This window comes from Motacilla alba, chromosome 23 (assembly GCF_015832195.1).
Source record: "Motacilla alba alba isolate MOTALB_02 chromosome 23, Motacilla_alba_V1.0_pri, whole genome shotgun sequence".
In the NCBI taxonomy this organism is placed as follows: Eukaryota; Metazoa; Chordata; class Aves; order Passeriformes; family Motacillidae; genus Motacilla; species Motacilla alba.
Genome location: NC_052038.1, coordinates 2,614,025 through 2,755,988, shown reverse-complemented (window position 1 = coordinate 2,755,988; position 141,964 = coordinate 2,614,025). Strand labels below are relative to the sequence as shown.

Below are 141,964 nucleotides of genomic sequence, written 5' to 3'. Positions count from 1 at the left end.
ATAAGAAAATTCTTTGAGAAAAGTGATGAATTATTGGAAAAAATAGCCAAGAGAACTGACCCTCAGAGCTGCTTTTAAAAATGCATTTCTCAGGGATAGTTTAAGGCAAAATTGACCTACTGGGGGTGGGGGAATGGGTCAGATGGCCTCTGGCAATCCTTTCAGTTTTCCACTGTATGGTTGGAATGTTTATTTTTATTGAACAGTGATGCTCACAAAAAGCAGGGAGCAGCTCTCCAACAGTCCCAAAAATGAAAAAAACCAAACAAACAAACAAAAAAACAACAACAAAAAACAAAAACAAAATCAAAAAACCAAACAAACCCAAAAAAAACAAACAGAGGGAGCCACTCAGAGCTGAAATATGGGCACATAGAAAATACCAAGGAGCTGATAAACATGGTAAGCAAATTCCCTTGTGGTGTATTTTTATATAGAAGTGGTTCCACCTTCATTGCCATGCTCTGTGCCTCTGCCACTTGTACTTAAGGTCTTCAAGACCTTCCGAGGCCGGAGAAAGCCACTTTCACCCGGGTTGCTGTGGTGTAACAGTGACACCCAGTGACAAGTTCCCACTGCAACTTCCTGGGAGCATCCAGAAAGCACCACCACTCTTCTGTTTAAAGGGGAGAGGCAAAATGAGTTTGTCTATGAGTCACAAATGGCCTTTGTGTGTTCCTGGGGAAGGGGCTCAGCCTGGCAGGAAAATGCTCTGCCTGCTGATGCTTCATTCAAAGGCTGAAGCAGGAAGGACATTTCTGTTTGGGTGCTCGGATGATTTTCCTGGCCTTCTCAAGCACAAGGATTTCACAATTACCTGGCCCACACAAGCCAAGAATGTGCATCGAGTTTAATCATGGCTGCATTTGAGATTCTGAGATGAAAGTAAAATGAAGGAGCAGACCGTTCTTTTGCCTGGACTACAAGGATTTCTAATCTGTAAGAAGCCCATTATGAATTCTCCCTCCCTCTTTTCTCTTTGAGGATTAAATAAAATCATAAATCCCTACAGACATATGCACTGCATTTGCAGTAAAGTTCCCTTCCACAAGATCAAGAATTCTAATAAAAGACATAAATTCTTCTTCAACCTTGAATCACAGTGACAGCTTTTCAGTGCCCAGATTGCTGCATGGTTAAAACAGAAAATATTCCACTGAAAACCTGTCTAGACCCCACAATATATATCAGGCTGTTGCTTTATTTTCAAGGTAGGTTTATTTTCTTCTTCAATAATTTTTAGCAACTTAAAAGGCCTGCTAAAGTAAAATGCATAGCACTTTTGGAATGGAGGGAAGCTGTAGTTTTTAAAATCATAAGCATCATGCCATAGGTGCACTCAGGTAAGAGCCTACCTCAGGCCAAACTGCAGGAGTTTACATTACATCTTGAGAACAGTAATTCAGGAGCTGTTCACCTGCAATTAATTTTTTTCCAAAATACATTTTTATGCACCTGCTTCCCCCTGCCATCAATATTACAAGATAAACTACCAATCTGTACTTTCAAAATAGTATTTTTGCAGAGTTTCATCACCTTATGAACAAAGACAGTTCAGATGTGAACAATAATATAATCAGCTCTTGGTGCAATTCTCCAGCACCAGATGTTACTGACCAAAAGAAATGGAATTATGGGACAGGTGTACCACTCCCTGTTGTAATTTCAAACTTCGTAAGAAATGGAAGATGGAAAAGGCTGCACTCATTTTTTTGTGTCATCACTGTGACCACTTAGGATCACATTAAGGAAAGTAGGAATGTGAATGGACTCAGGGATATTATTCATGAAAGCACAATTTATTATGAGTTACTAAAGATGACATTTCTGTTTCAGAAAGTCTCCTGTTCTGGAATCTGGAAATATCAGGAAAATATCATGGTGCACTTGCTCTACTTCCAAACTCTTTCTTTGACATCAGAGGCAGGATACTAAGCTTGGGAACCCTTTGGTCTATCCAGGTGTTTAATGACAGCTGTAAAAATAAAAACACATAAAACTAAAATCTAACCAAAGAATTGCAGGATAAATGAGTGATAAAAAGGCTAACAGTATTCAGTGAAAAGTGTAGCATAATACAAAAATGTACTCATTTAAGTTTACATATGCTTTATAGATATTGACAAGGCCCAAAGTGCTTATTATTATTCAAGAAAAAAATCTGGGAGTTAACTGCAGGTGGCTTTATGACAAAAAGCTTGCTTAACACCAATCTACAAGGCAAGTAGAAAGTTAGGAATTGTTTTGAAAAATATCAAGAACAAAAAGAAAAATGTCTCTGACACTTTTTCACAGTTCTTACCAGTGTATCAGAAAATGGACTTAGAATTGGGAAAGAAAAAAATGGCTAATGGAAAATCAGAAAGAAATAAATGAATGGTTTCTAAAATTGTCTGTAAAGCTGTAGATGATGGCCAGAGAACAACCACTCACTGAGCTTTCTAACACAAAAGCCAGTGAGCAGGGAATATTTGAACAGCAGGAAGCAAATTTGGTAAAAGCATTGCACCTCCTCAGGATGAAGCAGAGCTGCAGCGTGGGGCTCACTAGCAGGAGATTCTACCCTGTGGGTTTTACACAGGCGCAAAGCACCTGGACAAACTCATGCCAAAAAATTTCCTTTTATCTGTCCTCATACTTTTCCCAAGGCTTCCAGGAGTGGCCGCTGCTGGAGCCAGGACGTGGAACTAAATGGAGCAATAGACTACAGCCAGGTATGGAGATTCCTGCCACTAGCAAGAATTACAACCATGTTTTCTTCTCCTGTGATCACTGGCTGCATATTTATGATCTCTCCCACAAAGACCAGCAAGCACCTGCATATACAACAGTTGTAGGGAGATGTGATGAATGAGTCTTGACAGCAACAAATCAGTCTCATGGAACCACCTGTGCCTCCTAATATGTGTTTTCATGGCATACACAGAGTACCAACAACTGCCACGTGCCACCACCCTCTCTGCACTAACACTCCCCACGGATGAGAGTGCTGTGAAATGTCTCCACTGCATCAGCTTTTGTACGTCATTTTTGTATTTTTATTTTTGCATTTTTGTATTTTGGTTTTTGGGTTTTTTCAAAATTATATTTATTGAAGGCCTTCAGGTACATTTAGGGCAGGTGGAGCCCCCAAGGGCTACACCCAAAATGGACAATGGGTCACAGGTTTTCACACTTTTATAAGTTTGGGCCATTTGCATATTGGGGGTTCATCTTCCCATTACAGCTCCAGCTAATGAAGTCATTGACCCCAAGTTTGCTGCCCCCAACTCCCTTTTGTTTCCATCTCTCAGGCCTGAGGCAGTGAGGTGTCCTTGATTGCCAGGCCTGGAGAGGAATTGTTGTGTCTGCCCAAAATGTGGAGACATTAGCTAGAGCTGTAAATGGAGTTTGGAGTTCTACACTAAAGAGCTGCAGGATTACAAATACATGAGAAATCCAAAAGCTAAAATCCAAAAGCATCAGTGCTAGGCAGCATTCCAGCAGGAGCACTTGCAGCCAATGTATTAAGTTCTGATTCACGTTCCAAGTGTCTAACACTTAGATATCTCCAGCTTCAAGAAATTCAGCTGTGACAGTTCAGAAAAATTCAGATGTCTGTGAAAAGTCAATGGCTGTCAGGAATGAGGAACTCAAGACAGTGGTGCTTCGTTTCAAGCCTTGTTTTGAAATACAAATTTTGAGGATGGTTTAGCAGGGAAATCAGGTGACATCTGGGATGGAGTTCAGCGTTCACGTGTATTACCACATCCTATGTTCACACCTGCACTGATTTATTCTGTGTCTGAGTAAGCTAACATTCCTTGGGAGACAATGAGACAGCAACATAGAAAGAGTGGAGTATGGCAGCAAATAACTTTTAGACATCTTGCCAAACAGTGAAATCCAGAGCACTGTTGAATTTTGCAAGCAAGCAAAGTAGGGATTACTTATCTGTTACTTAAACAGTTTCCTCAAAAGGAGTAAAACCTCCTAAAACCTTTCTGTTTCAAGTTCTTATTAGTAAAGAGGTAACAGTGAGGCAGATCCTAAACCTAAAACACCTCTGATGGATTTGGAAAAAAACCTGAAATTAGCTGATTCCACATACTTAGCCTCTTTCCTCTCTACTGTACATAACGAGCCTGCTGCCAGTTGCCATTCTAACAAACGAAAGTTTCTCTAAAGAAGAGTAAAAATAATAAAGCCTGGAGTTCAGGCAACTGCCTTGGTGCAGGCATAAGCAAATTAAACTATCCCAACATGACAGGCCTTATGTCAGCCTTGGCCTACATTCCACAGTTCCCCTGCTGAGACCGTGTGGCTGTCAAGTGCTCCTGCTCATGCCCCAGTGATCCCAAAACTCTTCAGCTCAGTGGGTGAAACATCCAAATCACAGTCAGCAGATGTCTAGCACACAGTCAGCACAACGAGACAGCACCACATTGTTAGCAACAACAACAGAACAATGGCAGCACAGAAGGCAGTAAGCACAATTGTGGCTAGCACAACATTTTGTTCACAAAAAAAAACCCCAGCAGGATCCTATGAAGATGTTTGACATTTTTACTATAGGCAGGAATGCTCAAGTTCTCATAACTAAGGAGCATTCCTAACACAGGAACCCAAAATACTTGTGTTCTTCTGGAAAATAAATAAATAAATAAATAAAACAAAAACCCAAGGTTTATCCCCAGTTGCATTATCAAGAAGATTAGTGTAGAGTTCTTGAGCTCACAGAACAGGAGACATTTTGGGGATTCAGAAATATGACTCCATTTCCAAGAAGAAAGCAAACAAGATCTTACAATCTACAGAATTTTCAGAGCAAATAAATAGTCCATCAGACAAAGCTAATTAACATCACTACCTTCAGCCTCCATTAAATGTTCCCACTTTTTCCAGTCTCTTTCCTGCTCTACTTCTAGCCTGGTCTGTCAGCAAATTTAAGAAAGGGAAAATACTTATATGGTGACAAAAGGGAAGATTTGGATGGTCCAGATCACATCCTTTACAAATCACTTTGCTGATCCATGGGGCTCTTGTATTTGGGGAATGCCCTGATGAAGGCAGGAATGATGCATCTGACTCCATGCTCTCAGAAGGCTCATTTATTACTTTACAAAACTATAATAAAGAATGCTAAACTAAACTACACTAAAGAATACAGAAGGGATACTTACTGAATGCTAAAAAGCTAATAATGAAAACTCGTGACTCTCTCCAGAGTCTGACACAGCCTGGCCCTGATTGGCCAAAGAGTGAAAACAACTCCCAGCAGATCCAATGGAACAATCACCTGTGGGTGAACAATCTCCAAACACATTGCACATGAGCACAACACAGGAGAAGCAAATGAGATAAGAATTGTTTTCCTTTTCTCTGAGGCTTCTCAGCTTCCCAGGAGGAAAATCCTGGGGGAAGGGATTTTTTTCTGAGAATGTGAATGCCACATAGGGCCACACAGTAAGAAACAAGCACATGCTTCTGTAGCTCACCTGGGATACTCTGATGCTTTGAGTTCTGTTCTGCAACCCAAAACCTCCCTTCAGAAAGTCCTTTTTTACTTTGGATTCATGGGGTGGATGATTTCTTTTAAAGTTTGCTCAATACATGCACCACATCCCCACATTCAGGTCACCTTCAACAAGGGGAAAGTTCTTTACAGACTCAGCACTGAAAATCACAAAGATCACAAGCTGTAAGGCAGTTCCAGACCACACTCCGTTTGCTAGGTCTGTGGAACATTCTAAAATCTTCACACATCACAACACTTAGCAGGGTCCACTTTTTGGAACTTATCCCATCCTCTGCCTCAATCCTCCCATTTTCTAAATGAACAGCTTCACACACAGCCACTATATTCTCTCTGATGTCCCTGTGGTTTTCTTCTTGCTACTCTCCCCTAGAACTGGAATTTCCTCTTTCATCTCTATGCTCTAAATTTCTCTGGCCTTCTCCCAGGGCAAATGCAGAAAAAAAACCCTGTTGGAACTGGAGTTCTACCAGATCTAAATTCATTGACACTTAAAGGAATTCCAACTAACCTCAAATCACACTGGAAAGAATCTCTAATAATGTCTTATTTTTCATTCTTTTTAAGTAAATGGATTTTTCTGGTTTATTGGGGGGAATAAGGCAGATCTAGGTTTTTACAGATTGCTTCATGAATATTTCTTACTACGTGCTCCATGTCATTATTCTCCTGAGAATCAATTAGCCCAAATGTTGTTATGACAGTTAAAGAAAAAATTGCAATTTTAACTACAATTGATGGAGTTTTGTCTTTTCCCAAGCAAACCTCACAGAAATGCTGAACACTTCAAACCTAATCAGGCAGTGAAAGAAAATCTCTTTTTATGAGAAAGAAATCTATGTGATGGGGAGAGTTTTCTAGAAGAAAACATAAGCCTTTTGCTTCTAGATGTACCCTGGTATTTTAAAGGAGTCCAATTTAATGTATAAGCAAATAAAAGAAGCAGAAAAAGAAGATGCTGAGCAATCACTTTCCATGGAAATCATCAAACAGATTTGTTGAAAAACAATTCAAGTTGTTCTCTAGAAGAACTGCAAAACCAAAAATCCAGTTTAATTTCAAGCCTAGTGTTTTAACAAATAGCATTTCTCAAAAGTCCTATTTTTAGATGAAATAGTAAGAATATTTACCCAGATATTAAGAAAATCTGAGAAATATATCCCCAAGCACTTCAGGATTCTGATGCCTAGTTTTCCTTAAAACAGTATTACCCATGTCAGGCAGTACAATCCCACTCACCAGAAAAATTTACAGGATGATAGATGATCTGGAAAATGGAAACTAAGTATGAGGTCTCTCTACAAGTGGCAAAATACAGAAGCAAATTGTCACATTGTTCATTAGGCACCTTCAGTGAGCTGAAATTCCTTGGAAAAAGGAATGGCAACTGTGTGGAAATGACAAAGTCACTGTGTCTTGTTGAATTAATCATTGAAGGACTAATTGAACTCATCAGTGAAGAAAGGAAATTCATGTAAGAATGAAAAATACAGAAGGAAGTAAAACACCCACTACTACCAGACGATCTACAAACCTAAATTCCAGAATAAGTCAATATTCTGAAAAAAACCTTCAAACTATTTAATAAAATGTGATTTTTTAAAAAAATGAAAAAGGGACCAACCTATATGTGACCAGTGACTAGAAAAGAGCATGAAGGTGATTTAGGAGAAGTTTAGGCTGGATATCAGGAGATTTCCACCCAAAAGGTGTTTGGGCACTGGAACAGGTTTCCCAGGGAAGTGGTCCCATCAGCAGGCACATGATGTGATATTTGGGGTGTTCAGTGAAGGGCCAGGAGCTGAACTTGATGATCCTGACAGGTCTCTTCCTATTCAGCATATTCTGTTCTATATGCCAAATCATCAAACACCAGAGGAATACCAACATCTGTGTAATATTTATAAAATGGTGAAGAGAAATACAATGAACACCTGAAGGAAAGAAACAAGCTGAGTCAGAGAATTGAGCAAAAACTCCTGAAATTACCTCTAATCTGGAAAAATTCCAGCATAAAATCAGTCTGAAGATGGCAACTAAGAAAATACAAAATGTACTCACAGCTCATCTAACCTGCCCAGTGAACATGGTGTAATTTTTAAAAACTTTCTTTCCCCTGTTAAGTATGCCAAACATAGCTCATGTGACAGTAGCCCACATTTGAACTGATTAATTAAAAGGAGAGTGTAATGATCCAATCTTAGCACTGGCACCAAAAGTATCCTACCCAGACATGAGAGAAGAAATGCATGAGGCTCTCTGCAGTGGTGATGGTCACTGGATCCCCGAGTGTGAACAGCCCCTGCCAGACTTCAGGAAGTGTCTGTCACAACTCATCTATTTTGATGTCCATTATGAAACCCTCCTGGGGTTAAATCATGCACAGATACAAGACAGTTTCACCTCCACTGGAAGGGTTTTAAAAATGAAATTAGACATGTTTTTGAGGCAAAATATTTTGCAGTTAACTCCCCAGGTCTGCACATATTCCTACAGAATCTGTGGCCAAAGGAACCTCCTCTAAACCATTTCCCATCACCTCCTCTGAGCTGTCAGCTTCAATTGGGCTTTTCTTGCAGCACTACTTGTCCTGTACTGAGAGGATAACAAACAAACAACTTAACTCATCCTTCTGTGTTTATAACTGCAATCTAAAAACCTGTATGGAGGATTTAATCTACTTGCTTAAAAATCAGAACTGTTTCAACAGACATTATTCACTGCTGCACATTTCAGACTGCTGTACCTTACCTAATTCCAGCATTTGTTTAATACACAAAATTATTTGGGCTATAATTTGTTTTTAAGCATTTATTTTATTTTTAAATAACCTTGCAGCTGGCATTGAAACAAACTGAATTCTTCTGAATGGAATTATCCAACAACCTCTGAGACTATTTTAAGGAAGAAAACTGTATTCCAAATCAAATTAACGAAAAACCTGGAAAAGCACCTTGATAGTTTGACATAAAAAGCAGAAAAGAAGCAAAATTCCATTAGACCACACAACCACTTTGCAAAAGTCTCGTTTAAAAAATATTTTTAAAACTTTTTTTTTTTGAAAAGCCAAATGCAGATACAGTAAAGTTCAAAAAGCAATTGAACTCTCAGGACAAATTGTCCACAAATACTGGTGCAGGAAATGGAAGAAGTTTTGAGGATTTCCATCATAATGGTCACTACTGTGGCTGCTTCTTTCAGAAACTTTCTCTCCTATGGAATGCCAGTAAATTAGTAGACAGACAATGACATAAGCATGGATAAAAGATTGGACATGTTTCAGAAAAGCAAAGCCATTAGCCTTTCACCCTAGCACTCATAAAGACCTTTAATATGAGGTGGATTTTTGAGTGGTCTCAATTGCTTAAGTCAGGACTGGAAAATGCTTTGGTAAAGCCTTTTTTACTACCCTTTTTGATAGAACACAAATATATGGTTTCAACATTTTCCTTTCTATGCTGCCTCATGTTTCTCCTCTACTGAAAATTCTTGGACACTGAGTTGGGGTTTACCTGAGATCAGCTCTGTTAACATGCTGCCAAAACCAGCTCAGCACTATAAACTTCTGCAGCACTAAATGATGTTTTCACACTGATAACAGAGTTACTTATTTAAAAAACCAAACAAGCAGCAGTTCCAAGAATCTACATATTCATTTTGACAGTTGTTACTGTTCCTAACACTTCTCTAGCTCAACGTGTTTCAGTTGGATCTGTAATCACTTTAAAATGCTTTTAACATGGTGCTGGTTAGGATGAATGAAAGAAAAGTATCTGATGTTTCAGTGCAGTGTGGGATAATCTGATTAAAAAACCCCTCATCTCTCTGGGTATAAAGAGGTAACACAGCTAAAACTACTACAGTTTTACTCAGTTATGGTATTATGCTCTGCTATCACAAGTACCTGTGCCAATGTATTTTGGGAGCATCATTAATGCCAAGCTTTACCTATAAAGATGGGCAGCACTGCAACCTCACAGCTCTGAGGACCAGCTCACAGGAGAAAAGGAGCTGGTTCTTTACACTGATGGATGCTCGCAGGCACAGTGGGACTCAAGCTGCTGTCAGGGCACTCTGAGCTGCTCAAACAGCTGTTTGCCTGCCTGGCCTAACAGGAAAGCTGTGAACCAGAACAAAACGTGCACCTGAATGTTTCCATTCCTGCAGCTATGCACATATATGTTTCAGTTTCCACTCCACTGCACCCAACTGGGAACTGTATTTGATTAAAACCTGTCCTAAAGACTGGCTCCCTCTAGTGCAAATTGCCAGGAATCTGATTCTGTAGCATAAAGGCTTCAATCAGTTCTCTTAAATTGCACATTCTCAGATTCCAGAGCTCTTGTTTGATATTTCAGTCGTTAACAAATCTTGCACTGAATAAAACACGTGTGGTCAGCTTTGGTGTTTAATGCAATAAATACAGATTTTGTTCAATTTCACCATTTCTAATTCTCAGCGGGGATTTGACATCTAGAGTTCACTTCCAGCTAGAAAGCACGTGCTATTTTAATAGCAATATACATACACAAAACTGCAGCAGCTAATGACTGTTAACAGGTCACAGATATGGTGCTTTTGGTGCTCCTGCAATGACAGAATCTGTTCTGCCAGGGGGTTTTTGATCCTGCTCCAGCACCGGTAGCTCAGCATATTGGAGAACCTGTGCCAGTACAGCTGCCAAGAGCTAAAGTCTGAGTACTCTGGAAGAGATTTGAGCATAGCAACTGGATTTTACATGCAACAAACTTCAACAGGAACCATTTCTGTCCTTGTGGAGAGGAGGAGCTCCTGCTGAGCTCAATTCAGACAGCTGTTCTGGACCACTACAGCAAGGATGAACAGAAAACTCCTTTTCTCGAGCCATTGCCAAGGTCAAACACCTATCTCTTCCCCTCTCTTACCCTATATTCCCTTCTCCTACTTACATTAGCAGCTAATTTTTGTTTTGCATGCTTTCCCTCCACATTACCTGTATCCCCCAAGACAAAAGCTTCAAGAATGGGAGTTTCTAGTCAGTCTGTGCTTTTTGCTCTGCCTCTACAGAAATTATACCCTGTAACACATAATAAAGTGAAATATTTCTTTTCTCAGAAGAAGTTTAATGTCATTAACACAAATTCTTCACAGAATAACAAGGAATAACAAAGGAAATCTTATTTGTAATAAAATAAAAGTGTAATTTAGGGGAAAAAAATGCTCAGAAGTAATCCCAGCTGGGGAACTACAATACACCATCCCCCAAGTTCTTTACAGTAGGGGTGATGTTTGAAACATCCATCTCTAAGTAGTCCTGTTAGACACAGGGCATTTATTGTAGATTTCCAGGAACAGTTCTGTCAGACTCTGCAAGATCTCCCTCTCCAGATTATCTTCAAACATATCTGAGTGAAAGGGCAAACAGAAATTTGAAAGTGATGATTGATTCCTTTGTGGGGGATAGAGTTACCCACTGAGACAGGAACATACATGAATTCTGATTTGCAATCATTTCCACTATTTATGAGGTCACAGGACATGCTCCTGCTGAGCTCAATTTAGCAAGAGCTTTAGCAAGATCAATGCAGAGAGTATTACAATCACATTGACTTGGTGATGTCCAAACTACCACAAATTCATAACTCAAAACTATAAATAGACTGAAAGCTAAAAATATTTCAGTACACAGACAGATTAAAAAGCTAAGATGCAAATAGAAATTAAATAACAGCCTTAAAGGCATCATTAGTTATGAGTTTTAAAAGAAGGGATGCAGTTCCTGCACTTAGGCAGGCATGCTGAAGAACTTCAGGTGGTCATGAAATGCCTCACTTTAAAACAAACAAAAATTCCACCAAACTGGAAAAAAAAAAAAAAAACCCCACCTCTACTTTCTGTCACAGAAAGAGACATTTCAGCCATAACCACCCATTGCACTGAGGACTATCCCACTAATGACTTGCAGGGGATTTGAATCTGAGTCTCCCTTGATCCTGCAAGGGCTGTCCTGATGATCACTGCCATCAGAGGAAAGGTGATGGCTATAAATACAGAATGTTCTGTAAGATTGTTTCTCTTTAGATTATGCATATCTAAACAAGCTGAAGTAAATGTACACAAACATTTCATCCCCTCCCTTTTAATTAATTTCTTTTTATTGTCCTTGAACTGATGTTTTATGTAAATTAATAAGTTATATGTTCTTTCACCTTAACAGGGATTTAAAAATTGCTGTTTCCTAATATTAACAATATAGTATTTGGATTGAAAGATCTTTAATACGTTGTATATTCTCCTATTTTCCAGTCTGGGGAGCTTCCTTAGCTCTTCATATCCCAGGCTTTGGCAGGAACCTGTCCATAGAAACAGCAACAGCAGTGGAAATGGAATCAAAATACTTCACCTAGTTATGTTGGGTTATTCTTTCCTTAAGTGTAGTCTTTGTTTTCACTACACTTAAGTATATTTTATTGGTGTTTGCAATGTGCACTTTAACAGAACTGTGAAGGGTGCTGCAGACCAAGTTGAGAACAATGTGCTTTTTCTTCCTGGAAAGCCAGCCTATAGGAAAAAACCCGTTCCAGTAACTTAGTTTAGCCCTATGTATAAAATAACACAAGTCAAGGTGCCTCTGCTGTTATTATTTTTTTCCTGATGTTTTTGACACCAACGTGGTGAGCTTTAAGGCATCCACCACTTCAGCAGTGGCGAGTTCCCACTAGGTAGAGTCACAATACTCCTTAACATTTTCATTTTGATGTAATTTGCGGCCCCGGCTTTTTAAATATCCGCTCTGTAATAATGTTTAATTTCAGGGGTCACTCCGCCAAGGAGTATATTAAAGCCCATAAAACTCATTTCCAAAGCTCAAATATCAAACTGTGATCAGGTTAGGAGGGCAGCATCTGTGAATATTTCATCTTTTATCATGCTGATAATAAGGAGATGACAGAGGCACATTATTACAATGAGAGAATTGCTCATTTCAGCCCTGGCTGCTGGAAGATGGGGTCTGCAGTGTGCATTACTCAATAAAATCAATTCTTATATGAAAAGCAAGTTTACTGAGCCACCACTGTGTCTTATTTGATTGTAATGAATAATATATGGACCCAAGAGCTTGCTCATCTGGTAGGGAGAGGGAAAGGAAAAGGCTTGAGTTTGAAGGGGCATTTCAGTGTAGACAATAATTTATCAAAATTGTATTTTATTGTTCAGAAGCAATGTTATGGGACTGAAGTCTGTTAGACTTATAATTCTGAAAATAAATCTTAAAGTTCCACAAACACTAAGGAAGGTATTAGCCAACATTGAACAGTGTAAAACAATTTCCATCCTGCATTTGGTTATTTATGTTCAGCAGATAATGACCAACTAGCATGCCTGTTGAAGGTTTACACAATTTCTGCTGCAATTCCTTGTAATTTCACTTTTTTGGGCCACATTTCACACTACTCTCTACCTAAGAAGAAAAATTTGAAAAAAAATAATTCTGTCTTATCATTAGTAAGATGGTAAACACACCTCTATGAAAAAGTAGCATCATACCTATTTTGAGAGGGACATAGGAAAAAAGGCTGACATTTACTTACCTCTTGGATCAAATTCTATTACTATTTTTCCTTAAACTTATTTACACCATTTGAAAACAGCTTACTAAGAGCAGAAATATGGATAATTTCACAGGCCAACACATATGTTTTGTCCAAATTTTGAACTGCAGCTTTAAATCAATGCCTTGTAGGAAAATGAGTCTCACTATAACCACTTATTTATTATTAGCAACAGTATTTAACAGGGCCATTTCTTTTCAGGATTCTGAGAACAAATGGCCATCATTACAAAAATATGACTTTAAATTGTCATTATCACCATGCTGTGATAATGACCTATCATTTTGGCACTTGTAATCCAAGTTGTGCTTCCTCCAATCCCTTGCTGTAAAACATATTTAACTCATTTACATATAAATATTTATTCTGCCTGCCTTCATTTCATTCCCTTTTGCTTACACACTACCAAGTTCAGTAGAGTTTAATGGGGGAGGTTGATTCAATTTTTTAATTTTTTTTTTATTATTATTCTAAACTTTTAAAACTCTCTCCCACTATTTTGTTTCAGGGGTGCAGTTGAGGCAAACTGAAACAACATTCCCAAGTTCTCAGAAGGAGAATTAAGAAAATGATTGAATATGAGCATCAGGAAAATCAGGAGGATTACCAAAGTTTACACATAGACACTCCAATTCAATAAATGCCCACTAATGCTTGTAGAAACACAAAAACACAAAAGAAACCCACTTAGTTTGCAAGGAGCTCCAGGAGATTATCTACTCACAACTTCTGCTTCGTGCAGAGTTAACTTTAATCACACTGATCAAGCATTTTCCAGGACGATTTTGACATGTCACAGGTTCTCTGGGCAATCTGAGTGCTTGTCACTACCTCTGCTAAAATATCCTCCTTAGGTAAAATCTGTTTTTCCTTGTTGCAACTTCTGACCCTTGAACTTTTCCTATGGAGGATTCTCTGAGAAGAGCTGGGCTGAGATGTTTTAAATTCTGCCTGCAGACTCTCCTCCTGTGTCATTTCATTTCAAAGCAGAATGAACCAAACTCTGTAGCACCTATTATCATCTCCCTATTAAAAAGCAGCTCCAACATAGACAATTTCTACCAAGGTTTCTGCAAGTTTGCTTTAATAAGATTTGCTCATTAAACTGACATTTTGTGCAGTTGGTTCGGCTGCAATGGAACCTCATCAAATCCACTCTGCATTACTGTGGTTGAGCCATGTCTGTGCCCTGCCAATAAATCTCATTATTTTGCTCTCTTAGTTGTCAAGGACTTCTAAAACTCCCACACAGTGGTAAATTTTTCCTAACAGATGATGTTGAGGTAAACAGGAAAAAAAACCCTACACAACAATTCTTGTGGTTTACCTGAAAACGTGTTTGGTATCCCACATTTAAAACACAGATCCAAACATACAATAAAAATATACAGATTTCACTGAAAACTGTCAGCAGAAATATAAGAAGAAGTATTTCCCTATGGGGAAAAAAGTGATTAAAAAAATCACAAAACTTCATTCATACAGAATGAAGAAAAAAAAAATTTTTAAAGACTACCTTGATTTCTGTACTATAAAATCAAACTATTTTAATAACTACCAGCTGCTTAGAGGATGCCCCAGATAAAATAAAATTATTAGAAGGAATTGGAAAACACTATTTCTTATAAGTGAGAAATCCATGCTTGGATGCTAATTTTTTTAACAGAAATTATAGAGAGAACTGCATGTCAAATGTACCAGAAGGGGTTAAAAGGAGCCTGTCACACCTTCACATAAAACAACAACCACTAACCTGAACTTCTGTGACATCCTTTGCCTGTTGACAGCACTAACATATGAAGATGAAAGAATAAAACTTGTCCATGACATACAACCAGGGGAGCACAACATCTTTTTCTGAGTTAAACCAACAGAGAGAAGGATCAAAACCTGAGGTCCCCAGGGTGACAAGGCTTTTTAATTTCAATATTGAAACCAACATTGTTCAGAGAGATCTGTGTGTGAAGTAATTGTCTTGAAAATAAACACCAAGGTACAACTTTAAAAAGAAATAAATTAATTAACAAACCACAAACATCCAGCACCAGCCCCTAACAAGCAGGTTTAAGAGTTGATAGTCTGGGATTTGTTGTGCGTTGTAAAGGATCACAATATCTTAGAGGATCTCTCCCTCTACCTTAAAACTCTTTAAAAATACAGCATTTGACGTTAGAATTTTGCATACATAACCTTAATTGATTTATTGAGAAGGTCATTTCAGAGCAATTCAATCTCAACAATAAAGAGCTCTCCCTACAGCAGTCATTTTTATCCAAACAGATGTTGCAACAGCAATGTTTTCTCCCTATCCTCAAAACTCCCTTCAAAGCACAGGTCCTCTCAGCAAGGCATGAAAGCAATTCACAGAATCAGTCAGGTTGGAAGGGACCCCAGAGGGTCCATCTGGTCCAACCTCCCTGTTCAAGCAGGCTCAGCCAAGAGAACAATGCCTAAACCTTGAGGGAGGAGCATCCTGTCAGCCAAGGTGTGCCAATGCCACTCACCTAGTTATTATTCCATTAGTAACACCATTACAACCACTGAATGGCAGAAATTTACTCTGAAAAGCAAATATCACTTGCAAGTGGGCTGTTACAGCTGAATAAGTGCATTCCTTCACTTAAATTAATAAAGCACATCTTCGAGAATTACTTTATTTTGATGATGAATGAAAAGAGTGAACCATTAACAAGCCCTTTAAAAGTTACTGACTACACTAATATCTTCTGTAAATGGAAATGGAACTTTTAAATTAAGTATTTAAGGTTATATACTCTCTAGTAAGTGCTGCTTTGAGCATTATAGTGACTATTTCTGTGCTGTAATAAAAGGTAAAAATAAGAATATAATTCCAAATGGCTAATTATGCTATTTTGTAGGTCAAGTTTTTGAAATGGAATCAATGTGAAACTACCTTTTTATTATTTTTTATATTTTTTCATTTTGATCAGAAATGGGGGTCACTATTTTAGTGGGGGTTACTCTGTTTTAGGGAGAATTCAAAGAACAGGAGCAAAAGTATAAGAAATTTGCTCTAGGACGAGCCTGCTTGAACAGGGAGGATTAATTACCACCTATACAGGCATTAGATAGTACAGTGCAGAGAAAAGAGACAGAGATCAGAGTTAGAGAGAGAGAGTTTTTACCTCTGAAACAAAAATCTTCTAGGCAAGAAGAATTCATTCTGCACACAGGAGTGACAGGTTGTTTTTGAAAGGGTGGGGAGAGGTAAAGGATGACAAAAGAAACCCCAACCCAAGCAAACCAAAGAAAAAACCCAAACAAAACCCAGAACACCACAACGCTCATCTTGGATGCATTATTTGCATTTTCCCTCATACATGCAAGCTGCTGTAGAATAGCCAGGTGTTATTATTCGTTACAGTTTTCTACTGCACTGTGATAAATGGCACCCCCAGAGCTGCTCAGAGGATGCTTGTTACAGTCATTTAAGTAAGAGGTGATTTCCCTTAAGTAGGGTGTTCCATAGAGCTGAACTCCAGGCCTGTCACTACGACTCTAGTTGGTGCTGCAATAACTAAATTTAAGAATTATGACTGTTCCATGCATGGATCACACTGCATCCTATTTATTTTATCTTGCTAAATAACACTGTACTAATTCTACATGCTGGACAGCCAGAATCTTTTTATTCTTCATTCTGTTTAGAGATTTGACCCTTTTTTTTTAGTGTCAAGTTTAACAAAGGTTCTTGTTTAAAAGGCAACCATCACTCTCTAGTGACAATATTAGAGAAGACAACCTGCAGGCTGTACCAGCCACTTTCCCAGGCAGCAAAAAAAGGCTTCTTCCACCTGCATATTCCATAATTTGCTACCTTATTTATGCACAAATGCACAATACTGTCCAGAGAGCACAAGGGTTTGGGCAAAACCCTGACAGGAGCAGGCTTAACTCCTCTTTGGGACTTTGGCCTTCTCTTCCCTGCTGACACAGAATTAAAGATATTAAAGCAGGTATGAGGACATTCTGCACAGTTCATATCAATATGACAGATATTTCAGCCTATAAATAATCTGGATACAATCAATGTAGGTTTTAAAGCTCAAGTTTAAATTGAAGATACTCTGTTGAGCAAGTGAAAGCATGACTTCATATTTTCAGTGAAAAATGAATGGAAGGTAAGAATGAAAAAAAGTAGAAAAAAAAATTAATTCTCCTTTTAAACAAAGAAAGTGCTGCATAACTTTCTTCAACCTATTCCTAAAATTATTTTTTAAAAACTTGAAGCAGAAGCATTTCATCAATGGTCACAGATTTAAATTCTCAAAGCTGCTTTTCCACCCCAGGTAGCAGAACTTTTCTCAATTTCAAGAATTTCTCATTGTTGTTCCTTTCTGAGTATCAGAACCATTGTTTTGCAAATATCCAGAAGCATTTGCACTATACATGACCTACATAGTTTTGAAGTTCATTTGTGCACTTCTCACACTATTGAGAGCAAATCTCAAACAGCTGAATTTTGCTTGATTGTACAACCACAAGAACACATTTTCAGGAGGGTTACAATTTCATTATGCATTGCTAGCAACCCAACAATATTTCCCAGTTTGTTTTGTTTAAAAGTGAAAAGCAGAAAAGTGAAAACCCAGGGAAAATTAGATGTTCAATTTAAAATTCAGTGCTAAAGCAGCACAGACTACCTGAAATTAAAGATCTTACTCCAAGATAAAGCTCAGACAAGAAAAACAGATTGGGAAATAGCAGGGTGTATTGTTTTTTCTGATGTGAGAGAAAGCTATATTTTTTCAGATTTTGGAATTCAAATGCAGGTGCCAATGAGGTTCAGCTCCAGGGCTACTGAAGCTGTTTCATAGTACCAGAAGTCCCTGTGCCACAGAATGATGGATAAAACCAGCTCTTATAATCACACTATCATCAAATGAAGCCAGCACACAAAAGATTTTCATCTGCTCCTGTAGAACAAAAATTCTAGATCTAAGCAAGAGTAGCAAGCAATGGAGAAGGTGAAGCAAAGCTCAACATTTTAAGAGAAATCCAAGGTACCTGTGGGCAAAATAGCTTTGTATAAACCACCTGCTCTCATGACAATACAAAATCATCAACATAAATGGGAATGCTAAAATTGTACTGGTCACGTATGTGAGCTGTTACAATGGAAGTGGTGATAAGTAAGCAATTTTAAATAGAAAAGTAAATTTACTTGTTGATAACAGAAAACAGCGACCCTTGCATCCACCTGCCTTTGACATAGTCCTTTAAATTACTGTCAGAATCAAATCACAGCCCCAGTCACAGAAGGATTTCACACCAACTTTGTCCAGCATTTAAAATAAATATATTTAATGGAGAACAGTAGTGAATTAAACTCTAGCTTTCTAACATAAATGGGAAATCCAACAGCCAAAACACACTCTGATGAGAATACATCAGAATTAAACTTCAACTACTTTTTACAACAAAGTCTTTTAGATGCTAATGGCCATTGTTTTCTCAATTAGTAAGCAAAAATTCGCGCCACAAAAGGTTAGATGATTGCAAAGATTTAATTGAATGTCTAAAAGAAAGGAAAATGTCTTGAAGAAGCTGAGATGGACCTCTAACACCATTCCTACAGTAAAACACCCTGTAACAATAGAGATGTGATTTGCTGAAATTAAAATGCTATTATGGTGGAATTAGGGCTTCAATATTTTTAGCAGCTTAAATATGCCTTCCATTTTTAAAGGACATCTGATAACAGATAATTACATTTCATCTCATAGAAACTGAGTTGTTTTCTTAAGGAAAAATACTTTTCTTTTTTCCCATGAAGGTTAAAACATAGCCATCATTAGTAGCAGCAGTAGGATTTAGGTGCCTACTTCAGCTTAGAGGATTTGTATTAGCATATAAATAGTCATGGGTGGCTGCTCGATTCTACCTATTTTATGTTTCAATGTGGCATCAGAATGCACTTAGCAAGAAACACAGAGGGCAGTGAGATATGTCCTCTGAGGAGGAATTCTGTTCTGTGGTGGTTCCATAGAAGGGGCATCTTGTTATTAAAAAAAATATCACCGGTTGTTATGTTACTGAGTTTTATGTTTACTTTATCATTTAAATACTCTAATTAATGAGTTCTTCAGAGCAATATGACACTGTCAGAAGAAGGTGCATTGGTTTTTGCAGCACTTCTTTCCTGAGAATATGAGAATATGTCAAGGTAGTGCATTTTCTATATGATAAATACAATTGTTTATTTATTTTATATTTCCCTGAAATGCGTCCAAACTTATTTCTGCCTTTTTATTGATGGGAAAAAAATGGAAAAGCAAGGTGTGGTTATTACCCTGCCAACAGCACTTTCATGCAATACATTTCCTCGTGGGAGGCAGGCAGGGAAGGAAAGCCACGAGCATTCCCTGTCCTCTGTTTCAGACTGACCTTCAAGACTTACCACTTTAAAATGTTAATCATCATGAGTGACATTTCTTGTGTCACTGAGCGGATTGCAGCAGCAGAGGGAGAAACGTTCTTTCTAACAACTTTCCTCCTAGCCTGGGAGGGGTGACTGAAGGCAGAGCAGAGGTGAGCAGATGGCAAACACCCTTGATGCATTCTTATGAGGGAGGTGAGGAGGGCCCGCAGCAAAACAAACCTGCCTTGATGCATGATGGCGATTGATAAAGGGACGTGGACACCATGGTTCCACAGAATTCCCAGAATCACTGGGTTGGAAGAGACCTTAAAGCTCATCGAGTCCAACCCAGCCCCAACACCTCAACTCAACCCTGGCACCCAGTGCCACATCCAGGCTTTGTTAAACACACCCAGGGATGGTGACTCTGCCACCACCCTGGGCAGAACATTCCAGAACTTTATCACTCTTTCCATGAAAAACTTTTTCCTAATATTAATCTTGTATTTCCCTTGGGGTAGCTTAAGACTGTGTCCTCTCATTCTCTCAGTTGCTGCCTGGAGAGAGCCCAGCCCCAGCTGAGCACAGGCACCTTTCAGGAGCTGTGAGAGTGATGAGGGCAGCCCTGAGTCTCCTTCTCTCCAGGCTGAGCACCCCCAGCTCCCTCAGTGGTTCCTCACAGGGTTTGTGTTCCCAGCCCCTCTGCAGCCTCATTGTCCTTCTCTGGACAACATCCTTCCCCTCTCGCATACCTGGTCGTGTTCCAAGTTCACATTTGTGATGGGACCCCTCCCTCAGCATACCCCTATAAACGTTACATTCACATCCCCCATCTTTGGATCTTGCCCCTCAGCTGATGCAGTTTCTGTGCTTGTTACTTTGCTATTTCAGTTCTTTATTTTTGTGGGGAAGTCCATCGTTCCCTGACGCATCAGAGCATTGCTGGCTCTAAGCCAGCTCCAAGAGTGGGTCACACCCCAGGAGCAGGACAACCCGAGGGGCAGCTACAGCAATTACTCTGTGGCCTTTCTGGCTGTCAGTCTGTGCTCTCAGGAGGCAAGGATGAGGGGGAGGCCTCTTGCATAGGATAAAAGAGGATTTGATACTCTGGGGAATCTGGCAGCAAAAGACAAGAAGGCAAGAGAACAGCAGCTGGAACATCGAGGGAGGTTCAAAGGGAGGGTACAAACCACCAGCTAATTGGAGATATCCTGGGGAGGAGAAAAAGGCAGGGCTCACAAAAGCATCGTCCAGTGAGGGAAGTAGGGGAGGATTGGGTCACATGGACTAATGGAACCTCAAACTTTAGGGGATTTCTAAGGGACAGTTCCAAGCAGGGGGTTGGTACAAAGTAGGATTGACAGGGAACTCAGGAGAGCAAGGGGCAGGTATCAGGAAAGATTGACAATGGAGTGCAAGGGTATAACTTGGACCAAACCATTACCTTGAGCACTAACAGGACAGACCATTAACAAAAACCACACTGCAACAATTCCCATCTGTTGCCATCTTATCGTAAAAGTTCCATACTGTTGTCTCCTTACCACAAAAGTTTTTTATCTTCTCAGTGTTTTCTCACTGGCCACTCCTCAGAGCAGTGACTCTTTGCTCCTCACACAGCAACCAACTGACCCAGTCCCCTCCTCACCCAGCCAACCCACTGTTTTTTTGGGTTTTTTTCCATAGTACTCTTCTTCTCATTGGTCCCAGCTGTGGCCTGTTAAAGTCAGGCCTGTTCCTAATCTTTAGTAATTGGCCCAGCTGCAACTCCTTAGGGGTAAGATTACTTTCTACACTATCTTTATTTTCTTATATTCTATCCCCCCACACACCCATCCCTCTATTTTTGCCACATTCCTCCCAGCTGGACCAGACTCAGGGTTGCAGCAAACCAGACTGTGACACAACACCACCTTTCAACCTCTGCTGGTTCAGGCTCTGAACCCGCAGCAGCCCCAGGCAAGATGATGTGAGCACTCTGGAGGCACCCAGCTCACACCTGGCACACTGCTCCTTCACAATCTCCCCAGGCAGGTAGGAGGAAAGTGTTACCTGTCTGTGGAGCTGCCACAGGCAATTGTATCCAGACAGTTTCAGAGGAATTAAAGCATTACCCAGCAAACATCATTGAAGTGCACCAGCTTTAGCAGATAACAGCATAAAAATAAGATAGTCAGCATGAAAAAGTAACTAACTTCTGATACGAAATGGTCTAAGCCCTGAACTTTTTAGAGTCCCTCTGTAATCACATGTAATACAGGATGGAGGAAAGCCATTCCATGATTCTGTGTTCTAAACCTCAGGGGAGGTTTATGTTGGACCTCAGGTAGAAGTTCTTCACAGAAAGGGTGATTGGGCATTGGAACAGGGTGCCCAGGGAGGTGGTGGAGTCACTGTCCCTGGAGGTGTCTAAACCCAGGCTGGATGGGGTGCCCAGTGCTATGGTTTTATTGTAGAGGTAGTGTTAGGTCACAGATTGGACTCAGTGATCTCAAAGGTCTTTTCCAACCCAGTTGATTCTGTAATTCTGTGATTCATACTCTTCTGGAGAAGCTACTAGAGCACCTAAAACTCTGTTAGGGTCTGGCACTCAAGTAACTGAACCCAACCATTCATGTCTATATGTTTTGTTTTGAAAAAAGGAACTGCACAAACACATCCTGCATGCTGTTGATGCATCCTGGCATCTAACAAATCAATCTCCCATGCTCCAAAAGGTTTTTTTAAGTTAGAAAGCATCCACTACTGCGAACACTGCGTTCATGGATGCCACTTCTGAATATTCTGCCTGCCAATACTAAGGCCTTTTAATCAAAAATTAGAATCTTCGTTGCTCACTTACATTCCTTTTTCATTTTGGCCTTCATTCATTCAACAACAAAACAATTCGGTCCACAAGGGGCAAAGTAAAACATAATTTCTGGCACCACAATACCAATATTTGAAATGCTTGTTGAAGAAGTACAATAAGAGATTTTTTTTTAATTGGGCTGATTAAAATAGTTATTAAAATTGTTAATGTTTAATTATAAACAAAACATTGGAAGAAATTAGATACCAGTCCCATCATTTTTGAAATTACCATCTCACTCTCAGTTAATCAAGTCAAAGAAAGGTCAAAGACCTCTATCTTCTAACAAACACAATTCTTGATTCATTACATTAGTTAAAAATTTTAGATTGCAAAAATCTGACGTAGTCCTACTATCCTATCTGCATCATTATAATTTTAAAATATGTTATTTCCATGCCCTTTGCATTATAGTTTATACTGAATGAAGCAGGGCCAACACCTTGCAAATGAAATGGGAACCCCAACCAGGCACTTTCCTCTTGATTAAAAGAGCTGCTGAAAAGAATTGTTTTTCAAATTAGTTAAGTCAACTTCTATGGCTTTTAAGTCACTAAACCAGAAAAAAAATATTTTTACAGCAAGGGGAGAAAGATGGAAGGACCCTACAATAGATTACTTCTTAAAAGAGCAGCTTAACAGCCTAGTGTTACAGGGCTTTAACAAACATACCAGAAATCTCATCTGCTAAACAACACAAGGCTTGTCTATTATAAATACCAAAATGGTGATGTATTTTTCTTCAAGAAGCTTTGTGAGCTCATTTACAACTGATAAGTTTCCATGACATTGAAGACACCACTGTTTTTTCTCTACCTTCAAATTTTGAGCCTGCATTGACATAACAATGAAGATCATTAGATCTGTGCACATCCCTTTAACAGCTGTACCCAAGAGACTTTAAGGGACCAAACTAACCAACCAACCAGAGAAAACCAACATCAGATGCCATTTGGATTTCTGTTTCCCAGACAAGGAATACTTCTCATGTATAAATATTTTGCCCTTTCTGAAACTCTGTAATAATTAATAGCATAATTCAATTAATACCATAATTCCTGTCATGCAATTTGTTTAAAAGTGTGCCTGGCAGTTAGGCAAACATTTGCTCAGTGATCAGAAGTGTGGAAGTCCCACAAGAACAAGGATTGAATGAAGGTATGTATTGTCTGACAATGCTTCTAAATGTTTCCAATGCACAGCTTAACCTAACCACAAAGCTAATTTTGCAGCCAGAATTGTTGGTTCATGATCTGTCTATAGCCACATAATTAGAGAAGGAAACTGAACAATAATTCTTTAGCAAGGAACACACCTTGAGAGGTGTGCCCATGATAGCTGAATGTTTTTCTGCGGCAGAAGAACTCAAGGAGGTATAAACATGGCAGCCCTTGTAAGCCAGGAATCACACTCCTCACAGGCAAACTCTGGTTTTAATGAGACAATCTCCTTTGTGTGAGAAGCTAACAACAGGAGAAGTGTCTTTGATGGGATTCGTATGCATCTTTATTTTCAATTGGAGCAGCTTTGTTGCAGACCCTCTCTCTTTAATCTCACAGAAAAATCTTACATGTCTGACCTGAAAAAGTAGGGGATTTTAATAGGCATTCCCTGTTCATCTGACTAGGTAAATAAATGGTTTTTCTTTTACTCTCATGCTGATCACGAAAAAAAACCTTAGTCTGAAAGAGAGCTTTGTTCATTTCCCTTCCTGAAACAGCTGAGAAACTGCAGCCTTCACACCTGATTCTGTTATGCAGCCATGTACTCTCTGCAAACATAAGCATTTGAAGAAAATATCCCTCAGATCAGAAAAATTTGTATTGTAATGTGAAGAGTTACCATGGAATCCTCTCAAAACATTTTTTAAAAGATCAGACTATTTGTGGGCTGCAGCCTCTGTCTGTAAAACCCTTTGATCCATTCTCCAGCAATAAGCAAAAGCACTTAGTGCTAGAATACTTCTGAATTCCTCAATTACCTTAAGCAAAACTTAATGACACTCTCTGAACTGTCTGCTTTGTTTGCAAATATACTACTTGAAATTGAACCAAACTTGAACCAAAATGGAAAACCCTTTTCTTCAATGAAGATATAACATAGTGCCTGTAAAAATTAAAGATTTTGTAAAAGCAGTGTGCCAGTAAGTTGTCTTTAGAAACTGCAAGCATTTTCATAAAAAGTTAAACATATGTAAGCAAAAGCAATAAACTAGTAAATATTTGCACTAATGCATTTAAGAACTTGCTTGCGTTCTTGTTGGACTATGTAGTGTTGATGTAATCATTTTTATTCTCTTTAATTCATCCTCGTTGGTGAAACAGCGCAGTGTGAACATTGCCATTTGATCACACTCTGTGGAAGTTGAGGGGAAAACGGGAGCTGGTTTCTGCCAGGGCAAGGTCTGGCTGCAGAGCTGTAACCTCCCCAGCAGAGCTCTCATCTCCTCAAACCCCACCTTGCCCACTCAAGCAGAAATACAATATTGTTTGGTACCTCAAGGCAGCAAGGAATGAAATTCCTCTTAAATGCCTTAATGGTTTTCAAATTGATACTTAGCTTCTTGAAGAAATAAGGTTACAAACACCTTAATCACATACATGTTTTAGAAGGGCAAGCTATGGTGAAATTTGCCCACTTGTTGAGCTGCCTCTCAGTTCAAACTGACATTTCATTTGTTCACTATTCCTGTGATTTTCCTTACCACAGGCTCATTTCCACTCTCCACATGAAATAACTCAACTTAATTTGAGAAAACAGACCAAAGGCATAGACCAATATAAAGAATAACATTAAAATGTGCTTTAAAGGGACAAAATCAGAGGAAAAAAAAGCCTTGCAAGGAAAGAACCAAACTGTTGCTCAGCACATCCCATGGTGCCCAAAACATATAAATGCTACAGCTATATTTCTGTATAGTCATCCACATGTAACTTGAGACTTTAAAAAATAATAATAATAATAATAATAATAATAATAATAATAATAATAATAATAATAATAATAATAATAAATTTGGGCTTGAAATCAAGTCTACACAGTGTTAGGTAATTTAACACTACTCTGTGGAAAAAAATACCTGATCTTCTTCTTCTTCTTCCTATTGGGAGGTAATTCAATATTGTATTGCAAAAACAACCCAGAAACCTATTTCACATTCCGTTGACTGACTGGATGGGAAATGTACTGCCAAGACAGAAAAGCCTCCTGAGTGCAAAAACATCTGTAATCATAATTAAACAATAAAGTGCTGGCAGCATCTGTTTCCTCATATCCCTGCAGGGCTTATGTGTAGCATTTGAGGTGATCTCACCATGCTGGCCAAAAGGGTTAATTACTGTACATTGGGAAGGAGAAAAAGGAACACTCTGAGGGGAAAGTATCACTGAGGAAATGTGCATTACTGGATCAATGGCCATTAACTGGAGAACAGATTCACAGCAGGCTGTTAATGATCAGACAAAGATTACAGTTAGATGTATCTTTCTGGTAAGGTCATCTGCTCCCAAGTAATAATCATGATGAGGCAGCACACACTGGAATGGATGTGTAAACAAAACACAAAGAGAAGGAAAGAAAATTATGAGGATGGGGAAAAAATGGTCTCAGCTGATACTTACTCATTCCACTAAGTATTTTAAGTACTGTGAGTCAAGGATAGCAGTGGGGGGAGCTTCTTTCTAACCACACTTCAAGCAGATGAAGGATTTCCCTCCCCCTTCTCTTTAAAAACTGTCTCTCTAGAGGTCTGTGTTGCAAAGCAGCCCATAAAACTTCAGGGGTTTTCAAGGGTTCACGGGGCCAGACACATGTACTCCATTATAACTGTTGAACTTATAAAAACGTGTCATTTTGAATTGTGAAGATGAAGTATAACACAGGGAGATATGTTTAGTTTCCTGATGCCTTAAGAATATTTTGTTCACTGTATAGTTATCACACGCTCATTTCTGCAAGGCATGCTGCCTCTTGTACATGTCAGCTGAAACGACAGCAGCCCTGCTCCAAGACAGCTGATGAACCTCCTGCTGTGCTGGCAAACAGACACTCGACAAGACCTGGCTTTCACTGCTAACAGGCATGGACAGTGAACTTTGCAAATGAAGCCTCAGACTGAGAGAATGTGTCCAAAAAGCCCAAAGCTTCAGGCTCCGAGCTGTAGTCTCTGTCCCCTCTGCTTGGTCAAAGCAGCTCTCTCAGCTGGCCTTGCTCTTTCCAGGTCTTTTAATCAAACTGTGAGTCAAGGAAAGGTTGGAAATGGGAAAAGGGGCACAACTGGACTATTGACATTCCAAAATAAAGCATTCTGGAAATGGGAAAAGGGCACAACTATTGACATTCCAAAATAAAGCGTTCTGGAAATGGGAAAAGGGCACAACTGGACTATTGACATTCCAAAATAAAGCGTTCTGGAAAATCAACATAGTGTAATAGAAGCATAATCTGATTTTCCCCTTAAAATAAACCAAACTTGCTTTAGTTTTGAAATATTTTACCATCATTTTGCAGAAGAGCTTTTTTTCTGATAGACTCTGCAGTAACTGAAATAACTTTGTATGCTGAACTTCATTTCACTACAGTAACCCAGAATTTTTGAGTTAATTTACCTAAACAATTACTTGGAAGGCAAGCAGGGAGACAATCCAGGACTAATTCCCAGAAGAGGATGACAGTGATTGTGCACTGATATTTGCATTACTTAAAATAATTGTAACCTGATGACTGACAAGACATTCTTAAAACAAAACTAGAGAATACCCAGGAAGCTACAGCATGGAATTTCCTTTCAAATGCCAGCAGCCAGTTCTATCCTTTGGGTATGCACGTGCTTGATGTCTGTGGTAATCAAAAAAAGCATTCATCTTTGGTGCTTTTGAACACTCGTGTTACATAAGGAAGAACTTTCTCACCACATTTCTAATGGCATATGATAAAAGACTTAGTCCAAAAAAAGCAAGCAGGAGAAAGCAGCACAGCATTCTTGGTCCTTCAAGGAAGATCTCAATGATGCTTCGCAGCCTTAAGGAAATCTGAGCATGTTCTTTGGTCAAAATTATTCAATAATCAATGTATAAAAGCAGGCTAGGATTTTTTAGTCAGCAATTATCTGAAATTGCTACCATTAAAAGGAAATTTTGTATTATTTTTCATTTCAGTGAATGCCTGTGTCTTATAGATACCTTCAGAACACAAAATACAGAGAGGCAGTATTAGAGTCTGCTGTTTGCCACAGAGTAAAGCAAGAGCAAGGCAGAGGAAGCCAGGGTAGATATCCAAGTGTAAACTGCTTTTAGTTTGGAGGTGAGTAGAGCCAGAGGAGAAGGGCAGAGGGAGAGCAATGATGGCATCTATTCCTTTTGATATAGTTTTACAGATTTATGAATGACAGGAGTCCTCCATCCATGCCCAATGATTCTTTTCATCTGGTTAATTAACTGCAAGCAAATTTGGCAGAAGAATGAAGATACAAAGCTCTTTTCAATTTCATTTTTTTAAAAACCCTTCCAAACAAAGCCCAGCAAAAAAAAACCCAAAACCATGCCCAACCAAAATCCCCCCAAACAAAACAGAAATGAGAAAAAAAGTCTCCCAAAGAACTAACAGATAGATAGAGGGAAAACGTTCAATTTGTTGCCCTCTTGAAGTAAACTCTACACTGTAAACTCAGTAATTTGTCATCCTTCAGCACACACACTGCCAAGACAGACTTCTCCAAATCAAGAATTTTGTAAAACACCAAAGCACCCTCTATATTCCCATAGACAAGTAGCAAATCCAAGCTGATTGAAAAGTGCAAATCTTTATTTAGACTTATTATAATCACACCACAAAAAAAGCACAACTGAAAGAAACAAAGAACAAAACAAGCAATAAATTACTATCTCTATGTTTTCATAAAAATTGGGGTTTTTTAAACATTCGGAGGCAGATGGGTTTCCTTTCATTTTTCCTATTCTCTGGCAAATCAATTAGTCTGCTTTTCTTTGGCATATCACTACAAAATATGATGTGTTTGCTGCTTGAGATATTAGGAAAGTAACACAATTTTAAAAAATTAAAAAACAAAACCAGAAATAAAGAGGAGTGGCCTTTTTTTTTTTTTTTCTATTTGCTATCCAGAATACTTGTTAGAATTCTGCCCTTAGGCTTAAATTCTATACTGAAAAGGAAGCGACATATTTTACAGCTCCAATTAGTGTCCATCTATGCTTTGATGTGCTGGTTATGGGAGTCCTGAGAACAGAATATGTTGTAAAAGACATCAAAGTCAAATTTACCTGATGATTACATAACAAGACTCTAAATAAAGAATGGTTCTTACTGGAGAACACACTTCCTTTTTGACAGATGATTTATCAGGGGTTCACAGCTCTAATCTATGTGTTATTGATAGGGATTGATACCATTCTTCACCATTTTTCAGGCTGATAAAGTCTATACTTGGAAGGAAACAAACATTTCATCTGTCATAAAAGGTAAAGCAGGAGTTCAGGGACGCAGTTGCTCCACAAATTCTGAGATTTTGAGAGGAATTAATAGAATAGAGCCAATTACAGTCTAATTGCTTTCCTTAAATGCCAGATGGATCCAATATGCAAAATACACGAGAATTTTATAGACTTGTGATTGCTCTAACCAGTAAAATCCACTCTAGTAACCACAAATTCTAACTTACTGAACAGGATACCTTGAGTTAGTTACACTTAGATGACATTATAAACCTCTGCATTTTGCCTGTTTAAAATTGTGTTGTCTCACAGCTGTCAGATTCCTGAATTCCTCATGCAGATTCATTTTAACTGTGCTAAGTGAAAGGGTTTCACCTATTCTCTCAATGTATTATGTGGCTTACAATCATAGTTTTGCACGGCTTTGGGATAAGAAGATTTTACCACTCTCCGGCTCAGTTTGCCTTCTAGCTGTGTCTCCAAGATTAACCATAAAGTCTCTTCTTTCTCCTGCAGAAAGCTGAAGGGTCACACATGTCACAGCAGAGACAGCCACCGTAGCCAGGGTGTCACCACACAATTTCAGAAGGCTTCAACCCAAACAGAATAATACCAAACCTCATCAGAAGGCTTCAAGCATCCACCCAAACAGAGTAACACCACGCAGTTTCAGAAGGCTTTAAGGATTTGCCCAAAAAGTGTAACACCACACAATTTCAGAAGGCTTTAAGCATTTGTCCAGAGTGACACCACACCTCATCAGAAGGCTTCAGACAGAGTAACTGAAGAACAAGAAGGGCAGATGCTTGAAGCCTGCTGAAGTGGGATGATGATACTCTGCATGAAGCCTGAAGCCTTAGTACAGAAGCTATTCTAAAATCCTTTGAAGATTCTTCAATCCAGAGGGAATGAAAGCCCCCCAGTGAGGTCTCAGTGATTTTGGGAGCCTTTACTTTGGACATTGCAGTGGTGGGGCTCTCCTGTATGGAACAGCTCCACTCAGCCTTGTAGGGTTGGATTTCCCTCCTGGCCTGACAGGAGCAGAGCAGAGCTTTTAGCATCATAACATAACAAGAGAACTGTAACAGGAAGATGGAAGCTAACCAAGCCTTCCTGCAGACAAACTCTCTATTATGGCTGAATCTGTTCTGATTTCCTCTTTGTCTATCACAATGAGCAGCCATTGCATGAAGAGTATCTGATCACTTTAAAAAACCCACAGAAATTGATTGAATTTTTAAAAACCCAGCAAACTCAAATCCACAGCATTGTGTTTATCACTATAAACATAGTGAGGGTTGTTACGAAAACATCAAGGATGAAGTTTCTTTCAGTGTTTTTTTCATTCTGCATTTGACAGCTTTCTATGTAGCCAGGCAATCTGAAATGTACAGCTAGAGAAATGTGGAGAGGGGTTCCAAATGAAAAAGGAAACAGGAATAGATCTCCTCTACTAAGTATACAATATTTGATTCATGACAGACCTCACCTTAGAGCTTCACAAAGCAGTGCAAAAATAACATCCTCAAAGAGCTACTGCAGCACGTGTGGGAATTTGTTGGAGCAGCAATTCTCTTCTTTCCTGTGGTCTCATGTGCTAGAGGGAAGAAAGCAGGCAATTATGAAGGGATCACAGAATTTCTTTTTATATGCATGGTAGGGTAAGTCCTACTTCCTGTTCAATGGAAATGCCTTGGCACCTGATGCTTCATAACTGCAATTTTATACAGGGTTTGGATAAATGTATTCTGCTTATACTAATGTAATTTAGAAGAAAATAAAACAAAATAAAAGAAAACCTAAAAAGAATTATACTCTTAAATCTCCCCAAACATTGAAGGCTCTCAGTACTATGAAATAAGACCCAAAATTAAATTAATGCCATTTGCACCTACTTTCATAGAAAAAATAATCTATAATTAGGTAAAGTGATGATATGAATATGTTAAGCATGCTACAATAAATTTTCTTATATATATCTACCTTACAGAATGCAGGACCTAGTTGTCTTGTCTTTGTTGTTTTTAGTCCAATTTTACATTACAAATCATAGTTTCGTGCATGGTGTTAAAAAACTCCCACAGATTATTATCTCTGTCAAAACCAATCTACATTTCTACTGTAATACTGCAAATCTGAAAGGGTAATAAAACAGACTTAAAGTATAAAACATTTCCAAATATTTTTTCTGCATTTGGAAATACAAAAGGTACAACATTTGGAAATACAAAAAGTGCAACATTTGGAAATACAAAAAGTGCATTGTTACATGAACATTCAAAATTTCAATACAGAGAGAAAGTAATGCAATATTTCTTCTTTCCCAACAGACAGAAAGATAGATTAATTAGAGATGTGTCAGTATGCTGGTCTAGACTCTTGCACTCTGCTGCAGATAGGTGAAATCATCTCACTGTGGATGGATCTCTCCACTAACACTGGGGAAAAAAAAAAACAAACCCTGCAGTTAAGAAATGTCTGGCTAATAATATATTTAAAACCCCACCTGACATGATAAATGAAAGAGAATAAATGTATACAGCTAGTGAAACTTCCAGGGAACAGGGGGAGACTTCAACACTTTTGCTGACAGTGACTTTGCTGTCAGTGGCCTGTCTCTCTTGGAGGCAGCTGTCAATCAGAGCCCAGGCTGCTCCCCCAGAGGAGTTCATTGTGCCTGCAGACAGCTGAGGAATAACTGCTCCTAGGCGTCAGGGCGGCAGATGGAGTGGATCTGTCAATCATTGTCACTAATTATTAACTTCTGTCACTCAGAGCAAGGCAACATCGCTCTGCCTGATCCTCTGTGATTTGATCTGCTACGCCACCTCAGAGGCAGGCAGTTCAACCTTTCATTATGTGTCACACACAGAGCTCTGCTGGGTCAGCCCTCCTGGCTCCGCGCTCCAGCAGAGCCCTGCTGCAGCCTGGCAGAGAGGAGCTGGGGCCAAGGACACGCTCAGCCTTCAAATGCGCTGGTCAGTCCTCTTCTGGAAACATTCTGAAGCTGGGGAAGCGAAATAGGGCTCTCCTCGAGCCAGGTCTCAAAAGCTCTTGGAGGTCTATTTCACACCCAAGATAGCTCAGCTGCCTTAGAAGGCATAAAATCAGCAGGATGACTTCTGTGGTAGTGCTGGAAACAAACAGGGTTTAATAAAAGTGTGAAAAATGTGTATCTTATGATTGGCTTTTTGCAAATATAAGGATGAATATTATATGTGTTATGTTAGACAGTTATGCTGTATTAATTTTCTCAAATACAGTTTTAGGTTCTAACATAATGTTAAAATAGAAACTGTGTATGTGGGATGTTTTTTCACAGAAAGGAATGAGGTACTCGCACCAGACAGCAGCCACAGAACACCTCAATCTTTCAGAGAAAAAGAATTTATTGCCCCATTATCAGAAGAAATGAACTTCTGAACTTCTTCCTGCCTCCTGAGCCCTGCAGACGCCGTCAGGATTCAGAGGAAGAAGCTGACACTGACCAGACAGAATCCTTGGTTTGAATGGAATTTGTGCATCATGTGTGAGGTGTAGGAATATGCAACAGGCTGTTGCTTTTAAGGGTGAATCCTGTGTTAACGTGGGTCCTTTTTTGGGCTTATTTTGCCCAGAAAGAGGTACCCAGACTGTCTGTAACTCTTTGTTTTTATTGTCTCATATGGTCCTAATCACAATTGTCCAAATTTTTATTACTCTAATTATATTGCTCTTTTTATAACCATTTTATTACTATTAAACTTTTAAAATTTTAAAAACAAGTGATCGGCATTTTTCACAATTTTGAAGCTGGGGAAGTGAAATAAGGGTCTCCTCGAGCCAGGTCTCACAAGCTCTTGAAGGTCTATTTCACACCCAGGACAGCTCAGCTACCTCAGAAGGCATCAAATCAGCAGGATGGCTTCTGTGGCAGTGTTGGAAACAAAAAGGTTTTAATAAAAGGCAAAATAACAAAACTCTTTACAGAGAAAAACCGATCTAGGTGCAGGAGGCCCTCCTGCCCTTGGTACAACAGCTCACCAAAGCGATTGGTTTCTTTGCTCTCTTCTTTTGCTAGTGAATTGCTCAGGCAGGACTTTTTGGCTCCTGTCCAGTTGGCCATCCTTAAGTTTGAGGTGAAGCCCCCCAGGTCCTGTGAGGTGTCTTTTCACCTAATCGAGGAGAGAAACTTCTGGGCTTCTCTCCTTTTTAAGGGGACAAAAGATAGTTCTGTCACTCTGTCAACAGGGAGCACATTCCTATAGGGGAGCATGGAAATAGCTCAGTTTTAAGAAAAGGGAAAGAAAAATCATCCAAACAGAAGCCAAGCAGGTCAGATTTTCACAGGACGAAAACACCCGGAGAATGAATTCCATCATCACGCGCAAGGATCATCACGGAAAGAAAAGAAAATGACAAATTCTGCAGGAAAGCTGGTCTGAAAAGAAAGGAGACAGGACTTGGGTATGAATTAGACACAGGGTGAAAAACCACAAATGCCCTGCATCAGCACTTTTTAATGGTAGAGGTGATCCATTTTCAGCAGTGCACTGTCCACAGTCTCTTGGTACTTTTGAACGTTTCCAGACAACCCGATTTAGCTGAGTGCAGGGCACATTTCAAAAGTTAATGGGTTCAAGAAGGCTTTAATGGTTGAAATACAGTATTAGTGTGTCCCATTTCCAATGCTGTCTGTCTTGAAGTCTCCTAAAATGTCAAACTTAAAGGTTTTAAAAATTCAAGTAGTTCAGAATTGCTAAGATTTTGTTTTCATCTTAAGTTCTATTAACTCTTTTACCCAATACCACTCAGCCTGATTATATCTTAATAATTAGCAATGCCAGTTTATTTACTTTGCTTCTGATAAAAAAAATGCACCAAGAAAGTTTAAATTTTAAAGACTTTTCCATATCAAAGGATACAGATCCTAAACAGCCCCAGGTTTAGTGCTTCTCTGTCTCCCAAAAAAAAAAAAAAAAAACCAAAAAAAAACCCAAAAAGCCCCACAAAAAAAAAAACAAAACCAAAAAACCCCAAAACCAAAACCCAAAAAAAACCAAAACAACAACAAAATCCAGCAAGCAAACAAGAAAAAAATAGACTTATTTACATATTTACTTTTAAACCTCATTGCTGTCTTCATGGGTGTCTTGAAGATCCTTCTCCATTTTTCTCAGAATACTTCCAACTGAAAACCAAATCAAATTTCAAATTGGTAAACACAATAATAACAAGGAAAACCTGAAAAGGGGGAACCATTCTTGGAAATGGCATAACAAACCATGTATTACATGATTAGATTGTCATGGAGGTTTGATATTCCAAATTTATTTCCTCACACAAGCCCATTGAATAGAACATACATTTCAGTGCCTCCAATTACAGGGACTTTTGATAATGTAGAGTTTTCTTTGGAAAATAGGAACAAAAAGAGACCATGAGACTATTTCTCTTTGGACCCAGACCATCTGTTGTCATTACAGGTCAAAGAACATTTAATTTCCTTTCATTACCTTTGACAACAAGAATCCCTAACAGAATTTTAGTTGAAGAAACTTTTATAAAATATTACAAATCAAATAAATTGCATCTGAACCTCTAAATGCAACGCAGTGGAAAACACAATAGTTCTTTATTTTATCAGCTGTCTGGTCATATATACATCATCTATAACTAAAACCAAAAGTAGTGAGAATGCTATTTATCCAGAGTTAGCAAAAGGAATTATGTGACAGCTGAAAATGAAAAATCACTAATAAGCATTACAATGTATTGCAGAGTTTAAACAATGTGATTAAGGAAACTTTTGCAATAATAAGGAATGTATGCAATTCTATTTTACCTTGCTTAAAAAATTCCTCTGGGATTTCTTACTCTGTTATACAATAACTAAACTGGAATATTATGTTAAACAAGCCTCACATTCTACCTGTATTCAGTATATATTGAACACTAAGAAATAAAGTTCTTTCAACTTATTGCCCTTCACTAAAATATCCACATTTTCCCTCAAATTATTTGCCCAAAGCAGTAAGTAGAGCAGAAGGAAAGTCTGAAAGCCCTAACTAATGCTTTGGCCACTTAGATGTTTAAGACATGAATTGTAAACACATTTAAACCATCTTATACAAACCTATTTTTCAGAGATGAAGCTAGAAATTCTTCAGAAAGGCTGAGTAGAAATTTCAGGGAGGGAATACAAGGAAGAGATGGTGGGAAATAAAGCATTTACCATTATCTCCTGCTGTGAGAAGCCAGTAACAAACCAAAACCAGAAGGAACAAACAAATCCTGCAGCATAATTCTTCATGGAAAAACCTAAAAATGAAAGAACAGAGCACAGACAATAATTACATTTTTTATACTGTTGTCTTAATGTTTAGAGAATTAAAAGCAATACAAAGAGAAATCAATCAAGAAATGCCAAGAAGAATGTGCAGATGAGAAGAGCAGAATTTGTCACTTAGGCTCTCTGCTGTGGTCAGCAGTGATCAGACTCCACCAAGTCCCCAAAACATTATCAAGAGACAGAAATTAGATCAGATGGCTGTCACTGAAATGCAAGATTTGATAAGAGCCTCACATCATCTAGAAAACACCACACTTGATGTTGTGTTCCTAAGTTATACTGAATTACAGTTTCTTTACAGTTTAAAGTTTGAAAAATTAAGCCTAATTTTCAAACTGAATTCATGTTCCTTAATTAAGTTTACTTAGGGCACTGTTTGAAAGTATTCACTGATGAACAAAATATTCCAATATCTGCTGCTATCAACGTCTTTTGACCCAGCAGCTTCATTACATCCAAAGCAGACACAATTGCCTAAAGTCTTCAAAGCAAAAATCCTCAAATTTAAATTTTCCTATAAATTTCTTCAGTTTGTGTATTGAAATCTGCAAATCGTTTGCAAGTGCTCTGGCCATACAGCTTGCAAATGCAATTTAGCAAATAGTATGGGTATGCACAAATATTTCTAGGCAAGTACAATGCTCTGATATGTTACCATTCTAAAGCACAATAAAATTTTCAAAGAAAACAAAGTACATGCATGCAGAAATAATGTTTTCCAAGCCCCAAACAATTAAAGGATTACCCAATGCTATTTTAAATACTTGAAGTTCAAAATTGTATGCATCTGAATCAGCATTTGCAGTCCATGTGCTTCCATAGAGTTACAAAGCAATGATGCAAATTTACAGAAATGCATCCAAATCTAGCTCTTGATTTTGCTCTAATTTTAAACCCAGCCACAAGCAGGTTAAATTCATAGATATGTATAACTATTAATATAGATGAATATCTATGAATATAGATATGTATAACTGCTCTTTATGTCAAGTAAATGTTACAGGAACGTATGAGATGAAAGTTTATCTTACATTTCAAATTTATTTCAGCCAGACGAGGCAAATCAAAGTCTCCAACTCTCTCTTCTTTACTGTGTCTCTGGTTTAATCACATTTCAGCTTCCAGTGCTGCTCTTCAAACCATTCCTGGATTCAACATCTTTCAAACATAATCAGTAGAGAAAATGAGAGAGGAAAAGCACGTGTCTTGACCACTTGGTTTAGAAAACACTAAACTCAGTCTTGACAGGTCCTGTTTTGAGACAATTAAAAATGGCAGGAGCCCATACCTGTTGTTCCTAGCATCAGTAAGTTTGGTTGGTCATGCACACAGGCATGAAGAACGAAATGTTCTTCACTCAAATCTTCCAAAAAAGGAAATACAGAACTCATAAAGGAACTATTCAGCAATTAATCTATGAGTGGGACCTGTCACCCTGATTCCCAAATGCTCCACTCAGTCAGCTCTGAGTTCCCTGTGCATCTAAATTCCCACTGGCCAAGTTCCTAGTGCTCTAGAACTCCTGCCTGAACCTTGTCCTTGCTCTATCTGTACAAACAAAACAAACAAAAAAAAAAAAGAGTGGCCTGCCTCAGTTGCTTAATGAAGTCAGACATCCAAATCCTTAACAAAGTAGAATCTTAGGCCCATCACTTGTTTTGGTATTTTCTCTTTGCTGTTTAAAGCCATTGGGTAAACAGGCCCTTGTGGAGCCCAGTTCTGGTCAGAGGGCATTTCTTATATGGCACAATGAACACGAGATATTTAAGATTGCAGTCCCCATGACAGTGTAAAGAAATGCAAAGGCTTTCCAGTATCATCATTGCAAAAAGGACAGAATAGATGTTGTGCCACAAAACATAAGGTAAGAGAGCTACAGTGCTATAGCAGCCTACTGTGAGCCTGCCTGCCTTTTTTGGCTTTCTCAGGCCTCAGTCTTCCCTTCCCTGAAGGTCTCCCATGCTTCCATTTAACATCAAATTTTGTTCCCTTTATCAACAGTTACAAACACAGATAGCCAGCTAAGAAGGCACAACATGGTAAAGACCATAAAGGAACTGGAACTCTATTCAAACTTCAAGAGACTTTTAGATATTACAGTAAAGAATCTGAAGCATTGTTAAGTGACCAAGGATAAATACCTTTATCATTACAAAAGAAGAGTTGTGTGGCAGTCACCTTATGTAAAGATGCTGAAACAATCAAGAACAGAGAATTAGCACGAGGGAGAAAATTTTTAGAATTAGGCTAATATTATAATTCCTGTGCTGTCACTATAATGATGGAGGGCAACACCAGAAGAATATCCATTCAAGTAATGCCTTTCCTAGGCTAATAGAAAAATATTATTCTAATGTTGAAAATGAACATCCTGCCCCATCCAAATCAGAGAAACAATTTACAAAATAAAATGTCACATTTGCAGCAGTCCCAGAGGGACATTTTCTTATTCCTCAGAGAACTGAAGCTGGTAAAAATGATAATAATTTTTATTATTGCAACAACAACAACAACATTTCATACTGAATAAGCAGGGATGCTTTGTGCTCTCTCGGAAATGCTGGGAAGCCGATAGTCCTAATGTTTGATTCTGAATGTGTCTGTCAGGAAACAAACGCGAGCCTTCAGCAGCCTGATTAGTTTCACAGTCACTCCAACGAGCTATCAGCTTCTCAGCGGGAAGCTCTCCTGCATCACTGCTCCAAGCCTTTAGGCAAAGGATTCTAATAATGAGTCACAGTGCCGTGACTGAGGCCACACTTCTGCTCTGCTGAGCTGCTTGCTGAGAGGGGCTGCACACTCCCTCATTATCATTTTACAGTGCTTTTTTTTTTTTTATTTTGGTATTATTATTTATTTTTATTTATTCTTTTGTGTTCCTGTTCCTTCCCCCCAAACGCTTGGTGCATTGCAGTGAGAGTGCTGTGCTACCACCAGGACAGAAGCCATATGCTCGTGGTTAATAACCTTCTGCTGTGGGGGAGTCACACAACTTTAGGCAGAGTATTATGTGGGAGAATAAGTTAAGATACAGTCTTCTAGCACATCCTGAGAAATAGATGCAGACATCCTCCTGTCAACCAACAGAGGTTACAACCTCTGTGACTCTACACATTTCTCTTTTGTTAGTGGAATTATGCAGGATTAAAAACAAAGCAAGCAAAGGAAGGTGATTCACTTATTTAGCTGCACCTCAGCAGCTAGTATAAAAACCAGATCTTTTTATCCCCCCACCTATTTCTTATGCACTGCTGGAACAGGAATTCCTCTAGAATGTGATGAATTAAACCAAAAAGTGGTTGTATCAGTTACATCTCACACACACACAGAGTGCTACCAATTTTCCAGTTATTCATCATTTGGCAGCATGAACTCAACGAACATTATAGACAAAATTGGCACCAGACTTTAAATATTTCTTGCTATTATGCCACTCTAATAAAATGTGCCACTATTTCAGGACATATCTGGATTTCATGCAGTGTCATGTGGTGATGATACTATTTTCTCTTGTTCATTCTTTGTGTAATTAGAAACCTTTTGTTATTTCAATGTTCTTTACATAAGATCTAGATTTACTTGAGTGCTAGTGCACATTTCATAATTACTTCTCTAGAGAGGAAGCATGGCAATAAAAACATGAAAGATTTAGAATATGCACGTATAGTTCTGATTGAGTGAATCCCCAAGCAAAACCAGGAAATAAGAAGTGATTTTAGAGCAGACAGTAAATGGATAACATGACTAAACTATCATGTGAGGAATCCTGAAGTTGCCTTACAGATATGCCATCTACATGTTTAAAACAGAAAGAGGAGCTACCACCAATCTTCTATAGAGCTACATATTTATATTTATATTTATATTTATATTTATATTTATATTTATATTTATATTTATATTTATATTTATATTTATATTTAATCTATCTATCTATCTACACACACACACTTTATCATTCCAGTATCAGATATTAAAAAGGAAATTCAGAGAGAGTAAAAGGTGAGAGCTTCAATGAAATTGCAACAAACTTTTCCTGTTTTATCAAGAGTTACACATAGTAGCTCCTGTACAGGATTAAAAGGAAGGAATAATGCAAAAGCTGGAAAAGATGTGATCAGCTTGGTATGTCTTCCCAAATCTGTGAGAGAATGTTGGTCTGAAAGGTGCACAGCTGGACCACAAAATTCAGAGCTTCATTTAAATTTACACTGTCCTTATGGTACTTTCAATTAAGTTTTGAGAAAATTATATGGTCTTTATGGCATTTTAAACAAGTATATTCTGCAGAAGGCACTATCAGAAAAAAAAAACAAAAAAACCAGAAAAAATTTAACACAGAGAAAAATGATTACCCAACTTTTGACTGAAGGACTTTGCTGCAGACACAGAAGTAAAAAAATAACTTTGTGTGTGTGTGTGTTGACAGCATCTTTTCCAAAGACAAGACCTCCCCCAACAACTCCTACATTCATTTACTTTTGACATATTTCAAGGATCATCCTCTCCTCAAACACTACTGCTTTTGCTGTCACCACACCTGGTGACACATCATTCTCACACAAACACAAGCACTCAAAGAATAAACCTTAAATAAACCTTAAACTTTCTCCTGTTCCTTGAGTTTTCTGATTTATTTTCTTTTGCGATTAACTGCTCTGATTATCAAGCATTTCTGAAAGTCAATGCAGGTTTTGAAGCTTTTTTAATAATAGTACCAAGACATCTACTCCACTAGAAATATATTTAAATTAGGTAGACTTGAAAATTCTATTAAAACTAATATATTAATAAAGTCAAAAGTAATCATTGTGATTTTTTTTTCTTAACCTCAAAAGACTCTTCTTTGACTTCTGATTTTTTTTTAACTGAACTGACCAACCAACTGTGTTTTCCTAACTTGTCCCTTCTATGCTTCTGTGATTCTGTATGCAGGAGAGGCAGACCAAGGCAGTCACTTCCTAACCTAAAGTTGCTATCACTGTGCTAATTGTCACTTATGAAAACTGACATCACTCTTTGTGACAGCAGAAGGATGTTTAATAATCTCATGATCTCCCCTTCAGAAGCATTAGCTTATAAGGGAGTCTTTTCCAGAAAGCAATTATTTTAATCAATGCTCAGTCAGGTAAGTTATCATCCCTTATCAATTGTCTTTAACAGCAATTAACTAGAAGTAGTTTCTGAACACCCTAAGATCAATGCTGTCAGGAGGAGAGCACTTCCCCGTTCGGTGAGAAAATTCCATTTTCCGTAGTTCAGAAGCAGGAAAAAATATATCTGTAAAGTCATTTAGAAACAAAAGAAACACAGTGAGAAGTAAATGTCTTTATCACTGTTAGAGGTTAGGATTTTTTCTTTTTTTTCCTTTCTTTCTCTCAGGGATCTTTCTCCCATTTGTTGCCTAAGAGATGGAGATGAGGATACTTCAGAGAAGTGGCCAAGGCGAGGGGAGGGTGCAGCTGGCAGCATCTCAGCCTGGGGGCTTTCGGGAAGGGCAGGGATCCCGAGGGATTCAGGGAAGGGCAGAGATCCCGGGGGATTCAGGGAAGGGCAGAGATCTGGAGGGATTTAGGGAAGGGCAGAAATTCCGAGGGATTTTAGGAAGGGCGGAGATCTGGAGGGATTCAGGGCAGTGCAGGGATTCTGAGGGCTTTTGGGAAGGGAAGAGATCTGGAGGGGTTTTGGGAAGGGCAGAGATCCCGAGGGATTTTAGGAAGGGCAGAGATCCCGAGGGATTCAGGGAAGGGCAAAGATCCCGAGGGATTTTAGGAAGGGCAGAGATCCAGAGGAAATTTAGGAAGGGCAGAGATCCCGAGGGATTCAGGGAAGGGCAGAGATCCTGAGGGGTTTTGGGAAGGGCAGAGATCCCGAGGGGTTTAGGGAATGGCAGAGATCCCGAGGGATTTTAGGAAGGGCAGAGATCTGGAGGGATTCAGGGAAGGGCAGGGATCCCGAGGGATTCAGGGAAGGGCAGAGGTCCCGAGGGATTCAGGCCGGCCCTGAGATGCCAGGCTCGGCTCCCGCTTTCCCTCCCCCCGGGGCCGGGGCCGGGGGCGGCAGCGCCGGCGCTGCCCTGCGGAGAGCTCGCTGCGGCCTTGGCTGCTTCCTCCCTGCCGGGGCCGAGGCTTTGCCCAGAGCAGCCGTGAGCTGGGACCTGACTAACACACACTGAGCTGGGACCTCACTAACACCGAGCTGGGATCTCACTAACACACACCGAGCTGGGACCTGACTAACAAACACCGAGCTGGGACCTGACTAACACCGAGATGGGACCCCACTAACACACACCGAGCTGGGACCTCACCAGCACCGAGCCCGCTGGAACGGACCCTCACAGGCTGCTCGGGGCTCAGGGGAGCCCGGGACCCCGACCCGCTCCCCACCCCTTCAGGAGAGCGTCATTGCTGATGTAGATACATATTGTAGATATGATATAGATATTATAATGCAAATACATATTTCAATAATGGCTTTTTGAGAATATTAAAATGGATTCTATAGGGGTGGCGTTAAAGGAACTTTGTTATAAAGATACCGGGTTTATTTCTGTTGTTAATTAAGCTCAGACATAGTAGTGAAATAGCTGATACGTTTGTGTTAAAATGCCTGCTTGGAGGGGATAACATCCAATGAACACAGAGTGAGGATCCTGCTGCAGATATGCCAACTATCAGCACTCACCATCTGAAGACAAAATTTAACAAAATTTAATTTTAACAAAATAAATGAAGGACTTCAAGAACCAAAAATTTTAGGGTTTTTTTAACAAGGAAGAACTGAAAACCTCAGGAAGTTTTCACTCCACACTGCTGATGGGTAATTGAAGATGTGATTTTATTAAGCTGTTGTTTGACAATTATATTATCATTTACAGAAGTTTTCTTGTGCAATAAATTAGCAGCTTTTTTATATAATGGAAAGTTTATTAGGAAATACCTTCAATTCTCTGAAACAAGTTAGTGCTTATCCGCCTCCTGCCCAGAAACAGAAGACACATCAGCTGACAGTTGTTCACAGAAGGTTTTCAAGTCACATATCACAATTTTTGTTCATGAACGTTTAAAGTACATTGCAAATATACAAACGTGTAAAAACTGAGACTAATTAGATAAACTTTCTGCCTTACAGCTCTATCACTGTGTAATATTCCTTCACAGAGAACAAGACAGCCATCTAGAGGGCATGAAAGATAAACTGTCTTTAAATCACTGAGTAACCCATTCACTCACTGCAAGCCAAAAAGAATGAAATGGATCCACACTACTTTTATCCACCAGGTGGTTTAATATTGCTTGGTATTTCAACATATTTCCTCTTTGACTTTCTCTAACAGATTTCAGATAAAGAATAATCAGTTGGCAGCTCAAAAGATATCTGGGGGTGGGGAGATTGGTGGTGGGAGAGAGGGATGGGCACAACATCAACAATAGATACTTGATTGTAAAAATCAAAGTCAAGTAAAATGTGGACAGACTGCAATAGCTTCTCTTTTATTTGCCCCTAAGCGACATAAAAGCAGGGAATTAACATAATTCCCTTTATCTTTGTTATGTCATGGGGTAAAAGGTTGTAAAAACATTTTGCAAGGTAATTACAGATTTAACCATATATTATGAGACAGCAACTTTCCGTGACAACCTTCAGCCTCTCGTTCCCCGGTCTGTCTGGAGGCCTGGGGTTACCATTCCCAGCTGCAAAATCCAATCCAACACTTCACAGCCAGTGATTGCCCCCCCTCTAATTTGTCACGGTCTTGCTGCAGGGCCTCTGCCTTCGGGGGAGTTGACATCTCCTCCAAATTTAGTGTCATGAGCAAACTTAACTAGTGTCCCTTCAAGTCCAGCTTCCAGCTTGTTTATACAGATAGCACAAGAGATTTTTACCAAATGTAAACCTCAAAACCCGCCAGCATTCAGAAAAGGCACCTCTAGAGCTCCGTTTTTGGAGGCTGTGTTTCTCCTGCTACCCGTTTCCCCAACATTCAGGGTAAAAAAACTGCAGGGAGGGCAGGGAATAGCAAGAAAAGCAAAGGAAGGGAGAAGATGAAGACGGCCCCATGCACAGCAGCAGGGGTCACTGGAAGCGCATTTTTTAAAGCCTTTTTGCAGACGCGTTACCAGAGCGCCGACTACTGCGAGCGGCTGCTCCGAGCCCAGAACCCAAACCCGCTACTCGGCACCGAAGGGAACACAGAATCTCCCCTAAATGAGAAAAGACCATGCGGACACTGGCGTCCCGCTCGCTACTCGGCACCGAAGGGAACACAGAACCTCCCCTAAATGAGAAAACACCATGCAGAGACTGGCGTCCCGCTAATCGGCACCGAAGGGAACACAGAATCTCCCCTAAATGAGAAAACACCATGCAGAGACTGGCGTCCCGCTAATCGGCACCGAAGGGAACACAGAATCTCCCCTAAATGAGAAAACACCATGCAGACACTGGCGTCCCGCTATCCGGCACTGAACAGAACACAGAATCTCCCCTAAATGAGAAAAGACCATGCAGAGACTGGCGTCCCGCTATCCGGCACCGAAGGGAACACAGAATCTCCCCTAAATGAGAAAAGACCATGCAGACACAGGAGTCCCGCTATCCGGCACCGAAGGGAACACAGAATCTCCCCTAAATGAGAAAAGACCATGCGGACACTGGCGTCCCGCTATTCGGCACTGAACAGAACACAGAATCTCCCCTAAATGAGAGAAGACACGCACACACAGGAGTCCCGCTATTCGGCACCGAAGGGAACACAGAATCTCCCCTAAATGAGAGAAGCCCACGCACACACAGGCGTCTGTCCGTCCGTCCGACAGCTCCCAGCGCGGCCCCAGGGCGCAGTGCCAGGCAGCCGGCACGGCCCCGGCCCCGGCCCCGCGGCAGGAGCGGAGCTGCTCCCACCGCTGCCACGGGCGTTCCCCCGGGCGAGTGCCGGCCGAGCACGGCCGGTGCTGAGCCCGCCCCGAGCCCGCCCCGAGGGGCACAGCAGCGGCAGAGCCCCCGCGGGCCCGGGGCGCTCCCAGCCCGGCCCGGCCCAGCCCACGCTCCGTGCAGGACAGTGCCGGAGCGCCCCGGGATCGGACGGTGGGGATGGATGGGGATGAGAGATCTCTGGAGCCAGGTCTGGGAACTCGGGGTTCATTGCAAAGGGCCTGGGTGCAGGGGCCCTGCTGGAGCTGCAGCTCGGAGCTGGCCCCAGGGAGGAGCTCGAAAGAGAGAGAGCAAGAGAAGAATAAAAGAAAGAGGAAAAGAGAGCAAAGTTCCCGTTACAATACTATAAATCTTCTTCTGTGCTGTGAATATTCTAATTTTCACTGACCAATCTAGTACAAGATACAAATCCTATAGTATTTACATACAGCATATAAGAGCCATTATGTTACCATACTGTGTTACATTTTAAACCCTAAAAGCTGCTCTTCGGGCCCCTTCTGCCAAGCTGGCAGGGTCTGCTCTGACCCCTGGACCTGTCTGCAGGCAGAGGGTATTGGTTCATCAAAAGGGGATTTCCTTCAGCCGGCCATACCATTGTTTTCCAGTTGTTCAGTAAGTAAGGCTTGGTATCTCAAAGCTTGCTTTCATTTTAATCTCACTTATAGTTTCCATACTCTCAAAATCTTTTGCAGGCAATCATACTTATAAGGCTTTCCTGCTTCATCTTCCCCAACAGGACAGCAATGATCCGTGAGATACAGAGCAGGAGACGCAGTGAGGAGGACTTTGGGGTCCAACAGCCAAACAGCAGGTGTATCACACCTTCAGAGCAGCAGTGGTACTGCCTTTGATTGCTCTGCTCCTCTTCCCAGGCTTGGCCTTCCCCTCCATCCCCCTCCTGTGCTACAGCTGGCACCATTGCCAATGGGAAATTCAGCCTGTCATCAGCAAGAGTGCCCAACAATGCACAGCTTTGAAAGGTACCTTGCAAGGGATTGCTTTATTCTTCAACAGAAAGAAATTGTATTCCTTCTCTCGGCAGATGGGTGACCATTTTGCCTATGCCCTCCCCTGTAAGCACCACTCTTCTCCTTAAAAGTACAGGTCCTCAGTTGTTTGCAAAAAAAGACTGCAGAACATCCACACCACTACAGGTTCAGAGGAGGAAAAAAGGGGGGGGGAAAGGCAGAAAATTGAAGCTTTGATTGATGGTTTCCTCTACAAGTTCAGTGCTTTTATTGGAGATATGATACTGCCTTCCCTTTTCTCTAACAGGATCTTTCCCTGCAGCAGGTCAGCACAGGAAGGGGAGACAAGCTCCCACACAAGGAAGAAAATAAAGCCCAATTCCTGTCCTTCCTCCTCCCTGGCACCATAAAAATTTCAGAAGCCAAAAACTCCCTAAAGCAGCAAGAGGTTTTTAAGACTCTCCTTGTACATCAGCATCTTAGTTCAGTACACTAAAGAAATACTGTACTCCTTACTGGACACAAATTTAACCTTCAGAGTTTAGTTCTGAGACAGTTTTTAATTAAAATGAAAGCTAAAGCTGACTAAATGGGAATGTAGTATTTAACTTTTTTAAGTATACCATAAAAATAACATTGCTTTTAAAAGTTTGTTTAACCACAGAGGTCTTGATAGACTTCTGTCCATAAAGACAAGCAGAAATAATAGTGTTACAGTTTGACTCTTTTTTTTTTTTTTCATTTTATTAGCACAAAATCCTGTAGTGGGTGAAAAGAAAGAGAACATATGCATGTACTTAGAACATGGAAAACTCACTGCACAAATGGGAATTCTTTCTTCCTGTTATTTTGCCAATTACTTCTCCTCTTCCTTTCAGAATCTGAACTGTGATAGTGCTTGCAAACTACAAAACCCAATCTTAAGAGCCCACTGCACTCCCTCAAAAAAAGCTCTGCAGTTCCATTAGCAAAAAGGGGCTCATCCTAGATTTAAGAGAACAGACCTAGAGCACTTGAATTCCAGTTTCCTGCTGTAATAAAAACCATTTACACAGTATGTGCATACACCCCAATGTTAATGCATGTATATTCATTTTTACATATATCAGTGGAAGTTCATTCTATAAGCACAGAAGCAGTCCCATGGTTATTTCTGACCACATAAATACACCAGTTGCAGAAATCACTTCAATTAGTTCTTCTTGCACAAACTTTTACAGTGGGACTTGTATGGTTGGTCCAATGGCTTTGCAACACCTATGCACACATAGGGACAGGTGAAAGGAGGCAAGGTCTTTATGGGCCAGTGGCTGGGCCCCCTGCACAGCAAAGCTGGTGTACAGAATGACATCTGCAGTAAAATACCAATAAATTAAAGAATTCACATATACTGCCCATAGGATGAAAGTCAGCAGAACTCACAAAATCAGAAAAACCACTGTTTTAGTCAGATTGCATAGCGACAAACAAGAGGGTGTTTGTCATAGCACAGAACCAATGTCCTTTCAAAGTCCAGTACTATTAGTAAATTATGGCACAGTGAACTTAATTGCCATGCACAGATAACACCCTCAGACATTTTGCTAGGAATTGTCTTGATTATCAGTCAGAGAGTGGAGAAAGATCCACCATCAAAAGTCAGTAACGTTGTCATTTCTTTGCTTGGGAACAGCTGACAGTGGCTGCTTTATTCCAACAGATGGCAGACATTTCAGTTTAGTTAGCCATGCAGTTGTTTCATGAATAGGATTAATCACACAGATTTATGACATCCATGTTTTTGCAAAAGAGAGCAGGTAGTTTATTTCTGATTTTAATCCTTCCCTTCCATCAAAGGGGACATACCAAGAAGTGTGGTCTGAAAGCACGGTATCACTATCTGTTAAAATGAAGCTCCAGGTCAGTTCTCTAAACAAACACATGATCACTAGAACAGAGCTCTCTATCTTGCATCCACTTAACAAGCACAGAATTCATGAGAACTATGAGCACACCAGCAAGAACAAGAACTACTTAATGGAATGATTTGAGACCAGCCTCAGCGAGCAAAAAGCTTGAGTTTCACAAGCCTTAATAACACCAATTTTGTTTTTGCATGACAGGAGGTAAACTTAAGCAAAAGAGGATATTCTACAGATTAATTTAAAAAAAAATTTAAAAAGTTAAGCAACTGACTGTTCAGTGTTTCACACAAAACCCAACTCAATTGTTTGTAAGTTTTGACCAGGCAATCAGTCAGACACAGACTGTTAAAAGAGGACTCCAAACTGAAAACCTACTGCATTTGCAATACAGCTGATTTCAAACTGGCATTTCTAACTCCACTGGCCTCAAAGTATTTTCACAGTAGTTTCAGTTGCCCAACATGAGTTACAATCTGCTGTTCCACAGTTAGGACCACTCTTCTCTGAAACATACTTCAGGCTTTCAGACTACTCTTCTCTTGTTCCACAAAACTTTGGAGTGAAGAGCTGACAAGTCTATCCAAGGTCTTTAGCTTTCCTCTAGACTGCATTCCTAGGTGTGCCATTGTGAGTCACTGCTTTCATATTTGAGGTGCTTGATTGATGGTTGCAGATCCTGTGGGAGGCAACACCTACTTCAAAAACTTCATGAATGGCTTTGCGGAAGCAATGGAAATTGTAGTCTATCAAACCTGTCAAGGAGAGGAAAAACTGTGCTCAGCTTGGCATATTTATGTAAACAGAGCTTCAAAATCATTATCAAATCTAACCAGTAGGTATTTTGCTACTTATTTAGTATAAATTTGGACTCAGAAGATTTAACAAAGTTTTCCTGATGTTAGTATTTATTTGGACTCAGTTTTTTGAAAAAAAGGTGTTCATTTGGAATGCAAGGTGTGTATTCATGATCAAAGAGTAGGTAAGGAGCCCACTGCTCCACGCTACTGATCCCACTAGAACAGATGGTAGAGACAGAGCTCATGTTAGCTACACAAGTCATTTTGGCAGGAGGACAGTGATTAAAGTGATGAGTCACAAATTTAAAAATACGACTTCATTATATCTCCGAAAAATAAAACTTTCCTCCCATAAGAAACTATACAAATTTAGTCACACATATTAGTATTTTACAGCTGATAAAAAATATTAGATAAAGGCTGTCCAATGGCAGGGAAGTTCTTACCTTTGCGCTCAAAACTCTCTTCTCTAAGAATGCAAACTAATGCCAAAAACTTTGTTACTTCCTTTAAGTACAGGACTGTTGTGTTATTGAGCTTGATAATTGCCATTGACTCTTTATCATAAGCACTTCCAGTGCCATCTTCTTTTAACCTAAAAAAGAACAAGTTAACCCAAGGCATAATCTAATGGGCATGCACATGTAACTTCCAAGACAAACAGCTGTTACATGCAGTTAGAAGAATATTACTCATACTGAACTAAGCAAATGGAGAACCTGTGATGCAGGTCTTGATACTGCCAGTGAGTAAGACCATTATCAGACCTCCAGTTTCTCAGGAAAGCCAGATCTAAACAGGGCAGAGGCCTTCATTAGATTCTGTCTATCACAGATGAGCAGTTAAGAGCAAGCTACCAGCACGCATTCTTTTGATGTTTGGAGTGACATCTCAGTGAAATTACTTTTGGTAAATGAATACAAAGGCTTCCTTTGTGAGGCTGGGGCAGAGGATGCAACATGGAGCAGGACACTTTGGTCTTAAGCTAAACCAGCCTGCATTTACAAGAAGAGATGAGCATGCTGCTTTCTACCTTCAAGTTATTAGTGTTAGTTAAATTACTAAACAAGCAAATGATGTATTGCAAGTTACTTCTAAGCACTCCTGAAAAAAACCCCAAATCAAACCCCAAATCAAACACAACCCTGGATCAACCCATCAGGAGACAGACCATGAAATGCTGTGGTATTTTCTTGGTAGCACTGCATTTTCCAGGCTACAATCACAGTTCTAAGATAAGTTACCACTTCTTCAGAACCACTTCTCAAGTCCAGTGGGAAGTATAATTCTGCTGTAAATTGTGAGATACCAGCACTATTTGCATCCCTCATAGACAGTCAGCAGCAGATGAGTTGATCTTGCAAATGTTTCTCTGTTCAGACTGCAGCAAGTCTCAAAACAATGTCCCTGCAAGTTGCACTCGTGGCATGCTACTGACCCCAATTATTTGCAGGTTATTTCTGCACTTGCTCCATGCCAAACAAGACACAGCAGTATTCAGGTTTTACATGAAACACAATTTCCACAAATCTCAGATAGCTGTCTAGGGCCACGAATGGAGGGAAACAAACCAAGTATAAATGCTGCCAAATAATCTGGATTTATTTTAGTTACTGACAGAACCAACGTGCTCTAAAGACCAACAGATAGCATTTTGTTGCATGACAAAGCCAGAACCAATTGCACAGTTTGCAACCTATTTCTACATCTTCTGAGGACTGTTTTCTTCCTAAGAGTATTCATCACTTACCCATATATACAGGAAACATCTATCACTACATCAATCATGTCACAGCACAGCTCATATGACTGCATGTCCACAGGAGAACTGTCTGTTGCAATGTAGATTTTGCTGACTACGTCGAAGAGAAAAGCTTTTTCAATGCCTGAATTCTTCAGAAAGAGAAAGAATTTGGATGAATTTTAAAAATAATTTTTATAAAATTATCATTATTATTATATATAATATATATTATTATTATATATTATATATCATTATTATCAAAATGAATTTTTATAATCTCAAGTAGAATTCATAGATTTTCACATTCTTAGAAGCAGAAGATGGTTTAAATATAAGCAATCTAGAGGCTTAAGACAGATTCAAGATTTAGAGCATTTACTTTATAAATACAATACCCTTGTTGCCATAGTACATATCAACATCACATAGCTGACAAAAATAAAACTGGGAACTCTGTTACAATTCTTCATAGTTTATTATTTAACTAATCATTATTAAGGTTACATTTTACTATGCTTCCAGAATCCATGTTCAGCAATTTGCCCCTTCTGTGTTTCTGTTAACTCCAGAAGAGCCATAATTCACATCCTCCTAAGGGACTGGGCTCAGAGATCAGATGTTTCATAGCAGTATGCTGACTCTTCAATTTTATGCTCGTAGTATCTTGGCAGTTCAGTTTCTGCATGAAGCATTTGCTATGCAGTTTAACACACAGAGCAACTAAGCCAGCTTCTGAAGGTAAAAATCCATGAAAAGTACCACATTATGACTATGGAAAAGCACAATGCACTGTGGTGAAGTGCACGTGCTCATACAAAGTTCAGAAGCCTTCCATGGTTCAATTTATCCCACATGCACTACTGGCAAAGCTTCTTTTCTATTTATGCACCAGAAGCATTCCTTATCTTCTCCTAGCTAGTCTGAAACCCCAGGACAGTGTCCTGAGGACATCCAGACAATCTTTCTGCCATCAAGATTACATCCTCATGGCACTGGGCAAGGTCAACATACCCTTTATCCACTGGGCCAGGTTATTACAAACAGTCCTCTACCAAACAAGCATTATATGGTGGCATGGGGTGACATGTCTAAGTGTCCAGCTCCTCCTGGATATAAATGTTTTTTTCTTTGTTGTCCATATGCCTGCAACAGCCTCACAAACAACTTCAATGAGATGGTCTTGTCTCTAGGGTGATATTTTATTTGATTAAAAGTATAGAGTAGCAAATTTCTATGACACTAATTCCATAACACAAACACTAAAAGAATAAGGGCAAAAGTCTCCCAGGTCTGTGAAACAGACAGCTAAGTCTGAGGCCAAGTTATATTATCAAAACAATCTCAGGCCAGTACATTAGACTACTAATTGCCTTAGCAAAGTAATCAGTACACCCTGCTGGCAGGAAACCTACATCAGCTGTTACAACCAGGCAAAATACACCTGGTCAATATTTAGAGAAAGCCCACAAAGCACACACCAGTACAATTTAGCTGTAGCAAAGAGCTTTTGATACAGAAAACCAGGTTGCCAGAGTACACCTACATGAGTGCCACCCAAATCTCTCAAGGGCAGATCTAGCCAGCAATCTTTAGCAGATGGACTTGCTCTACCATTCTGGGTATTTCATTCAAAGATCTGTTAGACGAATACTTACCGATATGAAGATATTAAGTAGATTTTCCAGAGTTGGCAGTTGTGGAATGAGCTTCTGTACCACTTTACTGAAGGCTTCAAATATTGAATGGTCATAGATACTGGTCAAATAAAAGCTGAGATGAGGAGGGAGGGCAAAGAAAGAAAAAAAAAAAAAAAAAAAGAAAGAAAAAGATTCAAGAGTGTTTCAGGATTGTAATAGAAATGTTAAAGTTACATTTTTTCTAACATTCAGGCCTGCTACTTTTGCCTGGGATGCTTTTATCACAAATATGTCTGGATGTTGCACAAAGAATCAAAATCCTGAGCAGCTGGAGTACACATGAAACAGATCCTCCCCATCCTTGAGAGATGGGAGACCAAAGATAAAAATCTGAACATTGTTAGAACACACTTTGCCCACACAATGCTTATCACAAAGGTGTAAAAATGCTTAATCAGATTTCTTCCAGTCCCATTCCTGGCCTTCCACTTTTTTTCACATTAACGTTGAGAGATACTGGCTCCACAAGAATCAAAAGAACAACAAAACCAGAGAAAAGATAGCTTGTTTTAAAGGTGTCTGTAGAAGATACCTTAAAAGTGAGCCAAATCTCAAGTAACAGACTCAGCTTTTAGAACCAATCACACTAATCACAGGGAAAAGTCAGTGCAAGCCAGGACTAGAAGGCAGAGAGGTTCCCCTCTCTTTTCCCTGCCCCTCCAGCCCACATGCACAAATCTGTTACAAATCTGTTACACTGAATGAGAGAGACTTTCAGTTATCACCGAGCAGGGATAAATCTGCTGACTGGAATCTGATACAGTAGCCTGCCTCTTTTCTAGTCAGCCTAACAGCTGAGGCTTGTTCATAAATGCAGCAGTGTATATTATTTATACAAGTTGGTTCAGTAAGAAGCTACCCAGACCTTGCTCCAGTTGTTCCAGTATTACATCCAAAAGCCTTTAATCTGTATGCATATCAGCAACAGTATGAATCACATGTGCCAGAGTCTTTAACTCACCTAAGGTGAAGTTTTTCAAGCCCAGCATCTGTAAGATCATCATTAGCCCTCTGATGAATATCCCTCTGAGTTTCTATTTTATGGTCATCTGATAAACCATCAACTTTATGAATAAAAACTTCAAAGTTCATTTCTGGGTTGACCTTGTAGGCTTTTGAAACTGTAATGTGGAGTCTTGTTAAAGCTTCCATGTAGTCATCCTGTAAATCAGTTTTGGCAGGAATGAATGACAATGTTGCTGCCTCATAACTATTCCATTCTGCACAAAGACAAAATATTTCAGTGCAAGAACCTCACTTCTGTAACTAAAGAGAAGTACGGGACAAGAGAATACCTGGATGTGTCATAAATCCAAGCAGCTGATTCTTTATGACAATTAAGTTTCATTAGCTGTACAAGGCTCAGCTACCCAAAACCAGGCTTCAGAGCAAAGGGTGGCTTACACTTCAACTCCAGCACAAGGCAGCAGAGATCCCCAAGATGGTCCCAATAACCAGGAAACCTCCAGGGTGCAATTCCTAGGGTTATGAGAAGCTAGCAGACACCCAGTATACCAATACTAGAAACTGAGGTCAGAAGTGTGCTGTTATAAATTGAACTCCAGAGCAGAAAGAAGGGATAATTCAGACCATCTAGCCAAGCAGGTTCTCCCTATTATTACAGAACAGGTAAGTTCAGACTACAAGCCCTTTTCCACTCTCTCCACCAGCAGCATATGTCCAGTCACTTCACCAAAACAAAACCACACACAGAAGTCAGACTGCCAATGCATTTCTTTATACACAGCAGAAGCCTTATGAACTCATCTAAAAATATAAATTATTGGCCTCTTGATCATTCCTTTCAAACAAAAAGTAAAAATAAAACTTCCTCGTGCTTTGTATTTACCTGGGCATCAATAACATATATTAGAGCACCTGTTCCTCTGAAGATCATCTCATAATCAAATGTTGGATCAAAAAAGTCCATCTGTCCAGGAAAATCCCATATTTGGAAGTTCACAAATGAACTGTTGGAAATATCATCCTTGTAGATTTTGTTGGTACTTTCCAAGAAAAGAGTCTCATTGGGAGACATTTTGTGAAACACCACCTGTTAAAAGAACACAAATAATAGTCTAGATTTTACCTTATTAGAAGAAATTAGTGAAAAGATTTGTGACTTGAATTCTACAAATAGCTTCACCCATTCTAAAATGTGTAGCTTCCTTTAGGTAAATAGACAGCTTCCTGCATCAGCTAAGGAAATTGCCTACCCCTTAAACCAAGCAAGCAACTGAATACAGTTAAACATTTTCACAAATAACCTTACTGGCTGAAGACACACACATCCAAGTTACTTTTTCTTTCCCTGCAAGGCTAGCACAGTGTTTTCAAATTCTGTTATATTCAGACCTGGCATAAAGCCAGGTAATTAAATAACTGCAAGCTTTTAAGGACTTTCCCTTTCCAGTCTTAGAAATTCCTAAAGGAAACTTTGTTTGTAGTCTGGTGTCAAGTGTTAAAACACAATATAAACAGATGGCTCCTAAGCTACAACAGAAGAGCACAAAAATAACATCTCAGTTTTAGAGATCCAAACTGCTGGGTAGCTTGCCATCTATTAACACCTCCTTTTGAGTAGAATCACAGAATGGGTAAGGTTGGAAGGAGCACAGTGGGGTTATCTGATCCAACCTCCCTGCTCAGGCAGGGTCATCCCAGAGCACATGACTCAGGATTGCATCCAGAGAGCTCTTGAGTAGCTCCAGAGGGAGACCCCACACCCTCTCTGGGGAGTCTGTTCCAGGCTCAGGCATCCACACAGTGAATAAGTAATTCCTCATATGTAGGTGGAACTTCCTGTGCAAGTTCACTAAGAAAGGATGAAGGATTTCACACTAGTTGGCAAGAACAGTTTAGCTGCAGGATGATAAACACACTCATTGCCAGAGCTCAAGAAGCCCCACTGGGATTTCAGCCCTTCCTTGTAGAGAACCAGCAAAAGCAGCTTGTAGCAAAACCAGCCAGTGTCAACAGAGAACTCTGTGCTAATGCCACTCAACTAGACAATAAGAAAGTTCCTCCAAACAATGCAGTCATACACTAGGACTGCAAAAATTAAAGACGTTTCATATACAGCACCCGGTAAATCTAAAAACTTCACAATAGGGGCTGCAAACTTGATAATTTTGGTTTTTCCAAATGTTTGTACAGCTACAGAAATCACCCTTTAGAAACCTGATGCAACAAACTGTCAAAAAAAACTGCAAGACAAACACCTCCATACCTAGTACAGTTTAGTGAGGTTCAAAGTAATACTTCAGCCTAGATTTTTAAGGTCGAGGGAAAGAATTTATTTCCTTGGGACAAACATCTTAGGAGGCCAGGGTCTAAACGGGGTTTTAAACAGCAGGACATTTGTATGGAGATTTAAGAACACTCCTAGAAAAACAGCAGCTGTACTGCATTCTTCCAGGTTTGCAGCATAGTTTTAAAGTATTCTGAAATCAACATTTCTTTTAGAACTCAGAATCTCCCACGAGAGCAGGACAGAATTAGTAAATTCAGTTTAAAGCTGATAAAGTCTCTGGGAACAACAGTGTCACCTCCTTTTTTTCTCAAAATAGCACATTTCATCACACTGATGTTCTCCACCTGAACTCTTTCCAGTTTCCTATTACATCAGTACAGTACAGTAAGTCCAGTCATGCAAGTCTGCACAGAAATTTGTTTATGAACTGAAGCAATCACTGCATTCCCAAAATTTACCTACAATTTGCTACTGAATAGTCATAGATTACACCAGCAGGGAAAACCCAATTGAACAAAGGAGAAGAAAAAATCCCTCCCCAGGACTGTGCTTTTTTCTTTTGTGAGAGATCTCTTGCCAATACCGAACCATTAAATTATTTAATAATTCATCTTGTTCACAGAAACTTCTAGATAATCACAAAGCCAATGCTTTCCCCAACACAGTGTTCATCTTGCATATACCCCTGTTTTCTGGCAAGGGGATCAACAGCTTGTGCCCAGACAGAAGGGCTGGGTCTGGCCCATTTTTGAACTAGAGAGATTTAAGAGCAGGGACACTGTTAATAGGAAATTTCTTTAGAGTTTGCTCAGGCAGCCTCACAATGAGCTCCTAGGTACCAGAATCACAGACTCTCATTCCTAAGTAAGACTGGTAACTGGCAAAAGATAAATTCTATGTCCTCTTACTGCATATTCAAGATGACACTATTCCTTTCCTGCACAACTACTGGAAGAGACTCTCAAAGAATTGAAGACTACCGATCCTGCTCATTAAAAAAGTCCAAAAGCTACATCGATAAAGGGACTTGTGATGTCTTGAAATCTATCTGCAATCTGGAGTTCCTGTCTTCCTCTAGCTTTTTTTTTCCAAAGTGAATAATACAATCAGATCTCTAATAAGAGTCTACAACAAATACCATTCACATGACTAAAAGAGTCAGAAAAGGGCATTCAGTGAAAGCAGCACATTTGCACATACAGTGGGAGCATTTGACCTAAATAATGGGGAATAACCGATAAGGCTAAAAAGCAACAACAGTTCGGTCTGCCACTGTATTTCAGCACCGCACAGTGGAAAAGATTTCTCACTAACAGAGGCTGAAGCCAGCTCAGAACTCATTGGTTTGCTGCAGTCTTGGACCACCAAGCAGTCTGCATAAGATTGCTAAAAGAAGCAGATGCATACCTTCTATACTGCAATGTCCAAAAAGGCTTCTCTGCACAAAAACTTTATAGAAATCTCTGCAGGTTTTCAAACTTGCATCTGAAACAAATTTGATGCCCTTAAGTCTAGAGCTGAGACTTATGCATTTCACTAGTAACATCTTCCCATAAAAACATCCCCTGAAAAGTTCACAGGAGGGACTGCAAACAAAATTTGCACTGAGGAACAAGGATTGTTCTGACCGCTACAATTCTAGTACCTGGCAAATGAAAAGTCCGTTTTGTCTTATTTTTATTAAGAAACACTAGTGACTTCACAAAGCTGCCAACAAAGCTAAGGCACCGGAACTGCTGTAGTTCCTCCTTGACAAGTGACTCTCGTTTACTCGGTCTAAAGGAAACCAGAGGCTGTCTTTCTGCTCACACAAAAGCAGAAGTTTCTCTCAAAGCATCAAAGGGCAAAACAACGGCTCAAGTCTTCCAAGGGGAAGCGCTACCTAAACACCACACACCTATACCACGTAAGAAAACACCTCACGATAAATTTCACACCAGCGTCTTCACTTCTTACTTTTGAAGCCTTAAAAGTGAAGAAATACAAAGGCTACAACCTACGCTACACAACCTTCCTCTCTAGGGCAGATGATCAGAGTCCATTCTGGAAAGTAAACGTCTGTAAGGAGGAGGCTCCCGTCGCTCCAACTTCGCCACACGGGCCCACAACAGAAAGCAGAAATGGCCCGAACGGCGGCACAGCAGGGAGAACCAGCTCGGCGCCGGAGAGGCAGCGCGGCAGGCAGAGGCGGGGAGCCGCCGGCTGCCCCTCACCTTCTGGATGGAAGACTTCCCGCTGCGCCGCAGCCCCATGAGCAGAATCCGCGGTTTGGAGTCCGCCCCGCCCGCGCCGCCGCCAGGCCCGCCCGCGCCGCCCCCGGGCCCGCCGGGCCCCGGGCCTCCCTCCAGCTCCGCCTCCTCCTCCTCCTCCCCGTAGCCGAAGTCCTTGGGGAACGAGTCCGCAGCCCCGAAGCTGCCCCCCACCAACGCCGGCTCCTCAGCTGCGCCTGGCGCGCCCGCCCCGCCGAACTGCAGCGCCATGTCCGCCCGAGCCCGCCGCCCCGCAGCCGCCAGCGCCCGTCCCGGGGCCTCCTTCTGCTCGCCCGGCCCAGCCCGGCGCGGCCCAGCGCGGCCCCGATTGGCCGCTGTCAGGCTCCGCGCCGCCGATTGGCCCGGGCGGGCGGCGAGCTGGGAAGGCTCCGGTCAGACGACCCGAGTCACCTGACGGCGCCGCCGCACGTGAGCGGAGGGGCGGGGCGCGCGGCCGGGCGGCGGCACCGGGCAGCGGCACCGGGGGCGCGCAGCGCTCGGTACGGCGGCACCGGGCAGCGGGGGCGCGCAGCGCTCGGTACGGCGGCACCGGGCAGCGGGGGCGCGCAGCGCTCGGTACGGCGGCACCGGGCAGCGGGGGCGCGCAGCGCTCGGTACGGCGGCACCGGGCAGCGGGGGCGCGCAGCGCTCGGTACGGCGGTACCGGGCAGCGGGGGCGCGCAGCGCTCGGTACGGCGGTACCGGGCAGCGGGGGCGCGCAGCGCTCGGTACGGCCGGGCGGAGCAGCGGTACCGGGCAGCGGGGGCGCGCAGCACTCGGTGCGGCCGGAACGCGGCGCGCCCGTGCCCCGGTGAGACGCCGCCGGTCCCGCTCCTCCCCCGGTGCAAACCCAGCCGTGGCAGGGGAGCTTTCGCCGAAGCGGCCGCGTAAGAAAACGTTACCTTGCGAAGCAATGGTCTTCATGAAACAGTCATTAATTTTCTTCCAGCAGCCGTGGTGCAAGCCGGCACTGAGCTGAAGCTTTAACAAATCTGTCATTTCATCACAATCCTAATTTAAGGTTCGCGACATCCTAGTGCTGTCAGAGGGAAGCAAATAGTTATGAAAACTGTAAGTCTGGTTTACTTCCTGGGCACCGACAGCTCAAGTCAGTCCTCCATGCCCTGTGATGGCTTGGCTAACTCCTCTACCTGCCTTGCTGCTTCTTTAGCAAGACACGCCCGTCACCTTACTCAGAAACACATTCAGCTGTACATCACCTTTCCCACAGCATTACCCTCTCACTACTTCCACATGGTGCAACTTAATGCTTAATGTTCCAGCTTACATTCAGGGGAACTTTCTTCTTTCCTTTGGTCCAGAGGTTGGGGAAATTTTTTTTTTTTGTTTGTTTGTCTGGCTTTGGTTTGTTGGTTCAGGGCAGCTTTTTTTCCTAATTAATGCTTTACAGAGTTAAAACAGTATTTTCCCCTCATTTTACCTCTCTTCTGGTCTGTTGAGGTCAATAGATCCAATAGTAAGGTAAGCAATCATTGCATTCACTAGTCCTTGATTATAATGACTAACAAAAGTTCTGATCCATCCTACCTCATTTTCAAGATAGTTTAACTTCCTTATTTTTAGGATGGGTTTTGCAGACTAACAGCCAATAAATCTAATACATAAGACAATTAGGCCATTTCATTTTCCCCCTTTATTTTTGCTGTCATCAGCTGCCTTTATAAGTACTTAATTTTAGGGTAGGAAATAAATGCAGCTCTTTAAAATAATAATACTCATTTATTTTAATTTTTTTTTAATAAATTACTACTTTGCATTACAGAAGAGTCATGAAACCAATTCAGGGAAGGGGAGCAGGAACATAGGCAGAATTAATAAAAGTCACACCCACATCCCCCCCACTTGGATTTTCTTTTCCCTGTTGGATGAATCAGAAAGCAGAACTCTCCACACTGTAGTCTTACATGTGCCACTCTAACACCACGGGACTTCCATCACAAGACAGGATTTTGTGTTATGTTCAGAACTGCACAGGCAGTATCTGGATCAACTCTCTAAAGCCCAGTTTCTGTGGTGGGAGCAGAGACAAACTGCATGGGAAGGGTGCACCTCGTGCAGATTCAAGTGTGAGTTCAGTAGGTACTGCAGTTCACACTGTGCTATATCCATCACTTAACTGTACTTGCTCATTTTATGCTCTTCTGAGTAGAAGCTGTTACCCAGCAGCTTCAGTAGGAGTCTCACCTCAGTTCTGAGTACCAACACAGAATGTAATTTGAAGGTCCTACTTTAATTTACAGTTGTCCCATCAGTGTCACATCACTCCTTTCAGTTAAAAGAAAGCAAAGAGACAGATCCGTAGTTCAACAGGACCATTGACCATGATGTGAAAATTACATGAAGTGGGCAAGCACAGTTATCTGAAAGTTAGTTATCATCTTTTCTTAAACACAGAAAGCAAGAACGTTGGCCAGTATGCTTAACTCAGCATTGCCAAGGCATCTGCAAGCCCACGGCAATGCATTCTTTCTTTACAACAATGAAGTAACAAAGTAGACAATGCAGAGTTCACACACAAGACACCATTTCTCAGGAAGCCCTTTATTAAGTCAAGGCAATAAAGGAAAAACTACTGTTATTCACCATGCTTCTCATCTTGAGGTGGTTCATACTGAGCCAGCTGTGGATTTAAAGAAAGGAATTTGGTTAGTTGCAATATTTCATGTAACACTCTATTAAGAAGTGAAGGAAAATGTATGGTCTGGAATTGCTCCATTTACTTTATGCATTTTAACTCACTCATCCTTATGCAAGTCCATTTTCAAGTCAGGCAATAAACAACCCTTGTCCCAAAACATCCATTTCTCACACTGTATAACCCTGCAGCCATATCAAGGTGGATTTTTAAATGCACTTTGAAGCACAGATGTCTTGCCCTCAACTTTTCCCTGTTTCTAATTCTAGCAGTCTAAGCACTTTCATCTTAAATAGCAGTTGATAATGACTAGGGTACTATAAGCTTTCACTGAACCACGATTAAATGAAACAGTCATTGTCATTGCAATAGTATCCAACCTAACATTTCCTGTAATCATTCCAGCTTCCATTATGCTTTCTGGAGAGCACAGCTGAGCAACTACAGACTTAAATATGACCTTAACTTGTAAAGTTACTACCAAAGAAAGATACAAAGTTGTTCATGACCTCAGTGGCATTAAAGATTAGTTCAAGCTTCAAAAACAGTTCGAGAATTATGGGCATCTCTCAGTTTACTCGATTAAGATTCTTCCCCTCTGCAAACTGCAGAGTGGGTTAAAAACAAACAAAGTACATATAAATAAAATTTAAAAGCATAAATAAAAATTAAAAATAATAAACGCAAAAAAACCCCAACCATGTGTTCCTTCCTACCAGCAACAGTAAATTGCAGCACACTGTTGCTAACAAGAACCACTAAAATTGTATTTTTTATAGTTGTAGATTTTACTATGATAGATGACTAGTACACAACCCAAAGTCAGTTTTCTACCAAGGACCTAACTGCTGACTTCCTGTCCTCCTCCCAAGACACATGAATATCTGACATTGGTGTGATGAATGCAACAGTAGTTGCCAATAAATGCAGATAAAGATGTGTATTTTATGTCAGGGACTGCTACAAGAGAATGGTAGTGCTCTCCCTGCATGCTGTGTGAACTTCTACAGTGTGTCACAATGATGGGCATGACATTGCAGAGCAAAGAACAGGAAAAAACAAAACACACTAATACTGGGAAATATGTAAAGGAGTTATTATTTAAAGAATGAACAGGAAAGCACCTATGAACCCATGATTCCAAAAGGCTTACTTTCCTGCAACAAGTTTTGACTTCTGGAAAAGACTTCTTTAAACAAAGACCCAGATTACTCTGCTCTTGCCTGTCTACTTACTATCAGCTGCATTTTAAAGTCTGCTAAAACAAGCTGGTCTACTGCTATTCTGCCTAAAATTCTGTTCTTTGCCATATTTCCTAGTAAGAAATAACAAATGTCGCTGAGGACTCCTAATGAGTAACAAGGAAGAAGGAGAATTGCTAGGACAGCAAGATGGCACTCTGGACAAGAAATACAAAGGGGTAATGCCCAAGAATCCTGCCTCACAGAACTGAGGTGAGGTGGTTGTCTCCCTGGGGTATTCACATGTAACAGTCACCATCCTCTTGAACAAATGCATGGAAAGGTGTAGTGGCAGGTAAGCTACTAGCACATGAAGTATCTCGGGTTTCCTTCTTCAGTGTTGGTAGGAAGCTGTTCACCTCTCAGAGCTCTCTCAGACCCATTAAAGAACGGCCCTGCCCTAGCTAGCTCTTCACATTCGTAGTTGTTTCAGATAAATGCCAAGGTCACTTTAAGCAAAAAGCACAAATTATTGTTTCACGCGGATCTAAGTGCCTGTGTAAGATCCTGCCGTGTGCAAGTCTGTGCCAAGTGACACAAAGTAATACATAATATTCCTCCTTCAATCTGCCTTTTGAAAGGCTTTAAACTGGATACAGTACTTTACTTGTTTTTCAAAACTGTCCTGAAAGCATGATCTACATAATATCAGATAACTTAAACACATCCAGACAAGACTCAATACAACGTATTGGACATGAGAATACACCTTCCCTAAATAAATTAAATCCCTAGTTTAGCAATATTTTATGTTATATTCTATAAGAAGTGTTCCATGAAAAATAATCTTTAATACAATAAATTCCATCCACATTTCTCAGTCATGAGGCAAAACAATGCAACAACATCCATCAGTGACTCTAATAGAAGAAAGTAAGCTCTATTCTAATTAAAATATTTTCTTGTTGTATAATATGGAACTATAGAGTAACACCAAGTAGACTTTTACCTTGGTTTTCAGTTTTTTATTTTCTTCCAGCACAGCTTCGTATTTTTCTTTCATCTCTGCCACTTCCAAGCGAAGTGCCTCTATTTCTGGATTCTCAGGAGCTGAAGCTCCCAGATGATGCTTCAGAAAACTGATATTTAGATGTTAAGTATTTCTTCAGTTGTATAACATTTTAGTTTTTAACACCCGTGTTGAAGTTAACACTGCAGTACTCATGGTCAAAATTGCAGTAAACCACTGAGATTACTACAGGAAAAAAGTTACTAAAATAGGAGAGCTTTTCAAATTCATAGCTATATTCCTTAAAAACAAACAAAAACAAGACATCAGTACAAATCCTTATGCATTACTACCCCTTCTTTTCTTACTTTCAGATGTTTTGAAGAAGTAAAAGAAATACCAAAAAAAAAAAAAAGCAATACCCAAAAATGAACGCTGCTTAAAACCAGCAAGAAACCAAATACGCTAGTTCCCCCCTTCTTCACGTATTTAAAAACAAACAAACAAAAAACAACAGAAAAAGGAAGTGTGAAGAAGCAAATTTCAGAACCCATTGCCACTACAGGTACTCAAACCTAATGCTGCAGGTCTACAACACTGAATTGGCCTCTAATTTAGCTTCCTAATTGCTGGCACACTGAAATTCCCAGCTCTCTTGCATCCTATCAGCCCCTGTTAGCTTGAGAAAACTCAGTCATTAGGTAAAATGCATTGATAAAAAGCACGTTCTCAATGCAAGGCTTCGAAATGAGCCTATCCAGTTCCCCCACGAGTCAGAAGCAGAACTGTGCACAAAGTCTCAATAAATAAGTCACAGCAAAGAAAAAGGATACTCCAGTGCACTATCTGGTTTCTCTGGCTCTTCATATAAGGCTACCAACACTGCAAATAGAAAATATTCAACAATTGCAAGAAGTTCATGGAACTCCAAGTTTTTAAAACACACACCAGCAGTCAGAAAGCACACATGTTGCATTTTTCCGTTTAACGAGATTTTCTCCTGCACACTTTGACATAAGCAACAGGTCTGCTGTATCAGAGGGGACAGAGCTCTCCACCTAGAAACAGCTAAAGAGAATTTTCTAGATCCCTAACCCCACATAGTCTTTGGCTATTCTAGCACAGAACAGAAAACGGCCTGAAACATTTGTACATATGCCATATGCACCCTAGTACTAGTAAGTAAGACTGAAATTCTAACTATATTGTTCGTAAAACTTCTACTTAAGCTACATCTTTAAACCACAAGGCATTCCAGCAGAACAGCAAACCTCCATTGGGCACCTACAGTTACTAACTAGCTACTAAATGGCTGACACCGATAATCTTTACAGACGGGGGCTCTAATGGCCAAAACCGCCAGACAAAAGCAACGATACCCCGACAATTTAAATAAAAATAGTCATATACATAGCAACATAATAGGAGATTGTCACATGCATACCCAGGAAGCTCCCAAACGTAACCACTCCCTGCTCCCTACAGGGACCACGTGCCAGTTTCAGATGTCTGAACTACACAGCCAAACTGGTTTTCAGGTAAGTACCTCCGAAGTTCAAAGCAAAATTAGGCCGCCTCACTGCTTGGGAGACTTGTTTTGCCATCCCACAGGATGGTACTGCGATTGAAAAATCAAACGGTACTCACGCACCAGGCCAAGAGTCTTAGTGCAGCAGCTATTCGCTTGACATCCTAGATCTGCTGCTCCCTCTTTAAACAGCATGTTTTCAATAGTAGCAGAATATTCAGTTTTTCAATAGTAACACATTTTTGTCACACAGTATTGGAAGGTTCTCAAAAAGATTTTAGAAGGGTTTCAAAGATAGCAAGTCACACGTGTCCAGTTTAGCATCATCATTTCCCCCAGTTTGATATGGAGAGGCATTAATCCAGAACTTAGTGCTTCTTTTCTAGAATGAATGAAACTAAGTTCCAGCCAAGAAAAGGTATGAAACAAAGCTTTTCTAAGATAACATTTGCTGTTATTTCATCTCAAGCACTGACTTCCTCTATAGAAGAACTTCACGAAAAGCACCCATTGAAAGAAAATAACCAAAAGCACCCAAAAAAAGTAGCACTTTGGCCGAAGAAGAGAGGTATTCACGCACCACGCAGGGGGAAGGACCCGCCTTGCCGTTCTGCACGCACCTCCGACACCGGCCCCACAGGGCGGCGGCGCGGGGCGGGAGCGCGGCGCAGCCCCCGGGGCTCCAGCGGCCCGCGGCCCCCTCTCGCCGCGCACCTCGGGCTCCGCTCCAGGCCACGCCGCGCCAACTCTGCCAGACGAGTTCTTCTGCCGGCCGCCTCGCCGGACTGAGGAGAAAAAGCGATCGGCGAGGCGAGGCGGGAAGCCGATGGAGAGCGGCAAGGCAGCCCGAGGGACGAGCGCGACACGACCGGAGCGGCAGCTGCTCCGGGGCACCGGGACGCCCTGAGAGGAACGGCACCCGCCCGCAACGCCCCCGAAGAGCGCCCGCCGGCCCCTCGGGCGGCACGACGCGAGCCGGTGACTTACCCTTGGTGAGCATGTCCAGCACTCCCGACTTCTCCAAGTACTGGCGGAACTGCTCCCGCTTGGAGTCCGCGGCCTGAGGGAGGACGCCCACACGGTCAGATCGGCGGCGCGCCCCGCCTCGACTGCGGAGGCGGCCCTTCGGCACGGGCCGGTCCCGCTCTCCGCCGCGGAGGCGGCGCGAAGGGCCGAGCCGGTGTCGGTCGGCGGCCCGCCGCTCCGCGCAGCCGGCACGGAGAGCGGCACCGCGCCCACGCCGGCGCGCTCCCCCCTACCTTGTGGTGCGCCATCTAACCCGCACGGCGCCTGCCCCGGCCGCGCGCCTGCGCCCTGCGCTTTAACGGCGCGAGCGCTTCCCCGCGGTTACCACGGCGACGGCGCCGCGGCAACGGCCGGGACCGCGCCCCGCGCGTGCTCCCCTCAGGGCGGCCGCGGGACGGAGCGGCCCCGGGGAGGGCCGGAGGGGAAGCGGAGGGAAAGCGGAGGCCGGCGCCGCGCCCCCTGTCCTGCGCGGCGCTGGCCCTCGTCCCGCTCTGCCCGGCTCTCCTCGCCGGGGACGGTTCCGGGCTCCGCTCAGCCTGCGGGGGCTGTGCCGCCCGCTGGCCGGGACGCCGCCACACGCGGCCGCGGAGCTCCCCGCGGAGAAGGCGAGCGGTGGCGGCGGCAGTCGTCCGGAGCGCAGGGCGGCGGAGCGGGGCCCGAGCGGCGAGCTGTCCTGCGGGTCGCTGGAGTTTTTTCTGTTTGCTACAGTAAGCCCTCTGGGTTGTGAAATTCAAAGTGTCTGATTAATAAATTCCAGTCGCTGCAGCTGACTGAAATCACAGGAGAGTTGCAGCAAGCAGCAGCTGCAGCGGTGCCCACCCAAGAGGCTCCGAAGAGTGATACGATACGTGGTGAAATCTTTGCGTCCAAAGTCTTTTACCTTAGCCTGTTTAAAAAAACAACAGAATCAGTTATACCTGTTTATTTTTCTGAAAAACTGACAGATGAAATCTATTTATTGTAGAAATAAAACAAAATTTAAAAAAGACCAACCAAATGATCTTGCACGTATGATGTTAGGGAGTTTTCACACTTTTTCTCCATGCTCTTCGCAATGTTCATATTTTTCAGTGGTTACTCTTCATTTGACAAGGTGCTGTGATGAAACAGAACGTTTGACTCATGTCCAGACATAAAAAAAGTTAATAGAATTCCTCTCGTAGCAGCAGAAAAATTCTTTTTTAACTTGTCTTGAACAACAAAAATACAGATGTCATATCCCATACATGAACATCTAAGTGCTAACTTTCTATGACTTAGACAGCAGGAACAGAGTGCATTAAATACGAGGCTTTTTATTTTGGAGAGATTAAATGCAAAACAAGCATTAGCAGTTATTGCCCACAGAATTTTATGCATCAAGCAATGCAAGAATCAAAGCCACAGCAGCAGCATTAACCTGCCTAAGTCACATTATGCAGTTATGCACATTCCAGGATATTATACAACCTTAAATTTTACAGTGTAAACACAATTATCTAGGGCTGCATTTATTTATATACATAGAAAAGGATACTTGCTGGAGAGAAATCTACAAGGAATAGTTTTAATAGTTCTAGTGTGTATTTCTTACATGGACAGGACCAAATTAATGTTGCTGCTACAAGCAAAAGAGCCTTTTATGTTTTCTGGCTCCTTTTTTTGCTAGTATTGTACAGTTTTCAGTCAATCTGAAACACGGCTGTCTGGTAAGCATGACAGTGCACTTGAGGAATTTCATTGTGCTGTAACATCATTATGCTATATCTCACAAATTATCTTCTTTCAGTACATGAACAGTATGTTAAATCTGCTAGTAAAAAATACACACAAAATACTAATGCGTTCCAGCTGTGACCACCTCAGCAAGTATTTACAGTGTTTCAGTGCTGTGCAACTCAAATAAATGTATTTCGTACATGGAGAGCTTGATTACAAATGTACCATAGTATTTTGTTCATCTTTGCCTCCTTTATTATTTCAAGATGTTAATAGAACTTCCTTTACACCATATGGGCCTGAACAGCAAGTGGATAAATGTCCTAATGTTTTGTTATCCCCATAAAAAGCATAAACACAAATGCTCCTCCTAAACAGGTAGAAGCTTTGTTTGAGTTCAAAGTTTATCAGAATTTGGGGGACAGACAAACAGAAAAGGAGTAGTTTTACTGTTTGATAAACCTTTTATATGTCTTTTGACATTGTAACTGAAATCAGGAAGGTACTACCATATTTGCTTTTTTTTGGTTCTCTGTCTTTGGTTTTGTTTTTCTGTTTTCCATAGTAAGCCTTCTGGTTTGTGAAATTCAAAATGTCTGATTAGGAAATTTCAGTAACTTGTTTTGTGATTTTGCTATCTTATTAGTGTTATGAAAAATGTCAGAAGTAAAGCTCACAACATGTCTGTAAGTCATGATGTTTAAAAACATTAGAGGTGTATTGAATTCTGATAGTATACTATAAGAAATTCACTTTGATTTTCTGCTGAGGAAGTCAGTGGCAATTCACTGAAAAAAAAAAAAGGTACCATGAAGCCAAAGAATTAATTATCTGTTTTGTAAATGCTTTTTCTCTTTGTATTTACCACAGTTTGAACAGTGGAATAAGTTTAACATTCTGCTTTTGGTCAGCCATCAAATGTCTGTTTGAATTCTCAGGCTGAGTAGGCAGAGACATGTTTACCAATACGTCCTTCTGAGAGCATCTTTGGCCCAATTTGATTTACTGGTCTTTGTAAAAAATATCGTTAGACTGTAAATTTTGTCTTCTACTTTTATTCAGTTTAAATAGTATCAGCTGTGATTTTATGCCTGACTTTTTCCTAATATGTGGATCCAGAGGGTGTATGTTTCCCTTTTTAGCTGGAGTGTAGAAGTTTATACACTGAGGTCTGTGGCCACATTTTCATTACAAAGGAAGTAAAGAGACTGTTTAAAATTACTTAGCTACTATCCAAAGAGTTACATAACTTTTCTAGCTATGTAAAGAGCTGGTTAAAGTTTAATCATTTAGCTGCACTTACACATAGCTCTGGGTTATGTCTCTGTTCAGGAATGATCCCAGCAATGGTTCGTGCAGCTGAGTTAACTCCCACTATATTTGAAGATCAGTGGGGGCACGCCTACTGCTGGCATTACTTGACAGTGACTGTTGCCTAGACAGAGAGAAAAGCTGAGGACTATTCCAGTTTCTGCTTTGTGTAGATTCTGAGCTCACCACCCCCATGGAATCAGAAGTGTCTGGTCGGCTGGAATTTTTTCCGTCAGCATTGTAAGGAATTTGGGCTTTGTTTACACTGAAACTGCTTTGTCTTCTGTCACCGTTCTTTGGAAGAGAATTTGTTGGTGCTCCTGTGCTCTCAACCATTGCCTGTCGTCTAGAACTGGTACTAGGAAAAGTTGTACCAGGTTGCAATGAAGTTTGAGATGGCATCTCTGCAAGGCTTCTCAAGTACATGTTTGCAGCAGCATCTGCATTCTGAGTATCAACAAGAAAGTGTTCCTTTTCAGCCTCTTCTTGTGCATCATGTGTCTCAGTCCAAAACTCACCCAGAAAGCCTTCGTTATTATTTGTGCTAGCGTTTTGAGTCTGATTGTCCAAAGCATTTGTAGCTGGCCTCTTCTTTGGAGATTTATTTTCCTGATTGCAATGGGTGTAATTGCTGCTCCTTTCTGTACGGTTATTTTGCACAGACTGAAACATGGAAGGAGAATTTAAAACCGGGTAGAGCATAGTGTCAGTTTGCTTTTCCATCAAAAAGGTATAACTGCTAAGAGCACAAGGAAGTGTTTTCTGAGGGGTGGTGGATATTCCCAAAGAAGAGTGTGGTATCACAGAGTATTTCTTAGATTTGTTTATGTAGAAATTCTCAGAGTCATCTTTGGTTTTATTCTGCTCACAGAGTCCCATTTTAATTTTTCGGAATCCTAAGTGGATAATTTCTAGAATATTTAAAAGCAATGATACAGTTGCTATTGATTGCATAAATAATATAAACACTGTCTTTTCTGTTGGTCTAGATACAAAGCAGTCAACTGTGTTTGGACATGGGTCTCTCTGACATTTATAGAGGGGATCTAAGTGAAAACCATAAAGAAGATACTGCCCAATCATAAAGCCAACTTCCACTGCAGATCTTGTGAAAATATGGATCACGTAAGTGCAGAGCAAAGAGCCTCTTAGGGGTGCTTTGTTCAGCTTTCTTTGGTCCAGTTGCCGGAGCTCTCTCTCCAGTCTTTTACGATCTTCAGTCATTTCTAATTCAGTGCTTTCCAGTTCCACCCTTACCTGAGCTTTCTTTTTCTGCCTCTCTTTTTCCAAGGCTCTTAGTCTGTATAAGGCATGACCCATATACACCAAGGAAGGGGAAGACACAAATATAACTTGCAAGACCCAGTATCTTATGAGAGAGATGGGAAAGGCCTCATCATAGCACACATTTCTGCAACCAGGCTGCTCAGTATTGCATATGAATTCTGATTGTTCATCATTCCACACATCCTCGGTTGCCACTCCAAGGACAAGCATTCGAAATATGAAGAGGATCGTTAGCCAAATCTTTCCAATAATGGTGGAGTGAATGTGGACCTCCTCTAAAATGCCTCCAAGGAAATTCCAGTCTCCCATGATTATTGTGCCATATTAACACTAAAATGTATGAGAGAAAAAATTATCAAACGCTGTAAAAGTTGCATTCCTTCCTTAACATATTATGAAAAACACAACACTGGGAAAGCAATCATGTCTCACATTGTAACCACGGGAACATGACCAACTGCTCATTGATAATTAGGTATTATTTTCTTTCACCTGTGAGATGGAGAACTGCATCATCTGCCTGTGCCTGCTTTATTATTAACATCCTGATAAGCACATCACTACAAGATATTAAACACCCTCAGTCTGCATCAGAGCAGTGGAAACTGCAGTGCCTGACTTGTAGCAGGATTTAAAGAGCATTTGTGATCCAGATGTGATCCATCTGAACATCATCCAGTAACAATGTGAGAGCAGCATGTTTATATTTAGGTCACTTATGGAATATTTGCCTGTCCTCATTTTTGGATGTTCCCAGCCCCGTGTCACAGCTGTAATTATGGCAATCCAATTAGTACTTCACAGAGAAAATTGGTTATATAAAGGAGCTCAAGAGGGAATAAATCATCTCATGGAAATGTCAATATTAATTAAAAAGACATGTTTAAGCATATCATTTTGTGCAGACATTTGCTTTTTGTTTATGGATGTCAACAATAAATAAATAGAATTGCTGTAATTAGTTCACTTCCTCTGATCAATGATACCTGCATTTGAAATAGTGAATAGAGTGCCTGAGTGCCAAGCATTAATATTTTTGGCCTTTGAAAAATAAATTATTTACAACTCTTTGAAAAATAAATTATTTACACAAAAATTCTTTACCAGCATTTTCCTAAATGACTGTCATCCGAATACAGATATACTGATAACAAATGTGTGTAATTGCACATCTCACCTTTCTTTCATATGTTTGTTTCCCCAATAACAGGATACTACATTGTGGTCAAAATTTTAAATCCCTTTTCAATATTTATGCTCTTGTATAATATACAATTGTAACACAATTTTTCTTATGTGTGGGGACAAGCAAAACACTTGTGGCTAAACACCTTTTCATAGCATGTACAGCACAATTCAATAGAATAGTATCTTACTTTGGTATTTTTTAGGATAAATGTGCTTTAGCATAGCATTTTCTCTTCAAATGGGATTAATCTTCACCCTGTATAACAAGAGTGCTAACAAGTCAACAGAAACTGGAATCTTATGGTTGCAATATAGATGTCCATAGAGGAATCTTTATGTTAAGCCTTCTAAACAGGAAAATACTTTTGCAAATCTGTATATGAACAGGCAAGTTAAACATTTTTTAAAGAGAAATTAATTTAAAATAATGGTAAATTAAAAATTAAACATACCTTTCTTTACAAAAATATGTAAAACTAAACATCTGCGACGTCCAATAAAAAGTTACAACCCCTGCCATCGTCCATCTAGGTGAGTAAATTGACACATTATAAGCAGTTTATTTTGCTACAGTAGCAAATAGAGTGTGAGCTTTGCACATGGAATTTATATTTGCTGGGGCTGAAGGGAGGAGAAAATTGATCTATTGTTCAATCCACTACTGCTCCAAGCATAATTCAACTATGAACAGTAGAAGATTCTCATTTTTAAAAAGCTAGAAATAAAAAATCTGCTGCTTTAAGTTCTTTGATTATCTTCTCTTTTGCCTCAATAGCACCTTTTAAGTTTTAGGAACAGTCTCAGCCTTAGAAATAAATAAAACATAGACTAAACCAGAACTTTTAGACTACGTTTTAGTTTACATATGTCACTAGCAGCAGACATTCAGCCTGGCTGTGCAAAAGAAGGTAAATCTTCCCAAACAGCATCATTGTAAATTCCTGCAGACAGTCTGTTCTCCTGCAACAGCATAGCACCACACTCCTGACGGAAAAAATCCGTGGATGTACTTGTGGCCACTCCAAGCTCACTCCCTGCTCACAGACAGCATCTCTTATATTCTGTGATTCTGCACTTCTTGCTTATTCTCCTGAGACCATATCACTTATCATACTGACATCTTCAAAAGACTCCTGAACTTGGCAATGGATGGTCCCCATCCATATAATTCAGTATTTCTTTTTGGGAGCAAATCATTATAATTCCTGTCTTAAATGTCAGACATACTGAAGATGTCATTCTTGTTGATAGTGACACTTCTGTCTAGCCTATAAAAACTGACTAGGTGACACAAGTTCCATTTTCAATCCAGACCTTAAGCTACCCATCTGCATTACCTCAGCAGGAAAAATAGGGAGAACAGGCTGAAATATTGTCTGTTATAAAAGAGTGCACAAACTGTCTGGTCTCAAAGAACATTTTGGGTACTGATGCTAAGCTGGGGAAACCCTTTCAAACACTCTAAACATAAAGAAATGTTGGGCGGGGGGGGAGGGAAAAATACCTTCTTTTACAAAAGGGAAAAAAGAAACAGATATGTCTATTTTGTGTACAAAAATGTTTTCTGGAGCCAGCATTAGCAGCACACTGGCCAAGGGCACAGCCTCATTAGGCATGCCTGGTAGTAAAGTGCAGTTCCACGCTAGGACCAATATGAGTTAAGGAGCATATCTAGCACTAAAATGTTCTTTTAGGTGATCCTCATCAGCACTCTGCAAAAGTGTAGCTCTGATTCAAATGTCCTGTAAAGGATGAATAAACTTCCTCTGCTGAGAACTCTAAAAAGCTAATCATTATCTTTTAATTTTGGTGCTGAAGACCAGTCAATAGGTCATGTCCAATTTCACACTCGACAGCTTGCCTGAAAGTACTCAATCACTTTGGCAAGCTGGCAGTCTCCAGCCAGCCATCTCTGTGAAGTACTTAAAGCAGGATTCTAAACATGCATCTTCTATTGAGTACTTAAGGTAGGTCTTTAAATGTTTTCCTGTTATTAATAAAACCCTCTAACTCTGCTGAAGTGGTCCACAGACACACACACACACACTCTGCCAGCTCGCGCAGAGATGCTGAAGCTTTGTTTGAAAACCTGAAGTGTTTGTGAGACTGAGCTGCCGTGGCTGGAGATTTACTTGCTCTGTAAAACCAAAATATTTTAAAAACCATGTAACAATCCACAGTGTTCCAGGATGCATTATCTCTCTTAAAATGGTACTACAGTTAAATGACAACTTGACAGCTCACGAGGGAAAATAAATGCAAGTGCCAACAATAATTTCATAGTGTTGATGCTGCTTTTTACCTTAGTTCAGACAGCTTGCAACTCTGACTATTTACACAAAGTGTTTATAACAACATTCAGAATTTAGTAATTTAGTGTTGTATGGAGAGGCTATTAATTTTTCTTCCAGGTCTAGAAGCTACCTCACTGGCTTTTTATTCACTGCAAAACACTCTCTACATTTTTATGACTATATTGATTTTTCTTAGCTTAGGGTCAAACGTCACAGTAATCCTCCAATTGTGGAAATACTGTCTGAAGATCACGGCCTTTTCATTTCTATGCATCAATAATGTGCACTTTATGTGTACAATTGATTTTTATTTTCTGCTGTTATATGTCTGACCCACAATGGACAGCTAGATAAGCAGAGGCACAAACACCAGTGGAGTGCCCCACACGATTGCAGGCCAACATGAACTCACTCCCATAGTTTTCCTTCAGTACTGAAGGAGGACCACAAATTATAAACTGCAACAAGGAGAAATTTGGACAACTCTACTACTCAGTGTTGTCTTTAGGATCACCAAATTCAGCAGTGCTGTGTTTGAAGGCAGACAGAGATCACCACATGAAGACTGAAGCACATACTCTCCAAATTAGTGTATTTTCTGTGCTGCCTTACAGATTCACTCTTTATTGCTAAGATACACATGCAAATCAGTAGGTATCTTATAGATTCACTTTTTATTGCTAAGATACACATGCAAATCAGTAGGTGCACATTTATATTTTCACTTTCATAAGCAAAATTTCTGAAGATGCCCTGGCCTATATCAGAAAGTTTAAGGGGTTTTTTTCCTACAGTTTCTGTTTTTATCTTAGATCACTGTTGATAGTTTTAATTCATTCCTCTCTTAGTTCCTTAGCTTTAAAAATTTGTATTTTCTGTATACTTTTATATAGCTTGCTGTCTGTTTTCCTCTCTTAATCCATTGTCTGTAAAATTTTATTTCTGGTACTGTAGCTTTCTGTGCCTGCTTTTAGTTCTCTCCTGACCTTGCTCCTCTATGCATTTTCAAGTTTCCCTGTCTACTTTATCACACTTTCTCTTTTTTTTTTTTCTTCTTTCCTGCCTGTTCTGTGTCCATCTGCTGGGCTCAGGGTCAGTGTCTGTGGTTGGGGCCAGAGGAAGGGAGATGGGATTTCCTGGGAGCTGCAGCATCTAGGTTGCACTCACGAGGCGTGAAAGTGGCTGAGCCAAGGATTAAGATAGGCTGCAGGAAGGGATGGGCTGGGGCAGCAAATGTGCAGCCACTGAGGCTGGGGTATACAAACCACAGCCTCTGGTCAGGGTGCTTTGCTGTTCCTCCAGCTGTTTCAGCTCTTTGGGCAGGTGTGTTCTGGCATTTAGAGAACGGAGCTGCCTGTCTGAGTAAGGCTTCAGGAGCAGGGAAGCTTCAGCAGTCTATGTAGTAGAAAGTGCACTTGTGACACCCAACCTCCCAGTCAGGATACTGGAGGGAACCCCCCTGCTGCATGAATCCCCCAAAATAAATCCACCAGCCTTGGTGGCCTCAGGGGTCTTCATGGTCTCAGTGGGTCTCATGGTTTCCTGGAGTTGGGGGTCCCATGTGCCAGAGACTCCCACCAAAATCGGGCTGAGCCCCCCCATCTTAAATGCCACCCCCAAGTGGGTCAGAAACCTCCCTCAAATGGGGCAGAGATCCTCCAAAATGGGTAAGATACACCCGCCAAGTGGGGGATAGGGTTGGGAGCAGTGACATCCTGCAAATTGCAGGCGAGGGGAGCCCGGTCCCTCCCCCAGTAAAGGCACCAGCCCTGGTGCCTGTCTCCAGTCTTCATGGTCTTCGTGGGTCTCGTGATCTTCTGGGGTTGGGGAGACAGAGCCCCCTCCTGGAATGGGGAAGAGAGTCCCCCAAATAGGGCCACACAAAATAATGGGGGGTGAGAGGGATCCTAGATTGTCACCCCAGCTTGGTGCTGATGACGCCACAAGGGAACAACCCAGGGCCTGTGACCCCTCTCGACACCCCCTCAGAGGACCCCGGCCCCGGGGACCCCGCCACCGTCACCCATCCTTTGGGTCCCACGGGCCCCTCCGAAGCTCCGCCCCCTGCCTTGTCACCCGTCGCAACAGTGACAGCGTTGGCGTTTTGGTGGCGTTTCCCTCCGGGGCGGGGTTTCCTCGCCCAAGTCCCCCCAAAACGGTCCCCGCGCCCGCCCCGGCTCCATTTGCCCCCGGATCCCGCGGGGATGCGGCCCCAGAGAGGTACGGGGGGACAAGGGGGATGGGGGCGGTGGGGGCGGGGGGGTGTCGCGGGCCCTTTAAGACCTGCTTTGAGGGGACGCTGGCCTTTTAAGAGCTCTGGGACAAGGTGCTGGCCCTTTAAAACACCTGGGAGAGAGCGCTGGCCTTTTAAGACGCTCTTTTAGGGGACACTGGCCCTTTAAGAGCTGCTTTTGGGAGATACTGGCCCTTTAAGAGCTGCTGTTAGGAGACACTGGCCCTTTAAGTCTCGCTTTTAGGGGACACTGGCCCTTTAAGAGAGCCAAGAAAGGGTCTGCTGACCCTTTAGGAGACCTGGGGGGCAGGAGGGGGGACACTGGCCTTCAAGGAGCGGGGGGATTCCCGGGGCCTCCCCGCTGGATTCTCCCCGCGGGGGCGGAGGGGGTTCCCCGGGGAGGAGGGCGGTGCCGGCGGGGGCGGGTGGTGACGCATGGGAATCCCCGTGACGTCACGACAGGGGGATTCCTGCCTCTCTTGGGGAGTGCCCAGGGGTTTGGGGGTCCCGGGGGGCCCGGTTATGACACGGCGGTTTGAGGGGTCTCAGGAGTTATGGGGGGACCCCCGAACAGGGTCAGGATGAGACACGGGGCTCTGGGGGCCGCCTGGCGTTTGGCGGGGTTCTGGGAGTTTTCAGGGTTCCCCGGCACCCCGGGGACCCCCGAACCCTCCCTTGCACACCCCCAGGTCCCCCCCGCTCCGCTCCGCCCCAGACGGTGAAGCAGCTACTGAAGGAGCTACGGCAGCAGAAGAGCAGGGAAGGTGCGAGATCCCCGGTGGGTGACCCCCTCTCCCAGGTGACACCTCCCCCGGGGACACCCCCGCTCTCCTCGCTGATCCCCTCGCTCTCCCCCCAGGTTTTGGCCCTGCCCTCCCCGCGCCCCTCGGATGGTGAGTGACCTCCGATCCCCCAGTTCCTGCCAGATCCCCCCACACCTCCTGTGCCCCATACATCCTCTCCACGCCCCCCTCCCATCCCTACGTCCCCGTCAGTCCTCCCTCTGTCCCTCAATTCCCCTCCATGTCCCTCCCCATGTCCCCCCATCACCTGGTCTCCCCTCAGGCGCTCCCTGGCCCGTTGTCCCCGCAGTGACGCCCGGCCTCTGTGCTGCCCCACATGTGTCCCATGGCAGCCCGGGGGGGGCCCATGGCGGAAGGGTCTCCGGTCCCAGGGGGTTTCAGGTGAGCTGGCTGGAGGGGACAGTGGAGAAATGGCGGAACGGGAGGTTAAAGGGGGGGCAGTGTGGTAAATGAGGGGGCAATGGAGGCAAAGGGGGGAGAAGGGGGGCAGACAACTGGGAGGGGAATAGCGGGACAATGCAGAGTGAAATGGGGGTAATGGGATGGTTAAGGGGGGCAATGGGAGGGAATGAAGGAAGCAATTGGGGGCAGTGGAGGGGCAACGGGGGCAATGGGGGCGGCACTGAGGGGAGATGATGTACATGGGGGCAATGGGGTGGCAGCTGGGGGGGCAAGGCGAGGAAGATGGAGGGGGTGTCATCGGGGCAGGGGTACCTGGGACCAAGCCCTCCACCACCTTGACTGCTGCTCCCCCAAGGCTGCTGCCATCCCTGGCCCTGCCTGGCCCCATCCCGCAGTGCCGTGGGGAGAATTTGGGGCCTCCCTGCTGGGAAGGGAGATCCAAGACCCGTATCCTGAACCCCAGGACCTGGCGGCCGCCCGCGCTGCACTGGGGGGCCGAGACCCCCGGGAGCTGCTGCAGCAGGACGAGGAGGGGGACACGTGAGCAGGGGGGACACGGGAGGGCTCTGGGGGGTACAGGGGTCATAATGGGGTACGGGGGTTAAGGGATCTGTGATGGGTCAATGGGCTAAATTGGAGCAAAGGGGGGGCCATCATGGGGGGGCAATTTAGGGGGTCACTGGTGTGAAGGACAGTCAGTGGGGCCCATAGGAATCCAGTGGGAGGGCGATGGGGTGAGTGGGCACAGCATGGTGTTCAGCGGGGGACAATGGGATGGAGTGGGGTCTGTGGGTGAGATCAGCGTGGGGTAAACAGGAGAGTCAATGGGGTCAGCAGGGAGACAATGGGGGTCAGTGGGACAAGGCAGTGCTGGGAAGCCCCCAGGGGCAGTTGTGAGGCACTGGGAGGAGCTATGGGGTGACAAGTCCTTTGGTGGGGTCTGTGTTCTGGGTGGAACGTGGGGGGTGGGTAGAGGGACAAGGGGGTCCCCTCTAACCCTGCTCCCCCCCAGGCTGCTGCACGTGCTCTGTGCCGGGAGGCAGTGGGCGCTCGCCCGGGCTGCGGCCGAGGCTCTGCGGGACCTGGGGGGACTTGAGCTGCGGGAGCACCTGGGCAAGGTGAGGGGGGGCACACACCTGGGGGGGCATCTGGAGGAGATCGAGATGCAGGAGAGCCTAGGCAAGTCGGGGGGGGGGGGGGGGGGGAAGCAAGAACACCGGAGAAAGTTGAGGGCATTGGGGGTAAAGAAGGGGTAATAAGTAATAAAGGGGTAGTAGATGGGTCTTATTGGGGCAATAAGGGGGTGACGGAGGTAAAAAGACAGTAACGGATCAGGGAGTGATGGGGGTAATTAATAATGGGCGTGGGGTAGTTAATTCTGGGATAATTAATCACAGGGTTCTGTTGCAGTCTAATAACAGAGTGCTGGAGAATAAGGGGGTAATTAATACTGGGAGGTAATAACGGGTGATTAGTGAGGATGTAATTAGAGTCAAATAACGGGCAATGAAGGGGTAATTAATAACAAATAATTAATGAGGAGATGATAAAGGAATGATAAGGGGGGCAGAGCAGTAACAGAATATCAGGGTGATAATTTGAGGGTTCGGGGGTGCTTGATGGCCCCCAACTACCTCTGACTCCTCCAGATCCCACTGACATTCCTTTTCTCCCTGCAAGAGCCCCCAGACCCCCTTTACCCCCTAGACATCTAACTCCCCCCAGGAGTCACTCAAGCCCCCCTGACCCCCCCCATTTTATGGCCCCAGACTCCACTGCTGGTGGCAGCAGCTGCTGCAGCCCCGGAGATTGTGCGGGACCTGCTTGTCCTGGGGGCCAATCCCGATGCTGCTGACCACGGGGGCCGCACGGCCCTGCACCTGGCTGCAGCCTATGGGCACCCTGAAATCCTCCAGGTGAGACCCCAACCCCCATGAGGACTGGGGACCCCAAAGTGGGTCCAGAAGGGAAACAGCTGTCCTGGGAGACCAGGGAACCGGCCTAGTGGGTTCCTGGTATCCAGGGGGACCCCAAATCTTTCCCCTTGCCTTCCCAGGCCATGATGTCCTCGGGGGTTCCTGTCACTGTGGAGGCCAGAAATTTTGAGGGTCGGCAAATTTGAGGGGGGGCAAGGGTGGTGGAGGGGCTTGGGGTGGGCCCCTGGTTTTGGGGTGGGGGTGATTCTTGGGGAGTCCTTGTTTGGGTGGGACCAGGGAGAGTTCAGTTGGTGGGTCCCCAATGGGATGGGGACTCAGGGGTCCCTGATTTGGGGTATCTGATGAGTCCCTATTTCAGGGTGTCTTGTGAGAGTCCCACTTGAGGGGTACTCAATACAGAAGGGGCTTGGGGGTCCCTTCTTTGAAGGGGATGCTGGGGATCCCCATTTTTGGTAGCTCTTGGTGAGATGCGTCACTGTTTTGGGGGGATGGGGGAATCTCTGGGGTCCTGCTTGATGGTGGGAGGGTCCCAGGGGGTGTGTCTGTACTTTAAGGGGGTCCCTAGGAGGGTTCCCAATTCCAGGGGTGGCCTGTTTGGGGGAAGGGCCCTTCCTGACCCCTCCTGGTTCCCCCCCAGGCCAGACCCCTCTGCACTGCGCTGTCCTGGCCCACAACGCCTCGCTGCAGGGAGGGCACAGCCCCGTGGGGGGCTCTGGAGGGGGGTCCCCCACTCCCCAGGACCGATTCCGCTGTGTTGAGCTGCTACTGCAGATGGGGGCAGACAGCAGCAGCCAGGTACAGACCCCCAAAGACCCCCAGGTACCCCATGACTCGAGATGTCCCTCAGATCCCCTGGGTTCCCCGCACAGACCTCTGTGCCCCTCAAAGATGACTGTGTTCCACCCCGAGGTCCCTGTGTGCTGGGCAGACCTGAGCCCATGGCCCTTGGGGTCTGTTGGGGTACCTTGGGAGGGCTGGGGAGGGGCGTGAGACCCCCACAACACCTGTGTACCCCCCAAAGACCCCTGTGTCTCCCTTCAGGGTCCCCATGGGCTGGGTAGATCTGTGCTCCCAGGCACTGGGATCTCTTGGGGTCCCTTTGGGGAGGTTGAAGAGGCTGTAGGGGGGTGGGACCTCCTGTGGGCCCCCTCTGACCCCTGTCTTGCCCCCAGGACACCAAAAGCAGCCTGACAGCTCTGCACCTTGCTGTGAGGGGAGGCAACCTTGCCCTGGCCCACCTCCTGCTGCGCCAGCCTGGCATGGCCCCCCGCCTCGTCAACATGAAGGTTTGAGGGACTTGTGGGGCTGGGGGGAGCTCTGAGGGGTTCTGTGGGGGGCTCTGGGTTCCCCCTAGGGTTTTGTGGGACACTTGGGGCTGGGGGATCTCTGTGGGGCCCTTGGGGCTGATTGGAGGGGTCTGTGGAGCTCTTTGGGGTTCGTCTAGTGGCTTGTGGGGTGTGAGGGGCTCTGGGAGGCTCAGAGGGATCTAAAGGGCACTGGGGGCTTTGGGGTGTCAGTGGAGAGTCTGGGGAGACTGGGGGTATCAGAATCAGAGCTCAAGGTCTCTGAGGTACCTCTAGGGGGGCTGGAGGGTGACTCGTGGGTACCCTGAGCCCCCTCACATCCCTCAGGCCCACGGGAACACCCCCCTGCACATGGCAGCAGCACTACCCGGGACCCCCAGCCAGGAGCCGCTTGTGAGGCTGCTCCTGGCCTGGGGTGCCGACCCCAGTGCCCGCAACCTGGAGCACGACCTGCCCCAGAGCCTGCTGCCCCCTGGGGCCCCCGGAGACCAGGTGAGACCCCCAGATCACCCGCACACCCAGCACCATCCCCAGCACCCCACTGCACCCTAAAACTTCCTGCTGATGGGGGGAAATGCCCGGAATTGCTCCTGGAACCCCAAAATCCCACTGTTTTGCCTCAGATCCCTGCTGCTATGCCCCAAATCCTGCTGCTATACCCCCTCATTTTCACCCCCAAACCGTGGGGTCCCGTCCCAGGATCTTTGGGTGACATCCCCATATTCTTGGGTAGAACCCCGTGTTTTGGGGACCTCCCTGAACCCTCCCTCTCCCACAGCTCCGCCTGCTCCTGAGGAGCCGCCGGGGGTCCCACCGCCCCCCCCACACCGCCGAGTGACGTCAGAGGGGCAGGGTCTCCCCGGTATCAGATGGGGGGACACCCCCATATTGGGGGATTTCCCCATGTTAACCTTTCCTGATTTCAATGAAATTGCCCCCAAATTTCTGTGAAATGAGTCTGAACCACATTGGTTTGGTGGGGGGAGGAGCACGGAGGGGGTCCAGCTCCCCCTCGCCCTCCCCCCCAGCCTCATTAATGGGGGCTGCTAATGAGGGGCGTCTCCTCTAAATTGGGGGATTTGGGTGGAGCATGCCAAATTGGAGGGGAAACAAAAAAACTGAGAGAATTCTGGAATTAAATAAAAACTTGCTTAAAATCTGAGTCTGCTTTCCCCCAGTGCCTTCGGTCTCTCCTCAGTCCCTCCCAGTGACCACAGAAAAAGGAGGGCGGTCTGGAACAAAGGGCTTCAACTTGAGAAAACCTCCTTTTCTCTTCTTTTAAGGATGAAGTCATTGAAAAACCCTCCTTTGACACTATTTTAAGGCCTTAAATTAAGGGGGTAAATGGTGGGAAGCATGAGGGGAAAAGAGCAGGAAACAGGAAAAAAGGGTGAGAAATGCAAGGGGGAGGAGGGTGATAACCATGAGCCGCCTGGGGAGACTCCCAGGGTGCCCCAAACGCTCCGGTTTTCCTCTCCCCGGGCCTAGGGGTGCTGTAGAGGAATGGTGAGGGGAGCACCCCTCAGAACCACCAAACCCCTCACTGCACCCACTGCATCCCCTCACAGCCAGACCATCCCAGCTCCCCCAATCCACCTTCAAACCTGCCAGCATCACCCCACACCACTTCAGCCAGCTACAGCTCCTCTTCAGCACTCCCAAACCTCACCCCGCACCACTGAAAGGCCAATTGATGCCCCCAAATCAATCCTTCCCAGCTCCCTCTAAATCCACTTTAACACCACTGAAACTCCTCCTGGCATCTGCAACACCATACCAGCACCGTGCAAAACTCCTCCTGGAGACAGAAATGATGGAACTTTCCTAATTCATTTTTCTACTTAATGGGTTTAATTAACTTTCCATGACTTATTTTAATTAATAATAAGCAGTGTAATTTTCCCCTTTAGCCAGCATGTAGTAAAAGTTTTCTCACAGACTGCTATTGAAAGAACAGTTTGGGACAATTACTGAAATTTAAAGTTTACTAAACCAACCTTGATATCCTTCAATGAACAAAGCCTGAGGGAGAGAAATGATGCTGAGAACTTGTTCTGCCAATTGACAGGGTGATTTAAAGGACACAGACACCAGGGGAAAGAATGGTCTTATTTTACTACGACTGTTAAGGCAACACAAAAGTAAAATGATACATTCAATAAAACTACATACTTGGCTTTAGCAACAAGGAAAAAAAAGCAAGGTAATGCACCTAATCATTAGTACATGAGAGATAAGACAGTGATTGAGAAAGATACATCCAAAATTGCCTAAATACTTGTGCCATCCTCCAGACTCTGCAGCCACTGGGGAGCCTCATTTCACTGGAGAACCCTTGCCAGCAATTGGGAAAATCCTACACAGTGCACCCACCCGTAGGTGAGCTCTCCAGATTCACCCCAAAACTGAGTCCAGCTTTTGTAGGAACCAACCAACAAGTCAAAGTGACCTGGTTATATTTTTATATTTTTATATTTTTGGCACAGAAACACCTGGGTCTGATGGCACACTTCCTGACCAGCAGGCGCCAAGGCTTGGCCAGAGCCCAGGCCTTGGCTGCGAAGGTTTCCCCTAAAATATCTTATAAAGAAGCCTCTGTTCATGTCAGTTGGGAAAATTTCTTAAAATGATACATTTCTAGCAGATAACTACACAAGGTCAGTGAAAGTTTCTGAAGCAGTGGGTTTGGTGTGAAACAGCTGGCTTAAGCATCTTGTCATCTATTTTTAGCTAAATAATGGGGTGTGAACTGGGACATTAAAGGGAGGCAGTGTGGTAAACGGGGCTCAATGGGTCAATTATTTAACTATTATTTTAGCTAAATAATACTGATTGTGTTAGTCACATAATGCCCAGGGTTCATCTTGTAAGCCAGCTCTGGCTGAGTCCTGCTGCTCAGGCCTGAGAGCATCAGAATGGCAACATTTACAGACTACAAGAACATGTTGCAGAAACCAGAGATGAAGAAACAAAGACAATTCAGCATCTGCACTGAAACTCTCCCTATGACAAAATGAGATGCTACAAACAGCTGAGGAAGAAAGTGCATGACAGCACCGTGTTTCTACAGGAGCAGTCTGCCAGACTGCTTCTATCCTGACACATTTTTCTGTGCAAGAAAAGACAGACATTCCAGACTCTGAAATTGTGTGATACAGTGGAGAACAAAAGTTCATTGCAACCATGGTTATGTGCACAAGCTGCAAGGAAATGTAGCTGCCACTTGATTCTGGGGTAAATTCAAGTTTGCAGATGGAAGGGAAGGTCAGTGAAATCTTTCTGTTCTGGTACAGTTTCTCAGAGAGAGTGAAGGACATTTTCAACTTTGTATCTCTACTGCTGGACACCCTGATGCCTCAGGATTTTAGCTTTTGTATTTTTCCATATATTTGTAATCCTCCATTTCTTTAGTGTATAACTCCATACTCCACACACAGCGAGAGCTGCTGCTTCCCCAGTTTGGGCAGACACAACAATTCCCCTCCAGGCCTGGCAATCAAGGACACCTCACTGCCTCAGGCCCCAGAGATGGAAACAAAAGTGAGTTGGGGGCAGCAAACTCGGGGTCAATGACTTCATTAGCTGGAGCTGTAATGGGAAGATGAACCCCCAATATGCCAATGGCCCAAACTTATAAAAGTGTGAAAACCTGTGACCCATTGTCCATTCTGGGTGTAGCCCCTGGGGGGCTTTGTCTGCCCTGAATGTACCCGAAGGCTCTTCAATAAATAGAACTGTTTTTATTATCTTAATTTTCTCTGGCCTCTGTTTTTAGGGAACCCTAGTGATGCCTTGGAGTGGCTCCCTAGAACAGAGGCTAGTTAAGAGAATAAAGTGGGGATTTATTAAAGGCCTTCAATACACCTTGAGCAGTGCAAAAGCCTTCCAGAGGCTACACCCAAGATGGACAGTGGTCGTGAGTTTTTCAGACAGATAAGAGTTTGGTCTATTTGCACATCAGGGGTTAATTGTCCAATTACAGCTTCAGATAATGAAGTCAGATACCCTCAGTTTGCTCCCCCCGCCCGATTCACTTTGTTTTATATTTTTGGGACCTGAGGCAGAGGGTGTCCTTGGTTCTCAAGCCTGGAGGGATTGTTTTGTCTGACCAACATGTGAAGAGAGCTTGCTAACACTCTATATGGAGTCCAGTGTTACACACTGATGCAGTACAGGATCTGAGAAATAGAAAAAGACAAAAACTTAAACCAAAAGCCCCCCCCAAGGGACAGTGGCATCTCTTCGGAGCGCACAGCGCCACCGCGTTCCCCCGCTGCCGCGCTCACCGCTCCAGCTGGTGGCGCTGCGGGCCCGGCCGAGGGCCCTGACAGCAAAAGGGTGAAAATCCGAGAAAATTCGGAGAGCTGGGAACAAAGTTAGGCCCTGGGAAAATGTTAAAGATAGGCCCTGGAAAAGTTAGGCCTTGTGTTTGCTAGACCGTGTGAAAATACACCTGCGTAACTAGTATATGATAAATGATATGATTGTTAGATGTGATGATCATTTAGTAATTAGATGTAATTATTGTTTAATAAGAAGAATCACGAGAAAAGAAACTGTGAGTGGGATCATGAGAAACCCACGCTCGGATGAAATCAATATATACAACAGAACAATGCAAGTTTAATAATCAATATGTAAGATATAACAATAGAATATAAAACATGTTCATCCCAAACCCATGTCGGGTCAGATTTGGGTCTGCACCCCTGACACCCAGAGCTCTTCAATAAAAGCACCTGCATGCAATCATTCTGTGATTGTGTGTTCCTGAACCCCCCCAGGGCGGGACCGTCAGGTCACGGAGCCCAAACGGAGCCCACGGCGGGACACGCAGCGCTGGGCAAGCCAGGCAATGCCACAAGGGAGATGGGGACAGCTGGTACCTCTGCAACCTGGGTCAAAGCTACAGGATGCTTGTATAGCTCGAGTTATACCAATAGAACCTGGATCATAACTTTCTATGCAATGTAATAGCTAGTACATGGTTAACTAGTTGCTTAACGCTTAAATAAATAGAAACTAGACAAGTGAATGATCTCAAAAATAGACAAGTATAACTACATTGGGAAGCGGCAGGATGTACTAACGAGAAATTGGCAAATGTAAAGCCAATTAGCCACAAAATGGAGAATCTAAACTGCTTACATCCAGCAGGACCAAGGAACACCATAACGGCACATGCTCTGAAGACAAAGCTGAGAAGTTCAGATGCGAGGAAGACCCTGAGCCTTCATCAAAGAAGACCCACAAGACCACCTAAATTGGGGAAGCACAAGCGCAGTACAGAACTGTCGCCTTGCCTAGAACTTCACTGACTTGTCAGGCCATGCCTACACCTTCTTTCCATGTCTTGCCAAACGCTTCCTTGCCGTTCCTTGCCTACCCCTCCCTTGAATTGTCCTGACTTTGTTTACCCCTCTCTTGCCTTGCCTTCCCTTCCTTGTAGAGGAATGACCCTGGCTGGATGCCAGGCTCCCACCAAAGCCTGTCTGTCACTCCCCTAAATGAATGTAAAGTGGGGAGAAAATATGTATTTCATTAATTGAGATAAGGACAGAGAGAGATCTGCTCCGACCCATGGGCCCAGCATTTCATGTCCCCAGACACAAATTCTTGGTAAAAGCTATTTACCATTCCCCCGTTCCCGTGTCTGGGCAACAGCCTCTCCAGGGCTATCCTAGCGACACGAACGTGCTGCTAACGGGAGATCAGAGTAACGGCGATCTAAGTTAAAAAGCTGGCTCTGGCCGGTGTCCGTTATCATATTTCAAGTCCCCTAGGCCTGCAGTCAGTCACCTTTACCGCAGAAGGGCCGCCACTCCCGGGCCGCGCCGCCGCCGCCGCCGCCGCCTCCCGGGGCCCGCCGGAGCCCTCACGGCGCGGGGGGGCGGAGCTGCAGCCGCCCCGGCCCCGCCCCTCCGCGCTGAGGGCCGCGCGCGCCGCCGCCGCCTCACGCGGGGGCGCGCCCGCTCCCCGCCCCGCGCCGCGTCACGTGCGCGCGTCACGTGAGGCCGTCCCTGGCCGATGAGGTCAGCGGCGCGTCACGTGACCGGTGCCTACGCGCAGTGGGGCCGGGCGCAGATGGCGGACGCGGAGGCCGAGGCGGCGGCGCGGCCGGAGGTGCCGCGGGTGGTGCCCGCGCTCCGCGCCCGCCTCTGGCAGCTGCAGACGGAGCTGCGCGAGCAGGAGGTCTCGGAGGCCTCGTCCCGAGCCTACTGCCGGGGCTTCTGCCAGGTAGGAGGCGGGCGGGGCGGGCCGCGGCGCGGGCGGCAGGCCGGCTGCGCGCAGCGGGGCTGCGGCGGGGCCGGCACGGCGGGGCCGGCACGGCGGGGCCCCCGCTCTGCCCCCGCTCTGCCCCCGCTCTCCCGGGGCTGGCGCTGCGCGGGGCTCGGGGCTCCGTGCCCGCCTGCCCGCGGGGCTGTGCGCGCCCTGCCGGGGGCGCCCCGGGGGCTCTGCGCCGCCGGCCCGGCGCCGGGGGCAGCGCTCGCCTTTGGGCCGCGGCATCGCTGTGCGCCGGGGCGTCCTGCGTGCTCGGCTGGGTGTCCGGGGCGGGCGGGCCCCGCCGCGTTTTCCCCGTGCAGCCTTGACTCGGTTCCGAGACCCCCGCTTGTCTGTTTCACTTGTCTCGGGATCAGATCTGTGTATTCGCCTTGTTGGAGATCTGCCGTGGCGTGCGAGGAGTGCTCGCTGGCCTGTAAGGGCCTACAGGGCCCTTGAGTCGCTGAATGAGCTGTGATTTGGCTACCTGGTCTTGAAATCTTGTTTAGTGCAAGCCAGGGGGAGAGCACCAATTTCTGAATCGAGGCCCTGAGCTCCAGAAGAAGAGCTGATCGTGATTAAAGCCACAGCGATGGAGATAACTCGTTCTTAAGTAACCTCTTCCAGTTGTTAGTTTCTGCTACCCTCACAGCGTCGTTTACTGTGAGCTCTAAGGTTGAGAAATTGTTGTTATGGTGCTGGGTTGGAGAGTTGTCCCTGTTGAGTCTGGAGAGAGTGTGGGTTTTAAAGTAAGAAAGAAAAAAATCTTTTTTCTAAGCTAGTTTACAACACCTCAGCTAATAAAGCTGTAGTGTTTGACTGATGAATGGTAAAATCAGAGAAAAAAGCTTGCTGGGTTGTCACAAATTATGGATAAGTGGTGTTACCCTTCACAGTCTTCCATTTTGCATCCGCAGGTTGTGTGCTGTGCCATACCATTCTGGGAGGATGTTTAGCTCCTCACTTACTGAAACAAGAGAATAAGTGTCCTTTCTTGGTTTCAAAGCTCTTTCAAGCTGCAGGGTGCAGCTGCATCCTGCTGTGTTTGTATCAAGTTCAGAATATGTGAGCTTGCACTGACGTGGAGCCTGCTACAATCCTGTCCACGCTCAGGATTTGCTGGAATGGTTTCCAGTGGTGTACATTGTGTCTGAACATTGAGACAAATATTCAGCTGACCCTTAATAGTGGCTGGCAGGATGATCTGTGTGGGTACATACCCAGTTTCCCAGATTAGTTGGGTACAGAAGAAGCTTTAGAGATACTTGACCAGTGGAGTGTTGAAAGACAGTTCTGCTACCTAAAAAAAACCCAACCAAAAACCAAAAAAAACAACAACAACCAAAAAACACCCCAAACCATGCCCCACAAATAATGTAGCCCTCTGGGTCCTTGTGCTATCATTGTAGTCTGGTTTAAAATGCTCTGATAGCACAGATAAAAATGGAAAAGGTTGGGTTTGAGTTGCCACCAGTCTGGGACTTTCTGGATTGTCATGCCTGGGCTCCAGGAGCTGCAGTGGGGGACATGGAACTGCTGGTCCATCCTGAGGCAGCTTCAACAGAGGATGAATTTGTGATGCCTTTGTGCACTCACACCACTGTAGCTGGGGTGTAATTTTATGTCTGGGTTTCTCCTGACAGGGGATGTTTGTGATAACTTCAATAACTTAAAGTCTGCCCATGAATTAAATTTAGGGAGTTCAATTTTGTATTAATTACTTGGAAGGTACCACTGATACCTTGCCATAAAGTTATTAAGCTGCAGCAAACTGTGCCTAAAAAGAAGCTGAATTTATCTGGGCTTAAGTTTGATTTTGGGAAGTAGCTGATGTAAAGAGAGCTGAAATGTTTCATGTTTGCCATCCTGTGAGTACAGCTGAGGCAGGGGCCTGGAAGTTGCTCTGTTTTGCTGTGGAAATCACCCTGGCTGTCAGGCAAACTGAACCAAATTAGGGAATTTCCTTTGCTTTGAGCTGTCTGAAGGCTGTTTTACTACTTGTAAACTTGTGCTGCTGTGCAGCCTTCCAGTAGCTCATACAGGGAGTGATGCTGGATGTCACAATTTCCTTGAAGATCCCTATTTTCAAGCAGGGAAATGGTACTGTTGTCCAGGATAACAAAACAAAGAAACTGCTGAAGCCTACGTAATGGTTGACTCTGCAGCTTTATATTGTATAGGCATTAATGCTTTGCACATTCACCTTGGGAAAAACTTTTGTTGTTTTTATTTTTTTGTGGAGAGCAGTATGTACCCAAACAGCCAGGTGGAACAACTGAGAGGAGTGTTTGAGGCTGTGCTGGCCTACCTAGGAAGAACAGTTTCCAGTGAAGGGGAGCTTGTAGGATGTCAAATCCCATCTGCCAGTGCCCAGCAGCTGTTGGCTTTCTGAAATTTTTGAAGATGATGTTGAGTGCAACAGATGTGGATAAGTAGACAAGAAAGTATTTTTCTGAAGAACTCTCAAAGCTGTACCAACAGGTCGGGAGACTTTGAGATCTTTGTCTTTAGAAAATTAAGGTTGTGAGGAAGTGCAGCTAAGCAGGTGTTCTGTCATTGCAGAGTGGAAACCTGTGCAGTGTGTTACACATTAGGGGGATGTGGTCCCTGCCCCTCTCACCCCATTTCCCCATCAGAGATGTTACTGGAATGGAAGAGGAGGATGGGATGAAGTGTAAATGGGTGTGTGTTAGCCAGACTTTTCATGTGTGAGTGCTCTCTCAGGTAATTATACTGTAAGGTAGTAATTGCTTCTGAATTGTTACCTGAGAATCCCCTCAACATGCAGGTTATCTAATTCTGTCAAGTTAATCATTTTCCCATAATAGTTTTCATATAGACTGCCAGGAGAAATCCACAGTGGACAACTAAACAACTGTTGCTTGTGAACTAGCACAAGGGCTTTGAAGAACCTCTCTAATACAGTTACTACATGTGGCTTATTTGTCAGTATGCTAATACTGATAGTGTCATAATGTTCCAAACTACAGATCCTTGAAGTCTAAGCTGTTCATAAATCTGTCACCTTGAAGCTGTTTTTTACACTGAAACCATTGTTTATGTGTTTGATAAGAAGTTTCTCATGAATGGTTACTCAGTGAATTTCTCATGCTAGCTTTAAGACTTTGATCCCAGTGCTCAGATTGCACTTGAGCAAGGCTGCAGTGTTTACTAGAAAATTTATTTCATCTTGGAAAGTATTCTGCTGTGTTTTATGGTTTACATAGACCAGGTAGTTCATGATCAAAGTGTCTGTCAAAATAATTGAGTACTAAATTTGGCTTTTTAAATAGATTGGTGTTAATGGATATATTGTTAGGAAAGTGCAGGGATTGGTATGTTTGATCTGTTTCTCTAGTCACTGTAATGGTAGTGTTACTGCTGGCTTTACTAAACAGCTGATTTATGATAGTCATCACTTGACTCTCTCTGGGAATTGCAGCTTGACAGTCTTTGAATGTGATTTAATGCTACAAAGCAATGTATGATTTGAGTTACATTATCAAATCCATTAATCTGTTAAATAAACTTGATGACTGGTATTACCATTACCTGCTGCAGCTAATGATATTTGTGCTGTGCTCAAGGATGATTTCTGCAAACTTCCAATTCCCCACCCCCAGCTTAAGCTTTTATAACTGTTAATATTATGTGGGGTTTTGGGAAAGTTTGTAACTTCCTTTCACCCAGAAGTTCTGTTCATGAATTGTTGGAGAACAATCCACAAAACAGCATATTACTGATTCTTAGATTTATTTTTTATAGATTTCTGAAGTGTAGCAGTGATTCTGCTAGTTGGATTGTTTTTAGGTTAGGACTAATATAGTGCAGCTGTATCACTGATGTAACATTGGGTACTGACCATTGTTTCCTGCTCTGATGGAGGGTAGGTTTTGGTCATTATTATGACTGCTTGTGGTTTTTGCAAGCTTGTGGTAGGGTTTGTTCCACAGTGTGCTGTTTCCATTCACCTTCTGATAAGATCATGTGGGGTTTTTTTAAAGGTGTTAAAATAAGTTTGTTGTGTCAGAGTCACAACTTAAAGTGATTTGAAAGCTGATATGGCCTCACCATCCTTGTAAGGACAATCTAAGTTGTTTTGAATGGTAGGGCAAAGCATTCTGAACTGCTTTTTTTCCCCCATGCAGTCTTACAGAATTCTCAGAATCACTGGGTTGGAAGAGACCTTAACATTGAGTCCAACTCATCCCCTAACACCTCAACTAAACCATGGTGTCATATCCAGTCCAGTCTTTTTTAAACACATCCAGGGATGCTGACTCCACCACCTCCCTGGGCAGGCCGAGTCTTGGCCCTAAGGATTCCAAAAAGCACAGCCTCCTTCACTGGTTTTGTTTTCTTTGCAGCTGGCTTTAACCAAGGTTGTTACCTTGTTTAGTCTAGGCAGAGTACCACCAGGCAGAGGGAGCTGGTAAGTACTCAGCATCACTGCTCTGGAGGTGTAGGAGGGTGTTCAGGGAAGGGCTGTTCCTTGTGAAACGAGGTGTCCTCAGCTCAGTGCCCCCCTTGCTCTCAAATTGTGCCTCATAGCACAGCATGGTAGTGTAGGTACCTTTTATAAACTTTGGGATGTGCTGCTGTTGTCCCTGTGTTGATGTGATTTCTGTTAAAGCTGGCTAGATTTTCTATTGCTGCTTTAGTACCGTGCTCAGGTAATGTGGGATTGCTGTGGCCAAGGAGTAAAATCTGGGGTAATTTTGTGTTTGGCAAATGCCTACATAATGATCTGATCTGGGTTTTGGATCCCTTTCTGGTGGTTTCATGTTTGCTGTGTGGGTAATGTATGGATGTTTAAAGCACTCCACCTGTAGTAATGTTCTTAATCTTGAGTTTCTGCCTATTTTTGGTGCATTCTCACTAGTCATAAAGATTCCAGTGGTTCTGTCTCCATGGTAGTTGTACAAAAGGAGCTAAGTGTAGGACTTCTCCCTGAATTTTCTACTTAATAGCTCACATTTCTGCCAATTGCATCTAGCTTTCTCCCCAGTAGAAATTCCGATAACTTTATCAAGATAATAAGCTAAATAAAAATATATTTAAATGAAATGGAGACTTTCTGTTGAGATGAAAAGCTGTCACTTGAAATTCTTCTTCAGAGTAAAAATTTCTCACTTCCAGAATGATTCCACTGTACGTGTCTGATATTGTGTATTGATGCTTGTTTTTAAGCCAAAGTGTGTTATGAGAGCTTCTAATGATACCTCATTTTGTTTCAGACACTGCTCCAGTATGCTGGCAGTCGGGGTGCATCGGAACATATTTTACCTTTTTTGGAAGTGTATCGAATCTCCATCCAAAGCTTTGCTAATGCAAGACCTTACTTGACTACAGAATGTGAAGATGTTCTTTTGGTACTTGGCAGGCTAGTGCTGTAAGTTTTAAGTTGGTATATTAATTTTTTTTTTGTTTTAAAAGGAACTGCACTTTATAAATTAAAGGGCAAGCTGTTGAAATTGTTTATTGCTTAATTTGACAGCTATGTTTGCAATTTATCTAGTACATTTAGTACATTTTTAATTATACCACAAAAATGTATTTGAGCATTTAATTAATTAACGTGGACAAGTTCTTTATTCTTCTGTATTTGGATAATCATTTAGGTATTAGGAGCGTTCTGTTCTTTCTTAAAACATTCTGCAAGTGTTATTTTCTGTAGAAGAAGCTTAGTGTAGTACTCATTAAAAAGAAGCTTCAGTGTTAGACTTTCACACATGGATTAGAAAACCTGTGTCCCTTGCTCTGCAGTTGCAGCTCTGTGTGTCCTGTCCCCTCTAGTGCAGGGGCATTTTGAATGTGTCCCTTGTTGAAAGGACAAGCTGATTTGTGTTCATGGCAGCCTGAGCTGTGCTGTAAGATTGCAAAGCAGACTAGACATGACTTAAAGCACAGCAATTCCTGGAACAGGATAGAGAACATTTACAGTCCATCAGCTGAATTGGGATAACTTGTCGTTCCTCAAAGTCTGTCCTAAGTGCAAAGCAGCTTTTTGTCATTGAAGAGCTCAGACTGAGGGCTTTTCTGTGCCCTGGGGTATAATCAGTATAACCTGAGAACAGTAAGGTGATCTGCTGGTCGTTCCTTGCCTGATGAGGTTTTATCTGAGGAGGGAGGGTGAGATCTAGAACCTTGAATATGAAGATCATCATAGAATAAAAGCAATTCTGTGACAGTTTTTGGGTTTTTTGTTATCAGTCTCTGACTTGTTTTGTGGTCTGAACTTGGTTATTCTCTTCAAGATGGAATTTAGCAGCGAACTCTTTGGGCAAATGCTTTATTTTGTAATGGACTGACTTGCAATATAAATGAACAGCTCAGAACCAGATTATCTCCAAATGATACCTTGAATTATCTTCTTTTTAATTGTGAGAAATATGTGAACTAGGAGTGGTTTTGGGTTTTTTGAAAACATGTGAAATCAGGAGAAGTGTGTCTTAGGTTCTTACAGTGGAAACCTAGGACTTTAACTACATTTACCTGGTACATGACACACATTTTTGGCAAAGTATCTTCATTGCTTTTTCAGACTGTCCCCTGAAGAATACAGTATTATTGTCTTCATCATACTGTCTTTAATTACCTTGTGTATTTTGTTGTTTCCTACTTAAGTAATTTTAAAAGTTTGTTTGTAAGGCACCTCTACTTGGACTATTTTCTGTATATTTTGCCACTGTTATGTATCTTGGGGTGTAAATCCCAGTTCTTTATCAAAATTGCTTTTCTCTTGTTGGGAAATATCAGAATATTCTGCTTTTGCTAATATGGTTTTTTCCATCTTTTGGGGGGGGAGGAGTTTTTTGTAGCCTGTATATTCAGAAAACTTCGTGTTAGAGGACAGTAGAAAAGCTGACTTGCTGAAATCTCCTCTTTCTTGTAATGATTACATTTGAAAGGAATCTAAAGAATGAGAAATACAAAGAGTGAGGTGGAAGATAAGGAGGATAATGGCATACCCGAATTAACTCTCCCACAGTTTCTCTTTTTCATAAGTTTCCAAGGGAGTGTGAGAGAAGTTAGGGCAGGGAATTAAAGATAAAAATTGAGGTTCCATGAGGGAGGAAGACTGTTGCCTAGTTAGGGAGATGAAAACATACTGTTCCCATGTAACTGGGATTTTTGAGGAGACAGTTGGGTTACCCGCAGCAATCATACACGCTGTGTTTTCAGACTGGAACCTTGACTCGAAGTGAAATGAGCAAATCTACTGTTTCAATCCTATTGAAATCCTCCTTCCCTTCCAACATTCCTCCTGGAGAAGAGGAAAAGAACTTCCTCTTCCTGACTTCCTTCTCAGCAGTGAGGCAGTAAGAGCAAATCTCAGTGTGCTGTGATTTCCCTGCTGCCTGCTGGGGTCCTTTTTGTGTCCACAGTGCAGCTGACATGGTGGAGGGACTGTGTCTCCCATAAAACACGGTGCTCATGCAGTGGGAGCTATTGTTGGTCCACTGTCCAACCTTAGGAAACAAAGGAAAGCTTGGAGTGCTCTTGTAGATTGCAGATGTGACAAACGATTGGGGGTGTGTGGGTGGGAAACAGGAATGTCCTTTGTGGCCATGGAGTGACGTACCTGCTTTGCTCTAGTGGAGCTTGGACAGGTTGTTCTCACAGCCCCAAAGCACAGTGCATTCCCCTCAGCCCCCAGTATTACTATTGCAAAGGTGTTGCCTCTGTAGAAGAATTCCTAAAGAATCAGCCATATCAGAGGTGCCTTTCACTGACGGTCAGTTAGCTGGCTCTCCTCGTGAATCTCAGGAGACCCTTGAAGCTGGTGATGCACTCAAGCTTCTGTGAGTGCTTTATTTCTGAGGCTGCTGTGAGGGAGAAGGTGTCATGTTGCCAGCAGTATGAACATTTTACTTCTATCTGAAAATGGTTTATTTGATTCTAAGATTAATAGATTAAAATTTTTGGTCATAAGTCACATGGTGTTTGCCAGTAACTAAGATTTAACTGCTTTCCACTTTCTCCTGTGTGCTGTGATGGCGCTGAACTGAAAGGGAATTTACCACTTCTACAACTTTGAGAAGGTGTTAGTATGGTTTTTTCCAACCATAAAAAGTGAAAGGAGGTTTGAATGCCATCAGGTTTAAGAAGCAAAACTGTGTTGAACCAATCAGACCAGTCTGCCTCAAGCTTGGAGCTCTAGCTCACCTGTGGAATTATTATTATTATTATTATTATTATTATTATTATTATTATTATTATTATTATTATTATTATTATTATTATTATTCTGGCAGATGTTGTTCCAGGAAGAGTATGCTTGCTTCCCTCAGCACTCTGGGGGCAGGCACAGGTGACACTGAGCTGTTTGTGTCATAAAGCCCTGCTCAGCCTAATCCAGTGCTGCAGCTTGATTCACTAGCTTGCTTTTACCACTCTGCTGTCCATCATTAAGAGCTAATTCAACTCCTAATAAGCACAGGATAATTCCTGGCAACAAGTGAGCAATGCATGCTGATACTCCAATGTATAATGAGTCATTTTTCTGTCTCTGAGGAGATTAGCATAGAAAAGTGTTCTAATACAATCTAATGATGAACAGAGGTCTGAAAGGTTTTAAAATTTAATTTTAAAGTTTCTGTGAATGAGGTGTAACCAAAATGAGGTATTACTGAAAAATTATGTGCAAATAATATGTTGGGTTTTGCATAGAATTATTTGTTCCAAAATAAATTTATACCTAAGACACCTTTTCTTAAAAGATATTTTGCAGTTGAGTGTTTCAGATGGATAACATTTTTTTTCTAATAATGTAAACATTCAAGCATCCATTACAATTGTGATTGAAGTTTAGAATTGAGTTTTGTATAGGCAGGCATTGTGACAGGACTGCTGCAGTAGGGCTGGGAAGGCTTGACTTCATGGCATGATCCTGGTATTGAGGTTTGTGGCCGAGCCATGATGTGTAAACTCCATTTGGTTGCGTTGCAATAAAGAGGGCAGTGGGATTTCAGGGACAGAGTGTTTCAGTGTGTTTTAAAGTATTGTATAATAAGGACCAGAAGAAAGAATTAAGCTAAATAGTGTGTTGTCCCCCTTGGCAGTGGGAGGTTTTTATGCACCTGTGTGTTTGAATCAATTCTTACAAAAAAAACTTAGTTAATTGACTTAGAATTCTAATTATTCTTCTGCCAAGGAAATTGTGATTGGAATATCCTGGATATTACTTTTACAGTTGTGCTGTAAGTTGTTTTATGTGGTAGCTTATAATCTGGAGCTCCAGATTTCTTAGGGAATGACTTCCAGACCAGAGTTCTCTGTGTTGGGATCCTGAGAAGAACTTGAAGACTTGCAGCAAAAGAACTTTTCTGTTCGGGTTCAGATCAGTCCTGTGTTACAGACAGTAACTCTGGAGGCATAAATGAAATCCTCTTGTCTTCCTAGACTGCCTCACTCTGTATACACAGTGCCTTGAAAATGTAATTGCAGATTTTTTCACTGTCCAAGTAGCAACTTATAGGCTTAAGTTTAGAAAAATGATGTTTAAAAGCTTGCTTTGTCATTTTGTTCAAGTCTATTATATTACATAACAAATATCATAGATACTGAAAAGAAATGTTCTAGAAAATGTAATCCCAGGAGTTGAAAGTGGACATAGGTAGGATTAATTGACTAAGTCTGAAAGTGAGGTGTGCATCAAAAGACTGTACAAAAGCACATTGACCATGAAGTTTGCAAATGTGTTACTGGGTGTGGAGTCTGTGTGGCTTGGATGAGAACAGAACACATACCTGGGGATTTGCTCAGTTGGTTGGTTTGTTGACTTTTTTTTTGATTGGGAGTTTTTGTTGGTTTTCTTGTTTTGTTGGGTTTTTCAAATTTTAGGGGGTTTTATGTTTAAATAGAGTTCAGGTGTTTCATAAAGTTCATTTTGATGGTCTGTTAGCAACTACCTGGGTCTAAACATTTGGGCTGGTGAATTAACTTGTACTGCCGAGTTGGACTAGAAGGCAAAACGAAGTCCTGGTTATTTTATTGAGACCTGTGACAGTGGGAATGTCTGGTGGTCCTGTTGCCAGCTTTTTCATCAGCAGCAAAGTCTCATGCCTAATGGTGTGAATAACGATGGAATGACAGTGGTGAAGCCTCTTGTATTTTCTGCCAATCTAATAAAAGTGCTTAGAGCTTTTTGCAGCAACCTCTATTTCAAGGAACCAGGGTTGGGAGTGAACTCAAATGTATGAAATGTGAAAAGCATGGCCAGATACTTATTCAGTATTCATCCATTTGGTCTTTTCAATGTATCTGGCTGCTGAATCTGGCTAGAAACGAGTAGGCATAGCATTTGGTAGGTAACTGTTCAATGCATCTATCAGAAGTCAGGAGGAAGATGGACATTCTTTTTGAGTACTAAGAAAATCTGAAACTCCTGTTTGCTTTATAATCATCTCTTCCACTTGCCCAAGCTCAGTTCTTCTGTCTAAGATTGAATGTGTTGCCCAATCATTCTTCTGTTTAATATTTGAGAGAGAATGTTTTGAAGAAAAAGTAGCAAGAATTGAAACTATTTAACAGTGTAGGTGTAGCTTATAAAAAAGCTTGTAGTGCTTTTTTTATAGGTGGTGCCCTAGATTAGTTTTCTTTCCTTATATTATCACAATTTATGAAAACACTTCTGCTGTATGTAAGTCTTGTGAATCTCTAGGCAGAGTGTCGTGGTTAACACTTTTATTTTGACTGGGTCTAATTGTTCAGTAGGGTTTTAGGCAGTCCTGTGTTCTGTACAAGGCTGGATAGCTCCTGTTTGAGAACAAGACAGGCAGCGGTCCTGCCATGGCAGGTTGCAGCGTGTGCTGTAGGTGTTGGAAGGCTCCCCAGTTGGTATCAAAGGCTCAGAAGGTGTTTCTAGGTGCTGATGCTCTCTTGACATATCTTATCCAGATCCCTTTTGGTGCTGATGCACGTGTCTTCTGCCAAGCTGTTTCTTAGGGGTTTTTTTTCTTATCTGTGTCAGTGCTGAAATGTTGAGTTAGGTGAAGCTGGTTTTCATTCTCCCTCTAGGCAGAGACCATGCTGGACTCCAGTGAGCTTTATTTAGAATGGTTGTTAGGCTTCCTTTGAGAAGAAACAGTAGAATTCTGTGATGCAGTGTTGCTGAGCTACATTCAGTGGACTATCTTTATGATAAGAGTAGCTGCAATCTTAAATTAGAGAGATTGCACGTAGTAAAAGGAGCACTGTTTCCATATGATGAATCATGCCTGATTTACAGGCTGTTTCAGGCCTTTAATTGATTTGCACAGTCTAACATGTTTCAGTGTTACTGTCATTGCTTAGCTGAATACTGAGTAGTATGTGCCAGAAATGTTATTTAATGTAACAAGAGAATGTGTTCAGGTAGCTTGTTTACTTGCCTTTTGCTTTTCCAGGAGTTGTTTTGAGCTACTGCTTTCAATTCCTGAAAGTGAATTGCCACATGAGGTGTGGTTAGGATTCCATCAATCCATTCAGGTAAGTGTTCTGAATTTCTTTTTTGCAATTTGCATATTAAAAAAAAAGGAAAAAAAGCTGCAGTTGTATTCCTTCTCTTCTACCCTTCCCCTGAGTTCCACTTGTCCTGCATTGCTGTTACCTAGGCAGCAAGAATTTCTGAGCAGCAGAAGTCTGACTGCAGCAACCGTGCTGGGAGTCTAAAGGCCCAGGAGCATATTTATAACCACAGGCTGATGGCAGCTTAAGCAAGAGAGCCTCAGTGAGTCTTGATTGAATGGTTTGTCTGAGAGACAGACCGAGTTAAATGGAGTGATTTAACAGCTCTGAAACATGGCTTTGATGATAAAAGAGCTTTTGTGGAGGCCTGAGTGGCAGGTTAGTGTCTGTACCTGATTTGAGAGGGGTGGAAATGGTAGGGCAGGTCTTTGGACCAGGTGGTTCTTAGAAGTGTTTCTTCATGGGTGGTGCTGAAGTAAGCTCATACTACAACACTGCTACACTCAAATCAAGATGGCTAATGCAGATTGTGTAGGAAGAAGAGATGTGTTCTGGATTTTAGTCTGGAGGTAGTAGCTAGCTGTCTGCAGGAGCTGGTGTTCCTCTTGGAGCAGAAAGACAGGAGTGGTATTGTTGTATTCGTATTGATGGGCCCTTCCAGCAGCAGGGACTGCTCTGTTTCTGCCGTTGCCTCTTCTGGTTTAGCTCTGACTGGGGAAGTTGGAAGCTAATCTCAGTTATAAGTTACTGAAGTGAGGATCTTGGCAGGAAATAGTTGGAAGTGACTTAGCTCTTGCAGCTGTCTTTATTGCATGACCTTATACCCCTTTGACTGGGGATTTTCTCAGTCCCTGAGGCTTGGCTACTGCTGCATTAGCTCTGAAGATGCTAGTACTGAGCTTCTATTTTTGTTTTCCCTGCAGTCAAGGAGACAAGAGGTGTGAAAACTTTTCAGTAGGCTGAAGATGAATAAACCTGTCACTTCAAACTGAGAGAAGCAGTCTAGCAGAGCTTTGTAGTCCTGCTAGTAGCAGAAGGGACAGAGATGGTCTGTGCTTGACTAAGTCCAGATGTACAGAAACCTCCTTTTCCTGAAATATCATGGAATATTTACTGTCGTGAAACAGTTGTGTGTGGCATGTACTTGGTAGTAGAAAGAAGTGCAGTTTGAATAGTTTAAATGCTATTGCCTTAGCAGTGACAAGGATCTGTCCTTCCTTTTGAGTGCACAGGTCCTGTGACTCCCTTAGTGACTGTAACAGAGCACAATGAGCATGGCAGCACTCCAGAGCCAGGTTTGAAGGTGCAGCAGTTCATTTTGACAGTGCCCACCTATGCTGTCTGTTTGGCTGTTGGCCAAAGGCTGGGCCTTGCTCCCAACCCCTTCATTTGTGGGGGTGCCACAGATAAGGGTGGTCAGCCACAGTTTCATCTTTTATGTTAGGGCTGATGCAAGGCGTTGAAACTTAATGTTTCCAAAGTAACTTTTCTTTAATTTACTAATACAGTCATTTAGAGTAAAGAGGAGTGAATCAGAATCACAGAGTACCAGGTTGAAAGGACCTCAAGGATCATCTGGTCCAACCTTTCTCGGACAAAGGCAGGGTCTAGACAAGATAGTCCATCACCCTGTCCACCCTGTCCAGCTGAATCTTTAAATTGTCCAGTGTTGGAGAATACACCACTTCCCTGGGGAGATTATTGCAGTGGCTGAATCTTCTCATTATGAAAAATTTCCTTTGCTGTCCAATCAGAATTTCCCCAGGAGTAACTTGTACCCATTACCCCATGTCTTTTCCATGTGAGTTACTGTAAAAAGGGAGTATCCACTGATTTTTGTAGCTACCTATTACATACTGGAAGATGGTGATAAGGTCTCCCCTAAGCCTTGTGATCTTATCTTTTACTAAAAGGCAAATATGTTTGTGACTGAGATGGCCTAGACCTGAAACAAGATGTTTGGAATATGGGAGGGCATATACAGGCTTTTTTTCTTTATAGCAGAGTTACAGTGCAGCTCTAGAAGTTGCTAGCTTTTACCTGGAGGGATCTGCAAGGAGAATTCTTGTTACCAAGTTTAGTGATTTCTATGATGTAACAGATCTGTGCATTTCTAGGATTTTGAAATGAGTAATTTGACTTTGATATGCCTGTCAATAGAGAGCTGATTTTTACTCTGAAATGGCTCTGTTTATGCTGAATATGTTGGAAGAGAGCTGTTAAAATGGTAGAAGGGTGGGGTGTTCCACTCGTAAGAGGGAAAGAGCATCCAAGATTTGTAAACCCCTGTGGCCTTAAGAATCTACAGAAGTCAGAGGATGCACAAAACCAAAATTTTATTAGTAAACTACATGCTTGGATGAGAATTGGTGTGTTAGTGCTTTACCTCCATGTAGGCACACAGCAGGGGGAGTTGGATAAAGGGTTAAGGTAACTTCTCCAGCCACATTTTGTTCTTTCTCACAGTGTGTTATTAGCATCAATCCTTGTGTGTTATTACCAACAATCCTTGGTTGGGTCCTCAGCATCTCACTATTGGTGTTTGAGACATACATGTGAGCCCTTATCTTCTGGGGCTCTACAAAGGGTGGCACAAGCTCAGATCTCCAATGTCAACTTTGAGAACTAAGGGAAAATTCAAGCTGTGCTGCTGCCAGGAGCAGTAATACATACTTGGCTTTTGTAGTGACTTTTTGAAGCTACGGCTTCCAAGTTTAGCACTCACCTAATGCTCCCCATGGTTCAGATAGTGAACTGATTAAACATGGTAATGTTCTGAAAACTTGCTGAAGGGGTTTCTGGACTTTTACAAACAGGTGTTTCTAATGAGATTTTGGAGTAGCTCTCTGGCAGAGGTATGAGAATGACAACACTTGTACCCTGCCTTGGAGCACTGTAGGAGCCCACTTGTCACCACAGAAGGAGTATGTGAGTCCTGTGAAGGGCAGCAGGGACAGGAATCAGTTGTAGCTGTCTGGTAGGTTGTGTGACTGTGTGATGTGCAGATCTCCAGGCAGATCCATTAGGAAAGCACTGCAGAATGTTATGTTAGCACGTGCCCAAGACTGATGGATGTAAATGTGCTTATTGCTTTCCTAACAAAATGGATATAATGGCTTCAGAGGACTGTAACTCCTAATATGGGAGGTACTTTTTGGATCTGCCTGCAGTAATTGTTGTCTGTAACAATCTGCACAGGTAATGGGAGTCAGTGAAACTTCAAATAAATTTTCATCCCAGGAATCTGAAAGGTGAGTGAGGGCTTGCATTTCAAATCATCAAGGTATGGGGACTGTCCTAGATCTGAAAGTGCAGTGTCACTGATGTCCAGCTTATATACAAAATGCTGTCAAAATCTTTATTTAGTGTCTGAACCTGTTTGTTCTGGTATCCTAAATAACAGCAGTTATATTCTGCAGTCACCCATGGGTCCAGTTTTCCCCAGCCCTAAGCAAGATCAGAGGCAGCTTGGGCAAAATGAAAACAAGATGTGAGATTGTATGGCAGGAGTCTCAGCATGGATTTATTTAGTGGCAGCAAGCAAAAAGATGCAGACACAAGTGGGGAAATGCTGTAAAATATGAGTGAAAGGATTGGGGCAGAATTACAACAGGATTCTTGATACAAGTAAGCTGTTAATCTGGGGGGAGGAGCTCAGTGGAGAAGTACTGTGTGGGTTGATATAATCTAGTCAGGTGAAGAAGGTAAAACCATGCATTCAAAAACATCTTCAGTGGGAGTAGAGATGTGTTGTTCTGAGTATTGAATATGGGTTGTGGAAAAGGGTTCCCTTCAAGCCTTACAAAGAGTATCAATGCTTTATCTAGAAAAACTGTCAGTTGAGGGAGAGCATAAGCCAAAAAGTTCTGTGAAGCTGTAGTAGATGCTGATCACTCTAAACTGCCAGGACTGAAAAATCCTGATGTCTTCAGTAAACTGTTTCAAGGCTTGTCTTTTCTTTTGAACTTTGTCCATCGACTCTTACTGTATTATTCTTTCCTGACTTCATCTAGAATGAAATGTTTTATGTCCTGCTCTTTAGAACCTTTTTATGGTGTTGTCAGAACTTAATGAGATCTGTATACATAAATGTTGCATAAAGTTTCTTCAAGGACTTTTGATGTATTCATAATAGATTTTTGCATATATTCCCATTAATATTAGCTTTATGTTCTTCAGCAGGTGCAATATGGTTCAGCTAAGCACTGTAGTGAAAAGGGAGTGTAGTGACAGTAGTTAATTACTTATGCTACATATGTTGGTGAATTTTGTGTTTGGTATTTTGATATTGATACCCTGAATCTCAAACAGTGCTGATGCAGCAAATCAGCTTGCTTGTATCAAAAGCCACTTCTTTCTCACCTTCTTAGGTCCTTTCAGCCCTCAATGCAGAGTTGCTGAAATGTGGTGCATCCCCATAGCTGGGCTGGGCTCTGCTGCCTCTGTAGTGCATCCTGAAGCCCTCAGCTTAGGGAACAGTTGCTCTTGGGAAGACATTGTTTATGTTGGATGTCTGGATCATTGAATGCCATAATCTGAGTCACAGTGGTATTTTCAGCACCTAGCCTGTGTTCAGGTTGTATAATTGTTAATTTTTTTGGTCAGCCATGTCATTCCAGCAGTGATAGCAGATGGGTGGGCTGCTCTGGCTGTTTCTGAGCCGTGGCTTCTGGCTCCTCAGTGCTTTGATTGGTAGTTCCACCCCTCTCTAGGGCATAACACCTGTGCTGGATAAAGCTGATTAAAGCTCATCGAGTTCAGTCTTCAAGGTGAAGTTTGAATGCATAGGCTCTTAAATGCTGATGGTTTTTTGGAGTTAGTCTTTGACCTGATCTATAGTTGAGACTGAGATTAATGCTGTAACATTAGTGTGAGGGAAGAGAATGTATCACGGATGTTCTGGCAGCCTGTTGTGTTAAAAGGACTTAATTCTGTGTGACATGTATTTAGGAAAGGCCTGAAGTAGAGGTGGTTGAAATGGGCTTATATTGATTTTTTTAGGTAAGATCCAGTATCTTGTCTGCCTGCACACCTGTAGCTGTTTTCCTAATCATCCTCAAGACTGAAGATAATATACACAGACTTCCCATAGGAAGTAGCTACCAGTTACCTGGGCTGTGGTTAGGTGTTTCATGGATGCAAATTTAGATCAGTTTGTTGTTTTCCAGTGGTGTTTTTAAAGCTGTCCTGAGCCTCCAACTTGAGCATCTTTTGGCAGCAGCGTTGTGTTAGGCCTTGTGTGTCATTCACCTGGCTGGTTCTATTGGCATGCCGTTTAGCTCAGTGTAAAGTGGGGAATTGATATTTTAGTTTTAAAAAGCACAACAAAAAACTTCTTCCCTGAGTGTCTTTTTGGTGAGTTTTGTTCACTGTTCCAGCATGCAGATTGAACAAAGTGGAAGCAAAGACTTGAGAGGAAGAACAGCTGTGTGAGCCTAAGGATTGCTTTAGTGATGTTCTCAAATGCTTGAACACAGCCTGAAGCCTTTGTGCGTCAATGCTGATAGCTAAGAGTAGTTCGAGCTCTGGCAAGAGCATGTAAAGTCCCTTGTGTCTTTAGGGTCCAGCTGTGACACTCCAAAATTACTTTTAACCTTGTGAGTAGCATTTCAGGCTCAAGACCAGAAATCAGTCATTGCAGGCATCCTACTTGGCTGTCTTTGCATCTGCCAGTTAGCACCACCTCCTCTGCCAATACCAACACCTGATTTTTGAGGTGGTCTTACCAATAACTCACTCACTAGTTTTACTTCCTTTATAATCACTTTTAGAAGTAGTGTGGTCTTTAATGGTTTCAGTTAGCAGGTTGCTGTGAGCTAACAGTTGGAACACAGTTACAATAGTTACCAAAAACTAAAATAAACTTTGGGGCAATATCTACAGAAAATCTTTGGTACTGCTAAGGAAAATGAGATTACTCGAATTATCAAAACTGCTTGATTGTTATATTCAGCTATGAGACTTCTAATTTTATGGTCTTTAGAAGGTGGAAGTCTGCACTATAGTTCTGCATTTGGAAAGAACTCCTAATGTGTGGTTTTTTGCTCACTCTGATGTTGGTTTGATTTTTTTCTTGCGGTTGGAAAAATACTCATATAGGGCAGAAGCACTGACTTGCACAAAGTGTGCTTTCAGACATAGTTTGAAATTTCAGTGTGCTCAATCTGCAACTCTCTGAAGGTTTCTGTTGTGGCAGAGGCACGAGTGTGCTGGAAGAAAGCTCAGTTACCTGATCCACCTCTTCACTCAGAGTAAGAGGGCTTTCTTCAGTCAGGTTGCTTAGGGTCCTGCCCCCCACATGTTGTCTTTAGGCAATGGAAAATGCACAAACTTTCATTAGTGCTTTCAAAATGAGTGTTTACATATGGAAACACTTCCCAAACACACATAGAGGATTTCCTTTCCTGTGAATCCCTCGCTAGACAGCTCCAGCTACCTTCTGGTAATACAGGGAAGATAAAGACAGCTCTAAGATTTTCCTTTTCACCCTCTCTTCTGCGTGTAGTGGATGTGCTGGATGTGCATTACTATGGCAAATGAATTGTACGGGACTAGGTGTTGCACTGCAGTGGAATTTCAAAAGTGCCAAAGAGGAAGAAACACTTCAGGAACCTCTTGGTTATGCTCTGTTTGAGGTTTGAGACTGTTCAGCATAGCTAGCCTTGTTTGCAGTAAGATCTCACTGCTGACCTACAATTAAATCACAGATCCTAGAGACCTGTGGTGCCAGACTGGAACCCAGCCAGCTGGTGAGCAGCCTGTTCTGGTGCTTGGGGTTGTACCATGTGCAGCCCTTCCCTTTGCCTGTGCTGAGCTTCGCTGAGTCCCTGTCAGTGATCTGCAGCCTGTTGAATGCCCTGATGGCTGCCTGCCCAGCAGTGTCAGCTGCTCTCCTGGTTCTCTATGGCCTGTGGGCTGGCACATCATGAATGTGCTTTGTGCCATTATTCAGACAATAAATGTATTAAAAATACCAGCTCCCTGTTGACCCTGAGAAGTGCTACTGGGAGACAGCTGCCAGTTGGGTTTGCACAGTTTGTCACAAGCCTTTTAAGTCTGGCTGTTGAGCTGGTTTTTTACCTGTATTCTGTCCACTTTTCCTTATTTTAACAATTTGGTTTTCAGGATACTGTGGGAGATTGTCAGAAGCCTTGCCAAGTATGACTAATGTCATCTGTAGTTTATCACAGGGTAGTCAGATTACTGGATGTAGTTTCCAGGAGAATTTGTCCCATGTTCTTTTTGGGGCCAGGCTATGCTGACTGGCCTGTAGTTCCCCAGGGTTTCTTACTCTTGGTGATTTCTTTAAGTCATTAGAAACCTTTCTCCAGTATATCTAAAGGCTACAACAGAGGCTATCAAAAGCAAGCCTGAGGTTAAAGATTGTGTTAAAAATACCAACAGCTTGACACACAGCTCAGCAGAAGGAGGGGGCATTGCCACTTATTGAACTTAAGATCTGCTGTGAGAAGCATTTTTACTGAGGGTGTAGCCACAAATTGCTGACAGTTAGTTTGCTTTATTTGTCAGCATTAGGAAATTCTGAAAGATGATATTTAATGCTTTCAGTTCAAGTCACCCTATATCTGTTTCTCTAATAGTGACATGAAATGCCTGGAACTTGTTTCAAGCTGCTTTCTTTACTGTGTTAGACTCTAGATTCTTCCCATGTGTAATGTGCTTTTTTATTTCCTCCTTTACTCCTCAGATTTCCAGAATTCAAAGCAGTAGGGCCCTGATCACTCTGAGCAATGTGCTGTGTGTAGAGGTTTTGTGGGTGAACCTCAGCTGGAGGCCTGCTGGTCGTGGAGAGTCTCTGGGTCAGGCTTCACAGCTTCAAATCTGCTGGGATCAGAAATCCCTGGACCTTAGAGTAAACGCACTGGACATAGATTAGTTTCTAAGAAAATTGCATCTTCATTTGCAGTAGAAGAAAGTTTTCATCTTAATGATGAAATATCCCATGGCATTCTTCAGCTAGTGACTGATGGCTCTCATGACTCAGAGTGAGTTGGCTGGCTCATCTTAGTGTAAACACTAAATGCACAATTTTAGACTCTTACCCTTGTGTTACTAATTTTGAAAATTTAGTCTTTCTGAGTTTTTCAATAGCATTATATGCTTTGATACAAAATCATCCTTTGTCTTTTATACAATTCCTGGTTTTTTTTATGTATATACGTATGTACTTGGAGAACCATAAAAATTGCAGAAGAGTTACAACTGCAGAATAGGCTTTTTGAGTTAAGCTGTTTCAGTCAGCTCAGTAGTCTGAAATTGGAACGTTTTGCAGTAGGATTAGAGAAGTGAAAGGACATTGAACTATTAAAATCCCAGTGCAAACTTGTCAAAGCAGTAATGACTGAGAGGAATAGTGTGCAAGTATTAGCATGAAGTGAAATATTAGGATAGATACTGTAAAATTACATTGGCTTAATTTTTAACTAAGACTTTTAATGACTTTTTTTTTTTTTACATTTCATAGGATTCACATGATGCTTTACTGGAATTTGGGAATAACAACCTCCAAATATTGGTGGATATCACAAGGGAAGGGGTATGGAAAAATCCAGTTCTTCTTAAAATTCTATCCCAGCAACCAGTAGAAACTGAGGAAGGTAAGAGTGTGTTTTTAGAGATGATGTGTGGTTGTTTAGAAATTACTTGGGGCAGTTTTGGTGGGTAAGCAGTGACTTGAAGACAGAGTTGCATTTTAAATTGTATGGTGGGGTAGTATTCATATGTTGCTAAATAATATTTATTATGAAACTGTCTCACTGGCATTTTGAATAATGTGTCCAATTGTACAACCAGTGCATCTCTGCTTGGACTGTAATATCCATCAGTTTGAACATTTTGAAACTCCATTTTTAGAAAGAATTATTTCTTCTTTGATGATGAAAATACAGAAGTTTTTCTTCCTGAGATGCTTTGTTTCTTATAACTCTGTGCTTTTAAATGTTTTCCTGAACTCTTCACAGGGAGGAATTGAGTATGTCCATACTTTTCAGAGGCATAAAAGATTCATGTGGAAGGGCAGTGTGGGGTGTTATTAACTCTAGGTTGGGAGGTGCTTTGTGTTTAGACTCTGGAAATCAGATCTTGATTCAGAAACTGCTGAGAGGTGAGGAACAGGAGGTGCTAGTGTCACTTTATGTAATATAGTCTTTCTAATGTCTTCTAGTAAATTCTTTCTTTACTCTGAATTTTTCCCATATGTGGTGCCATTAATTATTTGTAGGTATTTTATCTATTTCATTAACAGTGTACTAGACTGCAATTTACCTCTGGTAGTCTAAAGTTAAAAATAATACAGAAGTTTAAAATGAAATCTTAAAAATTAAGGACCAAAAAAAGGTATTTTAAGTTTCCTTCCACAGCAGAATTCTTTGTTCTGGCTTTGGGTAGCCTCTCTTTGAGTTGAAGTATGTCAGTATTTGTAATAAATAAATAGAAACATGTTACAGTTATTGAGACAGGATGTTGTTCCTTGTGCTAAAAAAAGAGCAGCCGGTTTGGACTGCAGTCTTCAGTAGCCTTCATGTCAGGTATTAATAGCATGGCAGAAACATTTGAACTGTTGTGGTTTAACTCAGCTGGAAACATTTAGCCCCACTCAGCTGCTCCCTTTTCCCCCACCCCCTCTGGTGAAAGGGACACAAGGGCTGAGTTAAGAACAATTTACTTGTAAACAGCAGTGAGATAAGAAAATGAACAGTGACAGCAGCAATACCAATAACAACAGCTTCTAAAAGAAGGTGATTACATTCAAAAACACTCTCTGAGAAACTCCTAGCTTTGGCCACAGCAATCCCCTGCAGCACTCCAGGCTGGGGACAGTGGCTGGGCAGTGGCCAGGCAGAAAGTGACCTGGGGGTGCTGCTGGACAGCAGCTGGACATGAGCCAGAATGGGCCCTGTGGCCAAGTAGGCCACTGGCACCTGGCCTGGAGCAGGAGCAGGGAACAGCTTCTGCCGCTGTGCTTGGAGTGCCTGGGCTGCACCTTGAGTGCTGTGTTGGGGTCTGGGCCCTCAGTTCAGGAGGGACGTTGTGATCTTCAGACATGTCCAGAGAAGGGCGATGAGGCTGGTGAAGGAGGAGCCTGATGGAGCTGGGGTTGTTTAACCTGGAGAAAAGGAGGCTGTGGAGGGACCTTTTCCCTTCTCCACAGCTACCTGCAGGATGCAGTCAGGTGGGAGTCAGCCTCTTCTCCCAGGCAAGCCGTGACAGGCCAAGAGGCCACAGTCTAAGCTGCATCAGGGGAAGTGCAGGCTGGACATAGGGAAAAAATTCTTCACTGAAAGCGTGATTGGGCACTGGGATGGTGTGCCCAGGGAGGGGATGGAGTCACTGTCCTGGAGGTGTTTAAAAACAGACTGGACGTGGCACTCAGTGCCATGGTTTAGTTGATGAGGAGGTGTTAGGTCATAGGTTGGACTTGATGATCTCAAAGGTCTTTTCCAATTTAATTAATTCTGTGGCTGCGACATTCATTGGAGCTCTTCTGCACAGGTGCATTTTTAGGTAGTCTGGAATAGTCCACAGGCACACCTAAACAGTCTGAATGTGACTTGGGGATCCTGTATTAGACAAATCTGGCAAAAGCACATTTCTCAAGTAGTGTTAGACATTTTAAGTAAAGGGTACTTCTGAGAAGTTGAATATCTGCCTAAAATGTTGCTTCTACCACGTGTCTTGCATTTGTGGCAATCTTGGAAACCTTGGTTTGTTTTTCTGTTTGCTCTGTCTGAGCAGCTGGAATTAGTCTCTTGGCCGTATAGGACATGGTTAGAGTTGGTATTAAGCAACTATCTCTAGATGTCTAGTAAATTAACTTAATAATTTGTTACCTTCAGAATTATATCCAGTAAATGCTGATTTCTGTACTAGATTGTAAGTCACTGATGAGTTACGAGGTTTGTCTTTGTTCTTTCACTTGTGTCACTTCTTAGGTCTGTATGATGTTCTGTGCTAGCAGGCTCCATTTGATAGAAATAGGAGGAATCAAAGTATTTCCTGCAGGTCCCAGAAGGGATGGCAGTTCTGCTTTGAGACTTGGGAGTAGGGGCTGCAGAAGGAGCTCCAGGGTAATGGATTTTCAGTTGCCTTAGTCAAACTGCCATTTTAACTTTCAGTACAACAGCAGCTTCACAACGTGTCTTTTTCAGTCGTCTAAAGCCTAATTTCTTTGAATAGTTTGTAATTCATGCTTTTGGGGTTTTGTGATGAGTACCTGAAAAGCATCCATAGTTTTTGCTGCTGTGAGCCACTGTAAGATGTGAGAGCAGCTCAGTGTGCCTAGCTGAAGCTGTGTTTTGTGAGCTGGCAGTTCATGTCAATGATCATCAGATGCTTACTTGAGTGAACAATCCTGAAGGTGTGTCAGGTTCCTGCCTTTCTTGTTTAGAGTTCTTCATTTTAATTCTGTTATTTAATCCACTGGCCTGGAAAAGGAACTGACATCAAATATAAATATGGTTTGCCAAATTTGTTCCAGCAAAAGTTTCATAGCAGCATTGCAGTGGGTTCTGCTGCTTTGGCTGTTAACAAATCACACTGCCATGTGCTAGGCTGGTGGTTCCTAAATTTTACTGTCAGCTGGCTGAGGATGCTTGGGTGGGACATTACTATGTGCTTGAGGAAAGGGCTTTAAAAAAAATAATTTCAACTTAGGCCTTTTAGGTGACTGAACAATACCAGCATCCTGAAGGGACTATAGTTGATGCTGTTCAAAGTTGTGCCATCCCATTGAGTTCTGTGCTTTAATACTTAGCTTTAATACTAATTCCAAGACTTCCCCCTACTTTTTTTTCTTAACAAACCCAGAACCAAGGAGGCTGGGGTCAGCTTGTTGCTGAGCGCAGCAGATGAATGCCAACCATTTTGTCTGTCTTGATGAGAGTTGGATTGTAGGACAGCTGGGATAACCATGCAACAACTGCTCCTGTATAATGCACAGACCTCAGTGCCAGTTGTGCATACTTAACATACCTTACTGCACATCAGCACCTGTCCTTTTGTCCTGTTCCACGGGGACTCTCAGTAGAAGTGCTCACACAAGATGCTGTTTCTCTGTTTCATCATAGTGACCACAGAGTCTTTTCATGCTCTAGTGCCTTCCATGCTTTATAAAGGTTGTATTCATAATATTGTGGTGTACCTTAAATTATCTTTCACTGCAAGTGTTTTGGGTGAGAGAGGAATCTCTTGTTATTTTTTGGTCCTGGCTTAAGAGAGCTCTTATGTGTAGAGTTGGAAATTGCACTGCCCTTTTGGCTGTGGGGTTTGGAAGAGAGAAGGGTTGCAGGGTGTCTGTGCTGATTTTTATAGCAAGCTGTTTTAGTCTTGAGAAGTTTGATAGAACACTGTGACAGAACACATAACAGCAGGAGAGCTAGGAAGAGAAGGAGCAAGAGAGTCTGTTCATGGACATGTATGGAAATGTAACAGATTTAGGACTGAGTACAAAATTAGGTTCTCTGAGGGAAAACAACTCTTCTCATTTTGCTGTCTATTCCTCAGTTTTTGTTCCTTTTTCAGGAAAAGAGGAAACTTTCCACTTTAGAGTAAAGCTAAGTGCTAAGACAGATGTCTGATTAGTGACTCATTTCTGCATTTTGCTCCTACCATCATCACTTACATCTGCATGACAGAGGAGCTCAGTTTGTCATTTGTCTCCTTTGCTAAGTTCACTACACACTCGTTAAGGTGTGAAAGAGTTGGCCTGAGGGCACAGACCGGCCACCCTTGGTGGGGTGAGCATGTGCTTACTGACTGCTCACAGAGGCTGCAGCAAGCTGAGACCCTCTTGAGCATACTGGCAGAGCGTCCACATCCATCAAAGTTTCTCTCATTTGTGCTGGAAGATGAAAGTGTAACTGTTAAACTGAAAGTGTTTCATTTCACTGGCTGCAAGTAGTCTTAAAATATTTCCCATGTCTTGACTAGCTGGCTCTGACACTTCAGTAAAACTTCATTTAAGCAGTTGCCAAGTGCATGTCTAGCTGTGTAAACAAGAGGAATCTAAAGAACTCTTAGAGGAGGTAAAAAGAGTTGTTTGTTTTTTTTTTTCTAGTATGTCCTCTATTCCTCTTATGAACCTGAAAAAAAAGAAGTATTCTGTGAGCCAAGAGGTGTAGATATAGGTACTTGGAGAATTGCTCTGAATTGCTTGTGGGCACTAAAGCCCATTCCTGCTAGGCCCGTGAATAGCAGCTCCACTTGAAGAGGGGGCTGATCTGATAGTGGCTAAGCCAGCTTCGTGGGAGTTTTCCCTCAGCAGTGATCTCCTGGCCATCTGTTGTGGTAGCATCAAATAACATCAAATACCCAATTGAAGCGCTGTTAGCTTTCCTCGATGGGTGCTCGAGCGCAGTGTCATACAGATGCAATTTTTAAGGAAGAGAGGAGGCTTGTTTCCTAGCAACTGGAGATCTTACTGCAGGCTGCCTCTTGGTCAGGCTGTTCCTTTTGCTTTATCCACTGAAGTTCCTTAACGTGAAGTGTCAGCTGGGTCAGGAGTTTAATGCGCAGAGGTTTTTCTTGTGAAAAAAGAAACCATTACCATAGATTTAAATTTTAAAATGATTCTCTAATGGACCACTAAGCTGATTCCTGCAGAATACAAGTTTCACTGCAGGTGTGTGGTGTGTACACCTGAAATGAGTTTTCTGTTCAGGTGCACATTGTGAGTTTTCTGCCAACTCGGTGTAGTGTCTTTTAGAACACACTGTTGCTTGTTTGGGCAATATTTTAAGTGCAGAAAGCATGAAAACTTTCTAGTTATGTGCCATCCTGTCTTTTAGAAATGTCCATACCATTGGTTTCTTAACTACCCATCTTGCATAGTAATAAGAAGATGCTAACATAGTGGAAGAGCCGTTGAATAGAAATATTTTCTTAAGTTGTTAGTCTAAAGCAAGCACTCTGTTTTGACTAATCCAGAGTCTCTTGCAGGCACCAGAGGTAACTGGTTGACTCCAGTTGCTGCAGAACAGCATTCTAGTATGTGTTTTATCAGAATGTCTCATGTGTTTCCATGATTTCTGTACAGTTCATCAGCCAGTTTGTTCCTTGGCTCATACACATTGCTGCTGTCGTGTAAGCATGTGTTGAAGCATCTCTCTAAACTCACAAGAGTCTTTTGAATGATGTACAGATCTGGAGACTCATATCAAGGCTTTGTGAAGATATTTATGTTAAGCTGGAAATAGCACCAGAGATATTTTGAAGCATATGATTTCATCGTGTTGGTTTTGCACAGCCTGATTTTTGGTAACGGGGGGAGCATGGAGGTGGCTTCTGTGAGAAGCTGCTGGAAGCTTCCACAGTGTCCAGCAGAGCCAGTTCCTGATGGCTCTGAAGATGGACACGCTGCTGGCCAAGGCTGGGCCAATTAGAAATGATGGTAAAGCCTCTGTGATAACAGCTTTAAGAAGAAAATCAAAACAAAGTGGGGGCAATTTGAATTCCAGCTAGAGAAGAGGAGGAGGTGAGAACATGTGAGGGAAACAACATGGAAACACCGAGGGCAGTGGAGAAGGAAGGGGAGGAGGTGCTCCAGGTGCTGGAGCTGAGATTCCTCTGCAGGCTGTGGTGGGACCATGGTGAAACAGCTGTGCCCCTGTAATCCATGAAGTCCATGGGGCATGCAGAGATCCACCCACAGCCCGTGGGGATCCACGGGGGATGCAGAGATCCACCCTCAGCCCCTGGGGATCCACAGGGGATGCAGAGATCACCCACAGCCCGTGGGGATCCACGGGGGATGCAGAGATCCACCCTCAGCCCCTGGGGATCCACGGGGGATGCAGAGATCACCCATAGCCTGATGGGGAGGTGCCCATGCTGGCCAGGGTGGATGCCTGGAGGAGGCTGTGATCCAGTGGGAGCCCCAGTGAAGAGAGGGGGCCCTGCTCCCAGGCTGGAGCAGCCTGTCCTTGCAGGACTGCAGCCCGTGGGAGGGACTCACACTGCAGCAGTTTGGCAGGACTGCTGGTCATGAGATTGGACCCACGCTGGAGAAATTAATGGAGAACTGTCTCCTGTGGGAGGCACCCCACAGCCTCACAGGGGAAGGACTCCTCTCCCTGAGCAGCAGAAGAAAATCCTTGGGTGATAACGGACCAAAACCCCACGGCCTGTCTCCCTGCACTGTCGGTGGGAAGGAGGGAGGGGTTGGAGGAAGAAAAGATGGTTTTAAGGGCTTATTTTACTTCTCATTATCCTCCTCTGATTTTGTCAGTAATTAAACTCACTTTGTACTGCTACTTTGGGCTTGTTTTGCCTATGGAGTGTTTTCTCCTGGTTCTTATCTCAAGTCATGAAGCTTTCATTAAATTTTTCTCTCCTCTGCCCAGCTGTAGCAGGGGAGTGAGAGTGAGTGCCTGGCGTTTGGCCAGTGTCAAACCAAGGCAAGTACATGCACTTCACCAAAGCTTAATCCCGGGATGAAATGTCCAGGACACAGCTTGATAAGCCTGTAGTAGGTTGGGTGAGGAGTGAGCTGATAGGTCAGGTGCAAAGAGTTGCAGTAAATGAGATTGTCAGACTTGTGAGCAGTCAGTGGTGGAGTTTCCTTAGTTGTCTTCATAAATTATGTTGCTGTGGCAGTTGAATGTACATGAAATAAATTTGCTGCTGATGCTGTGTTAGGATGTGTGATCTCCTTTGAGAGGCCTTACAGAGAGATCCAGAGAGCTGGGCAGTCACCAACCATATGGACTTTGAGTCATGAATTCTCCACCTGGGACACATAATCCTGGTTACATGGACAAACCAGGAGATGGAGAGCAGCCCTGTGGAAAGAGATCTGCAGGGTTTGGGTTGGTGGCAGCTTGAATATGAGCAATGTGCCCTGGCAGCCAGAGGGGCCAGCTGTGTCCTGGGGTGCATCAGGCACAGCCAGTCGAGGGGAGGTGACAGTCCAACTCTTCTCTGTGCTGAGGTGGTTTCACCTTGAGTCCTGCTTTGGGTTGAGCAGTCTTGGTGCTTCAATGCAGAAAGGACATCAGGCTCCTGGATTGTGACCAAGGCGGGGAGGCCTCGAGGCTGAGGTCTCTTGGCTTGTTGAGCCTGGAGAAGAGAATGCTCAAGGGTGACCCCATCACAGTCTGCACCTTCCTCAAGAGGGCTGTGAGGAGGAGGTGCTGCTCGCCTGTGTCTGGTGACCAGCAGCAGGACAGGAGGACATGGAATGAGGCTGTGTCAGGGTAAGCGCAGGTTAGACATGAGGAAAATGTTCTTTACCTCGAGGGTGGTTGGATACTGGAACAAGCTCTCCAGAAAAGTGGTCACAGCACCAAACCTGCCAGAGTTCAGGGAGCATTTGGCCAATGCTCTTAGTCATACAGTTTAATTTGAGGTAGTCCTTTGAGGAGCAGGACTTGCAGGTCCCTTCCAACTGAATTCTGTTTCTATGATAAACACTTGGGAAGAGAATGAAACTAAATCTGTGAGGTATTTAATCCAAATACGTAGATTTTGCTTGCTATTTACAAAAATAATCTGAATTTTTACTATTGAATTAGTTCATCAAGTCTCATAATGATCAGTAGTATCTGCTTGTTTAAGAGCATAAGCCTAGAATGTCTTTAACACTATTTTTCAAAAGTCCCACAAAGATAATATTTTTACCCTCAACTTCATTTTACATATTTTGGTATTACATGGGGTTTTAACAGCTTGGGTGGAAAACTTTCCAGTTGAAAAGCATGTAATAAATGATTTAATATTTTCTTTTTTTTTTGGGATATAAAACTACAGTTGAAAGGTGATGATTCTGAACCTCAGTTCAGAACTGAGGTGTCTGTCTGGTGTGATCAGTGTCCTTTAGCCAAGGCTGAAGGACATACATCTTTAATGGTGCTGTCTTCTGGGGGCATGGTGGGGGTGGCTGTGTGGGGGTCTGTTCTCTGAAGCCCAGCATTCTCTTCCTGCAGAGGTTGGGAGAAGAGAGTCCATTGCTGTCACTTGTCACCCTGCCTAGAGTTTCCTAAAAACACAGTCCCTCCACAAATTTGTGAAGAAGTGTGAATGCCGTGAGACAATTTCATTTAAGTGTCGTCTGTAAATTGGTCTGTTCTCAAAGGATTTTTTCTTTTCCTAGCTAATAAATTGATTACACGAGAAGGGCCTTCCTTTCTGCAGATGCGAATAAAACATTTGATGAAGTCAAACTGCATCCCCCAAGCCACTTTCTTGTCAAAATTGTGTGCAGATTCTCCAGAAATTGCAAATGTTTCATCTTTTCGCCAAGCCTACATCACATGTGTGTGTTCAATGCTGCCTAATGAAGACTCCATTAAGGAGGTTAGTAACCTATAGTCCCTTTTTAATACATATTTATGAAGCATTTTAGAATTTATTTATGTAGTACTAAGAACTGAAGCTGAAGAGTGAAACTGTTGCAGCAGAGTTCCATTAGAGGAATTTAGAAAGATTATTTTGAATGATTAGACAATGTCTGGTCATCCCTTTCCAGGAATTGGATGTGATTGGGATGGCTAAATCAGGTGTGGAAGTTAAATTGCTGAGCTCCTACCAATTAAACTACTTCTATCTATAGGTAATAGCACGTATATGCACACACAAGTGTAGATATGCATCTGTATGTGCACACTTCTCTAGGGGTGTGGTAACACCTGTATATTATGTGAATGTCTGACTCTGTGGGTGTGCACATACACACTGTGTTTAAAGCTGTCCCTTGCATTTCTGGTGCCTTGAATTGATTCTGAGGCACACGTGTAACAAGAAATACAGCTATGGAGTTGTTCCTTCACTGCTGCTGTGTGGACCAAGCAGAATTAAGGATCACTGTCAGGCTTCCAGTGTTCAGCTTGAATTTGCCAATTTATTGAACCAATTAAAATGCTAATTAAAGCAGTTGTCCTACACAGCAGTTAACTATTGTAAGAGCGTGATGCCCCAAATGTTCTGTGATATAAGATGGTTTTCTCTGCGAGACACTTGTACCAGCCACATGTAACAATTGAAAAGGATTTTGAAATGCAACAACCAGATAAATTAAAGCCATATTGAGTGTTTTAATTATTTATCTCTGTCAAATGTCAATGTATTTGCTGGGACACATAGGAGTTTCATATAGCCATCTCATATTGTCAAAGTAGGTTTTGTTTAATTTGGAATTCCTTTGGGAAAGACTGCTCCAAAGTCAGTGAGTAAAGCTCTTCAGGGAGTCAATTTAAGCAAATGCCCCTTTATCCCATTCATAAAAAAATCAGTTGTGAAACAGTCAGTCATCTTTTGGATGTCTTCTGCAAATAAAGAGTATCAATGTGGTGTCCTACTAAAAAATAGTAGAGTCTAGGTTAGTGGAAGGACATTTTTATGATGACAAAAAGCAAAGTATCATTGTAATGTTACAACTTCTCCTTCAAGCTAAAGTACCATGGAAAACAAAGACAAGTTAAATCTTACATGGTTGTATGTTCTTTGGAATAACTTTGAGCAGTAAACTGGTATATTTGTTAATAGAACATGGTGAGCATGGCATCATTTTTTAACAATTCTAATTTAAAATATCTTAGCAGTGTTCATTCTGTAGTCTCCTAACTTTCAGTGAGTTGTTTTTCTAGTCGGGCTTGTAACAGAGTGATGGTGGTCAGCGTTTCAGGTTTAGTAAAGACACTTCAGTAAGTGTCTGGTTTGTCACTTAAGTGACTGGCTGAATATTGTTGGATGATTTCAAGATGTGCATTTTGACTTTATCTTGAATATTAAAACAGAAGTCTTACAAACAATCTCACAGCAAAAAAGATCTCACAAACAAAAAGCAAAAACCCCAAGATCTGAAATGGGATGAATTATCATTGACCAAGTTTGAGATAAACAGGACTTGAAACCAATTTTCCTGTTGCTTACTCAGTAGTTAATGTCCTGAATGCAAATGAGTTTGTCCAAAGAGAATCACATTTCTGTGGGAGGAGAAGGGCTCTGATGTAGCTGTAGGTCACTGAGTGCCAGGCCACGCTTGTGCTGGAGCTGGTGTTGCTCCTGCTGGTCCAGCACACAGCAGAGGTTCTGGCTCTGATTGAGGAATAACTGATGGCTATTAAAAATGTGGGATTTATAATTCTGTAGCCTCAGAAACCCTAGTAAGTAGGTTTTAATGTTGTGGTTTTTAAAACAGTGGTGGTGTTCAGTGATTGTTGTTTCAATGAAGTGGTGATGAGCCTGCTCTCTGTCAGTAATGTCTGGCTGAGTAGCTCACAGGTAGCCTGCCACATTGGAGGAAACATGTCCCATACATGCACTACACTAGTTGTGTTTCTAAATCCCAAGACTTGGAAGATCAAACTGCTGCAGGCAGCCTCTGCATGGTTTAAGAATATTTGCTGTAGTATTGAGGAAGTGGCAGTGTATAATTGTACAAATTATTAAAGACAAAAGTTTGTGTCACTTAGCTTTAAATTTAAATTTTAGCTTTTTTAATTTGCTTAATAAAATATACTGATTGAAATTATTACCTATAAAGAAGAGGAATAGTTGAGTGGAGAGAGATAGTAGAGTACTGTGAGAAGGCTGGAGTTGCCCCGCTGTCAGACTCAGACTGCCCACCCAAGCTGCAGGGCCTGTGTAGCTGTAGGTACTGGAGGTCAATGATGATGTGAGAAAGGTGCTGCTGGCAACGAATGTTGGGAGGAGAAGGCATGCAGCAGTGTCCTGTTACCTACAGGAGCCCCTTTCTCTCCTGGGCAGTGATCAGCATCTCCACAATCCTGTCAAGTGGCCATTGCTTATGAGGCCATTGGCCTCACTTCTCAGCCCTCCCCAGCCTGCAGGAGGTGGCACTTGATTTCCAGATACTCTGTGGGTTTATTATCCTTGGCCTACAGGGAGCAATGATGTCTGTTCCCTTAGACAGCAAAGCACTGTCACCTAAATCATTTCCTGAGGTTTCTCTCTTGCCAGGGGTGAATCAGTGACAATTCCCTCCTTCCTTCCCCCCCTACAAAATCTGCTGTATTTTACTTTATCAAATGCAAAACTGACACATCTGCAAGGTCTTGCAGCTTGTGAATTGCTCTGGAAGTGTCTGCTGCAAGAGGTCAGTTCTGGGTCTCACGTTGAACACCAAAAGTCAGTGGACCCCAGAAAATGCTGGCATTGCTGAATGAGCTCCAGTGTCAAGCCTGAATGGAAACTGGGTTAATATCCCTGCTTCTGCTCTTCCTGCTGAATGAGATGGCTGCAAAAATCAGTTTAACTTCCTGTTGTTTGTTCTCTGTCATTGTTATTCATGATGAGCAAGAAGTTTGAAATGTTTATAATATCAACAACTGTTTAAAGTACATCTTGCTAGAACACAGTCTGTTCTGTGAAGCAGAATAGATCCAGTGAAAACATGTATTAAAACCTAGTGTTGTCTTAATAGTAAATGCTCTTCATAATTACTGTTTGTAGCTTGTATCCAAGCTGACACCCTGGTTTGATACACAGATATGTTCTGCCTTAAGCAGACTTTCCAGAACTTCCTTGGGATTGTCTCCCTGTCATGGTTTAACCTTAGCTGGATCCAGGCCCCTCACAGCTGCTTGCTCAGCTCCCCTACCAGTGGTACCAGGGACAGAAGTGGAGGGGTAAAAGTCAGAAAACTTGTAGGTAGTGGTAAAGACAGTATAATAGATGGAGCAAAAGCCATGCACAAAAGCAAAGCAAAACCAGGAATTCATTCACTGCTACCCATGGGCAGGCACCTCCAGGAGAGCAAGGCACAATCATGCATAACAGAGACTTGAGAAGACAAATGCCATCTCTCAACGTGCTCCCCTTCCTCCTTCTTCCCCTCCTGTATGTGATGAGCATGATGGCATGGTCTGGGATATCCCTTTGGTCACCTGTCCTGGCTCTGTCTCCTTCCAGCCTCCTGTGTGTCACCACAGCATTTTTAAGAAAATCCTTTTGTCAGGATTTTCTTCTCCCGAGTAGCTGAGAGCCTCAGCTTCAAGATGTAAACAATTATTATCTGCTGGTGTGGAATGCAACAGGTGCATCCTTGATTGGTCGATGTTGGATGTTTCTACTTAATAACCAATCAAGGAGGCAGCTGGGTCAGACTCTCTGGGAGTCACAAGCCTTTGTTATAGATTCCTTTCTATTCCTGTCTCACCTTCTGATGCATCTTTCTCTCTGTCCTTTTAGTATAGTTTTAGTGTAGCATTTTTAATATAATATATATCATAATATAATAAACCAGCCTTCTGAAACATGGAGTCAAAATTTCTCCATCTCTCACCCTTGTCCTGGCTGCCCTGAAGACCACACCTGTGCACTCCCAGCCTCCTTTGCTCTGGATGAGCACTGCTCAGCAATAACAAAAACATCTCTGTGTTATCAGCCCTGTGTCCAGCAGAAATCCCAAACACAGCCCCATACCAGCCACAGGGAAGAAAATCAACTCTACCCCAGCCAAAATCAGCTAAACACTACTCTAAACACTTCTGTTTCTATCTTCATGCTTTGAAATGTGGTTGTTGAGAATCAGCACCTAGCGATGAGGAGAACAAGAGCCTGGCTTTTTCACAACTCTTCATCTCTTTGGACCTGGGTTCTAATATTCAAAAGTAGCACAAGAATCCCTGTAAGTGCAGAGAGACAGAATGGAAAGTTTTACATAAATTGTTGCCTGCATGCAAGTATTTAGCTAAGGTGCCCAAAGTGAAACACTGTCCCAAAGAAAACTAATATTGAGAAGGGATAAGAACTAACTTCTCATACCATTTTGTAGCTGAAAGGTGTGGCATAATCTCTGGGTACAGGAGATGAAATGTTTTGTTTGTGAGACTTTGATACAGTAAATGTGCATGTCTTTGGTAAATATACTGGGAATAAAGTGCCTTTTCTTTTAAATTTTCTTTAAGATTGCAAAGGTGGATTGCAAAGAGGTACTAGACATCATATGTAATCTGGAATCTGAGGGACAAGAAAATACTGCATTTATTCTTTGTACAACATATCTTACCCATCAGCTTCAAACAGCAAATGTGTATTGCTCTTGGTAAGTGTAAGCTGCTTCTGCTAACTGTTCCTCACTAGCTGGAATTGAGTGAATGTAGTACAGAAATATGTAGAGAAGGTAGATTTATCCTTTACTTGAGAAGTGCGTGAGACCGAAGCTCTTCCTAGAGAATTACTTATTTTGTCACAAGCTGCTATGCTAATAGAGCAGTCAGACAAAAGTACTGTTTAAACAATTTAAAACTGAAACAGCTCTCACACCATTGGCATGAACACTAGTACTTCTGTGGGGTCATAGATCTGTCAGTGGTGGTGGGTCAGTATGTTGTCAGTCTGTTGTTCCCTTGGGAATTCTTGGCCCTGTGAAAGTCTGGTGCATTTTTTTTGACCTGTTCCACAGAGATGTCAGTATTAGGAATGAGCAGAAGCAACACCCTAGCACTTCTCTCCACTTCCCCTCCAAGAGCCTTTTTATATTTTATTATTTCTGTAACTCCAAGAATTCTCAAGTTCCATGTACCTTCCCTGGGGATGAGATTGGAGAATGAAGTCTTCTGTCTGATGGTAATGCTGACATTGTAGACATGAATAAATTGAAGTTCTAGTAGTGTACCTAGCAGACCTTGTACAGCTGCTTGCTTATTGGAAGAGAAGTGGCAACTTTGTTATGATTCATCTTACCCATTTAAAATTTCTATGTGAGAGGTAAAGGCTCTGGAAGTGTGGGACTGGGATTTTTTTTTTTTTTTTTTTGTCTAGAAAGGAAGTCTGTGGCTATAGATGTGTGCATTAAGTGAAATGAATCCCAGTGCCAGTGTCTTTCCCTGTAAGGATCAGGAGATGCACTGGGGTTTGATCTGGTGCTGGACTGGAGCACAGGAACAGTTCTCTTCAGTGTCACTTGGAGATCAGGACCTAGTTGAAGTGTGTGCTGTCCTTGAAGAACACTCACATTTTTCTTGACATCAACTCTGAACACTGTGACTGCACAGATTGTGTGTATCTGCAATGTTCTTACATTCTGCTTTCAACTCGTCACAGGGAACTGACACTTTTCTGGAGCAAACTGCAGAGAAGAATAGATCCTTCCTTAGATTCCTTTTTGGAGAGATGTCGTCAGTTTGGCATCATTGCCAAGACACTACAGCATCTATTTTTCTTGATAAGAGTCATACAGTCTGAGGTAAGTGACAGTCCTGAGTCTTGGGACACAGCCAGAGCTGTCTACATGAATTTATTGTTTTCTTCATAATTCTACTGAACTGGAAAAAAAAAAAAATAGCTTATTTCATTATTCATGCTTTCTGATTATGCCTAAGAACATACTAATAAAAATCTTTGTTTTCTTTAAACAGGCAGAGGAAGCAGGACTTGCTGTGTCTGTGTTGTTGTGTGTGAGAGCCCTTCAGATCAGGTCCAACGGAAGCGATGAAATGAAGACATCAGTGTGCAAAACAATTGCTTGCCTTTTACCAGAAGACCTTGAAGTTAGAAGAGCCTGTCAGCTCACAGAATTCTTACTTGAGCCATCTTTGAGTGGATTTAATGCCTTGGAAGAGCTCTATATGCAGCCAGACCAAAAATTTGATGAAGAAAACGCACTGGTTCCAAATTCACTCCGCTGTGAACTGCTGTTAGCTTTGAAAGCATATTGGCCATTTGATCCTGAATTTTGGGACTGGAAGACTTTAAAGAGGCATTGTCTTAAACTACTAGGGAAGGCAGCTTCTGATTCCGAGGACGATGCAGGTTGTCACATGCCACTCAATGAAACTGACATGTTAGAAACTTTCTTCAGTGACTATGACGAGACAAAAGAACACAAATATTATGATGGGAAAGACACAATGAGCCACCCTAAGGAAAAAGCAAGAGTAAAAAAACCAATTGGTTCTTCAGAAAGATACCAGAGATGGCTTCAGTACAAGTTCTTTTGTGTGCTCTGCAAAAGGGAGTGTATAGAGGCCAGAATACTGCATCATTCTAAGATGCACATGGAAGATGGTATTTATACGTGTCCTGTTTGCACAAAAAAGTTCAAGAGAAAGGAATTTTTTGTACCACACGTAATGGAACATGTTAAAATGCCACCTAGTAGAACACACAGACCTAAAAAGAAAATAATTTTGAAAAAAGAGAGATCACCACAAAAGGTAACAGCTTCCAGCAGCCCACCTCCAGTGTTTCCAGAAAGGTCACACCAGGCACAGCTCCCTGAAAGCTTTGATGATGACACAGAGGAATATGTCACATTTAGCCAACTGGAAAATTGCCACCTGCAAGACAGAGACATCTACCCCTGTCCTGGGACAGATTGTTCTAGAGTATTTAAACAGTTTAAATACTTAAGTGTACATCTGAAAGCCGAACATCAGAACAACGATGAGAATGCAAAACACTACCTGGACATGAAGAACAGGAGGGAGAAGTGCGCCTTCTGCCGCCGGCACTTCATGACCTCCTTCCACCTGCGGGAGCACGAGCGCGTGCACTGCGGGCCCCAGCCCTACATGTGCGTGTCCATGGACTGCTACGCCAGGTTTGGCTCGGTCAATGAGCTGCTCAACCACAAACAAACCCACGATGATCTTCGCTATAAATGTGAGCTAAATGGCTGTAATATTGTTTTCAGTGACTTAGGGCAGCTTTACCATCACGAGGCGCAGCACTTCAGGGATGCGTCGTACACCTGCAACTACTTCGGTTGCAAGAAGTTTTATTATTCAAAGACTGAATTTCAAAATCACCTTGCAGCACATGATATTAAAGTGTCAAATGGGGAAGGGAAGCAAACGCTGAATCTTGAAGGGTTGGTTTCAGAAGAAAAATCCAGTTATCTTCCAGAGTCTCAGCTGCTTCAACAATCTGAAAATTCCAATCTGAACGATAACTTGGATCCCTCAGGCTCTCAGGAAATTCCACAGGTGAAGGAAGAATCTCTCTCCGACAGTGAAGATCTCAACAGTGAAAGTAACTGCAGCCTGCATTGTGGGAAGCACAGGGCAGATGCTGCAGCAAGCCAAGGTCAGACATCTTCACGGCTCCTTGGAACAATGGCTCACAACCAGTCAGTTCCAGGTTTTGTCATGTCCCAGGAAGGAGTCTTCCATCCAGCAAATATGAAACAACAGTGTTCCAATGTGGCAGTTTGCTTTGATGAGAAAAACCTTTCCTGTGGTTTTGAAGGCTGCTGTTCCACCCACAAAAATTCCCGAAGTATGCAAAAGCACCTTCGAAGGGTCCATCCATACAACTTTAAAGGTAAAAGAAATATGGAAATGAAAACGAAATACTTTCTCGATCTGTTGAATGATGCTCAGGACAGTAAATCCCCTACAGATATGAGTCCAGAGTTAGGTCATAATTCTGATACAAATGCTGACTCTCCAGAAAGTGTGTGTTGTGCTGTAGATGCTAAAGGAAGCAGTGGCCTGAGGGAAGAAACTTGTCCTTCTTCCCCAGAAACATCTTTTTATGACAGCTCTAAAGAACTAGATATTGAAGATAACATGTTGGAACTAATGTTAGGCTTGAAACATCTAAGCTTAAAAAATAACATTCAGAATTCTTCAAGACAGAAATCTTTTCTGGGCTATTCATCTAGGGATGCCAAGTGCTCTGAGTCAGTTGATGAAACTACCTCAAAATTTCACCTTCAAGAGCAAGAAGATAATTTACCCAGCCAGTACCTCACTCAACTGGCAGCTAAACCATTTTTCTGTGAATGTCACGGATGTACGTGTGAGTTTGTGACCAGAGAAGCTCTCTTAATGCATTATGTTAAAAAGCATAACTATTCAAAGGAAATGGTTCTTCAGCTAAATATGTTCCAGCATCGGTATTCACCGTTTAAGTGTCATATTTGCCAAAGATCATTTACAAGAAAAACACATCTTCGAATTCACTACAGAAACAAACATCAGATTGGCTGTCAGAGGGTGGCTCACAAGGTGTGTCCTAGTGACAAATTCGATCATGTAGGTTTATGTACAGAGGACATGCATAAGAATAGCACGGCTGCAGTGCCTGCCTGCGCAAACAGCGTTGGGTTCTCCGGACATTCGGACTCCGAACAGCTGTGCCACCCAAAAAAGGAAGACTGCTCTTCCGAGACTGATTTGGAGTCCAATGAAGAGACAGACAATGATGTAACAAGAAAAACTTCTAGCATAGCTTCTCTGGACACTCATAGGGAAGAACTGGAAGCTAGACAGGGAAGAGGAAGCAAAAGAACAGTTGCTAAAGGAAACTTATGTTACATATTGCATAAGTACCACAAACCATTTCATTGTATACATAAAAGCTGCAACTCTGCTTTCACAAACCAGAAAGGTTTGATTCGCCATTACAGAACTGTTCACCAGTATAATAAAGAACAGCTCTGCTTAGAAAAAGACAAAGCAAGAACGAAAAGGGAACTTGTCAAATGTAAAAAAATATTTGCATGCAAACACAAAGAGTGTGGTAAGCGTTTTCTGTGTTCTAAAGCTCTTGCTAAACATTGTAGTGACTTCCACAATGAAATCTTAGAGGATCAAAAACTGCTTTCTGAAGCCGAGTCTGCCAGATTTGCTTGTAACCAAGCGCACTGCCATGCTGTATTTTATACATTTAATAAGCTTAAACAGCACCTAATAGAAGAACATGCCAATGAAGAAAAATTAAACAAAGATTTTGAAATCCATTGTGACCTTAATGGCTGCAATCGAATTTTCACAAATTACAGTCACTATTCTCAACATGTATATTTCAGACACAGTGAATATTATGATAGTCTCTTTGGAAATCACAAAGAGGAGGAAGATGATGAAGATAAAGATAAAAATGAGCAAAATTGTTTGAAAGACAGCTTTGGCACAAGCAAGCAGAATGGGAAGCAATTAAAAGAAAAAGCCAAAAGAATTAGCAGAAGCAGGGAAAAGCATTTGCTGAATTTCAAAACAAAAGAGGAAGCTCTACAAATGTGCAAAGAGAAGTCTAACCAGACCCAGTACCCCTGCATGGTGCAGGGGTGCCTGTCTGTTGTCAAACTGGAAAGCAGCATCGTGAGGCACTACAAGCGCACGCACCAGATGACCAACATGTACATCGAGCAGCGCCTTCAGAAACTCGTTCTGTGCGTCAAATGCGGCATCATGATCGAAAAGCAGTCCTGCTCTGACACAGCTTCAGATTTGGATAAAAAAGGTGTAGAAGTCAGTGAGGATAAATCAGCTAAGTCTGAGCCTGTGCAGGAAAGTGACAAACCCCTTGTTCCAAACCCTGCATGTGATCCTCCAGATGTGAGTAATGAAGACCAAAAACCGTGTTCACTGAGCAGTGTGAATTGTGATGCCAGTGCCTTCGTGTATTCAGGCACTTTACAATATAACCACAGTTCAAAGGACACCTGTTTTGAAGAGCCTAACACCAGGGAGACAACTGTGTGTAAAACTGAAGATCTTTCTGAAAGCAGTGAAAGAGAGAATAGCTCTTCTTTCTCCTGTTTACAGTTAGAGTTGCCAAGAGAGAAGGACCCAGAAGGATGTCAACATAGTGCAGTTAATCAGAATGCAAAAAGAAATGTACTTTGTGCTACAAAAGACAAATTTCAAAAGCCTCCTGTGTCCAAACCATTCGATTTAAAGACATATAAACCAATGGGATTTGAGTCTTCATTTTTAAAATTTATTCAGGAAAGTGAGGGAAAAGATGATGATGATGATGATGATTGTGATGAGGTCGTAGAATGGGAGTCTCCTGAGCAGTTGCCGGTAGATGAAATGTTGCAAAAGGAGGGAGATAGTCAAGGGAATACACCAGTAAACAACTTTGTGAGCGATGAAAATGTAATCATAACCCCAAATAATCCCGGGCAGCTGACAGAGATCCAGCCCTTGCTGTCAGAGTCCTCATCTGCCCCTTCTTTAGAAAATCTGAGGGCAATCTTGGACAAGGCCCTAATGGACTGTGGAGACCTTGCCTTAAAACAGCTGCATTACTTACGACCGGTAGTAGTTCTTGAAAGATCCAAGTTTTCCACACCTCTCATAGATTTATTTCCAACAAAAAAGGCAGATGAGCTGTGTGTAGGAAGTACATAAGTAGCTTTGCTTAGAGCAGATAGCCTCCACTACTGCTGTATGGGGAGAACTTCAAACTAGAACAGTAATTGTTACAGTACACACTTTTTAGGTTAGTTTTGACTGTTTAATTCCATGAATGTATAATATCTGTCAAAAGTAATGGCCAAGTTAATTTAGCTCCCCATTTTTTTCAATGAACAATGCTGATTTTGGTGCTATTTAACACATCAGAATACTGGGGGCTTCCTCTTGAAGAGTAAATGTGCATGATTGTATATGGAAAAAGTACTGGGGTACCAGGGTTTGGGGGGCGATGGAGTTATTACTTGACTTGAATGTGCACCCAAGGGTGCTTTGTGTAACATATTGTACACTACAGCATCTTATATTTTTTGAGTTATGAGTTTCAATAAATTACAGTTTTTCACCCATTTGTTTACTGTACAGTAAATCTTTAATGTGCTTTACTTGTAATTGAGTTTGGGACCATTCTGAGTGCATTGGACAGTGTTGCTTAAGTTTTATGCATTTGTAGATAATTTATCAGACTGATAAAAATAGATACAGAAAAGTAAAGTATTACATTTTATTTTACAACATTCTCTGTGCTTTTTTCAGACTTGAAAGAACTATAATTAGTACAGGCTTACTAATTACACTTCTGCATGGGAAAGTCCTTGTTCCTTTAAAGGCAGAGGGTGTTTTCTGAGACTGTCTGGCACCACCTGAGTGTGTGATGAGTGCCAGACTTGCAAGCAGGTTGTGCCACATGAAAGTACCAGTACACATCTAGAGTTCCCTGGTTATGAATGAAACCTAGCTGGAAGATTCAGCAGAAGAGTCAGCTAATACTTTAAGCTCTGTTTCTTGTTCTGTATTGCATTTCTTACCACACATGGCTACATCACAAGGCCCAGAATCACTGTCCCCTCTAGGGAGTATTTCCCCATCTCCATGGGGATTCCAGTGAGCAAGCAGCAATCACAGCTTGTGACTGACTGAGGGCTTGGGTGTTGTTGGGGATTCTGGGGTTTTATACTGTGATCTGAAAAGCAGCACTGGAAAGGAAATGGAAGAGACTTCGGGAAATCTTTAAAACAGAGCATGAGTATTGGTTGGGTGCAGGAATGATGGCAGCTATCAAAACTGTCTGGTGAACTGGGGTATGACCAAAATGAGGCAGAAATTGCATCTTTGTACTATGTTTAGGAAAATAAAGTTATTTGGGCATCCTTAAAAGTTAGGTTTAAAATCATACACTAAGCAAGAGAAGCCTAGCTTACTGCCTAACCTTTAATGTCATTTCCTCTCTGAACTGTAAGCTTCTTTTAATGAAAGAAATATGGTGCATCAATCTTCTCACAAAGTTCTGAAAATGGAAGTAAGCTGTGTCAAAAGGTTAGACACTGCAACATCATCAGACAGCCTTCAATGTGTTCCAAAGTAATTTCTCTCTCTAAAATAATGAAGTACCTTTTAATTTTGAGTCATGTTTTAATGTACTTGAATCTTCAAGATCTCAAAACAGGAGAAGATTTGAACAGCAAACACTATAGACAGGTGATGTCTGCTTCAGATATTAGGCCAGAGACCCCATTACCCTCTCAGGGTTTGAGTATCCCAGAGAAGAACCTGTCCCTTTGTGGTCAGCATGAATAGTAAATTCTTTGAGGTTTGGACACTTCAGTTTCAAGTCAAGCAGCTCTATTTCCCACAAAACAAGTTGCATGTGAAACTCACTTCCTTAGACACAATTCTGCTTTTGCCAGATGAGTTCCTGTGTGCCTGCACAGTGCACATGTCCTGGCAGGCTGTACTCACTGGCACTCCGTGCACCTCGGTGTTACAGAGCCTGTTGGGTAGGGTCCTTCTGTTCAGTTGCTGCTCTTTCCACAGGCTGGGATATACCCCAGGACAAGACAGACAGATGTCATTTCTGTCTGCCAGGTATGGAGGCAAGTCCTGCAACATTCCTCAGTCCAAGAGTTGCGTTTAGAGTGGTTGAGTTGCTTTGGGCTGCACAAAAGCAGCTTGGAGGCATTTTCCTGTGGTGGTGTGGCACTCCATGCGCTGCCAGGACTTTTAGTAATGTGGGCTCATAGGGTATTCATACTTCAGCTGAAAGATAGCAGTACAGCACCGGTCAGCTTCTTCCTTGTTACAAAAATTAAATCTTGCCCATCTCAGAGAGTGTTTCAGTCTTTGAACTCCATCATCTACAAAATGCTCTAATGTCCCCATGAGGTAATAGTGTCACACCATCAAAATGTACAGCTTGAATCTACATATTTATCCCATTTTTTTTCCTTGGGCTTTTTTATCTAATCTAATTGCCTGGCACAGATGGGTATCGGAGGAGGCCACAAAAAGGGTAAAGGTTTGAAGAGTTTTTACTGTCTATTTCTGTTCTCATGCCATGAAGTAGGCCATCATTTTCCTTCCGAAGTGCTACCAGAATTTGTCTTACCGTGAAGTAACATTTCCAGCTTCTTGCTTTCAAGCATACGGGAGAAACATTTTGTTCTGCAGTAAAGGAACACCATTGCATTGACTTTCCAAAAAATTCTTAATGCGAAGAGCAGATACCTCAGAAAACACAGGTCATAGGGAATGTTGCTTCCATTTTTAAAATTGTTGTCTTGAAGTGTGAGGATTTTATAGGACAAAAACAAGTTGTGGGCTGCCCTGCCGTGTTCCCGTGGGTAGTAAAAACCTGTAAATACCTTTACAATGAGAGACATTCCAGACTGACCCCTCTCTTTCCAGCAGAGCTCTCAGCAGAGCCAATAGCACTTCCTCATCTACCCTTTTCTTCTGCAGGGATATATTAGGTTACAGAAAACGCTGGGCTTCAATATATTTGACAGGTCATTCTTCTACATAGTTTTAAAAAAGTTAACTAATAGATAATGAGAACATTAAGTTGGCATTATTTTATTAAGAGTTAATGACTAAAAATCCACAGGCATGTTCTGTTATACTTTAGACCGAGAGAGATTAGATAAATTACTGATACTAAAATGCCATATCTAGAAGTGGCTCAGTGTTAACACCCCCCTTACTGCATCTTTGTCAGGTTCCACAGTCCCTGTGCTCTGCATGGCACGTTTGTCCCCAGGCAGCACCGTGCTGTCTTCACCGAGCATTACACAGGCCAAGTCTGAAGTGTGCGTTTCGGCTTTAAAAAACCAGCAAGTCCTGCAGCAGTCAGTGTTAATTTTTGTACTTCTCTTAGTATTTCTCTAAAAGGTTTAGGACAAGTACTAACGAGGCTTCATATGCGTTATTGTGCACGGTCCAAGTAACTTATACTGAAGAAATACAGTTTCTTGCGCAGAAATATAAAGAAATATAAACACGTGCCCAGATCCTCGCCATGCTGCCCCCCACACGCGCTTCACTGGGGTGGCCGAGCCGTGCCGGGCGGAGCTGAGCCCGAGCCCACCACACAGCCCACGGAGCCCGGCACGGAGCCCACCATGGAACCCAGCACGGAGCTCACCACGGAGCCCAGCACGGAGCTCACCATGGAGCCCCTCACGGCCGCCCCTCACGGAGCCCAGCCCGGAGCCCACCATGGAGCCCAGCACGGAGCCCACCATGGAGCCCCTCACGGAGCCCACCATGGAGCCCCTCACGGCCGCCCCTCACGGAGCCCAGCCCGGAGCTCACCATGGAGCCCTGACGGAGCCCAGCCCGGAGGCCGCCGCCCCTCACGGCCGCCCCTGACGGAGCCCAGCCCGGAGCACACCATGGAGCCCCTGACGGAGCCCAGCCCGGAGCACACCATGGAGCCCCTCACGGCCGCCCCTGACGGAGCCCAGCCCGGAGCACACCATGGAGCCCCTCACGGCCGCCCCTGACGGAGCCCAGCCCGGAGCACACCATGGAGCCGCCGCGGCCGCCCCTCACGAAGCCCAGCCCGAAGCACACCATGGAGCCGCCGCGGCCGCCCCTCACGGCCACCCCGCCCCGCCCCGCCCTCGGTTCCTCCGGCCGTCAGGCGGCGCCGCAGCGTGCGGCGGGTGGAGCGGTCATGGCGCTGTCCGGCGACCTGTGGGCAGAGCTGCCGGCTGAGCGCCGCATCTTCTGCTCCGTCCTGCTCTTCTCGTGGGCCGTCTACCTCTGGGAGGCTTTCCTGGCGCACCGGCAGGTCGGTGGGGCTCTGGCAGGGACGGTCGCTGGTGGGCTGGGGCTGTGCCGGGCCCGGCCCGGCCTCACGTGGAGGATGGCCGGGGCCGGGGCCGGGGCTGGAGCCGGGGCTGGGGCCGGAGGACGCGGGGTCTGTCACCTGCCTGTGGAGGGCTCGGCTCTGTCCCGGGGCGCGGCCTCAGCGCGCTGTAGCGGAGGGTGGGAACGCTCGCAGCGGCGAGTGGGGTGAGTGCGGTAGGGTCACCGGCACCCCCAGCAGCTCGGTCCTCCTCCCCGAGACGGCTGAGAGAGAGCGGTGTGAGCCAAAAATGAGGAAACGCGTGACTTGAAATAAGGACAGTTTAACCGGTGAAGGAAGCGCTGCACAGGCCGTCGTTCAGCACGTCCCAGAGCAGAGGATGCCTGGGCAGCCTCCGCGCGAGGGCCGCCCTGGAAGGCGCATCCCAGCCCCGCTTCTTATTGCAGAACACGACATAGAGGACGGAGTGGCCCTTTGGTCAGGTCCCGGCTGTCGCCTGGCAGCCACATCGCCACCCCCAGCCTGCCCACCTGGCAGGTTTAGCAGCAGCCGCACACCGGGGTGTTGAGCCCGGCATCGAGGACAGTGGAGCCTGATGCCCCGGACAGGGGAGAATGTGTTTTGAAGTGACAAAGGGTAGGAGCTTTTCTTTAAAGAACGGGTAAGTATACTGAAACAGGACAGCTGAGGGAAAAGACTTCTAGTGTTAAAAAAATTTCAAGTGGCAAGTTCTTTACTGGAAAGGAAGTAGCACCTCGTTTGTGCAGCCACTCCGTAGCTCTGTGTTCTGGTGAAGTCACATGGTTTGCACAGGAGGATCTGGTGTTTGGTTTCAAAATGAGCTTAGTTGTTAACTGTGGTGCGGTAAGTAACATCCTGTGGAAAAATCAGTTTGTGTGATCTGTTTTGTTTTTTTTTTTGATCACCCATATATAAGTTATTAAGCCAGCAGTTCAGTTCCTGGTTACAACATAATAATTATGCTTCAGTTTTATATTTAGAACTTCATAGAAAACCGTAATTTAGGAATAATTGTTCCTTTGTGTGTTGTTGTTTCTTTTTAACTTTCTGTGGTGGCACATGGGGTCATTTTATGTGTTAATTTTAAACCTTACTTTTCTCCTTTAAAATATTAGGTGTAGACTTTAACTTTTGTCTTCAATTTTTCAGAGGCGGGTGTATAGAACAACAACCCATGTACCACAGGAGCTGGGACAGATCATGGACTCAGAAACATTTGAAAAATCTCGCCTCTATCAGTTGGACAAAAGTACTTTCAGCTTTTGGTCAGGCCTCTATTCAGAGGTTGAGGGCACTGTAAGTACCTTTCACGTGGTATTTTTCATGTACTCAAACTGTGAAGTACTTTGGTTCTTAGTGATCCCGTACAGCTGCACCATTGGCATTCTGGTGTTGTGTGGTGAACACTGACATTTATATTCTGGTTTTGTTTGTGGCTGTATTTGCTACACAAAAAGAAGTAATTATTTAGAAAGCGTGTAATTTCTTTCTGCAGTGCTGAGTCATACTGCACAACTACAGTGTTAGCTTACATTGTAATTATGTTCTATAATAGTTTCCATTGCAAAACAATGAATGAGAGTTATATTAAATTGTTAAAATACAGACCTTTCCCTGTGTTTGGAGGAATGCAACTGCTTTCATTTTTAGATAAAATTTAAGTAGATGGTAAAAAGAAAAAAAAAAAAGGAAGAGGTGCAGTTGAAGTGGCTTTCATTTCTCCATTGAGCTTTTAAAACCACCACACTTGCTTTGGTCCTTTCCATCTCCTCCTGACACTGAAAATGCACCCTAAGTGCTAGGTTGTAAGAGTAAGCCTTTTCAAAATAAAGAAATAGATAAACCCCTGGTGTCATCAATATTGGAAGGCTGCTTGCTTGAAAACTGATTTTATACATATAGTGATGCACCACTTGCTAAGAAGGCAAACATGAAATATTTACAAGTTGAGCTGTATGAGAAATGCTGCCAGGCCTGGCTGTGAGCTGCAGTGAGCCCTTGGCTCGGGCATTTCTGTGGTGCTGGTGTACCCCAGGTGTTCCCTCCCTGCTCCTTGGCAGCCAGTGTGGCAGGAGGTGCTGGGAGCAAGGAGACCACAAAGCTTTCTTCAACATGGCTGTAGCAACTCCAGGACTGAAAGTGAAACTGGGGCTTTTCTCTGGGCAGGGAACTCAGCTGAATCTCTGCTCTAGGAGAGGAGGGCAGCTGCTCTTCAAGAGGAGAGGCTGCAGTATGAATATATGCATGTGGTTATACAGCCCCAGAGCTTTAAGGTCTTCTGAAGATATTCCTTATGTCAAAGCCAGTACAGCAGCAAAGTATACAGAAAATAGCCTTGGAAATGCTACTGTTACACAGTGAAAAAAATAATTACCTGCTCTCTACTTCTGTATAGTAAAAATTAATTAATGCCAGGTATTCCAGGCTTGTTTTATCACTGTTAAGATCACAGGGGTGGCAAAAAGCTAATTATAAAACTTGTGTTATTCACCCTTAAAAGGTTCTTATCATACTGAAATGTTAGTAGACTAAGATGACAGTGTGTTTCATACTGCCTCTGTGGTATGTGGTTTTGTTTTTAAGATGATTCTCCTCTGTGGAGGAATTCCTTTTCTATGGAAACTGTCTGGTCAGATCTCTGGTCGTGCTGGGTTTGGACCAGAATATGAGGTAAGTAGGCTTTAAATTGCTGTGAAAGTATTTGGTCCCTACTGCAGTAATTACTTTTAAATTGGTATTTAGTTGAAAGTGAGATTTAGCTAACATGCAGTACAGTAAAAATAACAGGTTTTTCTGGTGCACACAATGACTCTGTGATTCTGAGAACTGGTAAATTAGCTTGCTTTTAAATTACCTCACTAATTAAAACAGCCTTATGTGTTAAAAGCAAAGTCTGGTATTTGCTTGAGTCAAATGAGGTGGTGAGCTGGGTTTTTGGGAGCTCTATATTTGGGTGTTTTCTTTTTAGTAATCCTTGAATTGATCTACCTGCACACTAAAAGGGTAAGAAATTTGAGTCTACTGCTTATGTTACCTTTGTGCTGTGGATGAGGCATGTATCCAAATTTGTGGTCCAAATCCTTAGTAGGCTATTATAGCGAGCAATAATTAGTCATCATGAACAAGTTCATTCTGTGAATTTATCTAGCATCATCTTCCAACTGGTTTAGTTAAACCACTGACCTAAATGCCATTTTTAACATTTGGAATATTTGTTAGTATGGGTCAGTAAATATCAGGTGGTTTTGTTTTGTTTTGTTTTTTAGATTGTTCAGTCATTGGTATTTCTGCTGCTTGCAACACTCTTCAGTGCATTGACTGGTCTCCCATGGAGTTTATATAATACATTTGTCATAGAAGAGAAACACGGCTTCAACCAGCAGGTATTGCAGAGAGCACTTGCACTGAGCAGATTGGTTCACACTGCTCACACAGACTGGTCCTTTCATGAGTGTGCAATGCAGAATAATGCTTTGGGTCAGGCCTTGCTAAGGAACAGTGCATCCGCATGGGCTTGAGTCCATGTCAATGTAAGGAGCTACTAGGAGAGCTCCTTTTTGACTGACTCTGATTTTCTTATGACCCTGGCACTGCTGTTTTGCCATTTGTCTTAACTGAAGGCCTCAGTTCACTAACCAGAGTGGCATATTAATATTTGCATTGATGTCACTGATCGAATTTATCCTTTCTTTGCAGACGCTGGGATTCTTTTTTAAGGATGCTATCAAGAAGTTTGTTGTGACTCAGTGTATTCTGTTGCCAGTGACATCCCTTCTGCTTTACATTATTAAAATAGGGGGAGACTACTTTTTTATCTATGCCTGGCTCTTCACTTTAGTTGTTTCCTTGGTGAGTATGAGAAGATGTTTGGGTTTCTTCCACACTCTAGCTTACTGGCATGGCTCAGCATGCTGCATGCAGCTGAAAGGAAATGAAGAAAAATCTAAATCTCCTGTGAATTTTAATGTCTACAAACTTTAGCAGAGTGTCTTGCTCTCAGTGTACTTGTTCAGAAATAGCAGCTCATATCAGTTGTCCACATTAATGTCATATATATCTAATCTGTTTAATACTGGAGTGTCTTCATCAATTGAAAGAGAAGCACTTCTAAAGCTTTAGAATAGGTACTGCAAAAACAGCACTCTGTGGTGATCTGTTTTCCTTTCTCCTGAGGTGAGAACCAGAACATATGCAGCTGAAGCCACATTCCTCTCTCTCACTTTCCTATCACAAACTGGTATTTTATTTTGGCTCTGCCTGCACCTTCCTGTTGAGCTGTCCGTGTAGATTTTGTTCTGAGGTTCTACAGTTACTTTCGAACCTGATATAACAGGGGGTGGTCTATCTTTTATACTACAAAAGCTAGAAAATAAAATACCTTGGCAGAGCTGCAAACTGCTGCATTGAAAGAACATTTTCATGGCTCACTCTTCTCCTCTGAGTCCCCTCCACCCCTGAGGAGACAATTGGTGTGTTGCCACCTCACTGCAACTTCATAGGGTTTCAGGCCTTAATGTGTTTGAACAGCCTTTGACATGCAGAATCATCCTAAGAAGTATTAGATTTACACTTTTGAGTCTTGTTTTGGGAAAAATTCCAGTTCCATAACTCTGTAATCAGAGTTAGAGTTGCATCCTCCTACTGCTGATACCAAGGCATGACACAAAGATCAGAGATAAAACCTGAAAATTAGGCCCCACATGCTTTATGGTCTGAAACAGTAGCCTGGACTGAAAAGCTGATTTCTACTCTATGAAATACCCTCCTACACCTTCTGCAAAGCATCTGCAGAGGTTTAAGCCCCTAAAAATTACAGTAACAGAACTTGTTTTAGTGGTGTTTCATATTGATGCCCTCACTTGCTGTGACTTTGCAAAAGTCAGGTTTTTTTCTGATTTTCGATTGCATTGGACTTTTTCAGCAGTGCACACACTGTCAAAAGTCCAGGTACTTGTTTTCAGTGAAATAAAATGTATCAAGATAATTTTGAATTTAATGTTGATGTCCATTTGCCTCTCATGTCCTGTTCCTTTTTCACTAACCAGAATTTAAACTTACAAAAGAAATAAATAAAAATAACATTGTGGTGATCCAGAGTGTGAGGAAAGGGAGTTCAGCTTTCCTTTCCATCACATTATTCTAGTTCTGGCTTTCTCAGCTGGGCTGCAGATGGGTTTGAAGAGATGCAGGTGCACTGTAGTGATGTTTTTAGGTCAAGGCTATTTGTCATGATGGAGCCAGAGGCATCAGGCAGACAACTGCTTTAGCCCTGCAGACAGCTGGGAGACAGAAAGAAAACAGGGGACATGAAATGAATGCCTCTTGCCTCTTTTTAGACAGTTGTTTTGCAAGTTAGCAGGAATTAGTCCCACTTTTTCTATCTCTTGGTTCCTTCATCTCTTCAGCTGAGTATGAAACATTTCAGAGCTTTCCAGGATTGGTGGAAGTGACAGCCTTTCACTGATGAGCCCCCTGCTCCCAGAAGCCTTGTGTTCTGCCCTGTTCACACCAGCTCTGCTCAGGTGTGCAGGTGCTTTGTGCTCAGTTTGCTGAACTGTGGCCTGGCCACCAGACAAAGCAGCCCATAGAGAGCCTGCCTGTAGATCCCACTTCATACAGGTCTCTGCTTTATCTAGTGTTTTTGCTGAAATTGTGCCCTCTTCATGAACTTTTTGCTCCACCTTTAGTACTAAACAGGTTTGCATGCCCTGTTCTTAATATCTGATGTGTTTGCAGGTGCTTGTTACAATCTATGCAGACTATATTGCACCTTTGTTTGATAAATTCATTCCACTTCCGGAGGGAGAGCTCAAGCAGCAAATTGAAACAATGGCAAAGAGCATTGACTTCCCACTGACGAAGGTGTATGTTGTTGAAGGTGAGGTTTTGTTATCTTTTTGAAATAAAAAGGCTTTGTAATTTTAAATTTGTGGGGGTTTAGCATTGATTGTGGATGCTGTAGTAGGGCAGTTGCTTGCACTCAGATACTGCAATACTTGCCAATGTCTGTAGCATTTTCTTGGTCTTTTTCCTGAAGCTCAGTGCACAACCTGAATTCATCTTCTGGTTGGATGCATTTTCCTGGGTCTGTGGAATGGAAATACACAGCTTGGTCAGGAGTGGAAGCACAAAAGTAGTCAAGATTATAATGTTGTAACTGTGAAACAAAGGGAATAGCTGTTTCCATTCACCTTTGCTGGCACATTTGAAAGAATTCTACATAATTTAGCACAGGTTCTTTGCCTGGAGCAGTGAATGCTCAGCTAATGCTTCAAGCATTCAGAATGCTCTTTCCACTCTAAATCTGAAATTGCAATAGGATTAGCTTTTCTTCTTGGGCATTAGATGCTCATGACTGCTCTTATGGTTTTAGTGCTTTTGGTGATAACACGCTACATTTCTCTATTGGAGTCATCATTACTTAGATTTTAGAATATGCTTCAGCTTCCAAACACATCTGCTTGAGTTTGTCTACAGTTCATTTGGGGACTTTGAGAATTCCTCTGGAAAAGTCTGATGCGTCATACTGACGTGTCAGTGCATGGGATTATTCAGATCATGGTCTTTAAATTTCCCCCATCAGGTTCTAAGCGTTCTTCCCACAGCAATGCTTATTTCTATGGATTCTTCAAGAATAAGCGGATAGTTCTCTTTGACACACTCCTGGAAGACTATTCTGCTTTGAACAAAGAACCAGCAGAAGGAGAAGATGGTGAGAACGAAGAAACAAAGTCTAAAACCAAAGTGAGTGTGACTTTCATTGTGTAGTTCATATTAACTTCTTGGTGAGATATTCCCTTGCTTTTTCTAATGTATTTTAAGGGTCTTGAGTAAGTTGCTAAAACTCAAACCCTAATGATTTCAACACCAAAGTATGCCTGGTTTGCTTATTGGGATTTCTGGGGCTGTGTGAGTTGTGCAGATGGTACCAGAGGCTGTAACAATCCACGTGGGCATTAGCAAAACATTAGTTCCCTGCATGTAAAAACGAGATCTGAATAAGGGACCTGTTCAGGGTTTTAGCTCATCTTCTCTTGGGACTGCCATACCAAAGCTTCCCTTTGAAGGAAATACTTTTAATTCTTAGTGTGTCGTTTGTGTGCCTTTTACTGCACGCAGAGATTCTGGTGCAGGAGGACAGACAGATTGCACCTGTGCATCCTCCCATGCTCTGGTCAAGAACAGCATGGTGGCCTCTCCTTTGATGTGCAGCTGCACATCATGAGTCTGCTGGGACAGCTCTTGTGGCCTCAGAAGAGTATGGAAATGACTAAAGCTAATAGAATACTTTCTGAATAACCTAAAGGAGTTATTCTGAGAAAAACAAATGGCCTTGTGCAGGTGAGGCCTAAGGTTAGGCCAGTCTTGATTGTTGTTCAGTCCAGCTTCTGTTCCTTGATTCCATGTCAGTGGTGTCCAGGGTTTTATTTGTTTGGCAAATGCTGCAGAAGTGGGTGGTGAGAGGAGGGGATGTTGAGCTCCCCTGATCCAGCCATAATGAGAGTCTGTTCCATTTCAACAGGTTCTTCAGCCTTTGTGTTTGCTTCTGACTTGCTAATGGCACTTTGAAGGTGCAGATGTCCTTCCTAATTATAACTTTAAGGCGTGTCATAGGGCTTTTTGAAGAGGACAATTCCTTTTAAAAGGAACAGAACTGCCTTGGGAGGAAGGCTTCATGTTGAGTGTTGAAGTAGGAACAGGGCTTTGCTCTCAATTCTCTGAAAGTCTGCAGCTCTGAACACCTGTTTCCAGTGTCATGCTTTGCTCGAGTAAAGAAACAGGATGAGAAGGGATAGGAGAGTGTTTGGAAGGCAAATCTTCCAGTGTTCTTTCAGGTTTGCCTCAGCATGTCTGCACACATAGAAATAAGAGAACACCACCTCGTAGTAGAAGTGTTCTTAACCTTAAAAGGTTCTATTTCTGTAAGTATCTTCATGAAAAAGGCTCAGCAAGAAATTATATATGTGTTTCTGGTATTAGAAGGGAATGGCCTGATCTAGGGGCACTTAAGTGACCAAGAAAAAACGAAATTAGTAAGAAATTAATTTGGTTGTGTTCAGACATACCTGATAATGCTTCTGTTTTGTTATTTTCTCAGAATAAGAAACAAGGATGTAAAAATGAAGAAGTTCTGGCTGTACTGGGTCATGAATTGGGTCACTGGAAACTAGGTCATACTGTCAAAAATATAATCATCAGCCAGGTAAGTTATTTTAAACTGGTTTTTTTTTTTTTCCTGGAACATCTGTAATTTTAGCTGTTTCCAAATGCCCTCTTCCAGATACGTTAGTGTATATTCACCTCATATACTTACACTCTGTGACTGGAAGTTGGTCTGGATCACAGCCATCCTTCTTTTCTGTTCTGTGTGTTTCAATAACAAACAATGTTCTGGCACCTTCTATTTTACTCTAACAAGAGCAAAAAACCCCTTGGATAGCTGATCACCCCCTCTAGAAAACCTGGTAAGGCATGGTCCTGCCTCTTGGCTCTGAAAAGCCAGGCAAGCACAGTGTTTGTACAGAACGCTGCACAGCTTGGATGAAGCACAGATTGTTTCCAGGAACAGAAGTACAACACAGCACAGACACATTTTGTTTGGCTTTAAACTTTTCCAGGAGATGGGTTCCATCCTGTACTCCCTCCTCTCATCTCTTCTTGCTTTTTTATCTCCCTTCATTATTTGTTTTTTGCTCACTGGCAGAAAATAGTGCTTCTTCTACTGTTGCATTTTCAGAAGGCAGTGAAGACCAACTGTTGGTTCCTCTCTGTGTATTACTTCAAAAGTAATCTACTTGTTTTGTTTTGTTTTGTTTTTACAGTGGTATCCATGTGCAAATCTATAATGTGATGTTATGTAAAGACTTACCTTAATCAAGAATATTTTTTCTTTTCTCCAGATGAATTCCTTCCTTTGCTTCTTCTTGTTTGCTGTGCTAATTGGTCAGAAAGAACTCTTTGCTGCATTTGGTTTCTATGACACCCAGCCTACCCTGATAGGCTTGATGATTATTTTCCAGTTCATTTTTTCACCTTACAATGAGGTAACTTGTTTTCAAGACATAGACTCTGAAGTATCCTATTTAAATAATGATTCTGTTTTGTCAGGGGAAGTCTGAAGTTTCTAGGGGCTGTGTTGGGTGTCTCATTTTGATCATCAGGCTTAGTGCTGCGTGTTGGGCAGCACTCCCAGTTTCAGGTGTGGCTTGGATAAAGCTTAGTGAGATCAATCTGCAGCCACAGCAATGTGTAGGATGTGGGAAGCTAGATGTGGTGGTATTTACTGGCACTGAAGGAATTTGCAGATAGCTGGATTTTAAAATAATGCATTTCTCTCCACAGGTTCTCTCATTTTGTTTGACAGTATTGAGCCGACGATTTGAGTTTCAAGCAGATGCATTTGCCAAGGAACTTGGGAAGGCTAAGGACCTATATTCTGCTTTGATCAAGCTAAACAAAGATAATTTAGGATTCCCTGTTTCTGACTGGATCTTTTCAATGTGGCATTACTCCCACCCACCCCTTTTAGAAAGACTTCAGGCCTTGAAAGATGCAAAGCAAGAGTGACAGCAATGATTGCTGGTTCAGAGACAGTGCTTCCATCTCAGAAGCAAAGTTCAGAGCTGCTTTTTAATTTTTTTTTAAATGGATAATGCAAATTAAGCACGCTGTTAACAGCACCACAGATCTGAGTATCCTGAAACAGGTATTAAATTATAAATGACTTATTTTTAACAAAAACAAAACTGTGGAACCTAATTTAGAAAAAGTGCTGGGTGAAGACCTTCCCCCCCACCCGCCACACTGACTTTTATTTCCATATCATAGTGTAGACTTTTAAAGGGAGGAAAACAAGAGTAGACTTCAAAGCACCTTTTTCTTCAGTTTGTGTATGCCTTGAACATTGCTTTTGATCCTTTTTCTAGTCTCAGCATTCTGTGAACCTTCCCAGTCTCACCCTCTTCACAGTGAAGGGGCTTTGGGTGACTTGATTTCCTGTATAATGATACTTGTGCTTGCCAGTGTGTTTGAAAAAGCTGAATCCAGCTGCAGGCTTTTCTCCTGCAGTCATGTCTGTCAGAATGAAAAATGCTACTTAATAAAACCTTCTTTCTCTGCAGTGTGGGAAGAAGGATGAATTATAGCTGAGGAAGTGTACCATGTCTTCCTTGAAAATGAGCATTATTATTTAGGGGCATTATAGTGGGATTAGGCTGCTCCTATTGCCCCAGGGCTGCTGGGGGTATGGAAGGATGTTACAGAGAATCAGAATGGAACCCACACATTTGAGAAAATTGCCAATTCTCTCTTCTTCTCCCTTTTTCCACATCTCAGTTGCTCCATTTCTGTTGTGCTTTGCCTAGATTTCTTGTGTATATGGAAGTGTCCAGTTGCTCAGCCAGTGTATCAGAGCCACACTTTCATTCTGAGGGGGCTCATCCTCCATTCCACTGAGGGTTTTTCATTAATATGAATCCAGCTGAAATAGTAGTGTTGGCATACTTACTCTTCATCAATGTTCTTATATATAAAAATTCTTACACATAAAAAGCCCAGGAAACAGTTTGCCCACATCAATTATTGAAGAAAAAAGTGGGTAAACCTGGAAATGGCTTCGGCATTGATTATCTCAGACTTTTCTGATGAAAAATAGGATTATACTTACTTTTGTTGAAGTAAAAATAAAAGTAAGATATAAGTTTGCATGTGCATACAAATGTTTTAACCGGCTTCAATATAGAAACTCCATATAAAAATCAGATTTTCTGTCTGTAGTAAATAAAAAAGTTCTGCTCAGCTCTGTACAAAGAGAGAAGTCACCAAAGCAGATTGTCATTGTTTCACATGTCAGAATATTCTCATATATTTTATTGTTAGCTTACATTTGTTTTTCTGATCATAGGGAAAAATGCCTTATAAAAAGATGGGCACAATGATGTCTTGGGTGAAACAAGATGTTGCTGAAAGCCCTTTGTATGCCTTATTCTAATTGTGTTTATACCCCAGCAAGTATGGAGCTAAGCTATAGATACAGATTTAGACAGTTTTACAGATCTGGAGAGCCTATATTTGTCATGTGAACTGTATTTAATAAAAGGCCCTCAAAAATAAAAACATTAACTTGAATCTGTCAATTCAGAAGAATAAACAAGTGTGTCAAGTTTTGAATGAGCTGTTAGCTGGTGTAAAGGTATGGAAAACATGTTAAGTGTGCTCAGAAAATAATTTGTCTCATCCATTAGGTAAAAATTGTATGCAAAAATTAATTTTCTGGCTACTTCAGAAATTTGAGTAAATGCAAACAAAAGGAGATTTAAGTGCAACGATGAAGGAAATGCCAGTTCCTATGGAAGCATGAAATACCTAAAATACCTAGCTCACAGGTGAAGATAGTGTTTTTGTAGCAATTGCCTGTTACTTCCTTTTCTCCCCTGTCAGTATTTAGTTATCTCTGCAGTTCTTCTAGCTGGATTTCATATTTAACTACTGAACAAGGTTTCAGGGTTAGTTCCATTCTGCTCTAGATGCTTCTCAGCTCTACAAGTGTCAGTGTGTGCTGCTGAGCTTCTCCCTGCCCACATTCCTGCTGGGCATCTGGAGTGCACCAGCTGCATCTTGCAGATCTTCTACAGCCTCAGATTGCTTCCTGTCTCCCTGAGAATGGTCAAAATTACACCCAAATCTTCCTGTGCAACTTCTGCCTCCCCAGGTACCTAAAAATGTGCTAGGCCAGCACCAGCTTCATGACAGAGTAGGTCTGCTTAAGAGCAGCCACCAGCCCTTCCAGGTACTGACCAGTTTTAAGGAAAGAGGCAAGAAAATTAGCAAGTGTGCATTTAGTTTTCTGTTACCTCTAGCAAATACTCTTCAGACACTCAAGGGAACCCAGAGCAGAACATCTCTGGCATCTGTGGGACCGCTGGGCATTCATCAGCAGAGTCCTGTCCAAAGGCTGGAGCTTCAACTTCTGTTTCCTGCCTTACCAGCTTTTTCTGCTGGTCTAAGTAGAAACCTGAGAGAAGACATTCTGAGGAAAAGCAGACCTTGAAAGGCGACAGAAGGACTAAAGTGGAATTCTTTGTGAACGTGAAGCTCGTCGTGTCTCGGTAATGTGTGCTGGCTGCTCAGACCCACATGCCCTGGGCTGATCCCCAGCAGGAATGAGCAGGACAAGGGAGGGGATTCTGCAGAGCTGCCTCCAGCTCGGGCATCCCCTACCCAAGAAAGGCCTGAGTCCAGAGGAGGCCACAGAGATGTTCCCCCCACAGAGATGTTGGAGCCCCTCTGCTCTGGAGACAGGCTGGGAGAGCTGGGGGTGTGCACCAGGAGAAGGCTCCAGGGAGACCTTAGAGCCCCTTCCAGGACATAGAGGGGCTGCAAGAAAGCGGAGAGTGACTGTGGAGTGGGAGAGCCTGGAGTGACAGGGAGGGATGGATGGCTTTAAGCTGAAGGAAGATAGATTTAGATCAGATAAGAAGAAATTCTTCACTGAGGGACAACTGGCACAGGTTGCCCAGGGCTTGGAGCAGCCTGGTCTAGTGGAAGGTGTCCTTGCCCACGCTTTAAGCTGATCTTTAAGGTCCCTTCCAATCCAAACCATTCTGTGATGAAACAGGCATAAACGTCTCCCTTTCGAAGCGTTTCAGGGGCCTCCATTTGTTCACACAGCACTGGGATGGCCTTCCTGCTCTGGGTCACCCACAGCTCCTGCTGCTGTGTGCGGGCTGGGGAGCGGTGCGAGGCCGTGTGTGTGCTCGGTTTGCCATGGCCGGGGGCGATGTACGAGCCCTGTGCCCGCTCAGGCTCCCCGGGAGCGATGTGCCAGCCGTGTCCCCTTTAGTGCCAGCCGTGTCCCCTTTAGTGCCAGCCCTGTGCCCGCTCAGTGCCAGCCGTGTCCCCTTCAGTGCCAGCCGTGTCCCCTTTAGTGCCAGCCCTGTGCCCGCTCAGTGCCAGCCGTGTCCCCTTTAGTGCCAGCCCTGTCCCCGCTCAGTGCCAGCCGTGTCCCCTTCAGTGCCATCCCTGTCCCCTTTAGTGCCAGCCGTGTCCCCTTCAGTGCCAGCTCTGTGCCCGCTCAGTGCCAGCCGTGTCCCCTTTAGTGCCATCCCTGTCCCTTTTAGTGCCAGCCGTGTCCCCTTCAGTGCCAGCTCTGTGCCCGCTCAGTGCCAGCCGTGTCCCCTTCAGTGCCAGCCGTGTCCCCTTTAGTGCCAGCCCTGTGCCCTCTCAGTGCCATCCCTGTCCCTTTTAGTGCCAGCCGTGTCCCCTTTAGTGCCAGCCCTGTGCCCTCTCAGTGCCAGCCCTGTGCCCTCTCAGTGCCATCCCTGTCCCCTTTAGTGCCAGCCCTGTCCCCACTCAGTGCCAGCCGTGTCCCCTTTAGTGCCAGCCCTGTCCCCGCTCAGTGCCAGCCGTGTCCCCTTCAGTGCCAGCCGTGTCCCCTTTAGTGCCAGCCCTGTCCCCTTTAGTGCCAGCCGTGTCCCCTTTAGTGCC

General features: G+C 42.8%; 6 protein-coding genes and 1 long non-coding RNA gene across 20 annotated transcripts; 4 read left to right on the top strand and 3 right to left on the bottom strand.

Annotated features, from left to right (window-relative positions):
• Positions 1-45,752: 45,752 nt before the first annotated feature.
• Positions 45,753-57,078, bottom strand: RRAGC (Ras related GTP binding C). Its single transcript, XM_038160796.1, has 7 exons — positions 56,637-57,078; positions 53,020-53,223; positions 52,132-52,331; positions 51,129-51,243; positions 49,480-49,622; positions 48,176-48,324; positions 45,753-47,684 (listed from the first exon to the last, which is right to left on the bottom strand). The coding sequence occupies exons 1-7, from the start codon at positions 56,901-56,903 to the stop codon at positions 47,533-47,535; spliced, it is 1,230 nt and encodes a 409-aa protein (XP_038016724.1). The 5' UTR covers positions 56,904-57,078; the 3' UTR covers positions 45,753-47,532.
• A 941-nt stretch (positions 57,079-58,019) lies between these two features.
• Positions 58,020-64,386, bottom strand: LOC119711065 (MYC binding protein). Its single transcript, XM_038160797.1, has 5 exons — positions 64,306-64,386; positions 64,034-64,106; positions 62,352-62,400; positions 61,519-61,648; positions 58,020-59,313 (listed from the first exon to the last, which is right to left on the bottom strand). Exons 1-5 carry the CDS (start codon positions 64,318-64,320, stop codon positions 59,269-59,271), a joined length of 312 nt encoding a protein of 103 aa, XP_038016725.1. The 5' UTR covers positions 64,321-64,386; the 3' UTR covers positions 58,020-59,268.
• On the top strand, positions 62,408-68,512 carry LOC119711066. The gene is made up of 3 exons (XR_005259663.1): positions 62,408-64,038; positions 68,071-68,206; positions 68,373-68,512. It is a non-coding gene; the product is annotated as an uncharacterized LOC119711066 (long non-coding RNA).
• On the bottom strand, positions 64,796-84,294 carry GJA9 (gap junction protein alpha 9). 3 transcript variants are annotated; one of them, XR_005259662.1, is made up of 4 exons: positions 70,009-70,361; positions 67,074-68,698; positions 65,066-65,168; positions 64,796-64,958 (listed from the first exon to the last, which is right to left on the bottom strand). XR_005259662.1 is itself a non-coding variant. In XM_038160795.1 (4 exons), exon 4 carries the CDS (start codon positions 68,675-68,677, stop codon positions 67,145-67,147), a length of 1,533 nt encoding a protein of 510 aa, XP_038016723.1. In that variant the 5' UTR covers positions 68,678-68,698; positions 70,009-70,083; positions 75,134-75,276; positions 84,164-84,294; the 3' UTR covers positions 65,190-67,144. The 3 variants fall into 3 exon arrangements, 1 of the variants encoding a protein (XP_038016723.1); XM_038160795.1 differs by lacking the exons at positions 64,796-64,958; positions 65,066-65,168 and adding exons at positions 75,134-75,276; positions 84,164-84,294 and having other exon boundaries at positions 65,190-68,698; positions 70,009-70,083; XR_005259661.1 differs by having other exon boundaries at positions 64,796-65,168.
• On the top strand, positions 73,701-84,166 carry LOC119711061 (NF-kappa-B inhibitor delta-like). Of its 6 annotated transcripts, none has more exons than XM_038160792.1 (12): positions 73,701-74,070; positions 74,773-74,847; positions 75,149-75,267; positions 75,684-75,828; positions 76,301-76,406; positions 77,058-77,204; positions 77,345-77,396; positions 77,863-78,020; positions 78,398-78,511; positions 78,857-79,021; positions 80,824-80,908; positions 81,016-84,166. In XM_038160792.1, the coding sequence occupies exons 1-12, from the start codon at positions 73,739-73,741 to the stop codon at positions 81,102-81,104; spliced, it is 1,587 nt and encodes a 528-aa protein (XP_038016720.1). In that variant the 5' UTR covers positions 73,701-73,738; the 3' UTR covers positions 81,105-84,166. The 6 variants fall into 6 exon arrangements, with proteins under 6 accessions (XP_038016720.1, XP_038016718.1, XP_038016719.1 ...); XM_038160790.1 differs by adding an exon at positions 74,943-74,976 and having other exon boundaries at positions 80,824-84,166; XM_038160791.1 differs by lacking the exon at positions 74,773-74,847 and adding an exon at positions 74,943-74,976 and having other exon boundaries at positions 80,824-84,166.
• A 247-nt stretch (positions 84,295-84,541) lies between the features above and the next one.
• On the top strand, positions 84,542-124,718 carry RLF (RLF zinc finger). Of its 7 annotated transcripts, none has more exons than XM_038160615.1 (8): positions 84,542-84,766; positions 90,028-90,182; positions 96,181-96,262; positions 104,727-104,859; positions 113,331-113,551; positions 118,126-118,262; positions 119,264-119,405; positions 119,578-124,718. In XM_038160615.1, exons 1-8 carry the CDS (start codon positions 84,557-84,559, stop codon positions 124,303-124,305), a joined length of 5,808 nt encoding a protein of 1,935 aa, XP_038016543.1. In that variant the 5' UTR covers positions 84,542-84,556; the 3' UTR covers positions 124,306-124,718. The 7 variants fall into 7 exon arrangements, with proteins under 7 accessions (XP_038016543.1, XP_038016544.1, XP_038016547.1 ...); XM_038160616.1 differs by having other exon boundaries at positions 113,349-113,551; positions 119,578-124,305; XM_038160617.1 differs by lacking the exons at positions 84,542-84,766; positions 90,028-90,182 and adding an exon at positions 104,169-104,247 and having other exon boundaries at positions 96,213-96,262; positions 113,349-113,551.
• Positions 124,719-128,158: 3,440 nt separating this feature from the next.
• ZMPSTE24 (zinc metallopeptidase STE24) lies at positions 128,159-139,628 on the top strand. The gene is made up of 10 exons (XM_038160623.1): positions 128,159-128,440; positions 129,629-129,775; positions 131,063-131,149; positions 131,746-131,862; positions 132,176-132,328; positions 134,216-134,357; positions 135,063-135,223; positions 136,578-136,682; positions 137,380-137,523; positions 137,822-139,628. The coding sequence occupies exons 1-10, from the start codon at positions 128,174-128,176 to the stop codon at positions 138,044-138,046; spliced, it is 1,548 nt and encodes a 515-aa protein (XP_038016551.1). The 5' UTR covers positions 128,159-128,173; the 3' UTR covers positions 138,047-139,628.
• The last annotated feature ends 2,336 nt before the right edge of the window (positions 139,629-141,964 follow it).

Coding starts and splice junctions, on each gene's coding strand:
- RRAGC (XM_038160796.1), bottom strand. CDS start 56,903: ATGGCGCTGCAGTTCGGCGGGGCGGGCGCGCCAGGCGCAGCTGAGGAG. Junction 49,623..51,128: donor TACTTAATATCTTCATATCG/GTAAGTATTCGT, acceptor CTCTTTCTGAAG/AATTCAGGCATTGAAAAAGC. Junction 47,685..48,175: donor AGAGAGTTTTGAGCGCAAAG/GTAAGAACTTCC, acceptor TCTCCTTGACAG/GTTTGATAGACTACAATTTC.
- LOC119711065 (XM_038160797.1), bottom strand. Junction 62,401..64,033: donor GCTGGACATGCTCACCAAGG/GTAAGTCACCGG, acceptor TTCTATTTGCAG/TGTTGGTAGCCTTATATGAA. Junction 59,314..61,518: donor ATAAAAAACTGAAAACCAAG/GTAAAAGTCTAC, acceptor TTAAATCCACAG/CTGGCTCAGTATGAACCACC.
- GJA9 (XM_038160795.1), bottom strand. CDS start 68,677: ATGGGAGACTGGAATTTCCTTGGAGGCATTTTAGAGGAGGTCCACATT.
- LOC119711061 (XM_038160788.1), top strand. CDS start 73,739: ATGGGGGGTGAGAGGGATCCTAGATTGTCACCCCAGCTTGGTGCTGAT. Junction 76,407..77,057: donor TGCGGGAGCACCTGGGCAAG/GTGAGGGGGGGC, acceptor TTATGGCCCCAG/ACTCCACTGCTGGTGGCAGC. Junction 77,205..77,344: donor GGCACCCTGAAATCCTCCAG/GTGAGACCCCAA, acceptor TTGCCTTCCCAG/GCCATGATGTCCTCGGGGGT.
- RLF (XM_038160615.1), top strand. CDS start 84,557: ATGAGGTCAGCGGCGCGTCACGTGACCGGTGCCTACGCGCAGTGGGGC. Junction 84,767..90,027: donor ACTGCCGGGGCTTCTGCCAG/GTAGGAGGCGGG, acceptor ATTTTGTTTCAG/ACACTGCTCCAGTATGCTGG. Junction 118,263..119,263: donor GCAAATGTGTATTGCTCTTG/GTAAGTGTAAGC, acceptor AACTCGTCACAG/GGAACTGACACTTTTCTGGA.
- ZMPSTE24 (XM_038160623.1), top strand. CDS start 128,174: ATGGAGCCGCCGCGGCCGCCCCTCACGAAGCCCAGCCCGAAGCACACC. Junction 131,863..132,175: donor AACACGGCTTCAACCAGCAG/GTATTGCAGAGA, acceptor CTTTCTTTGCAG/ACGCTGGGATTCTTTTTTAA. Junction 135,224..136,577: donor AAACAAAGTCTAAAACCAAA/GTGAGTGTGACT, acceptor TTATTTTCTCAG/AATAAGAAACAAGGATGTAA.